The sequence below is a fragment of the Hemitrygon akajei genome, chromosome 3, assembly GCF_048418815.1.
Source record: "Hemitrygon akajei chromosome 3, sHemAka1.3, whole genome shotgun sequence".
NCBI lineage: Eukaryota > Metazoa > Chordata > Chondrichthyes > Myliobatiformes > Dasyatidae > Hemitrygon > Hemitrygon akajei.
The window spans coordinates 120,471,292-120,605,263 of NC_133126.1; the positions used below are offsets into that span (position 1 = coordinate 120,471,292).

A 133,972-nucleotide genomic window follows, 5' to 3' on the forward strand; every position below is an offset into this window, starting at 1 on the left:
GAGAATAGAACTCTCCACCTACAATTATGATATCCTGTACCGGCCTGGCAGACTCAATGAACCCTCTGATGCCCTATCCCGGGGAACGTGTGCTAGCGCACAGCTCGACCAGCTGTATGCCCTTCATGCCCATCTTTGCCATCCGGGGGTCACCCGATTTTACCATTTCATTAAAGCCCGGAACCAGCCGTACTCCCTGGAGGACATCAGGGCGATGACCGGGGACTGCCAGATCTGCGCTGAGTGCAAACCGCACTTCTACCGTCCTGACACTGCACAGCTTGTCAAGGCCACCCGCCCTTTTGAGTGACTGAGTGTTGACTTTAAGGGCCCCCTTCCCTCCACCGACCGCAATGTCTATTTTCTCAGTATTATTGACGAGTACTCGCGATTCCCCTTTGCCATTCCCTGCCCCGACACCACTACCACGTCGGTCATAAAAGCCCTGCGCCAGCTCTTCACTCTGTTCGGATATCCCTGCTATGTCCACAGTGATAGAGGGTCCTCCTTTATGAGTGACGAGTTGCGCCGGTTCCTGCTAGCTAGGGGCATTGCTACTAGTCGAACCACGAGTTATAATCCCCGGGGGAATGGCCAGGTGGAGAGGGAGAATGCCACAGTGTGGAAGGCCACACTTTTAGCCCTTAAGTCAAAAGGGTTGCCAGTCTCCCGATGGCAGGAGGTCCTCCCTGAGGCACTCCACTCTATCCGCTTCCTGTTGTGTACGTCCACTAATGCCACCCCTCACGAACGCTTATTCTCTTTTCCCAGGAAGTCTGTCACCGGGACCACCCTACCTGTTTGGCTGACGTCCCTGGGGCCAGTGCTGCTACGTAAACATGCGAGGAGTAATAAGTACTCCCCGCTGGTCGAGAGAGTTCACCTCCTGCATGCTAATCCCCAGTATGCCTACGTGGTCTTGCTTGATGGGCGGGAGGACACGGTCTCTGTCCGCGACCTGGCGCCCGCCGGAGCAGCAGACCACTACCCCGTACACTCCACGGTAACTATGAACCCTGTACCCGAGGTGACACCGCACACACCGTGCCACACCCAGACTCCTCACGATGCTCATGTACTGGGTATCTCGTACGCGTCTATTCCGGGGGCCTCGCACATACGCGAGGGATCCTTGACGCCTCCAGTTCGGACAGAACCAACCCACTCTCCGCCTCTGGTGCAAACACCACCTCCGGCACCTGTGCCATCACCACCTCCGGCACCTGTGCAATTGCAGCCGGAGCTACGTAGATCGCAGCGGACGATTCGACCACCTGATAGACTTAACCTGTAAATATACTTGGGGACTCTTTTAAAACAAAGGGGGGGGGTGAAAGTTATTGATGGTGCATCAATTTTATTGACTGGAAGAATAAACAACACTACATCCTGGGGAAAGAGCGAGAGCAGCAGCCCACAGTCGCCTTTATACAGGGGTCTGTGGGAGGAGCCAACAGGAGCAGTCAGCAGGGTCTGTCAGCCTAACAGTATACTATAGTGTACAGAGCGGGTGGAGATAATGCAAACACCAATGTGCTGAGTCGACTCCCTTTACCTGAGAAGTCTGTTACTATGTATGTGCCTCCAGAGACTGTTTTCATTGGACAGGCTGTCCGCGATACCTGTAAAGGAAACCCAGATCAAGCAATGGACAGAGAGGGACCCAGTCCTGTCTGAAGTCAAGATTTTTCTTTGAATAAGGTTGGCCCAGAGTTGTGGAAGGAGAGGAACTGAGACCTTATGCCAAACACAAGACCGAACTGAGTCTGCAGGATGGTTGCATTTTCTGGGGGGGGGGGGAGGGGAAGGTCATCGTACCTCCCTCTGGCCTTTCATAGATTGTAGAGGAACTATATACAATGCATACTGGGAGTAAAAGAGTGGAAGTAAAGACCCCGCCAACCCCAGTAGTATTAACTTATCTTTAATAATACTCACGTTACAACACTTCTCCCCTTTTAAAATCCAACATTTCCCAAATATAGAAGAACTGGGAAATAAAAACAGTGGTATCATTAGCAACAGGTTACCAATACAAAAACACCTAAAAAACATGGCAAATTCAACATTCAACCTAACAACAGAAGGAACTATCCAATCAAAGATTCAGTCTGTCAGGAGGTTTGCGAGGGTGCTGCGATCTACGCACTACTCCCGGTGACCAAGCATGCACCGCTGGTGAGGATGTTTTGGGTGGATCTAGTGTTGGGGACATGAGAGGGGTCTGTGTGTCCGCGTGAGAATGGTCTATCCTTTTCAGGGGACTCTGCCCCCTCTGCCAGTGTCTCTCCCTCTAGCAAAGTCACTGGTGGACATGCTTTCTTGGTATGCATTAAGTGGTTATTGCTCCTTAACTGTTTTGGACTACTGAGCTTCTTTGAAATCTGTGGCAGGCTATTCTCAGTATTATTGGGAGAAACGACATCTGCAGGTTTGCCACCTAGCTTGGAATGCATTGAATAAGGAACTTTGGTTTTTGAACTTTTGGCTTTTGACTGTGGCTCAGAACAGACCCAATTGCAAATTTTTCATGGAGTTCCTTGTTATCACTTGGAACTATCTGGAGTTCAACAGCAGGAAATCGCAATGCGCTTTGGAAAACCTCTTGTGCTTGAACAAAGGTCTTGTCTGTTAAATCACAGTTATTGATTTGATGATACATTCATTCCCCTGGAGCAGGTTCTCTTTTCTTTAATGGCTGTTCTCTTCAATACCACGAATACTCAGGCCAAGAAATCTTCCACTCAGTGTAGAGTTAAAAGGCACCACAAGGATTCCCAGGGGGCCACCGCTTCCAGAAAATTCTATGTTCTTTGTCAAATCACTTAGAGTGCTTTCTGAATGCTTGTCTGGTGGTCCTGGAAGCTCTGTTCTTACATCGTCTGTGGGTGCCCCGTCTGCTACTGTTACGATTGGCTTCACATGCAGGTTCCTGTTAGCTAGATCATCAGGCTGAGATGCAACTTGCTGTAACTGGGCAGGTGGTACAAGAGCTGGGTCACTCACATTGCCATCGGCGAATTCATCTGCACGCTGCACCTCATGCTCTTCCGTCATGTGTGCATATTTAAATTCATGCCAGTTGAGCCAGATTTTACGAAGCCAATCATGGCCCAGAAGATTGGGCCCACTACCCTTAGCTATCACCAACCTGGCTTCAGCCTTCTGGACCCCAGCCAAAATATCCACATATAACATTCCTAAATGAGGTATGGGCTGCTCGTACAGGTCCTGAGTTAGAGTTCAGATGGTCTGATGGGAGGCAGGTTGGATCCCCATGTCCTGTAGGTCTCTTCACTAATGACCGATGCAGTAGCCCCTGAATCAATCTCGAACTTAATGTCCTTTCCCTTGACAGTGACTGTGGTATAATAGGATTCAGGTGGTCCCTCGTCTGTTTCCAGCCCAAACATGTTGTAGGTACATGCTGCCTCTTCGTCTGCTTCCCCTAGGTGGTGTGTGGCTGCCTGAGTCTATTGAGCTTTCCCCTGCCCAGGCTTAACCTTACCCTTTATGCTCCTGCACTTCTTAACTAAATGTCCCTTCTTGCTACAAGCACGGCTGACAGCATCTTTGAATTTACAAACATTTGCATAGTGCGTTCCTCCACACTGAAAACATTCCACCCACTTTGCCTGTTTACCGGTCTCCCTTCTGACTTGGAGCACCGCCGTCCACTGCGACCCCCCCCGCCCCACCCCATATGCTTTGTGTATATCCTTGGCATTATTAACAGCCAACTCCATGCCTTGAGCAATTTCTAGGGCTGTCTTGATAGTCAACGGTGGGGTTTCCCCCAACAAGTGGCGTTGTACGGTGTCATTATTATTGCTGCATACTAATCTATCACGGAGCATGTCATCCGACAAGGCTCTGAAATCGCAATGTTCCGACAGCTGCCGAAGCTTGGCCACAAAATCGCCCGCAAGCTGACCTGGCTGTGAAACTTGAACTATCACCGAAAGCTTCGGATTGCGGTGGTTCCCCACAAGCATGACCAGTTCGTCATATGGAATTTCTCCCGGTTTCTGCGGCGTAGCCAAGTTCCATATCAGCTTGTATGTCTTTGCCCCACACACACTCAGGAGAATAGAGCGCTTCTTAACCTCCTCAGTGATTCCATTAGCACAGAAAAAGTGGCCCAACCTTTCCTCGTACTCCAGCCACTCCTCGATTTGCTTGTCGAACATACCGACCGTTCCTAACGCAGCCATCCGAACACGAGGCTCCTTGCCCGCTCACAGCTCTTGACTGAAAACGGGGCCGACCCATCCACAAAACCAGTTTACCTCGTCACCAAAAATATGTGGTAATTTCTACTTTACAAAAAGACCACTCGACAGCTTGATGGCCAAAAGAGCATCTTTATCTGGGACGGCAAATGATATTTACAATACGGAGGCTTCCAGGTACCTCGTGCAGCATGGGTCGACAACAATGCATACTGGGAGTAAAAGAGCGGAAGTAAAGACCCCGCCAACCCCAGTAGTTTAAACTTACTTTTAATAATACTCACATTACAACAGTAGTAAAGCTGGTTCTGTATTTTTCTAGCTTTTCCGTTTTTCTGTAACAATTGTCGTACCACTATTTTAAAGGTTATTTGTTATCACTGGAGAGTTGTTAGCATTTCACTCAGAGCAATATTTTTATAAGAAAAGACAACCACAACTTCTTTGCTTTCTCCTTTTTTTTCAGTTGTTTGCTCTTTATTGCTGTGACATTTCTCATTGCTGCTGTTACCTTGTGGCTATTGTTGTTTTGTTGCTTGTTGTGTTCTGTGTCGTTCCGCTGAGCACTGCGGGCGTGCAATGTTGGCGCTGGAACCTGTGGCGACACATGCGGGCTGCCCCCAGGTGTGTTGGCTCTTAATGCAAGCAATGAACTCCACTGTTCACTTCGACGTACGTGTGATAAATAAATCTGAATCGGAATTATTCTTGACTTCTGAATCTCTAGATTGCAAAAAAACAGCAGGACACTACCTTTGCCACTCACCCCCCTCCATACTTTCCTACAATCATTTAAAATTATGCCCTCTTGTACTAGTCATTCGGTGGAATCATAATTGTAATCCTCCAAGAGTACCACAACTTTATCACAGGGTTTCAAGTCTCAATTACCCAGAGATCTATGTTGGCTGGAGTCAGGGCCTTGTGCTTTGGCTCTTGGTAATGTCACCTATGCCAAATAGGTCAAAGGGTAGAGGCCAGACTTAAGAGTGGTCCACCAGTCCTTCAGGTTTGTGGGTTCAGCTCAGGACTAACAACAAAAATTGTTACCGAAACAGCCAATGACAAATCCTTCTGTATCTGTGTGCGATGATATGGACTGAGATGGAGGACCATCATCGCTGCCCTAAATGCCATCAGCGTAACAGGCCATTGATATAATTGTAATTGCATGACCTTTTTTCCAAGTCTTCTGTGCATTTGATTCCTGGTCTTGCGTGTAATGGTCCAACACTATTCCTGCATGGTTCTTCTCCTAGTATTCTCTCCATAGACTTGACCTAGGTATGGTGCAGCCATCTATCTAGAAGCAAGGCTGGGCAGTTCTGAAAGGCAATGGAAAAGGACCCCTCAACTCCCATCAAAATATCTTTCTTTCTATGTCCTTTTATTCTAGAAGATTCGTGAGGGTAAAGGGGGAAGAGATTCGTTCAGTCTACCCCTTCTATAGCCCACATACGTTTACATACTTCAATCATGTCCTTCCTTAACCTCCTCCACACCAGAGAAAACAGACACAGCCACTCCAGTGTCTCCTTATGACTGAAAGGGTCAATCCCTAACAACGTCCTGGTGAATCTCCTCTGCACACTTTCTACAGTGACCACATCCAACAATATTTTGTATTCTCTTGTGTGGTGGCATGGTAGCGAAACGGTTAGCACAATACTTTACAGTGCTCAGGGTTCAATCTGCCACTCCCTGTAAGTAGTATGTACATTCTCCACATGACAGTGTGGGTTTTCTCTAAGTGCTCTGCCTTCCTCTCACATTTTTAGTTGTTTGTTTTTTTTCTCACTCTCTGCCCATCACTCTGCCTGTACTTCATCTCCCTCTGGTGCTCCCCCCCACTTTCTTTCTCCCGAGGCCTCCAATCCCATGATCCTTTCCCTTCTCCAGCTCTGTATCACTTTTGCCAATCACCTTTCTAGCTCTTAGCTTCATTCCCCCCCCCGCCCCCCCCCCCCGGTCTTCTCCTACCATTTCGCATTTCCCCCTCCCCCCACTACTTTTAAATTTTTTATTATCTTTCCTTTCAGTTAGTCGTGACAAAGGCTCTCGGCCCGAAATGTCGACAGTGCTTCTCCTTACAGATGCTGCCTGGCCTGCTGTGTTCCAGCAGCATTTTGTGTGTGTTGTTTGAATTTCCAGCATCTGCAGATTTCCTCGTGTTTGCTCATTGGGTATACTTAAGGCAGAGATTGATAAGTTATTGATTAATCGGGGCACAAAGGAATATGGGGGAAGGCAGGAGGTTGGAGCTGAGAGGGAAATAGGTCAGGCATGATGAAATGGTGGAGCAGACTCAATGGGCCAAATGGCCTACTTCTGCTCCTATATCTTATGGTCTTATGGTTTCATATGTATGGTGTTTGATGATCTGTGAGGACCTGGTGGGCCAAAGGTTCTGATTCTGTGCTGTATGGCTCCATGACTGCAAATCTCTCCTCCACCTTCCCTGATCCAAGGAGATAGATCACAATTACTCTCTTCTTTCCGTCAGAAGTAGAGAAAATGCAGGATCATCGGGACTATCGTGTTGAGATTTGAGAGGCAACAGACAGCAGCAGGAATTGAACCCGGGTCACTGGAGCTGTAATGGTGTTACACTAATCACCACACTACTGTGCTGCCCCACAGTTGGACATGCTGCGACTTCTTGCTCTAGAAAATGGAGGAATGTAAGATCATTAGGAGAGTGATAACAGTCCTTTCCCCAGGGTAGGGGAGCCTAAAATTGGCAGGTGAGAGGGGGAAGATTTAAAAGAGACCTGAAGGATAACCACCTTCAGAGAGAGCAGGGGTTCCCAACCTTTTAAATGCCATGGATCAACACCATGAAGCAAGGGGTCCATGGACCCCAGGTTGGGAACCCTGACATAAAGAATTGTAGGTATATGGAATGAGCTGCCAGCTTAGGATTTTATTTAGATATTTAAACAGTAACATGGATAGTAAAGGCTTTGAGGGCTATGGACCAATGCAGACAATTGGGACTTGCTCAGGTAGACAACTTGGTCAGCAAGCACGAGCCGAGCGGAAGGGGCTGTTTCCGTGCTGTATAATCCTTTGAGTGACTGACTCTGCCCCTGTTTTCTTACGTATGTTTCCTGTACCTAACGACTTTCATGAATAATGCTAATTTCTCAGCACGGGCATGGTTTTGAAAGAAGTAGAACTTTTGAAAGAAGTGGCGTCGTTAGGCACCTAATGGGAGGAGCCAACCATGAATCTTACTATCACCCAATGAGATCACAGATAAGAAGAGATATATTATACTTCATGAAATATTCATGGAATAGGTTTTCAATAAATCTCAGTATTGATTAAATCCATTAAAGCAGCTGGATAAAAATCATGAAGAATTAAGAATACGTATAGCTATGAAGGAGGTGGCACTTTGAGAAATATTCGGTCTCGTTTATTACCAAGCAGGGACCTTCTCCGAGTGCACCGACTCATGACAGTAGGTGATGCACAATGATGTGGCATTACTATGATGGGATGAATGGCCTCTTTTTCACGCCATGGACTTGAACTTCGAGATTTTTTGATTTTCTTGGACAACTGCGCTCTCGGCAGGAACACACGGCGCAGGCGCGCCCGGCCCGGCAGGAACACACGGCGCAGGCGAGCCCGGCCCGGCAGGAACACACGGCGCAGGCGCGCCCGGCCCGGCAGGAACACACGGCGCAGGCGCGCCCGGCCCGGCAGGAACACGGCGCAGGCGCGCCCGGCCCGGCAGGAACACACGGCGCAGGCGAGCCCGGCCCGGCAGGAACACACGGCGCAGGCGAGCCCGGCCCGGCAGGAACACACGGCGCAGGCGCGCCCGGCCCGGCAGGAACACACGGCGCAGGCGCGCCCGGCCCGGCAGGAACACACGGCGCAAGCGCGCCCGGCCCGGCAGGAACACACGGCGCAGGCGCGCCCGGCGGAAACATGAGCGCAAGCTCTCGCGGCAGAAGCACTTTTTCCAGTAACCTTAAATTTAAGCTATGAAGCTCCCGAATAACACATAAAAATACAGAGCCTATATAAAGTTGATATAATATATGTACAGCGTAGTTAACTTACTGAAAATCGGTAAGACAGCGAGCACACTGATGATGGTGTGCTAGGCTGAGTCGTCGGAGGTTGGGGTGGTGGGACACTGGGGTGTCATCTCATCGTCGTCTGTTTCCATCAGGGCAGGCAGGTCACCTTCTTCTATGTCGAAGGTCGAGCTTCGTCGTCTGATGTGGCTCATCTGGAAGGCTTGTAAAACGACAGTATGCTTGACTGCTCAGCCTCGCACATTTTTGTCATTCAATTCTTTGTAAGCAATCAAACCATCCTGCAAACCTGCCCTGAACCTACATACCCTTTCAAAATTAAAGTCAAACTTTTCTGCAATCTTTGCAGCGTTGTCAATCACAGCGAAAATCTCACGCAATTGCTTCCCGTTCAGTTCCTGGACGTCTTCACTTTCGCTACTGCGTTCGGCTTCAATTGTTATCCTTTCCTCTTCATCAGCTCTTCATCCATCAGCTCTTGGTCTCGGGATGCCAAAACCTCTTCAACATCATCTTCGTCAATTTCCACAAACCCTTAGCCAAACTCTCTATATATTTACTTCGTTCACCACGATCGAAACGCTTTATTATCTCTAGTTTTACGCTGTGTAACACCCTTATGCGCTCTTTTAGGCTTTTCCGATACCTTAGAACTCATCTTGCTAATGGATGTACAAAATAAAACGACATGAAGCACAGATGCTCACAGGCACGTGTTTAAGCAATGGCGGCTAGAATCCGGTTCCGGGGGAGGAGCTAGTCTGCACGGCGCGTGCGCTGCCCTTTATCCGCGCGCTGCTCTTACCCGCGCGCTGCCCTTTATCCGCGCGCTGCCCTTTTCCGCGCGCTGCCCTTTACCCGCGCGCTGCCCTTTATCCGCGCGCTGCCCTTACCCGCGCGCTGCCCTTACCCGCGCGCTGCCCTTACCCGTGCGCTGCCCTTATCCGCGCGCTGCCGTTACCCGCGCGCTGCCCTTTATCCGCGCGCTGCCGTTACCCGCGCGCTGCCCTTTATCCGCGCGCTGCCGTTACCCGCGCGCTGCCCTTTATCCGCGCGCTGCCCTTACCCGCGCGCTGCCCTTACCCGTGCGCTGCCCTTTACCCGCGCGCTGCCGTTACCCGTGCGCTGCCCTTATCCGTGCGCTGCCCTTATCCGCGCGCTGCCGTTACCCGCGCGCTGCCCTTTATCCGCGCGCTGCCGTTACCCGCGCGCTGCCCTTTATCCGCGCGCTGCCGTTACCCGCGCGCTGCCCTTTATCCGCGCGCTGCCCTTACCCGTGCGCTGCCCTTTATCCGCGCGCTGCCCTTACCCGTGCGCTGCCCTTATCCGCGCGCTGCCGTTACCCGCGCGCTGCCCTTTACCCGCGCGCTGCCGTTTTCCGTAACGGTGAAAACACTTTCTGTTACCTAAAACAGGTAACTAATGTAGGTCTCTCGTAACAGCGAGTTGACGTAAAGCGAACGTTAGAAAAATGGGGGACTCCTGTACTGTAGCTTTCTATGTCCATCTGTTCATTTTGTCTTGTATCCTCACTTCATCTCCTTGCTGCAGTTCAGGTAATAGACGAGAACATCTGTCAAAGTATGTTTTCTGCTTTGCTTTGTGTTCATCTTTCCATCTTTTCACTTGTTCACCTCTCTCTGTTCGCAGGAGGCTCTCACCTATTGGCAGATTGGATCTCAAACGGTGTGGCATCAAGAGCTGAGCAGGTGAAATCCACATTCAAGTGTAGTACTACGGTAGGCTAACAAAGCTTTATTAAAATCACTTCCACTATCTTTTACTTTGTGCATTAGTTTCTTGATAATTCCTATCGACTTCTCAACTAATCCATTGGATTGAGGGAAAAATGCACTAGATGTTGTATGAACAAAGCCCCATTCATGAGCAAAATATCTCATACATTCACCATTGAATTGTAGACCACTGTCTGTGAAAACTTCATCAGGTATACTATGTCTATGTCTACTATATACTATGTCTGGAAAAAACTGTTTTCTTGCATGTAATTATGTTCTCTGCTGTTGTTCTGCTCAAAACCACACACTTCAGGATACAATGAGTAGTAATCTGTTATTAATAGATAATCTTTGTTGTCATTTACAAAAAGATCAACGTCTACCTTCTGATAAGTTCTCTGAGGACTAGGATGTGGAAGCAGTGGCTCCTTCAGGTGGCTAGGTTGGTATTTAAAGCATATTCAACAAGAAGACACCAATTCTGCAATTTCTTGATTCATCCTGGGTCAAAACATCACTTCCCGCACCCTTCTCTTACACGTTTCAATACCTAGGTGGCCTTCATGAATTTTCCCAAGCATTTCTTTTCGGATACTTTTAGGTATCACAATTCTACTACCTTTGTACAATATCCCATGCACAAAAGACAGTTCTGATCTATGGTTCCAATAATCTTGTACTACTGAGGTACAGTCATGCCTATTATCTGGCCATCCATCCATCACCACTTGTATTACCTGACTGAGAATTATGTCCTTCTCTGTCTCAAGGCACAGCAGTTCCAACTTTCCGGGAGCAACAGGTACAGTCTCTATGATCACATCAACAAATGCCTGAACATCATCAGCGTCCCTGTGACTGTATTTTGTTGTTGGATCCACAGCGCTGGAAAGTGTGTCAGCCGTGTACATGAATTTTCCAGGTGTGTATGACACATTCAATGTGTATCTTTGCAATTTGTTCATCGTTCGCTGAATTTGCAAAGGACAGTCACTTAAAGGTTTGTTAAACAATGCAATCAGAGGCTTATGCTCAGTTTCAACATCAATAGATTGCCCTGACACAAACTGATGAAATCTCTCACAAGCAAACATAATGCTGAGCAATTCTGTTTCAATTTGGGCATACCTTGTTTCTGGATTGGATAATGCACGAGATGTATATGCCACTGGTAGCCATTCCTGATCATGTTTCTGGAGTAATACTGCCCCTAAGCCTGCTTGAGATGCATCACATGAGATTTTGATGGGTCTGTCAGCATCATAGAATTTCAACACAGGTTCTTTGGCAAGCACTTTCTTGAGATTTTGCCATGCCTTTTGTTCATGATTCCAGCTCCATTTGTTTTTCTTTTCTGTTAGCTGCCTAGGTGGAGCATTCTATTCCAAAAGAATTTTCCCATGTAGTAGACCATTCCCATAAACCTTTGAACATCCTTTTTATATTGTGGTCTTGGCATGTCCTCGATACTAGAAACCTTCAGTGGATCAGGACGCACACCCTCTTTGCTGATGATATCACCCACAAAGGTAAGTTAAGTCACTCCTAGCTGAGATTTGTCTTTATTCAACTTGAGGCTTGCCTTGCGTGTTGCCCCTAAGACTTGTCTTGAGTCTGGTGTCATGCTCTTCTTTAGATAATCTCCAAACAATAACATCATCCATGGAAGTATCCACACCCTCAATGTGCTCATAGAGCATGTGAATGGTTTTATGGTACACTTCAGGAGCTGATGCTGTTCCAAATGGAAGCCTAAGAAAACGGTATCCAGAAAAAGGAGTGTTAAAGGTACACAACTTTGAACTCGGTGTATCTAGTTTTCTTTTCTTTTTCAATCTTTTTATTAATATCATCATGATAAGATTAATACATAGTTATTGGGATTACAAAATTAAAATGAACATGAAAGGATACACAAGCAATAAGTACAATATAGTTAAGTTCCCAAATCATGAATGATACAACTATCATATAAACAAAACAACAAAAAAAACTAGGTATATCATGTTGAGAAAAAAAAGAAAAGAGAAAAAGAGAAAAAAAATATTGCCCTAAGAAAAACTAATCTAACAAAACTAACCACTAACTAATAAAGAGAAAAAAAGGATAAAAGGGAAGGAAAAAAATGGGCTGTTTATAATATCTATAAAAAGACAAAGAATTATCAGTGTCCCCCAACCCTGATCCTCTCAACAAACATATAATCAAAACCGGAAAAACAAATAGGATTGGAACAGGGTCGAATTACATCATGTGAAAATATTGAATAAATGGCCTCCAAGTCTTTTCAAATTCAATAGAAGGGTCATATATGACACTTCTAATTTTTTCCAAATTTAGACATAACATAGTTTGAGAAAACCAATGAAATATGGTAGGGGGATTAATTTCTTTCCAATTCAGCAAAATAGATCTTCTAGCCATTAATATAAGGAATGCAATCATCCGACAAGCCGAAGAAGATAAATGAATTGACTCTATCATTGGTAAACCAAAGATTACAGTAATAGGATGAGGTTGTAAGTCAATGTTCAATACCGTGGAAATAATATCGAAAATGTCTTTCCAATATTTTTTCAAAAGTGGACATGACCAAAACATATGTGTTAAAGAAGCTATCTCAGAATGACATCTGTCACATATAGGATTTATATGGGAATAAAAATGAGCCAATTTATCCTTGGACATATGAGCCCTGTGCACTACTTTAAACTGTATCAATGAATGTTTTGCACATATAGAGGCTAAATTAACTAATTGAAGAATTTTATCCCAATTCTCAATAGGGATAGTAAGGTTAAGTTCTCTTTTCCAATCATTTTTGATCTTATAAAAGGCCTCTGAATGTATTTTCATAATTATATTGTAAACATTTGATATTACACCTTTCTGAAAAGGATTTAGTTGTAACAATTTCTCCAAAATACCCGAAGAAACAAGATTTGGATAGGTAGGAAGTCCAGTGTTTAAAAAATTCCTAATCTGTAAATATCTAAAAAAATGAGATCTAGGCAAATTATATTTATTAGATAATTGTTCAAAAGACATAAAAAAATTATCCAAAAATAAATCAGAAAATCATAGTATACCTTCAGTCTTCCAAGCTGAATAAGCTTGGTCCATAATAGAGGGATGAAAAAAGAAATTGGATACAATAGGAATTGCTAAAACAAACTGATTCAACCCAAAAAGTTTCCGAAGTTGAAACCATATACGTAAAGTGTACTTAACTATCGGATTGTCAATTCGTTTATGCAATTTAGAAAGAGCAAAGGGAAGAGAAGTCCCTAAAATAGAACCCAAAGAAAATCCTTGTACAGATTTAGTTTCCAGATTTACCCAATGAGGGCTAGGAGATAAATCCAAATCCCATAACCAACAATTCAAATATTGAATATTAATTGCCCAATAATAAAATCTAAAATTAGGCAATGCCAATCCACCTTCCTTCTTTGACTTCTGTAAATATCTTTTACCTAATCTAGGATTTTTATTCTGCCATATATATGAGGAAGTTTTTGAATCAACATTGTCAAAAAAGGATTTTGGAATAAAAATTGGTACCGCTTGAAATATATATAAGAACTTGGGTAAAATAATCATCTTAATAGCATTAATCTGACCTATCAGAGATAAAGACAATGGTGACCATTTAGTAAACAAACATTTAATCTGATCAATTAAGGGTAAAAAATTAACCTTGAATAACTCCTTATGATTTTTTGTAATTTTAATCCCTAGGTATATAAAAAAGTCATTAACTAATTTAAAAGGTAAATTTTTGTAAATTGGAACCTGTCTCTTTAAGGGGAACAATTCACTCTTATTAAGATTCAATTTATACTCGGAAAAATGACTAAACTGAGCCAATAATGATATAACTGCAGGAATGGATTTCTCAGGATCAGAAATGTATAATAACAGATCATCTGCATATAATGATAACTTATGTATATCTATCCCTCGAGTAATGCCAAAAATGTTAGGTGATTCTCTAATAGCAATTGCCAAAGGTTCCAGAGCAATATCAAATAATAATGGACTAAGAGGACAGCCTTGCCTGGTACCCCGAAATAAACGACAAAAGGGAGGTCTTTGATTATTAGTAAAAACCGAGGCTACTGGAGTATGATATATCAATTTAATCCAGGATATAAATGTCGGACTAAAATTAAACTTCTCAAGCACAGTAAATAAATATGGCCATTCAACTCTATCAAATGCTTTCTCCGAATCTAATGAAATGACACATTCTGAGGTACTGCGTGAAGGATTATAAACAATATTCAATAATCTCCTAATATTGAAAAAAGAATAACAATTTTTAATAAAACCAGTTTGATCCTCCGAGATAATTTGAGGTAATACCTTCTCCAGCCTGGTTGCCAATAACTTGGAAAACATCTTGGAATCTACATTCAATAGAAATATTGGCCTATAGGATGCACAGTCAGTAGGGTCTTTATCTTTTTTCAATATTAAAGAAATGGAAGCTCTATAAAAAGATTGTGGTAGTTTACCTAATCTAATTGCTTCTTCAAAAACCCTGCATAACCAAGGAGAAAGAGTAGAGGAAAAAAACTTTAAAAATTCCACTGTATACCCATCTGGACCTGGTGATTTCCCGGAATTCATAGAGGAAATAGCACCTTTAATTTCTTTTCTTTTTTTATTATTAGTTATTTATTAAATTTTAGAAATTACAAAGAATAAATGTGATGATAAAATAGTAAGAAAAATAATATTAACCCTCCCCCCTCCCCTTAACCCTCCCCCCCCCTTAACCCTTATCTAAAGAAAGAAAGAAAGGAAAGAAGAGAAAGATTGCCTGGATATCGGAGGATCCCCACATGCTCCATGGAGTTCAAAATAATTTTGATATTTATTTTTACTTTCCCCCATTACTTTATAATTTTATCTTCAAAGGACCTATGTATTTAATCCTATCTTTTGTAAGTATGGGAACCAAATTTTCAAAAATATATCATATTCATTTCTTAGATTGTACATAATTTTTTCAAGTGGAATACAACTATGTATTTCATTATTCCAACGATCCATAGTTAAATATAAATCAGATTTCCAAGTAACTGCGATAACTTTTTTGGCTACTGCCAATGCAATTTTTATAAATTTTTTCTGATACTTATTCAATTTAAGCTTCGGTATTGTCCCTTCAATGTCTCCTAATAAAAATAATAGTGGACTATGTGGGAGTTGTACTCCAGTAATTTGTTCCAATAAAAGTCTTAAATTTATCCAAAATGGTTGAATTTTAAAACAAGACCAAGTAGAATGTAAAAAAGTACCAATTTCTTGATTACATCGAAAACATTGGTCAGACATATTTGAATTTAATCTATTTATTTTCTGTGGTGTTATACATAAAAATGAAATATATTTCCTAGATTGCAATATTTATTTCAAACTTTACCAATGCAATTACCTCAGAAGTTTTTTCAAGAACTGAATAAATATGTAGGGAAATTTCTTTGGAAAGGAAAGATGTCAAGAATATCATTGGAAAAATTGACATGTAAATTTGATTTAGGAGGGTTACAACTTCCAAATTTTAAGAATTGTTATAAAGCAAATCAACTTAGATTTATTGCGTCTTTTTTTGATGAAGAAAAACCGGCATGGATTAGAATAGAATTAGATAAGATAGGAGAAAACATACCGGAAGATTTTATATATAAATGGGAATCCAAATGGATACGGGAAAAAAAAGAGTCTCCTATATTAAGACACTTGATTGATTTATGGAATAAGGTAAATATGGACGATGAGATAAAGAAATCTTTATTAGCAAAAAGAACTTTAATTCAAAATAGGCTTATTCCTTTTACAATGGATAATAAATTTTTACAAAATTGGTTCCAAAAGGGGATTAAATATATAGGTGATAGTTTTGAAGGAGGTATATTGATGTCATTTGATCAATTAAAAAATAAATATATCAAATAACACTCTTTTCTGTTATTTTCAATTAAAAGCTTACTTACGAGAAAAGCTGGGTCAAACAATGTTGATACCAAAACCTAGTGAAATAGAAATATTAATTCAGAAAGGAAAAATAAAAAAAAATTACATCTTGTATGTATAATTTGATTCAAAAACAGACAATTAAATCAGGAATTCATAAATCAAGACAAAAATGGGAATCTGATTTGAATGTTAAAATTGATGGAAGAAACTGGTCAAGATTATGTTCTGATAGTATGAGAAATACAATAAATGTTTGACTTAGATTAATACAATATAATTTTTTACATCAATTACACCTTTGATTTCTGCATCCATAATAGGAGTTTCTAATATTAAAAGTTCTTCAGATGATAATTTTGGAAAATTCAATTTCCCTAAAAAATCATGCATGGTATTATGATCATGAGGAAATTCAGAATGATACAGGGAGGTATAAAAATCTTGAAAAGATTTATTTATCTCATCATGATTAACTGTCAGTTCACCATTCTGTTGGCGAATCTTAATAATTTGACGTTTAACCAAAGCATTCTTCAATTGGTTAGCTAACAGTTTACCCGATTTATCACTATGTATATAAAAATCACTTCTGGTTTTCATTAATTGATTTTCAATCGAAGATGTAAGTAATAAACTGTGTTCCATTTGAAGCTCAACCCTTTGTTTGTGAAGCTCCTTACTAGGAGCAATCAAATATTTCTTGTCAATTTCTTTAATCTTATCAACCAATAAAAGAGTTTTCTTCTTAATACGTTTTCTCAAACCAACAGAATAGGAGATAATCTGTCCACGTATATATGCTCTAAAAGTGTCCCAAAGTGTTCCGCAGGAGATTTCATCTGTGGAATTAGTTGAAAAGATCAATCTGTTCCTTTATAAATTTAATGAAATCCGGATCTTGTAGTAAGGTAGAATCAAATCGCCATTGCTTAGTACTGGGAGCTGTGTCCATTAATTTAACAGAATGTTTCATTGGAGCATGATGAGAGATGGCTAGAACGTCATAATTTCAACCAATTACAGATGGAATAAAACGAGAGTCAATGAAAAGTAGTCAATTCTCGAGTAAGAATGCTAGACATGTGAGAAAAATGAAAACTATTTGTCCTTAGGATGTAGAAATCTCCAAATATCGAAAATTCCAGTATCAGTCAAAAAAGAATTGATATAAGTGGCCGACTTATTTGGTAAAGTCTGAATGGATATAGAACTATCCAGCAAAGGATTTAAACAACAATTGAAGTCGCCACCCATTATTAACATATATTCATTTAGATCAGGTAGAGAAGTAAATAAAGACTTAAAGAAATCAGGATAATCCACGTTTGGAGCCTAAACATTAACCATAGCAAACTTCTTATTGAAAAGTAACCTAGTAATTAACAAAAATCTACCATTCCGATCCAAAATATTATCGTGTTGAACAAATGTAATAGAGGAGTCAATAAAAATTGAAACTCCTTTTACTTTGGCATTCAAATTCGAATGGTACTGTTGACTCCTCCAAAAGCTTAAAAAAAGTTGATTGTCCTCTTTCTTCACATGAGTTTCTTGTCCAAAAATAATACGCGCTTTCAGTCTTTGGAATACTTTAAAAATCTTTTTCTGTTTAATTGGATGGTTTAAGCCATTAGTATTCCAAGAGACAAAATTAATGGTCTGAGCCATATTTCTAAAATCAACCCTTTGGTATATAAAGAGTTAACCAAAGTATGAACTCATGCACCCGGAAGAGGAACAAAAATAAGTGGAGGAACTGGAAATGACGACACATCGGACATTTTAGTAGTTTGAAATCAGCCCAAATGAAAAAACTAGAAAAACTAATAAAAGGACCAATAGAATTAGAAAGAGATCCCCCACCCACCACCCACAAAAAAGAGACTCTCCTGAGCCTAAAGGAGGCAAGGAAAAAAAAGCGTGACACTAAATCTACCCCCATGTCTCCAGAAGGCGACTCCAAATATATAAAGCAGAGAAAAAAATCCTCCCAAAATCCTAAAAATTAATTAACACTATGCTAAAACAGACTTCTTAATATAATTGCTAGTAAAAAGAAAACAAAAAGAATATGAACACTGGTAACTTATAAATCGGGTTAAAACCCAAACAAATAAAAGTGAGGATGTGATAAGAAAGGCATTATAGGAAGAAGAAGACAAAAAAAATGGCAAAATCAAAAAGAAAGCAAGAAGTATTTTAAAAAAGAAACCGCCATCTTAGTTACACAAAAAAATGAAAAAAAGATATATATCAAAACGTTTAAAAAAATTCACCTTCAGAGAATTAATATAATAATGACCAAAAAATGAAATACAATGGTTAAAGTAAATAAATTTTAAAAATTAGTATGTCGATAAAGAAAAGCTTTAATAGGAATATAAAATGTAGAGTAAACCTACACCAATAACCAGAAACAAAATCTGGCTTTGGAAACAAAGTTTATCTTGTAACGATCAAAACCATACATTTATTAGAGACGAGAAACTGAAGCAGTAGGATAATTCTCATCCAGAAAGCTTCGAGCATCAGATGTGGAGAGAAAAACATGTCATGGTGCATTCGAAGGCGAGATTCTAAGTTTCGCAGGGTATAAAAGCGCTGGTTTTAGGTTTTTCTCATAACATTTAGACATCAAAGGTTTAAAAGCGAGCCGCGCCTTCATCACTTCTAGGCTAAAATCCTCCGCAAGCTGGAATTGGAATTCTCGCAATTTAACCATCCCTAAACGACGAGCCAAACGAATAAGGTGCTCTTTAACATGCACATAGTGAAATCGAACAATTACAACAGGTGGTTTAGATGAAGAACTTGGTGATCGGCACATAATTCTATGGGCACGATCAAGTAATGGAGGACTACCTGGGAAAACAGAAGGGAACGCATCCTTTAAAAGTTGAGCGAAATACTTTGAGGGGTCTCCTTGTTTGATACCTTCCGGGAGACCAAGTATGCGTAAGTTCTGTCTTCTAGATCCATTTTCAAAATCGACACTCTTGGCTTTAAGTATATCCAACTTTTTAATCGCCAAAGATAATTTCTGCTCCAGATTCTCGATTTTCAAGTCTCGCTTCCGAGTGTCCTCTTGCAGAGTTGCGATTAAAGTTTGATGCTGTTTAACTTCATGACCAATCTTATCCAGAGAATCCTGGAAAGCCTTTAAATCTTCTTTGAAAGTTTGGCATTGTTCTTCAAATTTTTCATTTAAGAGCTCCAAAAACGTATCATAAGTCAATTCAGTACATTTAGGATCAATCTTTTTTTTTCTTTCCATTGCCATTAGAATCTTCCCCAGGGTCTCGCCCTTTAGATCTTAAAGCCATTTCTGTACTCATTTCTTCAAAATTCACAGTACACTCTTAAAGATAAGTCCAAGAAGGTAACAAGAATCTTCTGGTGTAGGTAAAAATAAGTTAAATAGGGGTGATCATAGGTTAAAAAAGTAAAGGTTATGGAGCGAATCTAAAATAGTGCTCACTCCATGAGCGTTTCCTGGTGACCTGGTTTATCTAGTTTAAGTTGCCAGAATCTAGAGGATGCATCTAATTTACTAAAGTCTCCTGGAAATCCCACATCTTACACCCAGAACAGAACACTGGCTCTGTAAACATACTGCCTATTCTCTCTGAAGTTAATACAGAATAAGAAATAAGGAACTAACTTACCTACTTACCTTGCCTCTGCCTGTTCTCGCCAAAGCCTTGTTGAGCGAGGCCTTACAACTCTGCCTCAGTCGACTCCGATGACCGCACACACGATGACCGCTCTGCTAGGTGGTACCTCTCTTTTATAGAGATGCCCCATGTGTCTTATTTGTTATACTGTACTGTCTAATGAAGCCATGAAACTGTCAAGATGGCAGGAACACTTTCGTAAAAGGCACCCTGATAAAGCTGCTTGTGGTATTACCCAGTTCCAGATGGTGAAAGAAGCATTTGAAAAGTGTTGATGCCAAGAAAGCTAAAAATGATCTTGTTCTTAATGGTGTCATTGTTTCTTATAACATTACAAAAATGTTTGCAGAGTGTGGAAAATCTCACACAATCAGTGAAAGATTAATAATGCCTGCTGTATCAGAAGTGCTCATCACTGTTTGCAAAATGGATACCAGTATTTTAAAATCAAATCCTTTGAGTAGTAACTCTGCAGCTTATCCTGTTGAGGAAATGAGTGAAGACATTGAGTATCAACTATGCACAGAGCTACAAAACACAGAATTTGGGATCCATCTGGATTAGTCAACTGTGCAAGATAACAAGGTGTTGCTGATAGCATATGTACAGTTTGTCAAAAGTGGATTCTTTCCTCCAATCACCATAAAATTATGCCCTCTTGTACTAGCCATTTGCTCTCAGGAAATAAGTCAGGGCAGGTGTAGCACTTGTTCCGCTTAACAGGATAAGTGCCAGGAGGGAGATCGGTGGGAAGGGATGGGGGGGGGGCGCGAGTGGACAATGGAGTCACGTAGGGAGTGATCCCTATGGAAAGCAGAAAGGGGGAGGAGGGAAAGATGTGCCTGGTAGTGGAATCCCGTTGGAGGTGACGGAAGTTACAGAGAATTATACACTGGACCTGGAGGATGGTGGAGTTGTAGGTGAGGACAAGGGGAACCCTATCCCGAGTGGGGTGGCGGGTGGATGGGGTGAGGGCAGATGTGCAGGAAATGGGAGAGATGTGTTTGAGAGCAGAGTTGATGGTGGAAGAAGGGAAGCCCCTTTGTTTAAAAAAGGAAGACATCTCCTTCGTCCTGGAATGAAAAGCCTCATCGTGAGAGCAGATGCGGCAGAGACGGAGGAATTGTGAGAAGGGGATAGCATTTTTGCAAGAGACAGGGTGGGAAGAGGAATAGTCCAGGTAGCTGTGAGAATCTTGTAGGCTTATAGTAGGTATCAGTAGATAAGCCGTCTCCAGAGATGGAGACAGAAAGATCAAGAAAGGGGAGGGAGGTGTCGGAAATGGACCAGGTAAATTTGAGGGCAGGGTGAAAGTTGGAGGCAAAGTTAATGAAGTCAACGAGCTCAGCATGCATGCAGGAGGCAGCGGCAATGCAGTTGTCGATGTAGTGAAGGAAAAGAGGGGGACGGATACCCATATAGACTTGGAACATGGACTGTTCCACAAAGCCAACAAAAAGGCGAGCATAACTGGGACGCATGCGGTGCCCATGGCTACACCCTTGGTTTGGAGGAAGTGGGAGGAGCCAAAGGAGAAATTATTGAGAGTAGGAACTAATTCCACTAGTCGGAGGAGAGTGGTGGTAGAGGGGAATTGGTTAGGTCTGGAATCCAAAAAGAAGTGAAGAGCTTTGAGACCGTCCCGGTGGGGGACGGAGGTATATAGGGACTGGACGTCCAAGGTGAAAATAAGGCGGTGGAGACCAGGGATTTAAAATCATTGAAAAAATTCAAAATGTGAGAAGTGTCACGAATATAGGTGGGAAGAGGTTGAACAAGGGGGGATAAGACAGTGTCAAGGTATGCAGAAATGAGTTTGGTGGGGCAGGAGCAAGCTGAGACAATAGGTCTACCTGGACAGGCAGATTTGTGGATCACGGGTAGGAGGTAGAAACGGGAAGTGCGGGGTGTGGGAACTATGAGGTTGGTGGCAGTGGATGAGAGATCCCCAGAGCTGATAAGGTTGGTGATGGTATAAGAGACAGTGGCCTGGTGCTCCTTAGTGGGGTCATGATCAAGGGGTAAATAAGAGGAAGTATCAGAGAGTTGTTGCTGTGCCTCGGCCAGGTAGAGATCAGTACACCAGACAACAACAACTCACCCTTTATCAGCAGGTTTTATAGTGAGGTTGGGATTGGTGCAGAGAGAGCAGAGTGTTCGGAAGGAGTTAGGTTGGAATTGGAACAGGGTGTGGTGAAGTCGAGACGGTTGATGTCCCGTCGGCAATTAGCAATAAAGACCTAGGAGAAGCAGATGAAGAGGCAGCGTCTGCCTACAACATGTTTGGGCTGGAAACAGATGAGGGACCACCTGAACCCTATTATGCCACAGTCACTGTCAAGGGAAAGGACATTAAGTGCGAGATTGATTCAGGGGCTACTGCATCGGTCATTAGTGAAGAGACCTACAGGACATGGGGATCCAACCTGCCTCCCATCAGACCATCTGAACTCTAACTCAGGACCTGTACGGGCAGCCCATACCTCATTTAGGAATGTTATATGTGGATATTTCGGCTGGGGGCCAGAAAGCTGAAGCCAGGCTGGTGATAGCTAAGGGCAGTGGGCCCAGTCTTCTGGGCCGCAATTGGCTTCGTAAAATCTGGCTCAACTGGCATGAATTTAAATATGCACACATGACAGAAGAGCATGAGGTGCAGCGTGAAGATGAAGTCGCCGATGACAATGTGAGTGACCCAGCTCTTGTACCACCTGCCCAGTTACAGCAAGTTGCATCTCAGCCTGATGATCTCGCTAACAGGAACCTGCATGTGAAGGCAATCATAACAGTAGCAGACGGGGCACCCGCAGACGATGTAAGAACAGAGCCTCCAGGACCACCAGACAAGCATTCAGAAAGCACTCTAAGTGATTTGACAAAGAAAGAAGAATTTTCTGGAGGCAGTGGCCCCCTGGGAATCCATGTGGTGCCTTTTAACTCTACGCTGAGTGGAAGATTCCTTGGTCTGAGTATTTGTGGTATTGAAGAGAACAGCTGTTCAAGAAAAAAGAACCTGCTGCAGGTGATTGAATGTATCATCAAAATCAATGACTGTGATTTAACAGAAAAGACCTTTGTTCAAGCACAAGAGGTTTTCCGAAATGCATTGCGATTTCCTGCTGTTGAACTCCAGATAGTTCCAAGTTATAACAAGGAACACCATGAAAAATTTGCAATTGGGTCTATTCTGAGCCACAGTCAAAAACCAAAAGTTCAAAAAACAAAGTTCCTTATTCAGTGCGTTCCAAGCTAGGTGGCAAACCTGCAGATGCCGTTTCTCCCAATAATACTGAGAATAGCTTGCCACCGATTTCAAAGAAGCTCAGTAGTCCAAAACAGTTAAGGAGCAATGACCACTTAATGCATACCAGGAAAGCATGTCCACCAGTGACTTTGCTAGAGGGAGAGACACTGGCAGAGGGGGCAGAGTCCCCTGAAGAGGATAGACCATTCTCACGCGGACACACAGGCCCCTCTCATGTCCCCAACACTAGATCCACCCAAAACATCCTCACCAGCGGTGCATGCTTGGTCACTGGGAGTAGTGTGTAGATCACAACACCCTCGCAAACCTCCTGACAGACTGAATCTTTGATTGGATAGTTCCTTCTGTTGTTAGATTGAATGTTGAATTTGCCATGTTTTTTAAGTGTTTTTCTATTGGTAACCTGTTGCTAATGATACCACTGTTTTTATTTCCCAGTTCTTCTATATTTGGGAAATGTTGGATTTTAAAGGGGGAGAAGTGTTGTAATGTGAGTATTACTAAAAGTAAGTTAATACTACTGGGGTTGGCGAGGTCTTTACTTCCACTCTTTTACTCCCAGAATGCATTGTATATAGTTCCTCCACAATCTATGAACGGCCAGACGGAGGTACAATGACCTTCCCCTCCGCCCCCCCCCCCAGAAAATACAACCATCCTGCAGACTCAGTTCGGTCTTGTGTTTGGCATAAGGTCTCAGTTCCTCTCCTTCCACAACTCTGGGCCAACCTTATCAAAGAAAAATCTTGACTTCAGACAGGACTGGGTCCCTCTCTGTCCATTGCTTGATCTGGGTTGCCTTTACAGGTGTCGCGGACAGCCTCTCCAATGAAAAAACAGTCTCATATGTAGTAACAGGTGTCTCAGGTAAAGGGAGTCGACTCAGCGCATTAGCGTTTGCATTATCTCCACCCGCTCTGTACACAATAGTATACTGTTAGGCTGAAAATGTGAGAGCCCAACTCTGTATCCTGGCTGAGGCTAGCGGTGGGATGCATCTGGTCTCCCTAAAAAGGCTCATCAGTGGTTTATGGTCCGTATAAATTGTGAATGCACATTCATAGAGGTACTGATGAAAACGGTTGACCGCAAAAACAATGGCCAGACCTTCTTTGTCTAGCTGTGAATATCCCTTCTCAGCACCCGTCAGGGTACGTGAATCAAAAGCAATAGGCTTCTCTGAACGGTCCTCCAGTACGTGTGAGAGAACTGCCTCGACTCCATAGGGTGAAGCGTCACATGAAAGGGTGATCTCCTTGTCTGGGTCATAGTGGCGTGCAGCTTCACTGAGTGCAGCAATGCTTTCACTTTCTTGAAAGTTTCCTCCTGCTCTTCACCCCACCGCCACTTAGTGTCATTGTGAAGCAGCTTATACAATGGGGCCAAAACCTTTGAGAGGTCCGGAAGAAACTTGCCATAATAATTCACCATGCCCAAAATTGATCCGAGTTCAGTGACACTCTTGGGGCTTGGGGGCTCCTTAATACCTCTCACTTTTTCCTCCGCTAGGCAAAGCCCCTCAGCTGTAATCTTGTGTCCCAGGTAGGTCACACTCGGAGCCAGGAAGACACATTTTCTGTGTTTCGACTGCACTCCTGCATCTCGGAGTCTCTTCATCACCTGTCTTAAGTTAGCCAGATGCTCCCCCTCCGTGGCTTCCGTAATCAAAATATCATCAAGATACACTGCTACATGAGGAATCCCATGCAGCAAAGAGTCCATTGTCAACTGCATTTACTTGACAATTCATTGAAGAATTACACAAAAATAGAGGACTATATAAAATACATAAAGCATAGAAAGTTAAACTACAAAAAAAACTGAGAGAAGTAATAATTCTGCAGAGAGTCTGGAATGTGCTGCCAGGGTAGATACATTAGCGGCATTCAAAAGACTCTTACATAGGCACATTGATGAAAAGAAAAATAGTGACTTTTGTGGGAGGGAAGGGTTAGATTGCTCTTAGAGAAGGTTAAAAGGTTGGCACAACATCGTGGATTGAAGGGCCTCTACTGTTCCAGGCTTCACGTCTGCAAGCTCCACGACACTTTGCTCCATTGTGTGGTGATCTGAGACTGAGGGGTGGGTCTGCTCTGGCTGCTCTGTGCTTCGTGCCTGTGGACTCACTTTTGTTCCAGATGCTGTTGCTTGCATTTATTGTTTTCACGTTCTGTGCTTTTCTTTGATTTGTTGGTCTTTTTAAATGGATTATTTCAGGTTTCATATTTTTGGCTGCCTGAAAAGAGACAAATTTCAAGGTTGTATAATTTGTACATACTTTGATAATAAATGTACTTCGAACTTTTTATACATTTTTTTAAATATATTGTAGTGATGTGCTATACACAGCGCTGAAACAATGACACGCAGTCGGTAAGTCGTTTCCAGACTAGTTTATTCAAACTTCGCGGCGCTGGCATTTAATCCCTAGCGCCCGCCCTCTCCAGGCGGAAATGACATCAGAGGTGCATTACCAAAGTCTCTCCCCACGCGCTGGCTATTTGTGAGGCTGTTCGCCTGCGCAGAAAGTGGGTCGCCCCATGACCACCCCTCCCTCCCCAGAACTGGCGATACACCCCCCAATGTCCACAGTCTGGATCAGCCTCTGTTTGGGAGGTCTTCCTCTGCGCCGCGGTGCCTGAACCTCGACCGGCTGCGCCAAGTCCACATGGGCTGGTTTGAGTCGGTCCACTGTGAAAACCTCCACTTTCCCCCCAATGTCCAGAATGTACGTGGACCCGTTGTAGTTAATCACCTTGAACGGCCCCTCGTATGGCCACTGTAGCGGTGCCCGGTGTCCGTACCTTCGTACAAACACAAATACAGTTCTGCAGGTCTTTGGTACATGGGTCAGGGTCCATCCGTGCTGTGAAGTCGGTACGGGGGCTAGGTTGCTGAGCCTTTCGTGTAGCCTGTCCAGGACTGCTGCGGGTTTTCCTCTTGCCCCCTTGGGGCTGGTATGAACTCTCCTGGGACAGCCAGGAGTGCGCCGTACACCAACTCGGCTGACGAGGCGTGCAGATCCTCTTTGGGTGCTGTGCGAATTCCAAGCAGGACCCAGGGAAGCTCCTCCACCCAGTTAAGTCCTCTCAGGCGGGCCATGAAATCCGACTTCAAGTGACGGTGGAAGCGTTCCACTAGTCCGTTCGATTGTGGGTGGTAGGCAGTAGTGTGGTGTAGCTGCATTCCCAACAGGCTGGCCACAGCCGACCACAGGCTGGAGGCGAACTGGGCGCCTCTGTCGGAGGTAATGTGGGCCAGTACCCCGAAGCGTTATACCCAGGCTGCAATCAGTGCTTGGGTGCAGGAATCGGCAGATGTGTCGGTGAGCGGGACCGCCTCTGGCCACCTCGTGAACCGGTCTACCATAGTTAGGAGATACCACGCTCCTCGGGACACTGGTAGGGGGCCCACGGTATCCACATGAATGTGGTCGAACCTCCGGTGGGTGGATTCGAACTGCCATGATGGGACTTTAGTGTGCCACTGCACCTTGGCTGTTTGGCACTGCGCACACGTTCTGGCCCATTCACTGACCTGCTTGCGAAGTCCATGACATGCAAACTGCTGGAGACCATCCAGACGGTTGTCCTGATAGATGGGTGTGCCAAACTGTGTATGGAGTCAAAAACTCGCCGCCTCCAGGCCGCTGGGATGATGGGGCGAGGTTGGCCGGTAGCCACGTCGCACGGGAGGGTCCTCTCACCTGGGCCTACGAGAAAGTCTTGCAGCTGCAAACCCAAGACAGCGGTCCTGTAGCTGGGCATCTCGTTGTCTGCTTGCTGCGCCTCCGCCAGTGCTGCATAGTCCACCCCCAGGGACAGAGCCTGGACAGCTGGTCTGGAGAGTGTGTCCGCCACGACATTGTCCTTTCCCGAGACATGCTGGATGTCCGCCGTGTACTCGGAGATGTAGGATAGATATCGCTGCTGGCACACCGACCAGGGATCGGACACCTTCGTGAACGCGAAGGTCAGTGGTTTGTGGTCCATGAATGCCTTCTAAGAAGTACCTGCAATGCTGGATTGCCAGATACAGTGCCAACAGCTCCCGGTCGAAAGCACTGTACTTGAGTTCGGGTGGTCGTAGGTGCTTGCTGAAGAACACCAGGGGTTGCCAGCGCCCCTCGATGAACTGCTCCAGCACCCCACCGACTGCTGTGTCGGATGCATCCACCGTGAGTGTGGTCAGAACGTCCGTTCTGGGGTGCACCAGCATCGCGGCATCTGCCAAGGCTTCCTTGGCTTTAATGAAAGCGGCCGTGGCCTCCTCCTCCCAAGTAATGTCCTTGCCTTTACCCGACATTAGGGTATACAAAGGGCGCATGATACGGGCTGCTGAGGGGAGGAAACAGCGGTAGAAGTTCACCATACAAATGAACTCCTGCAGGCCTTTGACCATGTTGGGCCGAGCAAAGTGGCGGATGGCGTCTACCTTGGCAGGCAGAGGTGTTGCCCCGTCTTTGGTAATCCTGCGGCCCAGGAAGTCGATGGTATCGAGACCGAACTGACATTTGGCCGGGTTGATCGTGAGGCCGAAGACATAGTGCATAAGGCACTGGATGCACTTAATGGAATCTTGGTGTTGCTCCTTCATCCAGTTCAATTCTGGCCTTCATGGCTTTGATTTTACCAATCCCTTCTCAAACACCTTCTCATTAGCATTAAGCAGCTATGACAGTCTCTGGTTAGTGCTCCCAGGAGGGCTGCAGTTGCCTGTGATGCTACACTAAGAGCTTTGATTGCGTGCCAGTCTATTTGGATTTTTCCCAACCATTCATGTCCAAAACGTGCTGCCCTCCACCTTTCAACCTTTGACTGGTTCCTATTGTGAAATCTAAATCTCTAAGCTATTACCAGCAGTTTAGGGCTCAAATGATTTTGTAAAATTGCAACAATTTCTTGAATGTCTTGCTTGCTGGCTTTTCATGTGTTACTAAGTTCAGATTCAGATTCAGATTCAGTTTATTGTCATTTAGAAACCACAAATGCAATGCAGTTAAAAAATGAGACAACGTTCCCCCAGAATGATATCACAAAAGCATATGACAAAACAGACTACACCAGAAAATCCACGTAACATTTGGCAATCCCCAATCCAGAGTCTGGAGAGGCTGCTGCGTATTAATATCGCGCTACCGTCTAGCACGTTCCCCGGAAAGGAGCTCCAAATCTACCAGACAAAAACAAGACCAAAAACTAAAGCTACAAGACCTGCACAAAACCACATAATTACAAAATATAGTTACAACAGTGCAAACAATAGCATAATTGATAAAAAAAAGACTATGAGCACAGTAGAAATAGTCCAAGATGTTAAAGGACTGTAAGTTCAAAAGAAATCACCACAGTTTCCACAAGTCCCCAGGGTCCCGACAGACTCGCCATCCCACGCTGGTGGAAGAAGGAAGTACCCCCACTATGGATTTCCAAGGCGTCGCCCAACTCAGCCTCACAGACGCAGCACACACCGAAAGCGACCTGAGTCCGTTGAAAGCACTCCGAGTCCGTCGAACCTCCGAGCCGATGACCATCCCCTCCGGCACAGCTTCTCCGAGCACCATCCTCTGCCGAGCGTATTAAGACAGCCCTGCCAATGGCCATCGGCAATGTGACCCCGAGGACTGGGGGCTGTTCTTCCCAGCAGAGTCCCGGACCTCACAGCAGCAGCAGCATCGAAGAAGGTCTTCCTGGAATTTTCCGATGTTTCTCCGTGCTTCCACGTCCGTTTTCAATCAATTATGATTGCGCACGGCACCCTACTTCACAAACAGCAGATAATCAGTTCCAGAGTGGCCGCTGCAAGCTGCGTTGCGCCGCCATCTTGGAGCAAGACAGCGAACAGTGCAAGACATGCGCGCAATCCAACAGGTCAATGTGCATGGGTACGTTATCCGTCAATAAGAGGTGCCAAGGGGAGTCATTGTGATAAACAAAATGCATCCATACATTATACTAATTATTCTAATACACAGTCAATATTTATGTTTTAACTGGTTACAGGTATTATTTTATGTTAAATATGTTACAAGTGTATATGAAAAATAAAACTATTTTAAAGCTCTGAATAGGATTCTTTATTTACAATATATAAATATTCTTTTACAATATTCTTCCAACGAGCTGCAAAAACTTGACTAAAACAACATTCAACTCAATAAGAGGTGGGAAATCCAATTATAAACAACATTGCTTTCGTCCAGAGCTGTGGAAAGCTATTTTAAATATCACTAGTTATTCTGAAACATTGTTTGCTGTGTCAGAATTTTGCTTGAGCTGTTGTATTGCTCTGCAGCTCAATAAGACATTCTTGCAATTTGGAGTCAACGTTGTTCACATTCAGTCCAAATGCATCCATCACCCACTTGGAAAATGCATTTCCAGCAGGTCTTGGAACCAAAATTCCATATCAGTGTGCAGTTGTTCAAGTGATCAATGTACATAATCGGATCACTGGTGAGGCCTCACCTTGAGTAATGTAAACAAATTTGGGCCCCTCGTCTTAGAAAAGATGTGCTGGCATTGGAGACGGTTCAGAGGAAGTTCACGAGGATGATTCCAGGAATGAAAGGGTTATCATACGAGGACAACATGCTGGAAGAACTAAGCAGGTCGGGCAGCATCCGTGGAAATGAGCAGTCAATGTTTCAGGCCGAGACCCTTCGTCAGGACTGAGAAAGGAGGGAGCAGGAGCCCTATAAAGGAAGGTGGGAGGAGGGTGGGAAGGAGAAGGCTGGTAGGTGCCAGGTGAAAAACCAATCAGAGGAAAGATCAAGGGGTGGGGGAGAGGAAGCAGGAATCGTGAGAGAGGTGATAGGCAGCTGGAAGAGGAGGCAGAGTGAAAGTGGGATAGGGGAAGGGAGAGGGAGGAAATTACCGGAAGTTGGAGAATTCGATGTTCATACCAAGGGGCTGGAGACTACCCAGACAGAATATGAGGTGTTACTCCTCCAACCTGAGTTTGGCCTCATCTTGGCAATACAGGAGGCCATGTATAGACATACCCGTATGGGAATGTGAAGCAGAATAGAAGTGGGTGGCAGCCGGGAGATCCTGTCTGATGTTGCGGACGGAGCGGAGGTGATCGACGAAGCGGTCCCCCAATCTATGTCGGGTCTCGCCGAATGTAGGGGAGGCAGCACAAGGAGCACCGGATGAAATAGATGACCCCCAACAGACTCACAAGCGAAATGTTGCCTCACCTGGAAGGACTGTTTGGGGCCCTGAATGGTGGTAATAGAGAAGGTGTAGGGACAGGTGTAGCATTTACACTTGCAGGGATAAGTACCTGGTGGGAGATCTGTGTAGAGGGACATGTGGACCAGGGAGTCGCGGAGGGAACGATCCCTGGGAAAAGCGGAGAGGGGTAGAGAGGGAAAGATGTGCTTAGCGGTGGGGTCCTATTGAAGGTGGCAGAAGTTGTGGAGGATAATATGCTGGATCTGGAGGCTGGTGGGGTGGTAGGTGAGGACAAGGGGAACATGGTCCCTGTTGTGGTGACAGGAGGATGAGGTGAGGGCTGAAGTGCGGAAAATGGAGGAGATGCGGGTGAGGGCATCACTGATGACGGCAGAAGAGAAACCATGATTTTTAAAGAAAGAGGACATTTGAGATGTCCTGGAATGGAAAGCCTCATCCTGGGAGCAGATGCGGCAGAGACGGAGGAACTGGGAATAATTGTCTAAGGGTAGATAAGTCTCCTGGACCAGATGGAGTGCACCCTTGTGTTCTGAAGTAACTAGCAATGGAGACTGAGGAGGAATTAGCAATGATCTTTCAAAAGGCGATAGATTCTGGCCTGGTTCCGGAGGACTGGAAGATCGCAAATATCACTCCGCTATTTAAGAAGGGGGCAAGGAAGCAAAAGGGAAATTATAGACCTGTTAGCTTGACATCAGTGGTTGGAAAAATGTTGGAGTCGATCGTCAAGGATGAGGTTACGGAGTACCTAGAGGCATATGACAAGATAGGCAGAACTCAGCATGGTTTCCTGAAATGAAAATCCTGCCTGACAAACCTAGTGCAATTTTTTGAGGATATTACAAGTAGGCTAGACAAGGTAGATGCAGTGGATGTTGTGTATTTGGATTTTCAGAATGCCTTTGACAAGGTGCCGCACATGAGGTTGCTAAACAAGATAAGAGCCCATGGAGTTACAGGAAAGTTACATACGTGGATAGAGCGTTGGTTGATTGGCAGGAAACAGAGAGTGGGAATAAAGGGATCCCATTCTGGTTGGCTGCCAGTTACCAGTGGTGTTCCGCAGGGGTCCGTGTTGGGGCTGATTCTTTTTACGTTGTATATCAACGATTTGGATTATGGAATGGATGGCTTTGTGGCTAAGTTTGCTGATGATACAAAGATAGGTGGAGGGGCCGGTAGTGCTGAGGAAACAGAGAGTCTGCAGAGAGACTTGGATAGATTGGGGGAATGGGCAAAGAAGTGGCAAATAAATTACAATGTCGGAAAGTGTACGGTCATGCACTTTGGTAGAAGAAGTAAATGGGCAGACTATTACTTAAATGATGAGAAAATTCAAAGTTCTGAGATGCAATGGGACTTGGGAGTTCTCGTGCAGGATACCCTTAAGGTTAACCTCCAGGCTGAGTCAGTGGTGAAGAAGGTGAATGCAATGTTGGCATTCATTTCTAGAGGAATAGAGTATAGGTGCAGTGATGTGATGTTGAGGCTCTATAAGGCACTGGTAAGACCTCACTTAGAATACTGTGTGCAGTTTTGGGCTCCATATTTAAGAAAGGATGTGCTGATGTTGGAGAGGGTTCTGAGAAGATTCACTAGAATGATTCCGGGAATGAGTGGGTTAACATATGAGGAACATTTGACCACTCTTGGATTGCACTCCTTGGAGTTTAGAAGAATGAGGGGGGACCTCATAGAAACATTTCGAATGTTGAAAGACATGGACAGAGTGGATGTGGCAAAGTTGTTTCCCATGGTGGAGGAGTCTATTATGAGAGGATGTGACTTGAGGATTGCAAGGCGCCCATTCAGAACAGAGATGCGAAAACATTTTTTTATCCAGAGGTTGGTGAATCTGGAATTTGTTGCCACGGGCGGCAGTGGAGGCCGGGTCATTGGGTGTATTTAAGGCAGAGGTTGATAGTTATCTGAGTACTCAAGGCATCAAAGGTTATGGTGAGAAGGTGGGGGAATGGGACTAAAGGGGTGATTGGATCAGCTCATGATGAAATGGCAGAGCAGACTCGATGGGCCGGATGGCCGACTTCTGCTCCTTTGTCTTATGGAATAGGGAATAGCATTTTTATATTTGGCAGGGTCGGAAGAGGTATAGCCGAGGGTGTTCTGAGAGTCAGTGGTTTACCAGCCTTCTCCTTCTCACCCTCCCCCCACCTTTATAGGGCCCCTGCCCCCTCCTTCTTCAGTCCTGATGAAGGGTCTCGGACTGAAATATTGATCGTTTCCATGGATGCTGCCCGACCTGCTGAGTTCCTCCAGGGTGTTGTCCGTGTTGATTTGATTACAGCATCTACAGTGTACTTTGTGCTTACTTATCATACGAGGAATGTTTGATTGCTCAGGGTCTGTACACACTGGAATTCAGAAGGATGAGAGGGTATCTCATTGCCACCTTTCAAATATTGAAAGGCCTAGACAGAGTAGATGTGGAAAGGATGTGTCCCATGGTGGGAGAGTCTCGGACACGAGGGCACAACCTCAGGATAGAGGGACGCCTTTTCAAAACGGATGCTGAGAAATTTCTTTAGCCAAAGGGTGGTGAATTTATGGAATTTGTTGCCACGTACAGCTGTGGAGACCAGGTGATTGGGTATGTTTAAGGTGGAGATTGATCGGTTCTTGATTGGATATGGCATCAAAGACTACTGGGAGTAGGCCGGGATCTGCGGTTGAGGGGGAGATAAAGAAAAGGGTCAGCCATGGTTGAATGGCGGAGCAGACTCAATGGGCCAGATGGCCTATTTCTACTCCTATGTCTAATGGTCTATAGATCATCATCTTGTAATTGCATTATAAAAGTGGCCAGGGAAGGAAAGGGCATAAACTTGTGAAATCCAATATTACTGCTGAGACATTTGAGTTTTCCATGGAAAACAGTAAGAGCCTCCTTGCAGGTTTTTCCCCATAACTGCCTTGTTTAATAAATTCAGTTTTTCAACTATATCTGACAGGTAAAATATGTCAGACTTAGCAGTGACAATTTGTTCTCCTAGAAATACTACAATACTGTCCCAAATGTAGGGCTGTCAGTACCATTAACTGTGGTGTTAACTATTCAGGCTAACAGAATGGCTTCTCTGTAATGTTACTTAATGCTGTAATGTGTTTTTGTGTCTGGAATGTTTGGGTTATGACTGCAGGTAAGGAGGGAACTAACCAATGGAGAATTGTTATGCTATCTTGTATGCGTAAGCTGAGCAGGTATTCGTGATCTTATTCAGGGAGATGAGCGAGGAGGACGGACGTGTGAGGAGCAGACAGCGGTTCCAGGGCGGCGGATACTGGAAGTCAGCAGCTTGGACGGTGGCTAAAGGCTTGGAAGGTCGTTGTGGATGGAACTGGAGGCGTGAGCTCCAATGTATTAAAATATTAGGTGCACAAACTGATAAACTTACTGATTTGGCGCCTTTAGGTTATCTGTTTCTACTAACCCATCACTAACTTTATAGTTAAAATTGTAATTATTTACTCGCCTTTGGTGTATTGTTTGATTTTTGTGTTGTGAGCGTGTACTGGGGGGGGGGGCATTACACCGTATTTACACCGAAGTATTGCACTGCTGGCAGGGCGACGGCGGTTCACCCTAGATGAACGGGGTTAAATTGGGGGCACAGATGCCACACAAATTTCAACAAACCAACAAAGACAATTACCTTTTGATAACCATCGTACCTCAATGTGCATTAGTAGCCATTCAATATCTTGTTCACTTTCCTCACAAAGTTGTTGAAAAAGACGATATGAAGTGTGTTGAATGTGATGAAGTTGACAGCCATTATCACACAGCAAGGCTGTCTTATAAACATTCTCCGAATATTTTCACAAGATGGATGACACAAAGTATGTCAGGCAGAGCATTTTTCAATATCAGTTGCAAAGGCCATTATGTATGACATCTGTCTGATTGGGCAGTCTGGACCGAAAGAAGCTGCAAAAGGTTGCAAATCTAGTCATCTTCATCTTGGGTACTAGCCTACAAACTACCCAGGAGATCTTTAGGGAGCGGTGTCTCAAAAAGGCAGCGTCCATTATTAAGGACCTCCAGCACCCAGGGCATGCCCTTTTCTCACTGTTACCTTCAGGGAGGAAGTACAGAAGCCTGAAGGCACACACTCAGTGATTCATGAACAGCTTATTCCCCTCCACCAACCGATTCCAAAATGAACTTTGAATCTTTGGACACTACCTCACTTTTCTTTTAGTATATAGTGTTTCTGTTTTTGCACATTTTAAAAAATCTGTTCAATATATATAATTGATTTACTTGTTTATTTATTATTTTGTTTATTTTATTTATTACTATTTTATTTTTATCTAGATTATGGATTGCATTGAACTGCTGCTGCTGAGTTAACAAATTTCACGTCACATGCCGGAGATGATAAACCTGATTCTGATTCTGATGGACTCATTGGGTGGAAGAGCCCATCATCATGCTGTATCTCTAAATCAACACAAACAATTGTAAAACCTGTGGAAGATGTTGGGAAAACCACATTTGGAGTACTGTATACAGTTCTGGTCATCCTGCAATGGGAAGGAAGTCATTAAATTCAAGTTACAAGGAAGTTACTGTGACCAGAACAGGAGGATTAGAGTTATAAGGAATGACTGGATAGGATCGGATATATTTTTTTGCTTGGAGCACAGAAGGTCGAGGGGTTGACAGGATAACATCATGAGGTCAGCTGTTCACACAGAGGGGAAGGTGATTACATGGACTGAGCTGCCAGAGGAAGTGGTAGAGGTGGGGACCACCACATTTAAAAGTCATTTGGATGGGAACTCGGATAGGAAATGTTCAGAGGGACATCCCCCAAATGTAGGCAAATGGGACCAGCTTAGACGGCATCGACCAATTGCATAACAACCTGCATCTTCCTGTAGTCACGTGTTTGATCATCATGAGGTAGATTGTGAAGTGGTTATGGAGCAGTACCTGACCACAAGAAACTGCAGGTTGAGTGCAGTACACGAGGAGAGGATACTTTCCTTGATGTGCTGAGATGCTTTTACAACATTTTCTCGGAATAACTCACAAAGTTAACAGAGTTTCATAAACTATATAGGCTGGTGGTCTTTGGTGGTATTGCCACCGTCTTCAGCTGGTGGGCTGCCTGAGGTTTGGCAAGAAGCGCCCCCAAGCTGTGACAGCCAAGCCCACAGTCGGCATAGCGCAGACACTAGATTCCAGCACTGAGGAAGTGGAGCCGGGGGGCAGTGCTGCTCACTCTGGACTACCAGTCAATAAAATTTACACTGTGGATCTGAAGCCACAAGGTTAGAAGCCAGAGTATGGAGGAGGGGTATATTCAGTCAGAGGATGGAGGAAATGAGCAGGGGATGTCGTCACTGCTCAGGGACTGGCAGATTGAAGTCCTGAACTTACCCAAACAAAGGCGACTGAATCAGTGGACGAACATGAGAAACGAGAGGAGGAGAGGGAGGAAAATGACAAACGAACCATCAGAGATCAGGAGGGAAAAAACAATGAAGGGAGACTGGGGGGTGTGTGGGGTGACTCCACCAATGTCCAAGTGGGCAGGAGAAGGGGAATAAAATTGAACAAGAGAAAGAGATCCCTGGTGAAGAAGATAGTTGGAGAGGGGAAGAAAATGAGGAGGTGGAAGACAAAACTTCAAAGGGAACAGGTCTTTCTAGGTCAGAGAAGTAGAAGGGGACAATGGAGAACTCGCAGAAGAGTTCTCAGGTTTAGTGAACCTGTGCCTGAGGCTCGGTCAATGAAAGGAAAATGGAAAGAGCAATCCTTTGGCCCTAGCAGGAACACAGAAGACTGTGAAGAGAATGAAGGTAAAACTATTAGTTTAAATAGATCTGTCTGTGTGTACGTGTAAGAGTTTGAGAATAAATGTATAGGCACAATTGCTGTATCAAGTTTTTAATGTAAAGGGGTCTGTGTTCCAAAGACTTTGGGGCTCTAGAATATCTAAGTTGTAGAAGGCTACTGATCAAATGCTGATAACTGGGGCTAGTATGGATGACATCATTGAAATGATGGGTCCAAGGGTCTGATTCTGTGCAGATCTCTCGATGACATGTCATGACATCACAGAACCTTTGTTTACCTGTAGTCTCCCACCCACCTTCATTATCTAACTGCCCCTTGCCTCTGGTACGGGGCAGTGGAGAAGCAATTAGTGCAACACTCCACAGTGCCAGCGATCACCAATCAGGATACAGTTCCACTGCTCTCTGTGAGGAGTTTGTACATTCTCCCCAAGACACCATGGATTTCCTCCAAGTTCAATCGGAAGCTTCCAATTTCCCCCCTTCCTGGTATCGGCTGTGCAGAGGAGATTCACTAGGATGCTACCTGGACTAGTTTAACCCATCCTCATGTAGTCTTATGAGGAGAGGATGAGCACGTGAGGGCTTTTCCCTTTGGAGTGAAGGAGGGTGAGAGGAGACTTGAGAGAGGTGTACAAGTTCGTAACAAACATAGATCGAGTGGATAGCCAGAGATAGTTTCCCAGGGTGGGAATGGCTAATACCAGGGAGTGTACACAGAGAGTGGTGTGTGTATGGAACCACCTCAGGGGTGGTGGTAGAGGCAGATACATTGGGGACATTTAAGAAATACCTGTACAGAGCACATGAATGATAGAAAAAGGGAGTGCTCTATCTGGGGAAAGGGTTATATTGATCTTAGAACAGGTTAGAAATTTGGCACAATACTGTTGTCCATCAGGAGTCACTCCTGTTGAAGGGTTTCGGCCCGAAACGTCATCACTACCTCCTCCCATAGATGCTGTCTGGCCTGCTGAGTTCTGCCAGCATTTTGTGTTTTTATTTATTTCCAGCATCTGCAGATTCACTGGTGTTGCCTAAACTGTACACAGTACTGCAAATGCAGTCTCTCCCACTGCAACAGAATGCCCCAACTTCAACGCTCAGTGTGCTTTCTCTGACGACAAAGAAAGAATATTAGCTTAAGCAGTTTCTTCTGTGTCATCAAGCATCCACAGCTCATTAAGTGGTGCAAGAAGCACCCATGGGTGGGGTGGAAGGGTGGCAATGTGCATGCGCTAATATCCGTGAGCCTGGGGGTTGTGCAACCTGCCTGGTGGACTGGAACATCCGGGGGAGAAAGTGAGAGCAAGGGTGCCCTTCCAGGCTGTAGGCTCACACAGGTGCTTGTAGAACCGATTCCTGCCTCGTGTCCGAGGGTCAGAGTTACTCCAGCCCCAGGTTCTTGTCAGGGTGCACTCGGGCCCAGTTAAAACTGGCTAAGGCAGCAACAGTGTTATTCACCACACCACAGTGAGGAACACACTGACCCAATCTCCACCGATCCTGATGAAGGGTCTCGACCCGAAACGTCAAACATCAACTGTTCATTTCCCTCCATAGAAGCCACCAGCTTCTGTGTTCTGTGTTCCTCTAGCATTGTGTGTGTGTGTGTGTGTGCGTACTGCTCAGGATAACAACTCTCCCAATTCCTTCAGCATTCCACAGGCAGAAGAACTTTTAGACGATATGACCCACATGTTGCAATATTCTCCTCCAAAGCTCCTTTGTCACACACACACACACACACACACACACACACACACACACACACACACACACACACACACACACACACACACACACACACACACACACACCCCCCCCCCCCCCCCCCCCCGTCTGCAGCATTCATCCTAATGGAGGATGTTGGCCTGAAGTGTTGACTCCTTACTCCTCTCCATAGATACTGCCTGACCTGCAGAGTTCCTCCGGCATCTTAGGGCACCACAATAGCAGAGGGGTTTGTGCAATGCTGTTGCTGCTCGGTCAGGGATGGGGGGGCAGGGAGAGGGCAGGTAATAATTCAGAGTTCAATACCAGTGCTGTGTGTAAGGAGTGTGTATATTCTCCCTGTGACCATGTGGGTTTCCTCCTGTAGTTCAAAAAAGGCTGATTGGTGATTGGAAATTTTCCTGCGGTTAGGCTGGTGTTAAATAGGTGGGGTGTTGGGCAATGTAGCTTTTTGGGGCAGAAGGGCCAGTTCTACAGAGTATCTCTAAATAGATAGAGTACTGTGAATAAATAACTTTGTGTGTGTGTTACTCTGAATTTCCAGCTTCTGCAGAATCTCTTGTGCTTATGAATGTGTCTGAATCTCTTGTTCTGATCTCTGCTGCTGTTTTGCTCCCTCCCTTGCAGTCTGCATTAACGATATCAAGGAGCTGAAAGCTGGTCATCAGATGAAGGGAATGCAGCGGAATGCCACAGACATACCAACTGACCAATGCTTCAGCATTGTATTTAAAGGCAGCCGAAAGAACTTAGATCTGGTGGCCACCAACGCCGACGAGGCCAGGCATTGGATCCGTGGCATTTCAAAATTAATGGAGAGAAACAACCTCATGAAGAGCAGACAATGGCTGCTGAAGCATTTATCCAGCAGTGTGCCACAGCACAGAGCCAGGGAGAGAGCGACAGGCAGAGCATCAAGTCCACCCCTACCCCATGTAGGAGGTCAAAGGCACCTCTCCATCTTACAATACTTTTCTGTTTACTTACCTATGTGACCTTTAGTTCCCTCAGGCCCTCAGCCTCCACAGATTCCATTAGTTACTAATTTATTTTCAGTATTATTTTAATATATAGTCAATCTTTAGGTTTTAACATGTTATAGGTATTATAGGCTAAACTTAATTTTATAGGTGTTTATGAAATATAAAACTGCTTTAAAGCTCTGAATGAGATACTTTATTGATATAATATTCTTCCAATCATCAACAAAAATACACAATATTTTGTTTTTATAACCAATGCTGATGGTGGATGAAACCCTGTTTGCAAAATACAACAAGCACTGCATTTTAAATGAGTAATGAATCCTCTATGTCATCCTACCATCAAAGAAGGATGCTTCCTTACACAAGCTATGATATTTTCCAGCAGAATTTTGTTTTTCAAAAATAGTTTCACCTTTTGTATCTGTCTTTAACTGTCAGGAAAAAAGCATTTCCTCACTGGTGTAATCTCACGTGAAAAAGTATCAATATTAAATATACATGTAAAAATAAAACTAGCTTTTTAGGCAGGTTCTTAGACAGTGTCATAGAATCTGAGCAAAGCACAGCACAGAAACAGGCCCTTCAGCCCATCTAGTCCATGCCTAACTAAGCTACCTTCTCCTATCGATCAGAGAAGATTCACAAGAATGATTCCAGGAATGAAAGGGTTGCCATATGAGGGACGTCTGGCTGCTCTTGGACTGTATTCCCTGGAGTACAGGAGAATGAGGAGGGATCTCACTGAAACATTCCAAATGTTAAAAGGCCTGAACAGATTAGATGTGGCAGTTATTTCCCATGGTAGGGGAGTCTAGCAAAAGAGGACCTGACTTCAGGATTGAAGGATCAGGGATGTGGAGAAATTACTTTAGTCAGAGGGTGGTATGTCTGTGGAATTTCTTGCCATGAGTGGCTCTGGAAGCCAAGTCATTGGATGCATTTAAGGCAGAGACAGATAGGTTCTTAATTAGCCAGGGCATCACAGGTTATGGGGAGAAGGCAGGGGAGTGGGGATGCCTGAGAGATTTGGATCATCCTGGTAGCTCATTCACAATCTCACAATCCTAGACCCTAGGTTTAATCCTATAAACCTCAGGCGCTGTCCTTGTGGAGTTTCTGCATTCTCACTGTGACCATATAGACTTCCTCTGAGTATTCCAGCTCCTATTGGCTAAACTAGGTCAAATTCTGCCAATATCAAAGACAGTTTTTCCTGACCCTCCTATGGAATTCAGCTTTTCAGTGCCTCTTTGGACCAAGGGTGTGATGAACACAAGAACATTAGAACTAAGAGCACAAGTAGACCACCTGGCCTTTTGAACCTGCTCTGCCATTCAATAAGATCATGGCTGGTCTGGCCATGAACTCAGTTCCACTTACCACCCTTTTCCCCACAGCCCCTGCTATGCAAAACTCTGTCTATCTAAGTCTTATGTAACTGGGTGACCGTCGAATCTTATTCATTATCGTTAAAAGCGTACTTAGGCATCCATCTGCATGCTTATTGTGAAAACTTTAAAGACTTGAGCTTTTACTATGTTACGCTCAGAGGACACACCAGTTGAATTTGATTTAAATGAGCAAATTAGGGAATTGCGTAGTAGGTTTGATGAAGCCATGGCAACCATAGATACATTAAGCAAAAGGTCCTATGTATATGGCCCAAGGGAAAAGACACATCGTTCCATTGATGGGGGTTGTTGAGAAAGCTGGGAGGCCTGTTGATGACTTTATTGAAGAAGTACAATGTGCACTTCATAGCAGAAATTAGTCTGACCAGGATCAGTATGACTTTGTCATGTCCCTGCTCAGGGGTGCAGCCTTAGAGGAAGCACGTATGCGCAGTGATGCTGAGGAAGACCGGCTGATGACTTGTTCACCTATCTCAGGGAAGCTTTTAGAGACAAGCGTAGTGCACCCCAGCTGTGGTCATAGCTTCTACAGTTGCAACCAACGTGAGGGTAAAGATGGAAGAGAGTTTTCACATGCCCTAGCCCAAGCTCTTAACTTGATACTGAAGTACTCCCCTGATGCCGTGACCAATAAGAGGGTGGTACAAAGAGATCAATTTATAGAGGGGATCAGGGATTCTTCCCTCATAAGAGAGCTCCACAGATTTGTGCAGAACCACCCTGTGTCCTCAATGATAGAAGTGCGAGAGGAGGCTCGTCTGTGGCCCTAGGAAATACAAAGTCTGGAAAGTCAGAGTGTAGCAGTAGCCAGGCACAGTGCTCGATTCTTAAAGCTCAGGAATCTGAATCTGTCACACAAGATGACGTCCTTAAAGTAGTCGCAGAGCAGGGCAAAGCCCTTTGTGAATTGACTCAAGCAGTGAAAGATCTCACTGTACAGAGGGATTTTAAATGCACTACTAACAGCAGACATAATTTACACACTAGGTTCACAGAAAATGGGCAACCAATATGTTTCAAGTGTCAGGTGGGAGGGCATTTGGCCAAGAATTGCCCATGGAAGAGGGGTGCAAGGGAAGTGGAGTCTGCATCCTCCCGCCCTCAAGAGTTTGGGAGTCAGGCAATTCGGCGGAACCTCATAGGTACAGAGGATGTGCCACTATCCCGTGACCAGTTGCTGCAATGCGCCATAGGAACATGTCCAGCTGTTAAACTTGAAATAACAGGTATCGCTCTCCATTGTCTGTCGAACACAGGTAGTCAAGAAAGCACCCTGACCGAGAGCAGTTCTTTTGAGAACACTTGAATGGAGAGGACTGCTGTCCTGGCTGTTGTCCACTGCTGGCTGGCTTAGTTTAACAGCTGCAAATGGTCTTGATATTCCCTGCCTTGGGTATCTAGACCTAGAGGTTCAAGCAGTGGGCATGAAGATACCAAATTGTAGCTTTCTATAAGTCGGGGATCCTGTTGGCACCGAACCACCTATCCTGTCTATTGTAGACATGAACATTATCAGCCAGTGTAGGCAACTTGTCTTTGCAGAGTTTGACACAACCCTAGAAGGGAAGCTGGATTCTGATTGCAGAGATGTTTTCCAGAAAGTGCAGATGCACACTACTGAAAAGAAAGCAGTAGTCTGAGTATTGGGAAAAGATACTGAGCACATACCTGCTGGAACTGTAGTCACCATTGCAGCTAGCAAGGCCACTGGCGATGCTGGCAGTGACCATAAAATGTTACTTGAGCCACTTAACAGCCCTTTACCTGGAGGTATTGTAGTCATTCCTGCGCTCATTGAGTCTGCTAATCACATAGTGCCAGTACAGATTTTAAACCTCTCTCGAGAGGATGTATGGCGCACACCTAGGACCTAGCTGGGTATCCTGTCAAAGGTGGAGTGCATAGATAGTGATCAACAATGTGCAGAAAGGTTTCAGCGGATCTCAGCTGGCATTGATCACGTGACTGTGGGTTTAAAGGAGCAGTGTAGTAATCACAAGTTGAAGTCAATTCTAGACAAGCTCGACATTGGGAGTAGTGAAGGACAACAAGCTCAGCTAAGAGCTTTACTGGTTAAGTACCTGGATATCTTTGCAGTTGAAGAGGAAGACCTTGGGTACACTGACAAAGTCAAGCATGAAATTCAGTTAATTGATGACAAGCCTGTTTGACAGCCACACTGTCGTGTTCTGCCGAATCAGTACAATGAAGTGAAAGAGCACATTGCAAAGTTGTTGAAGAAGGATGTGATTCAGGAGAGCAATAGTGCGTATGCCTCATCTGTGGTGTTGGTCCGGAAGGCTGATGGGAGTATAAGACTGTGTAGATTATCGGAGACTGAATCTAAGACCAGAAAGGACGCGTTCCCGCTCCCACGTATTAATGAGAGTTCTGATGCCCTGCGGGGTGTGCAAATTTTCTCGACAATAGACCTCGCAAGTGGTTACCACCAAGTGGTAGTAGAGGAGCATGATAGGCATAAGACTCCTTTTTTGACCCTGTTTGGTCTATATGAATATCTTCAAATGCTGTTTGGGGTCTGCAATGGATCGGCGACTTTTCAAAGGCTCATGCAGGCAACCATGAATGACTTAGTCTTCCAAATCATGCTTGTGTACCTAGATGATATTCTGGTGTATTCACAGACTTTCCAGGAACACTTGGAGAGACTCAACACTGTGCTTAAGTGCCTCAAGGAGAATGATCTGAAGGTAACATTGGAGAAGTGTCATCTTCTGCAGTCAGAGGTCAAGTTCTTAGGACACCATATATCAGCCAAGGGGATAGGCACAGATCCTGAGAAGGTCTTAGCTGTTCAGCAGTGGCCAGTACCAACTACAGTTAAGGACTTAAGATCATTTCTGGGCTTTTGCAGTTATTATCAATGGATTCAGGGATTCTCAAAGATTTCAGTCCACTGCATGATGTAGTGAATTTGTGTACTAATGTAGGGAGTCCAAGTAAAACAAACCGGCTGTTACAACAGTCTTGGACAGAAGACTGTCAAACTGCCTTTGACTTGATCAAAGAGAAACTGACCAGCTCCCCCATCCTTGGCTTTGCTGATTTCTCCCAGCCCTTTATTGTGGAGACCGATGCCAGCAATCATGGGCTAGGAGCTGTGTTATACCAACAGTAGGGAGTGGCAAAGTGGGTTATTGCATATGCAAGCCGGCGATTAAGGAATGCCGAAAAGAATGATAGAAATTATAGCAGCATGAAATTGGAGCTGCTTGCACTTAAGTGGACTGAAGTAGAGAAGTTTCATGGATACTTGTGGGGTTCGAAATTCACTGTAATCACTGACAATAACCCCTTATCGCACCTGAAAACTGCCAAATTGGGAGCAGTGGAGCAGAGATGGATCTCACAGCTGTCAGTGTTTGACTTTGATGTCCAGTATCGTCCGGGTCAGAGCCAAACCGTGGCTGATGCACTCTCGAGGCAGCCATTTGCAGGGGAGCCTGAGCCTGTCTCAGAGGATGCGGAGTTTGATGGGTCTGTGGTAATCTGTAGTTTGATCAATCGTGGCACTGCTCTTGACCTGGCACTGGTTACTGCTGGTCTCAAAAGCTGTAGGGTTAAGCAAATTCGAACCTGGGAAGTGGTACAAGTGATGTAAGTGGTCCAATGCAAGGGAACACTCCAACCCTCCCAGGTTTATTCTAATAGGGACTTGCATACTTTTCAGCAGCAAGACCCTGTGTTAAGTGTCCTAAGAGAGTTATGGGATCAGAAAAGAAAGCTGAGTTGCCAGGAGTGTAAAACTCTGCCTAAACCTGTTTCATCTCTGTTAAAGCACTGGGACAGTATCAGGGAGCATAAATGGTTGCTGTATGGGTAGTTGAGGATGAAAAGCTTGGGGAGTGTTACCAGCTTCTGGTACCTATCAGTTTGAGGAGCAAAGTATTAGAATATGTACATGACATCAAAGCATAGAACTTTGTTGTTGAGAAGCTGATGCTTTTGGGTGGGCATACACGAGGATGTGGCACGGTGGATCAAAAATTGTCCACGTTGTGTGCTAACTAAGATGCCGCAGCCTAGGATCCGTCCCCCATGAAGTCGTTTCTGGCTTCTAGGCCACTTGAAGTTGAGGCTGTAGATTTCACTGTGTTGGAGCTGGTGACTGACGGGCGTGAGAATGTCTTAGTGGTCACGGACGTTTTCACTGAATTCACCCAAGCGTTTCCGACTCGGGATCAAAAGGCAGATACCACAGCAACAGTGCCCTTGAAGGAATGGTTCATGAAGTACAGTGTTCCTGAGGGATTGCATTGTGACCAGGGCCATAACTTCGAAAGTGAGGTCATAGCTGAGCTCTGCAAACTGTACGGGGTAAAGAAAAGCCGTTCCACACCTCATCATCCTATTGGCAACGCGTAGTGCGAGCGTTTCAACTGGACCATGCATGATTTGTTGCATACGTTGTGTTACGTAACCTCGTAACCAGGTAACTTACCAGCAAAGATAGCGGGATCAGCTGAGTCGGATGCTACTATTTTCAAACGTTTTATTCAAAAAGGGGCACAAACGTATGGTTAATACAAAACATTCAGATCATATACATCATCAGAACTCAATCTAAAACACCGGTGTAATAATAATCAATCAGAAATAAGCTCTATAGTTGTCTAGGGGGTAATACTGAGTCCAATTGAAATATAACGAGTCACTCAGAAGTCTGCAGGCTTTTCCCTTTTGGGAACCGCTGGGGTTTCACGTTGGGGAAAGAGAGATGGATGAGAAAGGATAAACACTTGCCCGTTGTCTTTACAGAGCAAATCCTTGGAATCAGGGGAGCAGGCTTCCCCGTTGTTATTTAAAAGCGGTCTTCCGTTGGTTCTAGCCACAGATTCAAAATTTGGAATCTAACGCACGTGGCTTCCTTCAAAATGGCTTCCCGCTCCCATGGGAATCGGTATTGTGCTTCCTTGGTGTCTCCTTGGTGCATCTGAGGGTTGTCCCCCCCTCAGACCCTCCTTTATACTTCTTCACGGGATCGCAGGTGTCAATCAGTTTGCAGGTGATGCGATCTCTCTCTCAACCAGCCCACTTTGCCCGAGGGCTTTTCACGTGGTCTCCATGAGACAATAGTCAATGTCGCCTTTATTCTGCTTCTCGGGAGAACGTGGTCTTCCGCACGTCTCCCTCTCTCTCTCCCATTTCCTGTGTCTATTCAGCACGTCTCTCCCCCTCTTGGGTCAGTTGACCCTCCCTTGACTAGGGCTCTTGCGATTCTCACAAAGGAGGGGGCCGAGGTCATAACAGTTGTCTCCAGGAAAGCAGCGCAGGTGGCCAGAACATCTACCCAAGTTGGAGAATGCATATAATACGACCCCTCATGCCACCGCCGGGTATTCACCTTACTATCTGTTGTTTGTGGTGGATCCCAACTTGCCCGTGGATGCTCTGCTGGGACAAGAATAGACTGTGGACTGGAAACATGACTAACTAGCTGTACACCACAGCAACTGAGGGATGCACATGCCAGGGCAAAAGAATACTCCGAACAGAAGCCGGCAGAACACATTGTCTGGCAGGAGAACAAAGTTTCCTGTCTCAAAGTTGATGTGAATGCGCTTGTTTACCTGGGGAACAGACCATTAGGCTGTAATAGGATCCAGGATGCTTGGAACTCAACCGTCTACAGGATGGCAGAGGTACTAGGCAACACATACACTGTGGAAACTTGGGAGGGTGGGCCTAGCAAGAGGGTGAACAGGGTAGACATCATGCCCTGTGAGAACCATCCCCATTCCACTGAATGTGAAGAAAACAAAAGAGATGGTTGTTGGCTTCAGGAGAGCACAGAGCGACCACTCTCCACTGAACATTGACGGTTCCTCCATTGAGATCGTTAAGAGCACCAAGTTTCTTGGTGTTCACCTGGTGGAGAATCTCACCTGGTCCCTCAACACCACCTCCATAGCCAAGAAAGACCAGAAGCGTCTCTACTTTCTGTGAAGGCTGAGAAAAGTCAATCTCACACCCCCCCCCCCTCACCCGCTCCCATCCTCACCACCTTCTACAGAGGATGTATTGAGAGCATCCTGAGCAACTGCATCACTGCCTGGTTCGGGAATTGCACCGTCTCGGATCGTAAGACCCTGCAGCAGATAATGAGGTCAGCTGAGAAGATCATCGTGGTCTCTCCCCGCTATTACAGACATTTACACCACACGCTGCGCCCACAAAGCTAACAGCTTTGTGAAGGACCCCATGTACACCTCACACAAACTCTTCTCCCTCCTACCATCTGGCAAAAGGCATCGAAGCATTTGGGCTCTCACAACTAAACTATGTAAAAGTTTCTTCCCCCAAGCCATCAAACTCCTCAATATTCAGAGTCTAGACTGACATCTACATCATACATCATTTTACATAGTCTAGTGTAGTCTTGTGCTGTCTCACATAGTCTGGTGTAGTTTTGTGTTGTTTCATGTAGCATCAGGGTCCTGGAGGCACGTTGTTTTTACTGTGTACTATACCAGCAGTTTATGGTCGAAATGACAATAAACTTGACTTAACTTGATGACCTTGATGCACCATCAATAACTCACTCTGAGACGTAAAGGCGAGATATCGGCTTTTATTGACTGGAAGAAGGAACAAGCAGTGATTGACCACCATACTACATCCTGGAGTCAGAGAGGCCGGGCTCAGACCTCCACCACCTTTATACAGGGGTCTGTGGGAGGAGCCACAGGAGCAGTCAGAAGGGGGCGTGTCCAGACAGGTATATGTAGTTCACCACAACTGCACAGCCAAACACCTGAGTAATCACATTGTCAAGTTCGCCGATGACACAGTGCTGGGGCTCATCACCGACAACGATGAGGTGGCCTACAGGGAGGAGGTGGAAGAGCTTGAGGTCTGGTGCTGGGCAAATAACCTCTTCCTCAATGTCAACAAGACAAAGGAGATGGTTATCAAATTCTGGAGAACTTGCACCACTAACACCCCGCCTTACATCGGCGACAGAGCAGTGGAAACTGCAAGTGGTTTCAAACTCCCGGGAGTGCACATCACACACAATCTCTCATGGTCCTGAACACATCTTACGCAGTCAGAAAAGCCTACCAGCGCCTCTTTCTGAGAAAACTGAAGAGAGCTGTACTGTGCACATCACGTCCTTCCACAGAAACGCAGTACAGAGCATCCTAAAATGGTCATCACTGCATGGTACGGAAATTGCACTGTGGCAGACAGGGAGACACTACAACGGGTTGTTAAAACTGCCCACCCACCATCGAGGAGATAATTACAGAAGATAGATGGCCGATGACAGGGTGTGGGGACAGACAGCAGAGGGTGAACTGATGGAGGGGAGTGTTAAGAGGGAGAGATAAACATTAATGCTCTGCCTCTGTCCGTTTAGAAAAGACCAATCACAGAGCAACGATAGTAGTGTTGGAGTGACTGAGTGATGTTAATAACTGATACCACACTAACTTGTCACGTTACTTCTCAGACCCAAACAATGCTGACTCAGCGGGCACTATCAACTTCCTCCACTGCGAAGCCACTCTGAAAACAAAATCTAAGACCAAGTTCTTCATTGAGTTCCACTCCAGCTGCTTAGAAGGTAAGAGCACTCCCAATGACAGATTTTTACCCAAACCCCATGTTGTTTTGCTCCAAAATCTCTTCAGTTATCACTTTCAGAACTATGGGGTGTAGTCCATCTGGTCCAAATGACTTATCTACCTTCAGACCTTACAGCTTCCCTGCTCTTTAGTAATAGCAACTGCACTCACTTCTGCTCTCTGACACTCTCAAATTTCTGGCATACAGCTAGTATCTACCACAGTGAAGATTGACACGTAATACTTTTTAAGTTCATTTGCCATTTCTTTGTCTCCAGTTACTACCTTTCCAGTGTTGTTTTCCTGCAGTTTGATATCCAATCTCACCTTTCTTTTCCTCTTTATATATCTAAAACAACTTTATGTATCTCTTTTATATCATAGGCTCTATTATATTTTAAATTTGCACTAATTTTTGCAATATTATGTTTCCTTTATGTTGTTTTTTGATTTCCCTTGTCAGCCACGGTTGCATCACCCTCTCTTTAGGATACTTCTTTGGGATGTGTCTATCTTGCACTTTCTGATTTGCTTCCAGAAATCCAACCATTTTTGTCCTGCCATCATCCCTGTCAGTGTCCCCTTCCAATCAACTTTGGCCAGCTCCTCTCTCATGCCTCTGTAATTTCCTTTCCTCTACTGAGATACTGATACATAGGACTTCATCTTCTCCCTCTCAAACTGCCTGACGAATTCTGTCTTAATATGATCACTGCTTTCTAAGGGTTCCTTACCTTAAGCTCCCTAATCAAGTCTGGTTCATTACACAACACCCAATGCAGAATTGCGTTTTCCCTAGTGGGCTCAACTACAAGCTGCTCTAAAAAGGCATTCCACAAATTATTCTCTGTTGGGATCCAGCACCAACCTGATTTTCCCAAACTACCTGTATATTGAAATTTCCCATGACTATCATAACATTGTCCTTTTTACATGCCTTTTCTATATCCTGCTGTAATTTATATCCCACATCTTGGCTGTCGTTCAGAGACCTGTATATAACTCCCATCAGGGTCTTTTTACCCTGGTAGTTCCTTTACTCTACCCACAAGGATTCATCATCTTCGGATCCTATGTCACCTCTTTCTAAGGATTTGATTTCATTTTTTTTTTTACCAACAGAGTCACCCCCCACTTCCCGCCTACCTGCCTGTCCTTTTGATACAAAATGCATCCTTGGATGTTAAATTCCCAATCATGACTTTCTTTCAGCCATGGCTCAGTGATGCCCGCAAGTTCATACCTGTGAAACTCTAACTGCTAACTTATTCCATATACTGCATGCATTCAGATAAGACACCTTCAGTCCTGTATTCATCACCCTTTTCGATTTTACCCTCACGTTACACTTTAGCTCATAGATTCATAGAAAAGTACAGCACAGCAATAGGCCCTTTGGCCCATCTAGTCTGTGTCAAACCATTTAAACAATGTACTCCCATCGACCTGTCCCTCTGACTATAATTTTGCCCTGTCATCTGCCTTTCTCACAGTCTCACTACACACTGCATCTACTTGTAATACAACTGCCCCATCCTCAGTCCTATCACTTCAGTTCCCATCCCCCTGCCAAATTAGTTTAAACCCACCCCAACTGCTCTTGCAAACCTGCCCTCAAGGGTATTAGTGCCCCTTGAGTTCAGGTGAAATGGGTCCTTTTTGTACAGGCCAAACCTTCCCCAGAAGAGGTCCCAGTGATCCAGAAATCTCAACACCACCGCCCCCCCCCCCCCCCACTGCACCAATTCCTCAGCCACTCATTCATCTACCAGATCATCCTATTCTTATCCTCACTGGCACGTGACACAGGCAGCAATCCAGAGATTACTACCCTTGAGGCCCTGCTTTTCAACTTTCTACCTAACTCCCCATATTCTCTCTTCAGGACCTCATCCCTTTTCCTTCCTATGTGGTTCCGATATATACTGCGATTTCTGGGGAACTCTCCCCCCTTTAGAAAGCCGTTGACTTGATCTAAGAAGTCCCTGCCCTTGGTACTTGAGAGGCAACCTACCATCCAGTTGTCCCTTTCACGTCCACAGAATCTGCTGTCTGCTCCTCTAACTGGGCAATCCTCTATTACTACTGCAGTCCTCTTCCCCCTCCCCCTTCCTTTCAGAGCCTCAGGTAAGATTCAGTTCCAGGACTCTGGTTGATGAACCTCCCCCCTGGTAGATCACCCAGAAGTATCCAAAGCAGTGTATTTAGTTGTGAGGGGAACAAAAGAGAGAGAGTGGATGAAGATGGATGGACACACAAATGCCGTGCTTTGTACCGGTTGAGTGATGGCTGGGTAATGCACCATCAATAACACTCTGAGACGTGAGGTGAGATATCGGCTTTTATTGACTGGAAGAAAGAACAAGCAGCAATTGACCACCATGCTACATCCTGGAGACTGAGGGCAGGGCTCAGGCCTCAATCGCCTTTATACCGGGGTCTGTGGGAGGAGCCACAGGAGCAGACAACAGGGGGGGGGGGGTGTCCAGACAGGTATATGTGTGCATCCAAAGATCCAATATTTAAATGAAAAGAGAAGGGAAACCTCCTCCTCACAACAACTTGGAACAAAGAGTGGAGCAGGGAGATGGAAAAGGAGGTTTCAGAGAGGAATTGGGTAAATGCATCTTAGAAGTGCAGGGGGAGGAGCAAGGGAGTGAAATGAATATTAGATCATTTGCAAGGTGGACTGGGTGGCCTCCTTGTTGATTATCAATACAAATAGCAATCATTGATATGATTTGTGCAAATTGCTCAGGTCTTGTATAACTGTACAGCATAGAACGAGGCCATTTGATCTATCACATATTCTTGCTCCTTTGAAAGAGCCACTCCCTTGCGATCTCCCCAAAGTGAATCTTCCATCCCACTCTGCTGCATTTAACCCTGGGGATTTGCCCTGTGTTTTGTTACCCAGGTGAGGGATGCATTGCTCTGCAAGCCGGCTCCAATGAGATAACGTTCAAGGTCCCGTTGGAACACCGTGGAGAGGAGACAGGGAAGTTCAGCGGCTCCTATAAACTGATCATGTCAGAGGGGAAACAGCGAGAGAAGACTTACGGTAATTTTCAGTGGTTGATATATTGGGACAGGGAGGGTGGTCTAACTCCAAGTGGAGAGCTGGGTCTGCCCAAGGGACCATCGATGGACAGGGTTTGGAACTCCTTACCAACACACCCAAAGTGCTGAGGGGACTCAGTATGTCAGGCAGCGCCTGTAGAGGGGAATAAAATGTCAATCTTTTGGGCTGAGATCTTTTAGCCAGTCTTGGGCTCCTCCCCCTTATCGCTTTTTCCATTCCCCATTCTGGCTTCCCTCTTACCCTTCTCTTCTCCTCACCTGCCCATCACTTGCCTCTGATACCCCTCCTCCTTCCTTTTCTCCTGGTCCACTTTCCTCTCTTTTCAGATTCCTCCTTCAGCCTTTACTTTTTCTGGTTATCACTCCTAGCTTCTCACTTTGTTCCCCCGTCTCCAATCACCTGATTTCACATCAGCTTGTACTCCTTTCCCCTCCCCTACTTTTTCATTCTAGCTTCCTCTCCCTTCCTTCCCAGTCCTGATGCAGGATCCTGGACCAAAACGTCGTCGGTTTATTTCCCTCCACAGATGCTGCCTGATTTTGTTGAGTTCCTCAAGCATTTTGTGTGTATTGCTCAAGATTTCCAGCATCTGCAGAACCTCCTGAGTTTATTACGAGGGGCGATAAAGGCACTGGAGAAGGTGTAAATGATATTTACCAGAACTTCAAGAGTATAATAATTACAGCCTTTTTCTGTAAATCTAAAGAGGAATGATGTTACCCAATACAGCCTGTTAAAAGTAGAAAAAGATAGAGGTAACAAAATTACTGCATGTGGGAGAGTTTAAAACTCGAGACCATTAAGCTGATAGCTCTAAGTAAATGGTAATAATCTAGTAAATAATTCAGGAGAAACAACCCGGAGGCTGGTGGAGTAGAGTTTGCTATCAAAAGGAGCCACAGTGCTGAGTGGTATGGATTATGGATGTGGAAATAATATCAACTCAGAGAAGAATAGAGGTGAAGTTAAACAAAATTCAACACAATCTGTAGTGTGGACTCCTTGTACTGATTGTCTTATTTCTCAATTATAGACATAAAATATTCTGTTATATCATGTAACATTACAACCACCGATCTTCAAACACAAGCAGGTACTTTGTATGGTAGGAAGGCATTCTTTCTTTATCGGTGTACTCCATGCATATAATAGAAGGTGCTGGGCTGGGATTGGCACAGGCCTGGAGTACTGATGCTGATTCTAAAGGAGGAGTTGAGGCCTGCTTTGATGCTGAGGTACATCCGAGGGTGTATGCTGGGACACAAGAGGGATGTGACCCGGGGTCATCAGGTGTTTCGGATGCTTCGATGTCAGACACTCTCACCCAGGCCACCCAGCCAGGGTTGATCAGGCTCTGGCTTGTGTCCCAGCTGCGTTGGTCCACGGGTCACACCTCTTGATCGTTAGTCATCTGGAGGCTCGCTCAGCAGCCCCTGTGATGGTCCTAATGGCTGCCCCCATAATGCTAAGGAGAGAGTAGGTTATTCAATAATCAGGTTAGGCCCAACCGCTGGGTTTGATCCTCTTTTGGACAATATCCAGACTACATTATTTATTAGGACAATGATTAGGAGCAGAGGTCCTCTCTGAATCCAAGGGCTGCAGATATGTTGTGGACGTAAAGTATGATAATGGCAACGTAACGTGAAAAATCCCTATTTTTTGAATAGGAAAATGGTGGTAAATCCAATGTAATGTAGGAAAATTTGAGATCAGCAACTTTGGACCTAAAGGGGATAGAATTGAGAACTTTTTGTATGATGATAAAATAGAAAGAGTGAAGACTTCTGGTAAGATGGCGATTGTTTAGTCGCTTCAAACTTTTGCTCCGTTATATTTCCTATCTTTGCACTATGTGTCTCCCTTTTTAAACCTTAGTTTGTTATTTTATTAGTTTTCTTTTATCTGCCTGCGAATACACCTATCTCATAATGGCTACAAAAGGTACTAAAATCAAGAAAAAAGAAACTTCCACGGCTCTGTCGGCTGAGATTCTCGCTATTTTGGAACAACATCGACAAGATACTTTAACGGACATCAAGACTGAATTGAGAACTTCTATCAATCAGCTGGAATCAAAATTGGATCAGATTAATGCCAGAGTGGATGACCATGCTGAACATTTATCTCGCATATTCCTAACCTCTGAAGATTTAGAACACCGTGTTCAACATCTCGAAACTTTCTGCTCCAACCTAGCGGAGGAGAACAGTAAACTTACTTCCAAAATGGTGGATCTCGAAAATCGGAGCAGACGCTGCAATCTGCGAATTCTCGGTTTGCCGGAGGCCACCGAAAAGGGCTCTTCCGTTGAATTTTTCTCTTCTTTTCTCTGTGAGATTTTCGGGAAAGAATTTCTTCCGACTCCACCTGAGCTAGAAAGGGCTCACAGGATTTATGTTCCTCGCGCAATTTTGGGTTCCCATCCACAGCCAATTATTTAATGCTTTCATCGATACCAGGTGAAAAACCGTTTGATTATGGAGGCACGCCGCAGAGGTACTTTTGCTTTTCAAAACACGAATATTCGTTTTGTGGAAGATTACGCCCCCCAGGTTCTGAAGATGCGTGCTGAGTTTAAAGGTGTAATAAAAGTGCTTTTTGATCGTGGATTCAGACCTTCTCTCCGTAATCCAGCCGATCTTCGAAATACGCTTACTACTGGAGAAAATAAGTGGTTTAAATCAGTGAAGGAGGCTGAGTTGTTTTTTGGAAATCTTCCAGCCATCTTGACTTCTTCGGAACCGGTCTGACTTTCTAAAATGGCTGATAAGTACTTTTCGAAGTAAAGTTCTTTTTTCCGAACTCAGACTCTAATTGAATAATTCAGACATTAACTATTGAGATTCTAAGGGCTCTAGTTAATCTCTCCCTGGACTTGGTGCGTTTTTCCTAAATAGATGATTTAAATTTAATGTTTCCCTGTGGACTTTTAGATTTTACCTGTGTAATTTATTTTGCTTCTGTATAATGTTATCTATAGAGAACTACAATTGATCTTAATTTGTTTTGGAGGCTTGGAGTTTTTTATTGAAGGCCTCCCTGTTGGTTGATTTATAGTATAAGATTTGCTTTTTTTTTGTAAACGGCTGATAAGTACTCTCTTTAAATTTATAATTTCCCCCTTCCCCCCCTTTTTATTTTTTTTTCTTTCAATTTTTCATAGTTTCTCGCGGGTAGGTTAGTTTTTTTTCTGATTTTTTTTAATATTAAGTTTTATACCTTTTCTGATGAAGTTGTTCCTATTTGTAATTTTGCTCTCTAGTGCATAAATTAGCTATTATTTGCTATATTATGTATACGGAACCTTTGTCAACGATACGGAACTGGAAGTCATTTTTGGGTTAATATTTTTCGTAGAGCTAGCTGCTTTTTTGGGTAGCCATCTAGTTTTGGGTTGTGAGGGTGGGGTGGATTCTCCAGTTCCAACACTACTCACTGTTTTTTTTGTTTTTCCCTTGTTATTCAGGACATGTCTGTGTCCTGATTCTACTGATTTATGTTTACATTTTTGCTCCCAGACTGTTATTGTACTGTTTGATTTTTTATATGCCTACTACCTTCTATGCACCAGCAATTGATAATGGTTAATACACTTAAATTTGTGAGCTGGAATGTGAAGGGATTGAATCATCCTGTTAAAAGAAGGAAGGTCTTCTCTCATATTAAACAACTCAAAGCTGACATTGCTTTCCTTCAGGAAACTCATATTCGTAGTTTTGATAATTCTCGGCTTTTGTCAAAGTGGGTGGGTCAACATTTTCATTCATCCTTTGCCGCCAAAGCTAGGGGGGGGGGTTCTATCCTTATTAATTCAAATATTCCTTTTGAACTCCATAATAAGATATCTGATACAAATGGCCATTTTATTATTGTTTCTGGTAAATTATATAATACTGAAGTTGTACTAGCAAACCTGTATGCTCCCAATTTTGATGATATTAATTTTTTTGAATGTTTTTTCTCCTCACTACCAGATTTAAATTCATATTCTCTTATACTGGTTGACGACTTTAATTGTTGGTTAGATCCTAATTTGGATCAATCGTCCTCTGTTACTAGATCACCGACTAAGTCTGCTTTAGCCATTCACTCTTTTCTTTCTAATTATGGTATCTCAGATATATGGCATTTTCTTCATCCTACTGAGAGAGCTTATTCTTTTTTTTCACATGTTCACCATACCTTTACTAGAATTGACTATTTTTTACTTGATAATCAACTTATTTCATTTGTCTATTCTTGTGATTATCAGAGTATACTGATTTCTGACCATGCCCCAATTACTTTGTCTTTAAACTTTCCTGGTCTCCCTCAGAGGAATAAACACTGGCGTTTTAATTCGACTTTATTATCGGATGATAACTTTCTAAAATTTATTAAGGATCGGATAACTTTTAATTTTAACACTAATACATCATCTGAAATGTCATCCCAGAATGTCTGGGATGCCATGAAAGCATATTTGAGGGGTCAAATAATCTCTTATACAGCAAATCTTAATAGAAAGTCCCGTATAGATCGATTAGACCTAATTAATCAGATTAAAGAATTAGATCAATTGTATGCTCAAACTAATAATCCTGAATTATACAAGAAGCGTGTAGAACTTCAAACTAAATTTGATCTTCTGTCTACTCAACCTGTTGAACACCAACTTCTTGAAAGTAAGAGTCGCTTTTATATTCATGGTGACAAATCTGGTAAATTTCTGGTTAATCAGCTGAGGCGTTCTAAAGCTAAACAACATATTACAAAGATCCAGAAGGAGAATGGGGATTTTACATCGGATCACTTAGAAATCAATGACGTATTTAAAAATTTTTACTCTTGGCTTTATTCCTCTGAATCTCTGAATGAGAATATTTCTGTTGATCTTTTCTTAAATAATCTGAATATTCCTTCACTTTCATCTGATTTTAAAGAAAAACTGAATGAGCCTATATCATCAGAAGAAATATCTTTTGCAATTTCTGCATTGTCTTCAGGAAAATCTCCTGGACCTGATGGGTTCCCCGTAGAGTTTTATAAATCGTTCTCTTCACTCCTTTCTCCTCAGTTACTCTCAGTACTATCTGACTCGTTTAATTATGGTAAATTGCCACCCTCTTTTAATGAGGCATCTGTTATTCTTTTATTAAAAAAGGGTAAAGACCCAACAGAGTGCTTCTCGTAAAGGCCGATTTCTTTGCTTAATGTTGATGTTAAAATCTTGGCCAAAGTTTTGGCTCATAGATTAGAAATTGTTATCCCTCTATTATTTCTGATGATCAAACTGGTTTTATTAAAAACCGTCTTCCTTTTTTTAACATTCGGCGTTTATTTAATATTTTATATTCACCTTCAACTGGGATTCCTGAATGCGTTATTTCTCTTGATGCGGAGAAAGCATTTGATCGTATAGAGTGGAACTACCTCTTTGCAGTTTTAGAAAAATTTGACTTTGGTCAAAGTTTTATCTCTTGGATCAAATTGCTGTATCTGTGTCCTACCGCCTCTGTTTTGACTAATTTTCAGCTATTTAACCTCAAACGTGGCACCTGTCAAGGATGCCCTTTACGTCCCTTTCTCTTTGATTTGGCTATAGAACCTCTGGCGATAACATTCCGAAGCTGTCCTGAACTGACCGGGATCTGGAGGGGGGTTTTGAGCATAATGGTTCTCTTTATGCTGATGATCTATTACTTTTTCTTTCAAATCTGTCCACATCCTTACCTCCAATGTTTTCACTTCTTGATCAATTTAGCCAGTTTTCTGGCTATAAACTTAATTTACATAAGAGTGAACTTTTCCCGATTAATAAAGAAGCACAAGTATTAGCATTTCGTGACCTCCCCTTTAAAGTAGTTCATAATCAATTTACTTACCTTGGGATTACAGTTACAAGGAAGTTTAAAGATCTTTTTTGTGAAAATTTTGCTAATCTTTTATATACTACAAAACAGAGTCTGTCACAATGGTCACCTCTATCTATGTCCTTGGTAGGTCGTATTCATGTTGTTAAAATGTATGTTCTCCCTAAATTTTTATATTTATTTCAATCTATCCCAATTTTTATTCCTAAAACTTTTTTGATTCCTTAGACTCTATTATTTTGTCATATCTGTGGAAGAATAAGCATTCTAGAATTAATAAAGTTTATCTTCAAAAATCTAAAAAAGAGGGTGGCATGGCCTTACCTAACTTTCATTTATATTACTGGGCAGCTAACATACGTTGCACTACCTTTTGGTCTTTTTTTCATAGCCAACCCGAGAGCCCTAATTGGGTGGCAATGGAGTTGAATTCCACTAAAGATTTATCTATTTCTGCACTTCTTAGCTCTGCACTCCCTAGTAGTTTGTCTAGACTAATTGTTAATCCTCTTGTCAGACACACTTTGCGAATATGGGCCCAGTTTAGGAAATTTTATGGTTTTTATGGTTTTTCCCTTTCTAGTCCTATCTTACATAATCATCTTTTTTTACCTACTATGTATGACTCAACATTCTATGATTGGTATAGGAAGGGCAGTAGACATTTTGAAGATCTTTTTATCGATAATCGCTTCGCATCCTTTCAACAGCTCTCTGCTAAGTTCAATCTGCCTAATGCCCATTTTTTTAGATATCTCCAAATTAGACACTTTATCAATCCTTTAATTCCTAACTTCCCTGAAATGCCCGAGAAAAATGTTATGGATTTCTTTCTTTCTATTAATCCACTGGGTAAAGGTTTAATATCATTTATTTGTGATAAATCAGCATTCTTACGGCGTGCCCCTGTGGATAAAATTAGAATGGCTTGGGAGCATGATTTAAATATCTCTTTATCTGATGAGATTTGGGACTTGATTCTCAAATCGGTTAATTCAACCTCTCTTTGTGCTCGCCATTTCCTTTTACAGTTTAAGATTGTTCATAGAGCCCGTATGTCCAAATCTAAATTATCTCGATTTTACCCTAATATTAGTCCTCTTTGTGATAAATGCAAAAGGGGCGAGGCTTCTCTTATTCATATGTACTGGTCCTGTCCTAGTTTAGAGTAATTTTGGAAAGATGTTTTTATAACTTTATCCTGTATTCTGAATCACCACTTAGAACCTAACCCTTTAATTGCTCTGTTTGGTTTTTTGGGTGAGACAGATATACGTTTGAGTTCGACTAAGTGTCGAATATTATCTTTTGCTTCTCTCCTGGCTAGACATCTAATCCTCCTTAGATGGAGAGATGTTGCCCCGCCCACGCATGCTCAATGGCTTAATGATATTATGTCCTGTTTAGACCTTGAAAAAATTCATTATTCAATTCTTAATTTGGATATAAAGTTTCATAAGGTCTGGGGACCTTTTATTGAGTACTTTCATAACTTTCCTCTTAATTAAGGTTTTTTTTTCAGTCCCTTACTTTCAGCTCTTCTTTTTTTTTTGGTAGTAGGCATTATTATCTTCTGTTTTCAGTGTATTTACAGTTTTGGGGGTTTGAATGTCCTGATTTATATCCTCTATATTTTGTTGTGGTTGGTCTGGAGTTTTTTTTTTGTTGTGGGGCTTGGGGAGGATACTAACTTTACATGACTTCAATTTGGGTGCTTTCTCAATTATCTTTTTTGTATTATATTATTATTGTATGTTTATTTTGCACTGTATTAATTTTTTATTTTGGTTTGGGTCTTTTTTATTTGTAGTGTTGTAGAAAATGCATTAAAAATCAATTAAAAAATAGAAAGAGTGGTAACATAAAGAGATGGTCCTGTAAAATGTCATGGATATACATGTTAAAACATATTACATACTCCAGGACTTTTACAAAGGGGGCCATCATTAATTTAAATCTAAACAAACTCCTAATTAGTCTTGGGGTTCGGAGAGAATTTCTGGGCTTTGGAAGGAGTGCAGCGTGAACGTTGCAGAATGATACATGGATTCCACTTGCAGGGTGAGATTAACTGTCACTTTTGAGGATGACAGTAAAAGTTTTCAAAGTGTTGGGCTAAATCAAGCAGGCCTTCTCCCTGGACTCACTGCCATGGTCTCTACCAGGACAGCCATCTTCTAGAAATGGTGGCCACTTCAAGCTGATCCTCTACAACAGGGGTCCATGAAATGGATGGGGTCTGAGCAGCAAGCCAGGCTCAATCATTGGATCCTAGATCTTTACCTCTTCATCCACACTACTAATTGCCATTGTCAAAGGATTTTTAACTCTGTATAATGGTGAAACATTTAAAAGCTATTCAGGTGGATTTCAATAATTACAAAATAAATATTTAAAATGTAGAAGTAAATCAAGAAACGCATCAAAATATGACATCGTAAATGTAAAGTGAGTTTTTAAGCGTCACGTGCACTGATCTTTTGAACCACCAGTGATCTCATGCAGGTGATCACCATCCACACACCAGTCCTCCAGGGTATAAGGCTGAAGGACCAAATGGAAATTGTTCCCTCACCCTGGCTGTAGTAAGCCAGTGTTGTGTCACTGTGCTCGATGGTAATCAATGAACATTCAGGTGCACCAGTGTCTGACCTCAAGCATGCCTTTTAACTGTGCATGTTTCAAGGTGTGCTAACCTACAGAGGACAAAACCAGTGACTCCTTTGGTGCTGCTGGCAATATGAGTGGAGTTGATGGGATAAATGGAAACAATAAACTTCCATTGGTTGGAGAGTCTAGGTCCAGGTGATATTAGCTGAAAGAGAGAGCTAATTATTTCAGAAGTGGTCTACACTTCAACATTAACTAGCTGGTTTAACACAATCATTCCACAGATCTAGTCAAAAACCTGGGCCTGACTGGAAGACCCCAGTCTATGCGGATTGGTACTAATATCTCTACCTTGCTGATAATCAACACAGATGACCCGTCAAGGAAGAGTGCTTAGCCCACTGCTCTGCTGTCTTTACACTTGTAACTGTGTGGCTAGGCACAGCTCAAGTGCCATTTTCTGATGACACTGCTATTGCTGACGGCATCTCAAATGATGAGAAGGCATACAGGAGTGAGGTAGATCAGCTGGTTGAGTGGTGTCGCAGCAACGACCTTTCACTCAGCATCAGTCCCACCAAAGAATTGATTGTGGACTCAGGAAAGGGTAAGCCGAGAGAACACATGGTCTTCATCAAGACATTAGAGGTGGAAAGAGTGAACACTTTCAAGTTCCTGGGTGACAACATCTCTGAGGATCTATCCTGGGCCCAACGTATAGATGCAGTTACAAAGAAGGCACAACAGTAACTATATTTCATTAGGAGCTTGAGGAGTGTCACCAAAGACACTCACAAATATCTCATTGCTACCTTCAGGGAGGAGGTACAGGAGCCTGAAGAGGCACACTCAATGATTCAGGAACAGCTTCTTCCCCTCTGCCATCAGGTTTTCGAATGGATATTGAACCCAAGAACACTACCTCACTATATATATCTTTTTTCTCTTTTATTTGTATGTATATACATTTGTATGTTGGCCAGTTGATCTGAGCACCCCGAGGCTGCATTTGGTTGCTCATGTTACATTGTTATTGTACTTGAGATCCACAACAAAAGGTGCAGGTTCCAGCATTAGTCCCATCGAAATGTTGTGAGAGCACAGGGATTCCAGGAAACTCCCCTACACCAACCTGTGTGGTACAGATATTCAAAGTATAGGGTTTAAGAGGACAAAGGAGCTGGTGCACAGAGCTTTATGATCCATAGCGAGAACTCAATATTTTCAGAGCAATATATAGATTGTATTACATCCTGACTGAATAGGTGCCCCACATTGAATGTGTTCCATGGCTCATTACTACATAGGCAATCCCTTTATATGCCAAGTCATCAGTATGCACGATAGGTGTGATTGTAATGGATAATATTACATTGAGAATATCATGTTCTAAATTGTGCATGGGATTTTCTAAACAGTTGTAACGTTAACCTTGTTTTTATATTTCTTTCACTCAGTTGGCATTTCATTTAATTTGCTTCTTAATTGCAGATTTTATACAGTTGGAAAAAGATGATATGATTTCAGTTAAACAAAACAAAACAAATACTTATGCAGAACCTCAAAAAACCGGAGACAGGTTCGCAAGGTAAGTTCCGTTTAGTTAATATAAGATTACATTTGTTTTAGATTTGAGTCGATGCTGGGATGGCTACATGGTGGATTTGAGATATAAGATGGATTTTAGGAGACTTGAGGGGTCGAATGGCCTAATTCTGCTCCTATATTTTATGGGAACCCTAAGATTCAAGCAATGGCTGCTATGGCATTCGGAGTTAGCTGGTCCTCTTTGTGCCTTGTGGCACATCAGGCGGCAACCATTGCCGCTACCTTAGCATTTTGTGTGTTTTCCACAAAGCCGAGTTGCAAGCTCGACACTCAACCCAGTACAGATGGAAAGTGTGCAGGAGCCGGCGAGATTCGAACCCAGGACCACTCACCTCGAAGTCCGGTGCTGATGCCACTACACCACCACGCCAACCATTTGGAGTTTGGACACTTAGAAATACATTTGGGACTGGAATTCGGGTGTTAGGGTGGATTTAAGGTTTAGGCTGCGATAGTGATTGAAGTAAACTTGGCATTAAGGTTGGGATAGCAATCAAATTGTTTCGATGGATTTGTTTCGAATTGGCATTGAGGCTAAAGATGTGTTTGGTAATGAAATTTGCACTTGGGAATAGAAGTGTGAATGGAATTTGTATTTTTGTTTCAATGGTACATCACAGTATTCCACTAGCTGTTATAACAGATCAGGCCACTGCCCACATCAGCAGTTTTTACAACTTCTCTTGTTCAGTAGCTCAGGAAGGCAGAGCAAAAATAACAAGATGGCTGGTGCATTATCCTATGGTTAGCTAGTTGTACTGAATTTTCCCCACTTTAAACTGGGCGATTGATTTATAAGGGGTCTGCATGGAGGGAGCACACTGATAAATTCATGCCAGCTCTTTAAGGTCAACCCAGTATGTCCCAGCGTTCAGTGTTGAAACGTAAGATCTTGTTAAATCATTGTGTTGCAGTTGACCTATTGGTGAGATTTCCAGGATTCCATTTGAGAAAACCATAAAAGACACTTTCAGTTTCTGGGTGAGAACTGATCTGCCCACAACACTTACTTCATTCAATGCCCAGATTATTGTAGTAACACCTAGCACCTTGAAGAGTTGATCTTTTCAACGATAAATATGGGATGCCTGACGTTTCACCTTGTATGATCATTATCTCTGAGAAATACCCACCACAGGATGTCATGATGGTAAAAGAAAAATAGAAAATAACAGCAGAGAAGGGTCAACAATAACGATTCCCGCTGTTGCCTGTAAGCCGTTTGTACATTCTCACTGTGACCGTATGGGTTTCCTTCGATGGTACGAAGACATACTCGTCAATTGGTGAAATTGGTCACATGGGTGTAGTTAGGCCGGAAGACCCTGTTACTATGCTGTATGTCTAAATAATAAAAGCTAAATAATAAAAAAAATTCTGTCAAATCCAAAACTCCCTCTCCACCTCCCACTCAGGCACTTCAGTGATTTTGAACCTCATTCTGATTAATCCCCCCCTCTCTCCCCTGTCCTCTCTGTCCCCCGTCCCTATAGCCCTTCCCCCCTGGACCCTCGGACCTCCACTGTCCCCCTCTCCACCCCCCCCCAACCTCCTCGTCCAAACCTCCCTCCACCTCCCCTCTCTCCACCCCTCTCTACATCCCTCCACTCCCCCCACCGCTGGTCCATAGACTGCCTTGCCTTGGCAGCACCATGAAAGCCTCTTGTGTCACCAGAATCTGCCATTTTCTACATTTCCAGGGCTTGCTTACTCCGCCAAGAAGTTTTTAGCTCCTTCGCCCGGTGCTGGACATTTGGCTTGGCCCTGGAGTAAAGTCTTCTTTTGGCTCTGCTGCCAATGTCATTCTGCCAAGGCAGAAAAGGCTTTCTGTTTCTTGGAGATAAATTGTTCTATCTCCCTGTCATTATCATCAAACCATTCCTGATGTTTCCTGGACTTGTACCATAAGGATGTTTTTGCAGGTATGAAAGGTGGTGGACTTAAGCAGACCCCAATGCTCTTCGATATCTTCCAGATAATCCTGTTGGAGGTTTTCCCCAAATGAGGCCTGAAGGTGCTTTTGGGTGGCAGTGTCAACCAGGCTCTTGAGTTTTAGTCTTGGCCTGGTCTCTTCTTATGAACATTTCTCTTTTTCATGAGTCTGATGGACACGATTCAAAGTTCAAAAAGTTCAAAGTAGATTTGTCATCAAAGCACGTGTGGGCAGAGACGTGGCAGATGGAGTTTAACACAGAGAAATGTGATGTGTTGCACTTTGGGAGGTCAAATATAAAAGGACAGTACAAAGTTCAAAGTACATATATTATCGAAGTATATAAACATTATACAACCTTCAGATTCACCGCTTTACAGGCAGCCACAGAACAAAGAAACTCAAAAAAACCAATTTTTGGAAAAAAGATTATTAAGCACCCAATGCACAGGGGGAAAAAATAAATCTTGTAAACAATAAAAGCAAGCAAATAGCATTCAGAACTGAAGTCCACAAATAGAGTCCGTGCACAGACCCTTAGTTCAGTGCAGAGCCGAGTAAACATCATGGAGCAGCAAGCTGAACCTCGGCCCCTGACACCCTGACCTTTTCAATCCAGCCCAGTGCCTAAATCATCATCCAAACATAGGGTTCAGTCGCTTTGATACGCAATGGGGACTGGACCCCGCTGCCTGGATTCAACCTGCACCCAGTCTTCCTGATCCGGCCCGGCGCTTGTTGGAGCGGATCAGTCAATGATCTGTCCAGCTGTCTTCGGGGCCATTCCTGGCCTTTGTGATATTCACATCGTGCCGATCCCTAACTCGGACAATGACACAGTCAATGAGATGCCACTGCCCAGATCGGGGCTGCTGCCACAATGCCTTGAATTTGTTTTTCTGATGCAAAAGAGTTTTGGTGATCAGATCGTGCTCAGCACATGTGGAGAGAAGCAGTACTCCAATTAAGTTGAAGTTGCCAATTCCTTCCTTTCCTACGCTACTCTTCCAAAGCATGAAGTCCCAACCCCTAAAAGAATTACCTCATCCTTGGGGATGTTTGACACTGTCGCATCTAGGCAAGCATAGAAGGCCTCTTTTTCATACTCGTGCAAGTCCAGAGTTGGTGCATAAGCACTGATGATGGTTGCTATCTGGTTGTTGGCAAGTGCCAAATGGATCATCGTGAGACATTCACTGATTCCCCACGAGAAGTTCAGAGAGTTGACTGATGAGCTGGCAAACCCAATGCCATGGATGCTGGGCTTGATAGCTGTCTTCTTTCTTAACCGTAACAACACTGCTGAACCAAAGGTTACTAATCAAGTCCTCCAGAGACCTGTGAGAGGAAAGATGGGGGAAGCTCCTGGTATGAAAGAGGCTTGTGATGTCATCAGGAGTGTGAAGAGCAACAATGCCATTGGACCTGATGGGATCCTTAAGGAAGGTGGGCCAGCTGACCTGCACCACACACATGTCTTTCTCCTGAAGGTCTGGGAAAAGGAACTCAGAGCTCAGAGATGCTCTAATAATGAGCACATTCAAGAAGGGAGACAAGGCAGATTGCAACAATTACAGAGGCGTCTCCCTCATATCAGCAACAGACAAAGTGCTTGCACATATGCTCGTATCCTTGTTAATTGACTCCATCCGCTATCTGAAGTACTCCCTGAATCACAATGTGGTTTCCACCCACCAAAAGGTAGTAGGCCTCCGTTAGTCTCGATAGACCATGGATTTGCACCTTGGAGAGTTTCCAGGGCGCAGGCCTGGGCGGGCAAAGTTTTTTTTAATGGAAGACCGGCAGTTGCCCAAGCTGCAAGTCTCCCCTCTCCACGCCACCGATGTTGTCCAAGGTAAGGGCATTAGGACCCATACAGCTTGGCACCGGTGTCGTCGCAGAGCAATGTGTGGATAAGTGCCTTGCTCAAGGACACACATGCAGCCTCAGCCAAGGCTCGAACTAGCAACCTTCAGATCACTAGATGAATGCCTTAACCACTTGGCCATGTGCAAACCAAAAGGTACAATAGACATGATATTCCCAGCACACCAATTACAGGAAAATTGCCGTGAATAAAGGCAACCTTTGTACTTGGCTTTCATAGATTTGATACAGTAATCTGTCAAGCTCTCTGGCATATACTGTCAAATCTTGGCTATCCTGACAAGTACTTACAAATACTGAGACTGCTGTGTGATGACATGTCAGCCACAGTACTCAGTAATACTGGCGCTGAATTGGAACCATTCACCGGCAACTCAGGAGTCAAATTGGGTGCATCATAGAAAGAAAACCTACAGCACAATACAGGCCCTTCGACCCACAAAGCTGTGCCAAACATGTCCTTACCTTAGAAACTATCTAAGGTTACCCATAGCCCTCTTTTCCTAAGCTCCATGTACCTATCCAGGAGTCTCTTAAAAGACCCTATCGGATCCACCTCCGCCGCCGTTGCCAGCAGCCCATTCCATGCACTCACCACTCTCTGTGTAAATAAAACTTACCCTGACATCTCCTCTGTACCTACTTCCAAGCACCTTAAAACTGTGCCCTCTCGTGCTAGCCATTCTATCCCTGGGAAAAAGCCTCTGACTATCCACACGATCAATGCCTCTCATCATCTTATACACCTCTATCAGGTCACCTCTCATCCTCCGTCGTTTGAAGGAGAAAAGGCTGAGTTCACTCAACCTATTCTCATAAGGCATGCTCTCCAATTCAGGCAACATCCTTGTAAATCTCCTCTGCACCCTTTCTATAGTTTCCACATCCTTCCTGTAGTGAGGAGAACAGAACTGAGCACAGTAATCCAAGTGGGGTCTGACCAGGGTCCAATACAGCTGCAATATTACCTCTCGGCTCCTAAACTCAATCCCACAATTAATGAAGGCCAATGCACCGTATGCCTTCTTAACCACTGAGTCAACCTACATAGCTGCTTTGAGTGTCCTTTGGACTCGGACCCCACGATCCCTCTGATCCTCCACACTGCCAAGAGTCTTACCATTAATACTATATTCTAACATCATATTTGACCTACCAAAATGAACCACCTCACTCTTATCTGGGTTGAACTCCATCTGCCACTTCTCAACCCATTTTTGCATCCTATCAATGTCCCTCTGTAACCCCTGACAGCCCTCCACACTATCCACAACACCCCCAACCTTTGTGTCATCAGCAAATTTACTAACCCATCCCTTCACTTCTTCATCCAGGTCATTTATAAAAATCACGAAGAGTAGGGGTCCCAGAACAGATCCCTGAGGCACACCACTGGTCACTGATCTCCATGCAGAATATGACCCATTTACAACCAATTGTTGCCTTCTGCAGGCAAGCCAGTTCTGGATCTACAATGCAATATCCCCTTGGGTCCCATGCCTCCTTACTTTCTCATTGCACCCACCCTATTTGCCATTTTTATTGCTGTCATCTTTCACCTCATTGGCCAAGGCCTGACTTAGGGAATCCCAATCGTGCACAGAACGGAAAACACTGTCAACCAGTTCCAGGCCAAGAACAAGGTCAGCACAACCACTATCAAGGAGCATCATTATGCAGATGACGATGCCATCACAGCACATTCTGAAAGAGAACTCCAGTGTATCCCCAATACCTTTGCAAGACATATTGTGCCCTGGGTCTTGGTTTAAATATTAAAAAGACACAATCCCTTTCTCAGCCACCACCAAGCCAGTCATTTATCCTTGAAAATATAGTTCACTTTCCCTGCCTTGGTTGCATTCTCTCCTCAAAAGCAGACGTCGACTCAGAGATCAACCACCGCCTGAGCAATGTTAGTGCAGCCCATGTAATATTAAGGAAAAGAGTCTTTGAAGACTGTGACATACAGGCCCAAACAAAACTTTTAGTCTGCAGAGCAGTAGTCCTTCCTACATTCAGATCTTCCTAGATCTGAGTATGGACCACCTACAGTGGCCACCTGAAAACCCTGGAACAATCCTACCAAAGAACCTTATGAAAGGTTTCGAGGATCAGCTGGAAGGACAGACGTACTAACGCTGGTGTACTGGAGGAGGCCACAGGAACAGCATCTCCTTCACAATAAAACAACACCAACTCCGATAGATAAGTCATGACATTTGGATGCCAAACTCACATCTCCTCAAACAGGTACTTGACTCCCAGTTGAAGGAAGGTCAGTGAGCCCCCGGTGGGCAAAGAAATTGCTTCAAAAATAGCATAAAAATCAGCATGAACAAATTCAACATGACATCTAAAAAGTGGGAAGACATTGCACTCAATAGATGCACCTGGAGGAAATCTGTTCAAGAGGGAGCAGTGCTACATGAGACTCACCTCTGCTGGGCTGCAGAGAACAAGGGGCAGCTGAGAAAGGAAAGAATGAACAACGAAAAGACCCAATCATCAGCCACTGCCACCACTTACTCGTGTCTGCAGATTGGCCTTTTCAACCACCTGAGGACCCACTAGGAACCACTACAATGGTACTACAAAAATGTTGGAAGTGGGGTCTCACAAAACAATATATGCCTATTAGTTAAAGACAGACAACTGCATTTTATACTGTGTAAGTCATTATATTTGCGATTTCCCAAAGCACTTCATCAGCTATGTGATCTCTTATAGGAAATGCCTGCGCAGAGCCAGCTCCCGCAAGCAAAAATGTGAGGATAACCAGGGATTTGTTTGGTTATGTTGTTTTATGGATGGATTTGGCACTAATAAGGAATAAGTTCTATTTCTAAGAGATTGTCATGGTTCCATAATTTTGTTTGGTATTTGGTGATTGGTTTATTTTTGTCACACCGACTGAGATGCAGCTCAATTTGTATGCCTTCCCGGCAGATCATTCCTTACACGGATACACCGAGGTGGTATAAAAGGGGCCAAAAACAAACCATGCAGAATGCAGAGTTGTTGTTGCAGAGAAAGTGTCGTGCAGGTAGACAAATACAGTGCCGGGGTTGTAACCATGAGTTATCCCTGTTATACAAGAGGTCCGTTTAAAAGGTTAGTGTTAATTGTACAAAATTAATAGAAGGAAGCAACAGACACAAAGTTCTGGAGGATCTCAGCAGGCCAGGGAGCATCTATGTAGGGAAATGAAGAGTAAATGTATCAGGCCGAGACTCTTCATCAGGGGAAGCTGGTTTTGTGATGTCTGCGTTACAAAGCTGTGATGCACCTGATAGGATGCTCTCTATGTGCCTGTAGGGCTGTGTCTAGGAGATGGCACCTCCAGCATCCTATCAAAATTGTCAGCCTAGATTTATACACTCAATGCTTTGGAATGAGAATTGAACCCAGAGACTTCTAGTTCATCTGTTTTTTATTGTCTAATCCATTCAGTCACTCCCAATCCAACACTGTGCTCCAGTTTGCTGTTATCTGCACTGCCTATCTGCGAATGAAATTGGTGAGGAAGTCTTGTCACACAACTGTTAGTTCCAGTTCAGGCAGTGTATAAAATGTGCTGAATATTCTGATCGGAACGTTCTCAACAAAGATACTGGGCACAGTTGATGTTGAGTTGGTGTGAACGGGAAATAATATTTTCTTGGAAATGACGTGTCCTTTCACCATTGCATTAGGTTAGCAACAAGATCGTCCTCCAATGTGGTAGCAGAAAAAGCAGCTGCCAAGGCTCGAGACCGAGTGCCGTTACCGTGCCTACCAGACAGCACCGCCAAGGATGATGCCAAGCCCTCAAGGTACTATAACTGAGAACCCAAAAAGAGGAAAGGCGTTAGTTCATGTGGGCCTCTCCCTGTGAACTCTGGATTAGGATCAAATTCAAAGGATGAAAAACTCAGCACTTGTGATGACTTCATACCTGTCTAGGGCCTTGTTAAAAGCATAATCTGAGCTCCGTTAGCCCAGTCCTTGCCAAGCATGAGTGCATAGAACAATACAGTGCATTCACTGCATAGTCTGACTCTGTTATAGGCAAGCAAGCCTACAAAGTGAGTCAGCACTGGTTGGTGTTGAACAAAATCAACTCAAACGTGAGACCATCCTCATTGTAGACCCAGAGTGTGCAAGGGCAATGGTTCCATTTTCTGGAACTGTACTGGATTTGTGACACAAGTCAATGTTACAATGCAGAGTTCCGCCTAGGTTTTGCCTAAACAATTTGGAATTGCAACTGCTTTTGATCAACTATAAGGTCTTCTGTGGCAGTATAGGGGTGGCTTAATATATGAGAATAGTGTGATGAGAAGCCTCGGGGTAGACAGTTAATAAGCTGTATCAGCAAGTTACAAAACGGTTATAGCACGGGAATTCAGTCTGTCCACCGTGCCTGTACCAGTACTATGCAAGATTAATGCAGATGCTACACATCCTTTTGCTCCTCCCTTAGCAGAACAAATCCTTTCAGGTTACTCAGGGAGCTGCATCTTTGCTTCGCTCATCCTTCGCTCTCTCAGGAACAGGGCCACACTGCAGCTGGAGCATCCCTGTTTTAAAGGCCACCCATTATTCAATGATAACTTCACTTGTCAGCTTTTCATTCTGATGTTTCCCAGGCTAGATCTGTTTTCTCCCTGGCCCTGCTTTGCAAGGGGATATTCCTTCGATCCGCTGTGTCTCTGTGCTGAGCCCTTTTGTGTTCTGTTACTGGACACTTCGATGATGCAATGCAACTCTTGAGTAGCTGTGCTAAATGTGGACGTGTCCCAGCCCCAGGTCGTATTTGCCTGCCATCAGACTCACAGGCACCAGATAGTGCGAGGGAACATAACTAGCATTTAGTGACAGAAAGTAATTCATTTCTGTCCTTTTTAACAATTATTTTATTCTGTTTACTTAATGTGAAAGTATAGTTTTATTTATTTATTGGGATACAGTGCGGCACAGGCCTTTCCAGCTCATCGAGACATGCCTCCCAGCAAACCCCCAATTTAACCCCAGCCTAATCACGGGACAATTTATAATGACCAATTGACCTAGCATGTCTTTGGACTGTGGGAGGAAACTGGAGCACCCGAGGGAAACCCACAAAGTCATGGGCAGAATGTACAAACTCCCTACAGGCAGTGGCGGGAATTGAACCTGGGTCACTGGTACTGGATCAGCATCTCAGGCAACTAATTCCAACCTAATAAATTGACCGCAGTAACCGGAATATTACTCGTGCTTTGAAAAGGTTCAAAAAGAACTTGTATTGCCTTTAATAAATTAAGCTTATATAAGTTTATTAATGATAGAGTTATATTCCTGCAGATTAATGTTTTCCTATATATTTGTATCTCTGTCCCAGTGTAGACCCACCTTCAAACTCTTGATTTTCTCAGATATTGTTGTATTTAGTGGCACATTCGTATTAATTAGTTTCCTGTCATCTACAGTATGTATCTCTGAATGTTTGTTTCAGTTTTGAATGTGTACTCATCACCCTTCATCTTCTATTTACAAATATTTATATTTAATTTTTATCCTCTATGTGCACTGCTTTCAGATCATATTCATGGCTTAGAGATTTATTTGCCATTACTGTTGTATTTACAGTGGATTCCTGTTAATCGTGACACACCGGGACCAGTACATTTTGTCCTAATTAAGAGGCGACCTCATTAGCTGAAATTTCTTGGAAATAGCTAAAAACATATAAGAAAGAACAACCTACCACTTAACTAATAAATTATGCATTTAAGAGAAGTACAGAATGAATTAGAAAGTAACAGTGCTACTACAGTACTATAAAACTGTATTTCCCAATGGTTATGTATGGATAACCTTCTAGTTATAGTTATTGGAATAGTTACTCAGTGTATGCTGCCATATTCTTTTGATTGACTTGTAAATGAACAAAATCAATGCAGATTCAGAGTACGTATAATGGACAGCCTTCATACAATCTTTTTGATGATTGCATCCTTCAAATCTTCATTTTCATTGTAACATTCAAAATGATTGTCAATACCTTCAAATTCTTTCTGGTCCCAAGCTTGTTGAAGTAATGCAATTGTTTCATTTTCACCCCCGGTCGTCTCTGGCATCTTCAATTCTGAATGCTTGAAACCGCAGTGAGCAAACCAGTTTTGAGTTGTCTTACTGCTTGTATCTTGCCAACATTCACTGCTTTTTGAACACACACTCAACTGAAGCTATTTAAAAACTGTTTGCCCTAGTCTCCTGTCCCAATTAAGCATCATAATTTCCCAAATAAACAAAGGGAATCCCAGCTATTTTTTTCAATTGTTTTTTGTTCTTTAAGAGTTGTCCAAATAAGCGGCTGCCCCAATTAACCGATGACTCAATTAATCGGAATCCACTGTTTTCAGAGTATTTGGTGGAGGCAAGGTTTCTACCTGAGGAGACCAAACCAAGGGCAATGAATATTAGGGAGTGAATATTTAATCCAGCAGGAAATTCAGTAGAATCCTCTTCATCCTGAGAACGTGGAACTCGCTACAGCATTGAGGAAAATACCATTGATGCATTTCACAGGAACCTGGAGAAACTCGTGAAAGAGAAACTAACAGTGTTGTTAGTGTAGAGTGAGTGGAGGCTTCAGGGAATCATAAGCACCTGCGTGGAGCAGTTGTTTCCATTCCGTGTCATCTATGTAATTCACTGTATACATCTACAAAAAACAGCAAATGCCAAAAATACTTAGCAGGTCAGACAGCACCTGTGGAGAGGGAAACTGGGTTAACCCCTCAGATTCGTGGCCCTCTATCAGTTCTGATGAGTGCGGCTGAGCTGAAAGATTAACTCCATTTCTGTCACCATCTGGCCTGTGGAGTACTTCCATTATTTCAAATCTCCAGCATATACGTTTTTTTGTTTTTTCAATGATATATTGCTGTGTATGTGATGTTTTTGTATTTGTATCTTGGGCTCTTCACTCTGCATTCCTTTAATTGTATTTCATTCCTGTTTGTAAATACTTGTTTGCCTTTTCCGTCCCCGTGTACCCTAATATTATATGCGCTGTACTTCTATAATACTTATGTCTTGGAAGCTTTATTACTGTATGTTCTGTTTATGTATGCTGTGCTAAACTAATGTATTTTTCTGCATCACTGTCAAAGTAACACTGGGACTGAGAATGGTTTATAACATTCATTCTTACAAATGGATATGTTTGACATGTTCAGTGCCCACAGAGCCGCTTCAGTCAGAGGCAAAGTAGAGGCACTGGAAGGCCAACCAAGAGCACACAGAAGGTGTTAATCACACCAGGAAACCTGAAGCATAAAGAAGAGCAACAGCAGTGGTCAGGAGGTCTCAATGAAACAGGAAGGACTTGAGGACCATGTCGGTAATAGAGATGTGTGTAGGGACGAGAGGGCAGTGCAAACGGTGATGGAACAGGAGCTGGCAGGAAATGGAGGAGAAGCTGGGAAAAGTCAGTTTGCTTCATGTGTTGTACTGGCAGAAATACTTCTAATATAGAACAAATGAATAAAAATAAAATGGGTCGGTGTGACGGTGAATCTGATGCCCAGAAGCTGATCAAAGGCGAGTCATGTACAACTTGAAGGTAATCTGGAAAATGAAGCTTGAAAACAATGTTAAGATTCAGCAAATATACCTTAAGAGTTTTTTCCATTGATGAAAAATACTCATTTAAGATATAATAAAGTATAAGCATGAAGAAATTAATTTGCATTGCAAATCAAACAGAATCGATGCACATTTTACTGGGACAGCATCTCAGGCATCTAGGTTCAAGTTAACAAATTGGCCACAGTCATATCTGAACATTATTCATGCTTTGACAGGTTCAGAAAAGGAACTTGGATTGCCTTTCATTTCTTTACACTTTTACAAAAACACTTACAGGGGCTCTGAAGCAATTCTGCAGACTACTCCGCTAATGGTGGATAAAGCGTCACAAGGTGTTGATGATTTCTGCAGAATAATAGCCATGCCATCAGAAAAAGGGTTCCCAGCCGCCTTACGCCATGGATCGGTGCCACTAAGGAAGGGGTCTGTGCTGCCCCGGGTTGGAAACCCCTGCTTTAGAAGAATACCCAGTGCTGCTTCTCATGATGCAGGGAGAACCTATTATTGGACCCTGTACAAACAGTGAAGTTCTCATTTATTATGTCCCAGTCAAAAATAGCACTTCAAACTGCGGTATACCCTCAGTACTGGATTAAAGTGTCAGCCTGGGTTGTGAGCAAAAATAACCCACCTCATTCTGAGAAGAGTGACACTTGAGAAGAGATTAGGAGAGGGCAAACCTGGGAATAATTATCATTGAGTTTTTTTCCTCTGCAACAAACCATGAAATAAGGTAAGAAAGTACCTCTAGTTCGGAGCATTTAGAACCCAAGGAGTTTTTACAAAGAACCACACTTGTATGGAATGTGGGAAGAATCCAGAGCAACCACAGGAAATTCCCCAGAATCACCGAGAGGTCATGCATACTCCTCACACGTGTGTTAGCTAAGTCTCTGCCCTTCAGTTACAAGTAAATTGGAGCGCAAGGGTCTAATAATAAAAAGGAGAAAGTCTGCAGAGGCTGGACGTCCAAAGCAACACACACAAAACGCTGGAAGAACTCAGCAGGCCAGGAAGCATCCATGGAAATGAATAAACAGCCAACATTTCAGACGGAGCCCCTTCTTCAGGACTGGAAATAAAAGGGGAAGGTGCCAGAATAAAAAGGTGGTGGAGGGGGGTTTGTGAAGGAGGACAGCTAAAGGTGCTAGGTGAAGCTAGGTGGGTAGGAATGATAAAGGGATGGAGAGGAAGGAACCTGATAAGAGGGGTGAAGGAGGAGGGGAGGTGACAGGCAGGTGAGAAGAAGTAAGAGGTCAGTGTGGGGAAAAGAAGAGAAGTCAAGGAGGTGGGAAAAATATTTTTACTGGAAGGAGAAATTGATACTCATGCTAATAGATTGGAGGCTGCTCAGATGGAATATAAGGTGTTGCCCTTCCACCCTGTGGGTGGCCTCATCTCGGCACAAGAGGAGGTCATAGAAATGGGAAATAGAAATGTTTGGCCACCAGCAAGTTCCACTTCTAAGTGCTCAACAAAGTAGAAGACTAACTGACTTTTGATGAGACCATACTTGGAATAAATTATTGATCTTATACCTAAGCGTGGATATTACTTGACCCCAAAGTTAGTGGAGCTATGTTGACTGGGATGAGGGCTTTGTCTTTTGAAGAGAGACAAGATGCATGAAGCTTCTTCCCCTAGTGAGGTGACCCCATTGAAATGTATGCTGTATTTCTGGTATATCGTTTGACCAAGCCACTTGAGATAATGCTTTACCAGTGAGGAGATCCTGAATCTATTGGTCAGAACATTAGAATAATGGATCACTCACTAGGGCCAAAATAAAGAAAAGCTGTAAAGGTTGTGAATGTTTGGGATCATCTACCATGGAAAGTTATACATGTTCATACATGGCACACATTCACATCACAAATCAACATAACCTTGATAGCAAGTAATCAAGGTATCTGAGGGAAGTTTGGATTTTAGATCAACTATAATCTCATTAAATGGTGAAAATGTAAAACCTGGAGGGCAGATCCTGGTCTTGTTGTAATGGTGGGACTCGTGATGAATATTAGACAAATGAGTGGGAATGAATTCCAGTGACAAGAACTGATGTGAAAAATGGCTGAGGTACCAACAAATGAGTTAAGAGTCCATTCAGACGTGGAGTTTTAGTTATTCCAGGAATACCAAGAGAATACTGAAATTGTTCAGAGATCATCCTCTGAAAACCAGGATTTCTGCTCCAAGCCCCAGCTGTGTGGATTTTGGCCCTAAAAGAAGAAAGAACGTATAGATAGGTAGAGTCTTCTGTATCTGTCAAAGATCTTTACCATCAATTAACAGCAATGGATCAAATTATTGACGTAATGCTTCAGCCAAATTTACACACAATTAAGGCCTACAAATTAAGAGCACATTGATATGTGGCAAGTGTTGACTTAATGAATTTATAACTTAAAGACATCAGTGCAAATAATCCTATCTACTTGTCCATTAATAGCCTGCCAGTATGTCTATTGATAATCCTCCTGTTTCCAGTTATAATCCTTATAATCTTATAATCCTTTAATAAAACAAACTTGCCAATTAATATTGTTCCTGACGGCCTAATAATAACTTTCTCAGTAGCCTATTAAAGCCATCTTAAGCAATTAATAACAATAATAAAATGTTAAAACTTCCCTGGTCCTTTAGAAACCCTCACCCCAAACCCACTAATAACTCACTAAAATGTTGATTGGTGCCACCTATTGTTACACCCATTACCTTTCCTTCATGCCCATTATTAACTTGTGGTGAACTACGTATACCTGTCTAGACTGCTCCTGTGGCTCCTCCCACAGACCCCTGTATAAAGGCGACTGAGCCCTGTTGCCCTGCCTCATTCCCCAGGATGTAGTGTTGTTCATTCTTCCAGTCAATAAAAGCCGATACCTCGCTTCCTACGTCTCGGCGTGAGTTATTGATGCATTGGTGCATCAATTTTATTGACTGGAAGTTAAAGCATGGAAACCGTTTTACGCCCGGAATGTTTGGATTTGGACCCCCAGGACCCTGAAGCAGCTCTTGCCTTTGAACTCTGGCTTGCATGCTTCCAATCATACTTGGAGGAGGTTCGTGCAACTGATCCCGCTGTTAGGCACAGACTTCTCCTCTCGAGAGTCGCCCCAAAAGTTTATTCATTCATCAGGGACCTCTCGACCTACGAAGGGGTGCTTGACGCCCTCAAAAGACAGTACCTGCGGCCGGTGAACGCCGTCTACGCCAGACATCGCTTGGCCACCCGCAAACGGCGGCCTACGGAGTCGACCGCTGAATTTCTCCGAGCTCTACAGACACTCGTGCGGACTTGTGACTGCAAAACACTCACAGCGGAACAGCATGCGGAACTCTTGGTCCGAGACGCCTTTGTGACCGGAATCAGGTCAGTGTATGTGCGCCAGCGGCTGCTGGAAAAAGCTGATCTGACCTTACTCTCAGCGATCGAGACGGCTGATATGCTGGAGGCTGCTCTGCTCTACGCCGATGCGGTCCAGCCGCGCGATTCCCCGCCAGGTCCGTGGACATCTCCGGCCCTGCCGCTACCGGTTCCCGTGAGCGAATTCGCCAGCACCGCTGCCAGTCGCAGTATCCCGAACTCCCCGACCTCGTCAGGCAGTAAACTTTGTTACTTTTGTGGGCTCCGGAAACATTCTAGAAACAGTTGTCCAGCTCGCGAAGCGACCTGCTCCAGCTGCGGGAAAAAGGGCCATTTCGCCAAGGTCTGTAAGTCTAAACCGCCCGCGGGGTCGAGCAGCGCTGCGTCTGAGACCTTGGGGCCGCCATCTTGCATGCCCGGATGTGAACAACCATCTTTGCCGGCGTCACCATGCCCCGCCCCCGACTCGCCGGAGATTACCGGGCACCAAGACGGCATTTTAACTCTGGCCACCGTAACCCTCAATCAAAGCGCTCCGCATCAGCTCGCAAGGTCAATGATGGACATCCTGGTGGAGGGACACAGGACTAGCTGCCTGTTTGACACAGGCAGCACTGAGAGTTTTATTGACCTGGCCACAGTGCAATGCTGTGGACTCGTGACACGGCCGGTAAGTCAGAGGATCACCTTGGCTTCTGGGTCGCATTCCAGAGACATGCAGATGGGTTGTGTAGCGACATTGGTGGTGCAGGGCACAGAATATCGGAACTTTGCGCTCCTGGTCATGCCTCGACTGTGCGCACCTGTGCTATTGGGCCTGGACTTCCAGAGCCATCTCAAAAGTGTGACTATGGCATATGACGGGCCCCTCCCACCACTCACTGTCAGGAATCCTCAGTTTGGTGGGACTTCGCCATATACTCCGTTACCACACGCACATACACACCGAACCGCACATCCCGCCCAGCACCATGCCGATAGCTGTGCTACTGGCACTACTTGCAGCCTCTCCACCCTCAAGATCCCTCCCCCTTCTCTGTTCACCAACCTAACCCCCGACTGTAAACCGGTGGCGACTAAAAGCAGGAGGTACAGCGCAGGGGACAGGGCCTTCATTCAGTCAGAGGTGCAGCGGCTGCTCGGGGAGGGGATCATTGAGCCAAGCACAAGCCCTTGGCGGTCCCAGGTGGTTGTTGTTCGGACTGGGCAGAAAAATAGGATGGTTGTGGACTATAGACAGACCATCAATAGGTTCACGCAGCTTGACGCGTACCCCCTACCCCGCATCGCGGATATGGTCAACCAGATAGCTCAGTACAAGGTGTACTTGACGATAGATCTGAAATCCGCTTATCACCAGCTCCCCATCCGCCCAGAGGACCGCCCCTACACTGCCTTCGAGGCGGGTGGCAGGCTCTATCACTTCCTGCGCGTCCCATTTGGTGTCACAAATGGTGTCTCAGTCTTCCAGAGGGAGATGGACCGGATGGTGGACCGGTACAAACTGAAGGCCACATTTCCCTATCTAGATAACATCACCATCTGTGGTCGCGACTGGTCGGATCACGACGCCAACCTACAACGATTTTTCCAAGTGGCCGAAGCTTTGAACCTTACTTATAACAGGGACAAGTGTGTGTTCAGAACCACCCGACTCGCTATCCTTGGGTATGTCGTGGAGAACGGGGTCATTGGCCCTGATCCCGACCGTATGCGCCCCCTGTTAGAACTTCCCCTTCCCACCACTCTCAAGGCCCTCAGATGGTGACTGGGCTTCTTTTCCTATTACGCCCAATGGGTCCCCCATTACGCAGACAAGGCCCGCCCCCTGGTCAAGTCTACCACTTTTCCCCTCTCTGCCAAGGCCTGCGCGGCCTTCAGCTGCATTAAAGGGGACATTGCCAAAGCAACGATGCATGCGGTGGATGAGAACATTCCCTTCCAAGTAGAGAGTGACGCCTCTGACTTCGCGCTGGCTGCTACCCTCAATCAGGAGTGCAGACCAGTGGCATTTTTTTCTTGTACCCTTCAAGGCTCTGAACTTCGGCACTCCGTGGTGGAGAAAGAAGCCCAGGCCATAGTGGAAGCTATTAGGCACTGGAGGCACTATCTCGCTGGCAAAAGGTTCACCTTGCTGACCGACCAGCACTCGGTTGCGTTCATGTTCAGCAACCAACAGCAGGGCAAAATCAAAAATGATAAATTTTTGCGGTGGAGAATAGAACTCTCCACCTACAATTATGATATCCTGTACCGGCCTGGCAGACTCAATGAGCCCTCTGATGCCCTATCCCGGGGAACGTGTGCTAGCGCACAGCTCGACCAGCTGTATGCCCTTCATGCACATCTTTGCCATCCGGAGGTCACCCGATTTTACCATTTCGTTAAAGCCCGGAACCTGCCGCACTCCCTGGAGGACATCAGGACGATGACCAGGGACTGCCAGATCTGCGCTGAGTGCAAACCGCACTTCTACCGTCCTGACACTGCGCAGCTTGTCAAGGCCACCTGCCCTTTTGAGCGACTGAGTGTTGACTTTAAGGGCCCCCTTCCCTCCACTGACCGCAATGTCTATTTTCTCAGTATTATTGACGAGTACTCGCGATTCCCCTTTGCCATTCCCTGCCCCGACACTACTACCACATCCGTCATAAAAGCCCTGCGCCAACTCTTCACTCTGTTCGGATATCCCTGCTATATCCACAGTGATAGAGGGTCCTCCTTTATGAGTGACGAGTTGCGCTGGTTCCTGCTAGCTAGGGGCATTGCTACTAGTCGAACCACGAGTTATAATCCTCGGGGGAATGGACAGGTGGAGAGGGAGAACGCCACAGTGTGGAAGGCCACACTTTTAGCCCTTAAGTCAAAAGGGTTGCCGGTCTCCCGATGGCAGGAGGTCCTCCCTGAGGCACTCCACTCTATCCGCTCCCTGTTGTGTACGTCCACTAATGCCACCCCTCACGAACGCCTATTCTCTTTTCCCAGGAAGTCTGTCACTGGGACCACCCTACCAGTTTGGCTGACGTCCCCGGGACCAGTGCTGCTACGTAAACATGTGAGGAGTAATAATTACTCCCCGCTGGTCGAGAGGGTTCACCTCCTGCATGCTAACCCCCAGTATGCCTACGTGGTCTTGCCTGATGGGCGGGAGGACACGGTCTCTGTCCGCGACCTGGCGCCCGCCGGAGCAGCAGACCACTACCCCGTACACTCCACGGTAACTATGAACCCTGTACCCGAGGTGACACCGCACACACCGTGCCACACCCAGACTGCTCACGACGCTCATGTACCGGGCATCTCATACGCGTCTATTCCGGGGGCCTCGCACACACGTGAGGGATCCCTGACACCTCCAGTTGGGCCAGAACCAGCCCAATCTCCGTCTCCGGTGCAATCACCACCTCCGGCACCTGTGCAATTGCAGCCGGAGCTATGTAGATCGCAGCGAAAGATTCGACCACCTGATAGACTTAACCTGTAAATATACTTGGGGACTCTTTTAAAACAAAGGGGGGGGGGTGAATGTGGTGAACTACGTATACCTGTCTGGACTGCTCCTGTGGCTCCTCCCACAGACCCCTGCTGACTGCTCCTGTGGCTCCTCCCACAGACCCCTGCTGACTGCTCCTGTGGCTCCTCCCACAGACCCCTGCTGACTGCTCCTGTGGCTCCTCCCACAGACCCCTGCTGACTGCTCCTGTGGCTCCTCCCACAGACCCCTGTATAAAGGCGACTGAGCCCTGTTGCCCTGCCTCATATTCCAGTCAATAAAAGCCGATACCTCGCTTCCTACGTCTCGGCGTGAGTTATTGATGGTGCATCATAACTCTTCATGAAACACATTAACATCTGTCTGTATAATTCTTCATGGCGCTCAATACACCCAGAAATGGCTGTGCAGTCCTTTAATAACTCCATTGTAATCTATTTATATGTTGTACTGCACTTTTGTAACAACTCTCTCATAGTCCATTAATAATTTTTGTTAATAGCTTTACTAATAATGCATCAATAAATCTCTCTATTAGCTCTCATTGTCCATCAACAGCTCCTCCATATCCTGTTTATATCACTCCTTATGATCCATCAGTAACTCTACTGGTAGGTCATTAATAACTATTTATTTATAACATTCTCTGTACTTCAGGTATTCTCCAAATAGTCCACTAAATGCTTTCCAAATCCTTCAATAACTGCATTCCCTTATTAAATTTCCTTACAATTCATTAATGACTCTGTACAACTGTGATTCACTAATAACTCTCCACATAGTTCATAACTAACTCTTCTGCCAATTAATAACTCCCAATGTACCCAATAAATAACTCACTGTAGCTCATTGATAACACTCCACAGAATCTATTAAGAGCTCTCCATGTGATTCACAGATAACCCTCTCTATAGACCGTTACTAACATTCTATGTGGTCTACTAATTGTCTCTACAGTCCGTTAATAATACAGTACTTCATGTGTTAAAGTAATAACACTCCATTCTCCATTAATAATCCATCATGTAATTCACCCGTTAATAACTCTTTGTGTAATCTGTTAGTAACCCTTTCTGCCGTCAATTATAAGCTCTCCATGCAGTCATAAATGGTACTTCTGAAGAAGCATTAATAACTCCAAATGTAAGTTGTTAAGAACATTTCCTGCAACCCATCAACAAATCTCTGTATTTCCATTACTAACTGCCCATGTAGTCTGTTCCGACATTTATAGTCTTCTCCGTAGGTGAATAATATCTAATCATAAGACTGTAAGACATAGGAGCAGAATTAGGTCATTGGGCCAATGAGTCTGCTCTGCCATTTAATTATGGCTGATCCTTTCTTCCCCTCCTCAACCCCAGTTCCCGGCCTTCTCCCTGTAACCTTTGATGCCATGTCCAATCAAGAACCTATCAATCTCTGCCTTAAATGTATCCAACAACTTGGCCTCCACGGCTATCAATGATAACAAATTCCACAAATTCAGCACCCTCTGGCTAAAGAAATTTCTCTGCATCTCAGTTTTGAAAGGTGCTCCCCTCTGTTCTGAGACTGTGTCCTTTTGTCCTAGACTCTTCCACCATGGGAAACATCCTTTCCACATCTACTCTGTCTAGACCTTTCAACACTAGAAAGGTTTCAATGAGATCCCCTCTCATCCTTCTGAATTCCAGCGAGTACAGACCCCGAGCCATCAAACATTAGAAACATAGAAAACCTACAGCACAATACAGGCCCTTCGGTCCACAAAGCTGTGCGGAACATGTCTCTACCTTAGAACTACTTAGGCTTACCCATAGACCTCTATTTTTCTGAGCTCCATGTACCTATCCAGCAGTCTCTTAAAAGACCCTATCGTTTCCACCTCCACTGGCAGCCCATTCCATGCACACACCACTCTGAGTAAAAAACTTACCCCTGACATCTCCTCTATACCTATATCCAAGAACCTTAAAACTATGCCCTCTCGTGCTAGCCATTTCAGCCAAAGTGAATACTGAAGCTAAGTATTCATTAAGTACCTCTGCTATCTCTTCTGGTTCCATACACACTTTTCCACTGTCACACTTGATTGGTCCTATTCTCTCACATCTTATCCTCTTGTTCTTCACATACTTGTAGAATGCCTTGGGGTTTTTCTTAATCCTGTCTGCCAAGGCCTACTCGTGCCCCCTTCTTGCTCTCCTAATTTCATTCTTAAACTCCTTCCTGCTAGCCTTATAATCTTGTAGATCTCTATCATTACCTAGTTTTTTTAACCTTGCGTAAGCTCTTCTTTTCTTCTTGAATAGATTTATAACAGCCTTTGTACACCACAGTTCCTGTAGCCTACCATCCTTTCCTTGTCTCATTGGAATGTACCTACGCAGCACCCCTTGCAAATATACCCTGAACATTTGCCACATTTCTTCTGAACGTTTCCCTGAGAACATCTGTTTCCAATTTATGCTTCCAAGTTCCTGCCTGATAGCCTCATATTTCCCCTTACTACAATTAAATGTTTCCCTAACTTGTCTGTTTTGAGCATTTCTTTGTTTTTGGAATACATCTGTCGTACACCTTCCTCATTTTTCCCAGAACCTCATGCCATTGCTGCTCTGCTGTCATCCCGGCCAGCAGCTCCCTCCAATTTTCTCTGACCAACTCCTCTCTCATATCACTGTAATTTCCTTTACTCCACTGAAATACTGCCATGTCTGACTTTACTTTCTCCCTATCAAATTTCAAGTTGAACTCAATCACATTGTGATCTCTGGCTCGTAAGGACTCATTTACCTTAAGCTCCTTAATCACCTCCGGTTCTTTACATAACACCCATGTAATCCATTAATTACACTCTAAGTGATCTATTACATTCCCTCCCCGCATTCTATCTATTTCTATGGGTCTTCCATTAATAAATCTTGCTGCAACCTAAACATAACTCCCTGTATACTCAGTTAACATTTTCAGACTCTCTGCTGCCCATTAGTGTTTCCCAGTAGCCCAATAATAACTTAATATACATTCCACTCCTTCTGTCAATTAATACCTCATTAAGACAATAATAATCTTTGCATAACTAATTACTAACTTCCCATGTTGTTCATTTATAAGTGTACCTGTACTATATTGATTGCTCCAGTCTCTTAATAACCCAAAATGTAATTTATAAATCAACTCTCCTTTGATCATGAATAATTTTCCTTATTGATGATTAAGGACTGTCCATCTATTCCATTAATAACTTTAAATATAGCATTTTAATAATTCTTCTTATATTCCATTTATAGCCAATTAGTGACTCCCCAAATATACCATTAATAACTACCCATGCAATCCATTAATAATCCCCTATAGATAAGTAGTAACTTTATAGATACCCCATTAATCATCTCCCAATTATGAATTAATACCCCCCCAACCATTGGTCCATTAATAACATAATCCATAGCCTGTATTTCACTAATAACTCTCCTTTCAGTCTATAATACCTATCCCTATATCCCTACTAAGTATTATTAGTGTCTCTTAATATTTAACCCTATCATCATTTAATAGTTCTCTGTGTCATTTTGTAATAATTATCCCTGTAGTTAAATAACATATTCCAATGCTATTTGTGAATAACATTCCCTTCTCTCCATTAATAACACCTCATGTGTCCAGGAATGTTCAGCTCTTTGTCCAGAACTATCTAGACACTCACTTTTATGGACTTTCTCAAAATCATATTCTTAAGTTCCTACTGTCATTTGATAGTTCTCTGCTCAACCGCTCAATAAATCTCTATGTAGTCCTTTAATAGCTCTCTATTGTGGACGACCAGTAATTTCCCTGTGGTTCATCAATAATCCCATATAGTGGATTATATGCTCTGTTTTAGCCTATTAACTACTCCCCATTTGATCATTCTTAATTATAACAGTGATGAAAAAACAACCTACCATATGAAATACCAGTGTGCCACAAGAAGTCATAAAAGGTTCATATGCCAAGGTTGTAAAGGATTGCATAAAGATTCCTATTCCTCCCTATAATCTATGAGTAACCTTCTAAAAGACCTATCGTTAACTCTTGTAGTCAGCCATTAGCCAGGAAATAACGGTATCTATAATTCATTCAGATCCTCTCTCTGACTATTTAATGATACTCTGTATCCGAGTGCTGCCTCCTCTGCTGTCAAGATGAAGCCACACTCAGGCTGGAGGAACAACACCTTATATTCTGTCTGGGTAGCCTGCAACCTGATGGCATGAACATTGACTTCTCTAACTTCTGTTAATGCCCCTCCTTCCCTTCTTACCCCATCCCTGACATATTTAGTTCCCCCCCTTCTTTCTCTCTCTCTGCCCATCACTCTTTGCCTGTTCTCCATCTCCCTCTGGTGTTCCCCCCCTTTCTTTCTCCTGAGGCCTCCCATCCCATGATACTTTCCTTCCTCCAGCTCTGTATCCCTTTTGTCAATCACCTTTCCAGCTCTTAACTTCACCTCCAGTTTTCTCCTATCATTTCACATTTCCCCCTCCCCCTCCTATTTTCAAATCTCTTACTATCTTTCCTTTCAGTTAGTCCTAACAAAAGGTCTCAGCCCGAAACGTCGACAGTGCTTCTTCCTATAGATGCTGCATGGCCTGCTGTGTTCCACCAGCATTTTGTGTGTGTTGCTTGAATTTGCAGCATCTGCAGATTTCCTCGTGTTTGATAATTTTTCATGTTGTATATGATACTCTGCATCTGAGTGATAATTTTTCATGTAGTATATGAAAAATGGACTTTGAGTAAGTAATTGGTAAAGATTTCTTCATGATTCATTATGACTGTTCCTAAAATCCATTGATAAATCTCGTTTGTCGATTAATGACTCCCCATGCAATTCTGCAATCCACATAGTCTATTTATTACAATCTCCTTTTCAATTGATTAGTTACTCCTTCTAATTCCTCTCTCCATTGTGCATTAATAACACTCAAAGTATCCCATTCATAACTTATTCCTGTAGCCCATTCATAGTTCTTTATGTAGTTCATGAATTACCCTCCCAATAATTAAACAATTAATTTATAAATAATCTTTCCTGTAGTTTTTTAATAACTCCTTGTGTAGTCTGTCAGTAACTCTCCCTGCTATCCATGTGACTATAACATTCACCCTCTTGTCCATTAATAACAGTCCATGAATTTAATTAATAAATGGTCACGTAGTTGATTAAGAACCCTCTCCTCTAGGCTACTTATAGGTCTGCCTTTAGTTGAGCAATGACTCACCTAATCATCTGTTCATGTCCCTCCCTATTGTCCAAAAAAAACTTGTCATGTGGTCAATTAATAACACTTTCTATAGTCTATTAATAAATATCACTGCACACCATTAATATCACAACATATAGTCCATGAGATCCATTTACAACTTCCCCTTTAGTTACTAATAACCAACCCAGTAATTCATTAATAATTCTCATTTTAGTTCATTGTTATTAATGCTCTGGTCAATTAATAACTCTTCATGTATTCCATTATGAACTCTCTTTAATATCTTACAATGTACCCCACTAACAGGTTATCATGTAATTCACGAATAGCCATTTAATTGGCACTTAATAACTCAGTATAGTTCAATGAACTCTTTGGTTTATTAATAACTCCTTGTAGCCCATTAATATATTTCCCGATAGCCCGATAATACTTTTGACAATGCTATTAACAATTCTGTCTATCACACATTAACAACTATATAGTCAATCAATAACCCTCTTTATAAACAATAATAATCCAATTTATAATACATTCATTGTTCTCCATTTAGCCAGTAACTACTATCCTTGCAGTTCATTTGCAATTTTGCCTGTAGACGATTAATTACTGTGGTGCCTAATAATGCATTTATAGCCAATTAATAAACCTCCCTTTAGATCAGTACTAACTCTTTCTATAGCCCCTTAATAATTTCATATATTATAAAAAGAACTTTTCTTTTAGTCTAAAACTAATTTTCTCTGTAACCCATACCTTTCCTATCATCCAATATCTCTCCCTGAAATCTATCATTAACTTTCCATGTAATGCATTAATAATTATTCACTTATTCCTTTAGTAGCTCTTATAGTTCATTAATAACCAAGCCTATGGACTATAATTAACTCCTCACATCATCTATTATTGGCTGATTAGATATTTGTACTACAGAGCTGGTGTACAGGTATACTTAATAAAGTGGCCTCGGAGTATATAAATACACAAGCTTTATATTAATATCTGATAACTCACAAGTGAAGTTATCACTGACAATTGAATCTACATACATAGTAGCCTGGTCATTCATGGTAGCACACATTTATAAACAGTGCAGTTTTATAATTAGTGCCCTCTTCTAATTGCTGGCAGGAGATGCATAAAACAGAATTCTGTACCAATGAATATATCTCATTCTTTTTTTTTAATAAACTTTTTTATTGAGTTTTCAAATAATTACAGAATTAAAAGAAAATATATGAACAAAAAATGTATATACCCTTCCCCCCTCCCCTTAACCCCTCCCCCCTAACACCCCTATAGAAAAAAGAAAGAAAGAAAAAAAAAGAAAGAGTGCCTGGATATCGGAAGATCCCCACATGCTCCATGGAGTTTGTAATAACTTTACTATATATATTTCTTTCCCCAAATAACCAATTATTTCATCTTCGGAGCACCTATATATTTAATCCTGTCTTTTGTAAATAAGGGTGCCAAATTTTCAAAAATGTTTCATATTTATCAGGAAGATATAAAATAAAGCAATTACATCCATGTTCAGGGGAAAAATTAAACCCAGTTCAGGACTTCACCTGACCTGATCTGTATAACAATGCAAAGGATCCCCATATATGGCAACTCTCTACGCTGAAAAATTGGGTAGACTGTCATTCAGAGGCCTTTGCACACTCGTAATGGATTCAGTCTGCCGAAGTCAGACTCCACAGCTGGACTGAAAGCCTGTATATATTCAAATAAGCATTAGTGTAGAATCTAATCCACATTAGTGTACTTGTGAACGCAGCATTGTGCAGATTCTATCCCACATTAGTGTACTTGTGAACACAGAGTTGTGCAGATTCTATCCCACATTAGTGTACTTGTGAACACAGAGTTGTGCAGATTCTATCCCACATTAGTGTACTTGTGAACACAGTGTTGTGCAGATTCTATCCCACATTAGTGTACCTGTGAACGCAGCATTGTGCAGATTCTATCCCTCATTAGTGTACTTGTGAACACAGCGTTGTGCAGATTCTATCCCACATTAGTGTACTTGTGAACACAGCGTTGTGTAGATTCTGTCCCTCATTAGTGTACTTGTGAATAGAGCACTGTGCAGATTCTGTCCCACATGAGTGTACTTGTGAACACAGTGTTGTGCAGATTCTATCCCACATGAGTGTACTTGTGAACACAGAGTTGTGCAGATTCTATCCCACATGAGTGTACTTGTGAATGCAGCATTGTGCAGATTCTATCCCACATTAGTGTACTTGTGAACACAGCGTTGTGCAGATTCTATCCCACATTAGTGTACTTGTGAACACAGAGTTGTGCAGATTCTATCCCACATTAGTGTACTTGTGAACACAGTGTTGTGCAGATTCTATCCCACATTAGTGTACCTGTGAACGCAGCATTGTGCAGATTCTATCCCACATGAGTGTACTTGTGAACACAGCGTTGTGCAGATTCTATCCCACATTAGTGTACTTGTGAACACAGTGTTGTGCAGATTCTATCCCACATTAGTGTACCTGTGAACGCAGCATTGTGCAGATTCTATCCCACATGAGTGTACTTGTGAACACAGCGTTGTGCAGATTCTATCCCACATTAGTGTACTTGTGAACACAGCGTTGTGTAGATTCTGTCCCTCATTAGTGTACTTGTGAATAGAGCACTGTGCAGATTCTGTCCCACATGAGTGTACTTGTGAACACAGTGTTGTGCAGATTCTATCCCACATGAGTGTACTTGTGAACACAGCACTGTGCAGATTCTGTCCCACATGAGTGTACTTGTGAACACAGCGTTGTGCAGATTCTATCCCACATTAGTGTACTTGTGAACTCAGCATTGTACAGATTCTATTCCACATTAGTGTACTTGTGAACACAGCATTGTGCAGATTCTATCCCACATGAGTGTACTTGTGAACACAGCGTTGTACAGATTCTATCCCACATTAGTATACTTGTGCAGCTGTGCATCTTGAATTGCCTAGCCGTGCTCATCTCGCATTTCTTCTTACACTTGATTGTATTCATTGAGTGGATCAGAAGGAAAAATAAAGACAGACAAAAGAGCCAAAAGCAATATCTGTATAAAAGACCATCACAAAGTGGCTGAATTGCTAAGCCCAGAATCCGAAATTCCATCATAATCATTTATTCAGACTGTAAATTCTAAACTTTAAGTTCCTGGTTGTTTTTGTGTGAATGTCTATGTTAACCTCGTGCAGTTTTAACCACATGAACCTAGCAAGCAGGCTCACGCTAGTCCTGTAAGAGCACAAGTACTCTGCAAGAGACACAAGAAATATCTGATGTCGGCAATCGGGAGCAACATACAAAATGCTGGAGGAACTGAGTGGGTCAGGCAGCATCCATGGAGGGAAATGGACTGCTGGCTTTTCAGCTCAAGGCCTTTCATTGGGACTGAAAAGAAAGGTAGCCAGTGTTAAAATCTGGATGAAGGGGCTGGGTGAGAGGAGGATGATATGAAGGTGAGGGAGACTCTTAAGGGTGTAGAAGATGGGTGTAAGTAACGAAGGGCCAGAGAAGTGGATCATAGAAGGGGGCAAGGAGGGGAACTGGTGGGAGGTGTCTCTGGGTAATGGACAGATGGTGTGAGTCAGGGAGAAGAAAAATATAGGGTAATAGGAACTAGTGGGATAATGGAAAAATAGAAGGGACAAGAAGAATGGTTATTAGAAATTAGGGAAATGATGTTCATGGCCCTCATCACCCTATCTGTTTCCCCTCCCTTCACCCCCACCTGCCCATCATCAAGACACCCCTACTACCAGTTCCTTCTCTCATCTTCTTCCCTTTATTACATGGTTCCCTGTCCTAGCAGATTCCATTTTCTTCAGCCCTTGGTCATTTCCACCTATCATTTCCCAGCTTCTTGCATCATTCCCACTCACCACCCCCTCCTCACCTTTTTATATTGACTCTCTTCCTCTCTCTTTCCAGTCCTGATGAAGGATCTCAGCCAAAACGTAGATTGTTCCCCTGAAACGTAGATTGGCCCACTGACTTCCTCCAGCATGTCTGAGTGGTGCTCACATTCTTTGAATGGAAATGTTAAATCCTAGCAAAGTCACTTCTTTTATCTGTCCACACTTCTGTGAAAACTCGTTGGATGTTTTCCTTTGTTAAAGGTGGTGTGCAGAACATGATGAGGTTTCGAGAGACTGTAGTTTCAGGGTTAGTCAGGATACCGTGTGTCCAGGGGGATGAAGGTTCCGAACTTCATTGACGCAAGGTGTGCCTCTGGCAGATTGGAGTGTTGGCTTATACCAGAGTGGTAATGGGAAGTAGAGTTGAAATGGGTGGCCACCTGGAGATCCCTTTTCTTTCTGGCGGATGGGGCATAGGTGCTTGGCGAAGCGGTCTCCCAATCTACATCGGGTCTCACTGATAGACAGGTCACACTAGGAACACTGGATACAGCAGATGATCCCAACAGACCCACAGCCTCACCTAGAAGGACAGTTTGGGGCCCCAAATGGTAGTGAGGGGGGTGGTGTAGGGGCAGCTGTAGCACTTGTTCCGCTTGCAAGGATAAGTGCCAGGAGGGAGATCATTGAAGAGGGACGAATGGAGAAGGGAGTCGCATAGGGAGTGATACCGGTGGAAAGCGAAAAGTGGGAGGAGGGGAAAGATGTGCTTGGACCTCCCACAGTGGGATCATATCGGTCAATTGTGGGGCAGTGTGGCTTGAAGAGCTGGGAAAACCTACTCCATGCTTTATCTCAATAAATAACTGTGCAAGTGTTTAGATAATGTCTGTGCACAATGTGCTATATAGCTCTGTATTATTCCAAACCTCTGTGTACCTTGTAATGCTCTCCTGTATGTGTTATTTTGTGCTTGTTTATATTTTTGTACAGTAATTCTTTTCTTTTTTCTTTTTACAATATTTTTATTCAGAAGAAAAAAAACAAGATTTACAGAGTGCAACACATTGATACATCTCAACATAACTTGTGTACCTTCATATATTGTAATAAAATTGATCAAAATGCTATAGCATAACACTTAAAGGAATAGCACTCTGTAATCAAAAATTTAAAGATAAGTCATACATCATAAAAGACATTTTTAATATAAAAAAAGTCAACCCCCTACCAACTACCAAAGAAAAAAGCTGAAGGATGACAATGGATAATTAGAAAAAAAAGACATATTCACTTAAGAAGGGAAGATAAAAATATACATAAAAGTCTATGCACTGTTAAACTTTATAAATTGGAAAAGTAATTTAGGAAAGGTCCCCAAATATCATAAAAAGATTGTTTCGAATTTAAGACTGAGCAGCGGATCTTTTCTAAATTTAAATAAGACATAATATCACGTAGCCATTGAAGATGTGTAGGAGGGGTAGACTCCTTCCATTTGAGCAAGATTGCTCTTCTTGCTAAAAGAGAGGTAAAAACTAAAACCTGTAGGTTAGGAGTATTTAAAGTTATCTCTTCATTTGCAATAATACCAAACAAGGCAGTAAGGGGATTTGGGTCAAATTGGACCCTAAAAAGTTGTGAGAAGGTATGAAATACTTCCCGCCAAAACTTTTCAATTGTAGGGCAAAATCAAAACATATGAATTAAAGAGGCATCAGCAGAGTTGCATTTATTACAAAGTGAAGAAACATTCGGGTCAAAACTGGAGAGCTTCTGTTTAGAAATGTAAGCTCTATGAACCACTTTAAATTGTAGAAGAGAATGACGAGCACAGAAAGATGATTTATTAACCTGTTTAAGAATTTTATTCCATCTATCATCAGAAATCTGACAATTTAGGTCATCCTCCCAAGCTTTTTTTATTTTATCTAAAAAGTCTTGTCTAGAATCAATCAACAAGTTATAGATACTGGTAATAGAACCATTAACAAAAGGTTTTAAATTTAAAAGATCGTCCAGTAAATTTTTATCAGGACCTATAGGAAAAGTAGCTAATTGGAAACGTAGAAAATCTCTAATTTGAAGGTATCTGTAAAAATGTGTTTTTGGGAATGCAAATTTATTTGACAATTGGTCAAATGAAGCAAGAGATCCTGAGATAAGCAGGTCCCAAAAACACTTAATACCTAGTTCATCCCAATCTTTAAAGACTTTATCAGTCATGGAAGGGATAAAAAAAAATTAAGGAGAATGGGAGATGATAATGAAAAATTTGTTAAACCAAAACATTTTCTAAATTGAGACCAGGTCCTTAAAGTTTGCTTAACAATTATGTTATCTGTTGTTTTATTTACTGAAAAAGAAGAATATGATCCAAGAAGAGAGACAATAGAGGAATTTTTTACAGAATTAACTTCTAAGGAGGCCCATGATGGGCAATCTTTACGATAAAAATAATAGGACCAGAAAGTAATATTCCTTATATTTGCAGCCCAATAGTAAAACCTAAAATTGGGTAGGGCTAGTCCACCCATCTCTTTATTTCTTTGTAAGTAAACTTTACTTAAACGAGCTTGTTTATTATTCCAAATATAAGAGGTTAAAATTGAATCTAAAGAATCAAAGTACGCCTTAGGAATAAAAATAGGTAAGGCCCGAAAAAGATATAAAAATTTAGGAAGAATCTTCATTTTAATCGAATTAATTCGGCCAATTAGGGATAAAGAAAGAAGGGACCATTTAGAAAGCGTCTTTTTCACATAATTCAATAAGGGGTTTAAGTTTTCTTTAAATAAATTCTTGAAGTTTTTAGTAATTGTTACACCTAGATATGTAAATTGACTTGTAACAACTTTGAACGGAAATTTGGCATTTGATGACATTAGGTCATTTAAAGGAAATAGCTCACTTTTATGTATGTTCAGTTTATATCCTGAAAAAGAACTAAACTGGGAGATTAAAGAAAGAAGCAAAGGTAAAGAAGTTTCAGTGTTAGAGATAAAAAGTAAAATATCATCAGCGTATAATGAAATTTTATGAAACATACCTTCCCTTAGTATACCAGAAATGTCCTTAGATTCTCGAAGTGCTTTTGCTAAGGGTTCTATAGCTAAAGCAAAAAATAAAGAACTAAGAGGACAACCTTGTCTAGTTCCCCGCTGTAATTTAAAGGGCTTAGAAATTTGGGAGTTAGTAATAACCTGAGCAGTAGGAGACAAGTAGATTAATTTAACCCAAAGAATAAAATTAGGCCCAAAATTAAACTTTTCTAAGGTCTTAAAAAGATAATTCCACTCACTCCGGTCAAAGGCTTTTTCTGCATCTAAGGATAATATACACTCTGATTTTTTTTGGATGGTGAATATATCACATTCGATAACCGACATATATTAAAATGTGAGTAACGATTTTTAATAAATCCTGTTTGGTCATGTGATATAATAAATGATAGAATATTTTCAAGTCTTCGAGCTAAGATTTTGGATAAAATTTTTGCATCAACATTTAATAAAGAAATCGGTCTGTATGAAGAACATACAGCTGGATTTTTATTTTTTTTTAAGAATAAGAGAAATAAAAGCTTCATAAAAAGATTGAGGGAGTTTACCTGATATAAAGGACTCTGATAAAACAGAGGATAAATAAGGTGTAAGTAACGTAGTGAAAGTTTTATAAAACTCCCCAGGAAAGCCATCAGGTCCTGGGGTCTTACCAGAATGTAAAGCATGTATAGCCTCAGCCACAACTTCATTGGAAATAGGCTGATCTAACTGTGTTAGACTATCAGCAGACAATGTAGGAATGTTGATATTACTGAAAAAAGCATTCATATAGGTATCATCTGAAGAAGAGTCAGACTGATACAACTTAAGGTAAAAGTCTTTAAATACATTGTTAATTTCAGAATGGTCGGATGTCTTAGTTCCATTATCTTTAAACATTTCTGTGATTTGACGATTAACTGTAAAAGATTTTAAGCGATTGGCTAATAAACTACCAGTTCTATCCCCGTGAATGTAAAATTGAGTTTTATCTCTCAACAGCTGTCGTTCAATTGGGTAAGTCAGCAGAAGATTATACTTGGATTGGATTTCAATACGCTTATTATATATGCTTGGATCTGGAGATAGGACATACTTTCGATCAAGATCTTTTATTATCGCCGCTAGGTCAGACCTTCCTTTGTCAGCTTTTTTCTTTATATAGGTAGAGTAAGAGATAATTTCTCCACGAATATATGCTTTAAAAGTATCCCAGACTATATTACCAGCAGTATCTCATTTAAAATTTTCTTTAAAGAAAAAGGTAATATGGTTTTCCAAAAACTTTAGAAAATTTTTATCAGATAACAATGATAAGTTAAAACGTCAACTTCTATTTGGTACAGAGTAAACAGGTAGTCTTAAAGCCAGAAGCACAGGTGCATGATCAGACAAAGCAATCTCATAATCACAGGATCATACCGGTGGAAGCAAGTTTCTATCTATAAAAAAAAATCAATCCGAGAGTACATATGATGAACCTGAGAGAAATACGGATATTCCTTTTCTTTGGGGTGTAAAAAACGCCACACATCAAGAATACCACATTGAGATAAAAAAGATTTAAAAAGTAGGACTGATTTATTAGTGACAGGGGTTTTACTTGAAGAGTGGTCTAATATAGGGTCAAGCCAAAAATTAAAATCTCCACCCATCACTAAGGAATACCGATTCAAATCAGGCAGAAAAGAGAAAAGACATTCAAAGAACAAGGAGTCATCTGTATTTGGAGCATATACATTTGCAAATACAATTAGTTTATTCTCAAGACTACCCGAAACAATAACAAAGTGCCCATTTGTATCAGAAATTACATTATGTTGAATAAAGGATACATTCTGATCAAACAGGAGAGAGACGCCTCTCGATCTAGATTGAGAGGGTGAATGAAAATGTATACCCTTCCATCCTTGAAAAAGCGTGAAATATAATCGTTACGAATTAAGTTTTCCTGGAGAAAGATTATACCAGTTTTAAGTTTCCTGATATAAGAGAAAATCTTATTTCATTTAACAGGGTTATTTAGACCTTTCACATTAAAATTGAGTATATTAATAAAAGAATCCATCAAGTATCCTTTAGTAATGTATAAAAGGTAATGACAGACATGTAGTTAGTGGATAAATAAAACAGTAAAAACATCCAATCAGCTTTCTGGAAGAACCCATTTCCCCCCTCCCTCCCCCCAAGAGAGAAATCAGACAAGAGAGGCTGAAGACTAATTCTAACGTTCCCAACCCAAAACTCCAGTGGCTCCAGAAAATATATATGTATAGCTGTGCTTAATAAACGATTGTAAATATTTATATATACATAAACAAAATATCAAAGTAAATAAGTTTGCTAATTAAGAAAAAAAACACTATGGGAAAATATACGTATTAGTCTCGGTAAAAAAGGAAAGACAGATAAGGAAAATCAATAAGTAAGACAACATATACTCGCGGGTGCAAAAAAAAGGAGTAAAGAAACAAATAGAAGATAATTAAAAAGGGAAGCTGTTTAGATAGATTCCTACATGACTAATTTAAGGCATTCAAGGGAGAGAAAAAAAAGGATAACATGGCAAAATAATGGGAAAAAAATCAAAAACCAGCAATAAGAAATATAGAATATTGTATACTATTGAAAAACAGTAAAAGACCAAAAGGTATATAAATAATCAAAAGATAGGAAAAATCTGAGTGAATTTAAGGTAAAACAAAACACCCTATAGTTTCATTCCCCAGTAATTACTACATGTACACCCTACATAATTACTTTCAGTCAAATTACTAAAAGGAAGGTAAAAATCAACATAGAGAATATAACGTATTGTTTAAAAAGAGCTGCGAAAAAGTAACATCAGAGGACCCATATAAAGGCAGAAAACAGCAAAAGACTTCATAAAATCAAAAAACCTTGTTATCAACTGTTATGAACCCCATAACTGGGTCACTTACCAGCAAAGATAGAGAGGTCCGCTGAAGTCTGATGGTACCATTTTTAAACGTTTTTATTTATAAAGGGGCACAAAAGTAAGGTTAATACAAACATTCAGATAATATATGTCATCAATACTCAATCTAAAGCACGGGTATAGTAATAATCAACAATTCGAAGTAGCTCTATCGTTTGTCTAGGGGTAAAACCATTGTCCAATGGAAATATAAAAAGTCTCGCCAGTTCATGAAGGCTTTTAGCCATTTGAGGGACCGCTGGGTGTTCACGGGTTGGAGAGAGAAAATAAACTTGCCAGCCTGTTGGACTCAAATCGTGGAATCGGGAACGTGAGTTCCCCGTTGTCAGTTCGGAATCCTTTTCGGGGTTATCAGCCACTCGATTCCCTAGCTAGGGGAACCAAATCACACGTGACTCCTGAACAGCTTCCCATCCTTACGGGAGCGATGAGCGATGGTGTCTCCGTCTGGTGCGTCGCTGGAGTACCGCCTCCTGCAGTCTCCGTTTTATCATGGCTGGCAGATTTGTAAATGTCAATCAAGGTAGGGTGATACAATCCCCACCCCACATTGCCCGAGGGTGTCCATGTCCCTGATAGCTGGCACGTACTATAGAGTTGCAATTCACACAGGTGCCTCTAAGAACAATGGTCAAATCCGTTGCATTGTCTCTCATTTCCTGGGTCCAAGACCCAAATTAATAGCGATCTTGCGATTCTCCGGAAGGAGGGGGCTGGTCCCGCACCCTTCGGCCCCTCAGAGCTGTGGTACATTTATAACACCCCCTTTCTTCAAAGCGTTTTCACCAGCGGTGAAACGAAGTGGTACAGAGTCTTACAGGATTTTAGAATCTAACACAATACACAAGCTTTCCATGTCACTACAGAGCTATACAGTTATACATTTAATTCAGCATCTAAACAGGTAACGAGTACAGTGGCACTTCCTTTAATATTTTTTTGTTTCTCTTGTACCTGACTAAAGGCTGGTAGCATCAGATTTCAACTTAACAGGCAGGTTCCAAGGGGGTTGTCTTTGTTATTCACATGCTTTGTCAAAATCCCGTACAGCCAGTTTTCCTATTTAAAATGGCGCCCCCATTAACCATCACCTTTTTTTCGGTGAGTTTCTATGGGAGGAACTCGAGTAGTTTGGCAGGGTAAACTCCCGTCTGCATTATTCATAGGAGTTCTCGTATCAACACCGGATCCCAGACCTAATTCATTCCTACCCAATTCTTTAGTTTTAAGCAAGTTGCTATTTTTCTCTTCAGGACCCGTCATGTTATTAGTTTCCAATTTAAGATCTGCAAGCGATCCTGCTTTTTCCAGACAGCCTGTCAAGTGCTGCCTGTTCACTCCACATCCTTGAATAACAATAGCGTGTGGGGCCCTGGCAGCTCTCGACTTACTCTGTAAGCGAGCTGCCGGGTTTTAAATTTTTTCATTCGATTTGGGAACTACAAACTTTCCGTTCCCTTCAATAATAATGTTTATCCCCACATGGTCGAGTTCCACTTTAAGGTTCACCACCCCTTCGTGTACAAACACCTGGGTACCCTCCCTTCCACCAATTACCAGGGTTAACCCTGTCTTCACTGAACCCAGTCCATCTGACCCACAGGGACTGCATTCCTTTTCAACTGAATCAAATACCTCAGACTTTTTCTGAGCTCCATTACTCGGTTCAGTACCACGTGCATCCACATCTTGGACACACTCAAACGGGACATCTGCCTCTTCCTGGCTTTCAATACCCGTACCCTTTTCAAATTCTAAATTCCCCTGATCCTCCCAGTTCCTCTCTGGGCAACTCCCTTCCGGAGTAAACTCAACCCCGTGGGCTGAAACAACCTCATCTGCCAACCCAGCAGACCTCTCCAAGGTAGTGGCATCCTTTTCATCTAGGACTGCCTTCATCTCATTATCGGGAACACCTTGATAACTCTCAACTTCTTCAAACAGGGCTGCCACCCCCGACAGATCATCCATGTCCAACTCTGGACCTTTTAACAGCTTTTTCCGTTTCTCATCTTTATTTCCTATCTCTAGGACCTTTCTCTTCACTAAGGGCCGATCTATCTCCTCTCCCTTACCCTCTTTCACGTTACTATTCCTCGTTTTACCACCCTCTAAACCCTCGTGGCACAGGGTCGGTAAAGACGTCTCGGCCAAATCAAAACTGGCCAATTTTAAACTGCTCCCGTTCTCAGCTGCCGATCTCGACAGGCTGCGAGTGACCGCGCATGCGGTATAGCTCGGGGACGCTAGGGGCGGGGTCTCAACACGCACCGGTCGGCGGGTCATAGTCATGGTTGACCAAATCCTACCCCCGGCTAAATCGTTCCCAAGGAGGACGTCCACGTCAGTTCTCGGGAATTCTGATGGCACCCCTATTTCAACTGATCCATACACCAGCTCACAATCCAAAATGACCCTATGTAAGGACACCATTTCTGTCCATTTTCCTATTCCTCTCAGGGCTACCTCACCCGTCTGAGGTCCGAATTGTAATACGTTACGGCTAATTAATGATAGCTCCGCCCCCGTGTCTCTCCAAATCCATACGGGAATTGGTGGGTCCCCCTCCCTCACAGACACGGTTCCGTGTGACAGATAAATCTCAGACCCCTCGCGTTCTCTGCTTACCCGGGACCCTCTTGCTGATTTTCTGATTACCACTGCACACCCGATAGGGACCGCTGCTTTCCCTTTTTCTGGCTCCTTCCTCGGAGCAAAGCACCTAGATGCAATATGTCCTCCCTTCTCACAATTAAAACAGGTCAAGCCCGGAAATCTCAGGCCGCCTGGCCTTTCCCCCTCAACCTTACCACTAGCTCCCGGCGGGACCTCTGCCTCAGCCGGCGGACTTTCTTGGTCGTTCCCATGGTCTCTCGGGGTACTTTTATTCGAGGGAAACTTTGTCTTGTGGGTTAGGGCATATTCATCTGCGAACCTAGCAATTTCCGAGATGGACTTATTCGGCTTCTCATTCAAGTACATCCGGATCTCCTCCGGAACACACCCTTTTAATTCCTCAATCAAAAATAACTCCCTGATACGCCCATAATCCCCGTCCACCTGTTCCGCGGTGCACCAATGGTTCAAGAGCACACCCTTTTCATGGGCTAGCTCGGTATACGTTTGATTCCACCCTTTTCGTAAATTTCTGAACCTTTGTCGATAAGCTTCAGGTATTAGCTCGTAACTCCGGAGAATGGCCTCCTTTACTTTGGCATAATTCTCCGCTTCCCCCTCCCCGACGGACAATGCCGCATATGCTCGTTGTGCCTTCCCTTTTAACTCACTTTGTAACAACGCCACCCACTGCTCTTTGGGCCACTTCTGATTTACTGCCACCTTTTCAAAAAGCAAGAAATAACTATCAACATACGACTCTTCGAATGGAGGTACTACCCTCAACTCCCGACTAACATTAAACCTCTCCTCTCCATCTAACCCTGGATCTCTTCGCTCTTTCCTTAACTTCTCCATCTCTAAGTCATGTTCCCTCTGTTTCTCTTTCTCCTCATACTCTCTTTGCTTTTCAGCTCGGTCCTGCTCTCTCTCGGCCCGTCCCTTCTCGTTCTCGGCTGCTTCTAGCTCTTTTAGCTGAATTTCATGCTGTCTTTGCCCCTCAGCTTGGTCCTGCTCTTTTTTCACCTCTAACCCCTTTAGTTGGAGCTCCTGGTCCCGTTTCACCTCTAACTCCTTTAGGTGGAACGCCTGCTCCCTTTGTTTGTCAGCCCTTTCTTTCTCTTTCTCAGCCCTTTCTTTCTCTTTCTCAGCCCTTTCTTTCTCTCTCTAAGCCCGTTCTTTCTCTCTCTCAGCCCGTTCTTTCTCTTTCTCGGCTGCTTCCAGCTGCTTTATTTTAAATTCATGTTCCAACCTTAATTTCTCCAACTCTAACTGATCCGTCCCACTTGCTAGTACCTTTTCAGGGATATTTTCCAACTCCTCAGCTGCAAACACCTTCTTCCCAATGTAATACTGAGTTATGACCCTTCGCACTTCCCGCATTTTCATTGATGACCTCACCTCTGTGAGGCTTAACCCCTTCGCCAGATTTACCAAGTCTAATTTTGTAGCCGCCTCTAGCGCCCCCAGAGTCGGGTCTTTCATAAATTCATCCACGTCCATCTTTGCTGGTTTCCCGTCTGGCTACCCGCGTACCAGATACAAATTTTTTGACTTACAAACCCAATTCACTGACCTCCCAATTTGGTATCAAATCTCGAGACGAGGCCCCACGTTGTTATGAAACCCATAACTGGGTCACTTACCAGCAAAGATAGAGAGGTCCGCTGAAGTCTGATGGTACCATTTTTAAACATTTTTATTTATAAAGGGGCACAAAAGTAAGGTTAATACAAACATTCAGATAATATACGTCATCAATACTCAATCTAAAGCACGGGTATAGTAATAATCAACAATTCGAAGTAGCTCTATCGTTTGTCTAGGGGTAAAACCATTGTCCGATGGAAATATAAAAAGTCTCGCCAGTTCATGAAGGCTTTTAGCCATTTGAGGGACCGCTGGGTGTTCACGGGTTGGAGAGAGAAAATAAACCTGCCAGCCTGTTGGACTCAAATCGTGGAATCGGCAACGTGAGTTCCCCGTTGTCAGTTCGGAATCCTTTTCGGGGTTATCAGCCACTCGATTCCCTAGCTAGGGGAACCAAACCACACGTGGCTCCCGAACAGCTTCCCGTCCTTACGGGAGCGATGAGCGATGGTGTCTCCGTCTGGTGCGTCGCTGGAGTACCGCCTCCTGCAGTCTCCGTTTTATCATGGCTGGCAGATTTGAAAATGTCAATCAAGGTAGGGTGATACAATCCCCACCCCACATTGCCCGAGGGTGTCCATGTCCCTGATAGCTGGCACGTACTATAGAGTTGCAATTCACACAGGTGCCTCTAAGAACAATGGTCAAATCCGTTGCATTGTCTCTCATTTCCTGGGTCCAAGACCCGAATTAATAGCGATCTTGCGATTCTCCGGAAGGAGGGGGCTGGTCCCGCACCCTTCGGCCCCTCAGAGCTGTGGTACATTCATAACACAACAAAGCGCCAATTACTTGATTGAACACCTGAAATTAAAACATTTAACATAAAACAACTCAAGGTTGAATTTAAGCATGGAGACTTTGTAGCTTCTTCAGGCTTCGTAAACCAAGAAACCTTATTATCTGAAGTAGTAACCTTGAGTTTACATGGATCTTTGAGAGAAAGGCGACAGCCAAGCTTAAAAAGATCAGACATGACCTCTTTAAAAGCCTGTCTAGCTCTTGGAACTTCCGGTGGATAATCTTGAACGATCCGAAACTGTTGATCACAAAATTGTAATATACGTTTCTTCCTTGATTCACGAAGGATCTGTTCTTTAATCTGATAGTCATAAAAGCGAATGATAACAGAGCGATGTTTGGCAAGATCCCAATTAGGCAGGGTAACTCGGTGAACGCCCTCAAGTTTTGGTAGTTCCGATAATATATCAGGGAATAAATCTTTCAGCATTTGAGCACAAAAATCGATAGGTTCATTACCCTGCAGTTTTTCAGGAAGTCCAAGAATTCTGATATTGCACCTTCGGTTCCTGGTCTCCAAATCTGTAAGTTTCTTCAGTAACGCGTTGTATTTTTTAAGTTGTTCCTTAGAAATTTTCTTGAAACCTTCGATATCCTTCTGCAACACCGGCAGAGATTCTTCGTGTAGCTTAATACGAACTTTGTGGTCATTCACAGTCTGCTGTATACTTCCAAGTTTCCGATTAAGCGTTTTCAGTTCAGATTTAACCAGGTCGAAGGAATTCTGTAACAAGTCAAACTTGGATTCCAAGTCATCCAGTTTATCCAATTTTTCGAGTTTCTCTGACATTTGTTGAAACATTTCAGTCAAAGTCTCTAAATTAGTCTCTTTTTTTTAGTGTTTTCTACTCATGGTGCTCTCACCGAGATAGGTTTAAACAGCAAAGTAAGCAAATAATTTCGGAGCACATAGCTACCGCAACCTACTCCATTACACCCACCGGAAGTCTCCCGTACAGTAATTGATAATAACATGAGCAAACACGAGGAAATCTGCAGATGCTGGAAATTCAAATAATACACACAAAATGCTGGTGGAACACAGCAGGCCAGGGAGCATCTATAAGGAAAAGCACTGTCGACGTTTCGGGCCGAGACCCTTTGTCGGGACAGTGCTTCTCCTTATAGATGCTGCCTGGCCTGCTGTGTTCCACCAGCATTTTGTGTGTGTTGATTGATGATAATATTATATCTTTGCAGTGTACTGCTGCCACAAAACAACACATTTCATGTCATCCAAGGCGGTGATAATAAATCTGGTTTTGATTGATTGTGTACACAAAACTTTATAATATAATTTTATATATTACAGTATATGTGTGTGTGTGTGTGTATATAATATATAGACACACTGCACAAAAACTGCAAAGTGTGCCGACTGTGACGTATCTCTTTGGGAGTTGCAGTCCAGATCTTGAATCACTATCCTGTACGGGTGCACATGCAGCATTTTGTGTGTATTGACTCATTCTTTGATTCATGTTGTAATGTCACCTTCTGTGCTTCTTAACCAAACAGCAGCGTGCCTGAAAATTCCTGGAAAATAAACTCACCGAAAGCCCAAAGGAGGCCACCAACCCCATCGTGTGAGCAGAGGTCAATGGAGGTGATTAGTAATCCCTTGTATGAAACATTTGAACAGAGGCCGAACGCGGGCTTAAGGAGCGAGCCAGGAACAGCCTGGCCCCCAAGGAAAGAGGCCCCAGCAGCTGCGGATAAGATCTCTGCCAATAAATTGACCAAGTCAAATTGGCAGGTGCTTCACCAGACAGCAGTGGTGCGGAATCACTCCTACACCGTATCAGAGATGAAGAGCTCGGCCCAGGAGAATCCGCAGACCAAACAAGCTCCTGCCCCAGCTAACTTTTCCAAGCCAGGTGCCAACCTGCCAAGCACGTGGGCCCCCTTGCCCAACAGACCCCCACTGCCGGTCAAGAGTCAGAAGGTGCTGGAGCAACAGCACGCACTGAAAGACTACAGGAATAGCACAGAGATCATGGGTCAAGCCAAGCAACGCGGCAGCCAAAGTGTAGGACAACAGGCCAGTGTCTCGGTGAGTAAGATATGTTTGCTATAAATATAGGCACTTGCAGACAACCTTCATATGGAATTCGAAAGATGCATTAATTTTAATCAGGAACTAGATTAGGAGGGGCACAAGGTAGGAGACGGACTCTCTAGCTGGGCTAAGTGGCCTGTTTCAATGCCAGAAATTCTATCCAACATTCCCTTGGCCAAGTTTCTATCCCAGGTCCGTAAGAAAAGCACTGACAGCGTGAAGAACAATCCGATCTACTGATTCCGTCGGCAGAGCCTTCCGCCCACCAGCACCAACATGACCCAGGGCTGATTTCAGCTCCATCCTCACAGGTTGGGATGTGGGTTTATTCAGGCAAACTCTGGCCTAGAGATGTCACCGCGTGATGCAAAACCTGCACTCAACGCAACGCCAAATGTAACTGCAAATCGGGAACTCCCTGTGGGTTGCCAGAAACCAGTCTCCTGCCCAGGCACAACCACACCCCCAGTCACCTGATAACTATTTTCTTATCCCAACACCAATCTGCCTGTACCTGCAAACTTTCCTGTGGAACGGCTAAGTCAGCTGTTTTGTCTTTGGGTCGGATTGGGAGGTGGTGGGGGAAACGGGTGTTTGGCTTCCATAGGCAAGTTGCATCTGGGGGTATTGCACTAGTCTGTATGGTGTTCGGTGGTCGCAAGTCAGAAGGTGGTCAAAAACAAAGAATGACCATTAAATGCCCAACATATTCCAAAGCCATCAATATTTTTAACAAAGACGTCATCCTTGTGTGGAATTCATGTGTCTAAGCACTGTGCGAAGTTTAAAATAATTTTGATATAAGGGGAATTTTGGGAGCTAGAGGTTGGAGAGCTGCTGAGAGGGGGAGGAAGACCCCAACGGTAATGTAATCATCACAACTAATTGTTAATGAAAATCAAAAGTCTACCTGTTGGTGGACTTGTGAAATAAAACTAGAAAATGCTGGGAAGACTCAGCAGGTCATCTGCAAAATGAGAAACAGACTTAGCTTTTTCAGCTGAAGTCTCTTCTAATTGAACTGAGAAAGAGAGAAAACAAGCAAATTCTTTGTTTCCCTGTTCTGACGAAGGGTCTTCAATAATATTGGCCTGGATTGCAAACCTGCTCACAAATCTCTCTTTCTCTCTCTCTTTGCAGTGATCAAGACCACGCCTGTGATCCTTGTCATGAACTTTGTGAAAAGTAAAGCGTTTCCTTTTTTCCTGTTTGCTTTTACTCCCTTGACAGATGTAAGCTGTGGTCCTTTGGTTGGCAGAATTCTTTCAATAAGCTAAGTACCAGAGAGAGAGGGGGAGAGAAAGAGAGAGAGAGAGAGAGAGAGAGAGAGAGAGAGAGGGAGAGGGGGGAGAGAGAGAGGGGGGGGAGAGGGAGAGAGAGAGAGAGAGAGAGAGAGAGAGGGGGGGGGAGAGAGAGAGAGAGAGAGAGAGAGAGAGAGAGAGAGACATGATTGAATTCAGTACTGATGCCAAGGAACTGGAAGTGAGGATGCTCAGGCAGCCTAAAGAAGTTTCAGTGTTACAGGAGTTTTGAGAACCACCTACTTGTCACCCCACCCTCAACATGCACCTATTTCGTTGGTGACAGAGATTCAGTCTTTGGATTCATCCTCACACCTTTCAACCGGATCCAACCCAGGTGCACTGCAGCTTCATCACTCGGCCTATTCTGCTGAAAAGCCTGGTTATGGGAGCCACATGATCGCACTATAATCAGCATCTTTCAGCTCAGGCAACAACACTATTAACATGGATCACGGCACCAGAGTATTCCGCCAGTTTGGAAAGCATTAAAGGGAAGAGAAAGAACTGACTTTACTACGGCACTTTCCACAAACTTGGAACATCTAGAAGTGCAGTCGCTATTAAAATGCGGGAGATACAGCACGCAACCTGTGCCTCACAGACAGCAGTTCTATGTCGAGGGTGCTGATAGGTGAATAGATATCACGCAGCACATTGTAAATAACTTCATTTCTCTTCAGCTTTGAACCAGGAGCTTTTCCGTTGTTACTGGACGGGCATGCAGAACTTCAGTTCAACATCTCTTTGGCTGTGACTGACAGATCAATGCTCCCCCAGTACTGCACAGCAGCACCCAACCTAACATTCTGCTGAAGTGATTTGAAAGGAGGCTTGACCCTCGGGCCAGCTGCGTCGGAGATAGGAACACTACCCACTGTGCTGTGGCAAGAAGACACTCCTTGGTTGGGACACAGGGGCGTGGCTCATGTGAGAAAGATTGTGATTTGATTGTGTGGGGACGAGAAAGGACTGGGGGAGCAGTTAGAATTATGTGTCAGAAACCATACAATGACACTTGTATGCCTTCAGGTTTTGTCCTCAGTTTGCAAATCACCCTGGAAGTTCTTCCCTGCAGGTTTGGAGATAGTGCAATCTGCCCCTGTGTGAAACGCCACATGAGATGTGTTAACCCTGCTGTCCATTCTGTGACATCAGGGAGGTGACAGTGGCTTATGCCCTAAGAGGAACAGTTGATAATGCCTCTTCTCTACCCCTCATACCCTCGTTTCACACTTGTAGGTGTCCCCAACTCTGCTGCCATTGCTGTAGGAACAACTGCATATGAGAAGAAACTGTTTTAATTCTGCTGCTCCTTTCACCTGTCTGGGACATGACTGAGGCCCTCAACACACTGCCAAGTGTCGCTCCCTGTGTAATCTCATGCTTTAAGGGATGTACCAGTGGGAGCCAGTATCAGGCTCTTAGATGCCTTTCAACTCTTTCATCTTTCCCATACAACAATGTTTTTCAAAATTTTGACATTTCTGTGGAATTTAACACTTGGCCTCCATTTGTTACTGAATGTACAATGACAACCCCATGAAAGAGAATATGGATGAAATAAAATGCTGTCAAATCAACCATACAATTTTGTCCTTGACCCCGTTTGATGCTACTGGCTCATGTGATCCAGCCTAACGTTTTCCAGCATAACAATACATCCTGGTGGTTTGGTGGCATTTTGTCTCAACTTTGCACATCCCCACTGTTGTGGATAGTGTGGAGGGCTGTCAGAGGTTACAGCGGGACATTGATAGGATGCAAAACTAGGCTGAGAAGTGGCAGATGGAGTTCAACCCTGATAAGTGTGAGGAGGTTAATTTTGGTAGGTCAAATATGATGGCAGAATATAGCATTAATGGTAAGACTCTTGGCAGTGTGGAGGATCAGAGGGATCTTGGGGTCCGAGTCCAAAGGACACTCAAAGCTGCTGAGCAGGTTGACTGTGTGGTTAAGAAAGCATACAGTACATTGCCTGTCATCAATCGTGGGATTGAGTTTAGAAGCAGAGAAGTAATGTTGCAGCTATATAGGACCCTGGTCAGACCCCACTTGGAGTACTGTGCTCAGTTCTGGTCACTTCACTATAGGAAGGATGTGGAAACTACAGAAAGGGTGCAGAGGAGATTTACAACGATGTTGCCTGGATTGGGGAGCATGCCTTATGGAACAGGTTGAGTGAACTTGGCCTTTTTTCCTTGGAGCGATGGAGGATGAGAGGTGACTGATAGAGGTGTATAAGATGATGAGAGGCATTGATTGGATGGATGGTCAGAGGCTTTCTCCCAGGGCTGAAATGGCTAACACGAGAGGACACAGTTTTAAGGTACTCAGAAATAGGTACAGAAGAGATATCAGGGTAAGTTTTTTTATGCAGAGAGTGGTGAGTGTGTGGAATGGGCTAACAGCAGCGATGGTGGAGGTGGATACAATAGGGTCTTTTAAGAGACTCCTAGACAGGTACATGGAGCTCAGAAAAATAGAGGGCTATGGGTAGCACTAGGTAATTTCTCAGGTAAGGACATGTTCGGCACAGCTTTGTGGGCTGAAGGGCCTGTATTGTGCTATAGGTTTTCTATGCTTCTATGATATAAATTAAAGGTAAGGAGTAAGAGATTTAGAGGCGATCAGATGGGGACCTTTGGCACCCAGAGAGAAGTGAGACACTGTCTGAGAGAGGGATGGAAGCTGAATCACTGATAACATTGCCAAAATGTCAGGACAAGCCCAGGCATAGAAGGCTATAGGCCAAGTTCAAGAGGAGGAGTTTAATATGGATGGGTACTCACTAGTCAGCGTGGAATTGGTGGCCAGATTGTCCTCTTTCTGTGCTGTATGACTCAATAACTCTAATAAACTAACGATTAATGAGACTGGGCAGCTGATTGTGCGAGCTCTGTGAGGCCTATTTCTGCTTTGTATCTCTACATGACTATATTGAAGAGTGTGAATACAGATCATGTCTACCACCGCATGCTCAATTCTCTGAGTTTCAGCACACTATTACAAACCCTGCGCCTCAGTTTCCTGAGGCATTGTTCTGCTGCCATTAGCAAGGGTTAACTCCTGTTATCACTCAGTGCTCTCCATCTCAGCGTTCACCGTCTCCACATGCACCATCCCACAGATCACACACACAAGGTCGGTGCTCTCTAGCGGACTCTCTGGTGAACTGGAAGTCACAGGGTGAATCGACACAAAGTGCACAAACAGAAACGAGCTGACAATTTAGAATTCAGCAGCAAATTCCCATTGAAAAAGGTGTGCATGTTTCTGGGACATTGTGAACAACTGTTTTCAACCCAATTCTGAATGTTATTTGGAGATGGTGCTCTAGTTTGCAGTCCCCAGAACTGTGGCTGGAGTTGTCCGAGACCCTACCTCCCGACTCAGCCACGGTATTGCTCTGACCCGGACGATACTGGACATCGAAGTCAAACACTGACAGCTGTGAGATCCATCCCTGCTCCACTGCTCCCAATTTGGCAGTTTTCAGGTGGGATAAGGGGGGTTATTGTCAGTGATTACAGTGGATTTGGAGCCCAACAAGTACCCACAAAATTTCTCTACTACAGCCCACTTAAGTGCAAGCAGCTCCAACTTCATGCTGCTATAATTCCTATCATTCTTTTCAGCATTCCTTAATCGCCGGCTTGCATATGCAATAACCCTCTTTGCCTCTCCCTGCTGTTGGTATAACACAGCCCCTAGCCCATGATTGCTGGCATCGGTCTCCACTGTAAAGGGCTGGGAGAAATCGGCAAAGCCAAGGATGGGGGAGCTGGTCAGTTTCTCTTTGAGCAAGTCAAAGGCAGTTTGACTTTCATCCAAGACTGTTGTAACAGCCGGTTTGTTTTCCTTGGACTCCCTACATTAGTAAACAAATTCACTACATCATGCAGTGGACTGAAATCTTTGAGAATCCCTGAATGAATCATCGATAATAACTGCAAAAGCCAAGAAATGATCTTAAGTCCTTAACTGTAGATGGTACTGGCCACTGCTGAACAGCTAAGACCTTCTCAGGATCTGTGCCTATCCCCTTGGCTGATATCTGGTGTCCTAAGAACTTGACCTCTGACTGCAGAAAATGACACTTCTCCAATTTTACCTTCAGATCATTCTCCTTGAGGCACTTAAGCACAGTGTTGAGCCTCTCCAAGTGTTCCTGGAAAGTCTGTTGTTACAAATGTGGAGCAACTCTGAGGGGCCGAAGGGTACAAAGTCGCCCCCTCCTTTTTGAGAATCGCAAGATCGCTATTATTTCGGGTCTGAGACCCAGGAAATGAGAGAGATACACAGCATGTCAGTAATGAGGGAGACACAGGATAACAGCAAAGGCAGTTGTTATAGACAACACAGAATACACAAGGTTTGGAATGTCTCCTGACATAAGCGGAACGGAACCACTGATAACGGCTATCGTCTCTTGGAGAAGGAATTGTGTATTGAGTACTGTACTATTCATTGAATCCCCTAAGGGGACAACCAGAGTGGTCTGGTTGAGGGATTGCATCATCCCAACCTTATTGACATCTGAGACCCCGTGAGTGAGGATAAAAGACGGGTCTGGGGAACACCCCTTAGATGCACCAGGAGAAACGCTAGAGATCCAGGGACAGCGTTTTATAGCAAAAGCTGGTGAGAGCTCATATGCGTCCTCCCTTGCCTGGGTGGCGGGCTCATCACGGAAGAACGGTTTAGCTAAAGGAGAGGTTACACTTGAACGGCCACAACAACGAGACACCGACGGATCGAAATCATAAAGGAAGGTTGGCAAAACACTTAGCGGTAACTGTTCCCATTCTCCTATCTCTCTCTCTCCACAACAATTGCAACACAGCGACAAACAAACGACGGCAGCCTGTGTGAACTGCAGCGAACTTTATATTTCCATCGGACAATTCATTATCCCCTAGACAACGATAGAGCTTATTTCTTATTATTATTATACCCGCACATTTAGGTTTAGTATTGACGACGTATATTATCTGTATATTTGCATTGATATTATTTTTGTGTATTTTTACTAATAAAATTGTGTATTTTTACTAATAAAATTGTGTATTTTTACTGTTAAAAATAGTATCACCAGACTCCAATGGACATCTCTATCTTTGCTGGTAAGTAACCCAGTTATGGGGTTCGTAACACTGTGAATACACCAAATATCATCCAGGTACAGAAGCATGATTTGGAAGACTAAGTCATTCATGGTTGCCTGCATGAGCCTTTGAAAAGTCGCCGGTTCATTGCAGACCCCAATCAGCATTTGAAGATATTCATATAGACCAAACAGGGTCAAAAAAGCAGTCTTATGCCTATCACGCTCCTCTACTACCACTTGGTGGTAACCACTTGCGAGGTCTATTGTCGAGAAAATTTGCGCACCCCGCAGGACATCAGAACTCTCATCAATACGCGGGAGCAGGAACGTGTCCTTTCTGGTCTGAGATTCAGTCTCCAATAATCTACACACAGTCTTATACTACCATCAGCCTTCCGGACCAACACCACAGATGAGGCATATGCACTATTGCTCTCCTGAATCACATCCTTCTTCAACAACTTTGCGATGTGCTGTTTCACTTCATTGTACTGATTCGGCGGAACACGACGGTATGGCTGTCAAACAGGCTTGTCATCAATTAACTGAATTTCATGCTTGACTTTGTCAGTGTACCCAAGGTCTTCCTCTTCAACTGCAAAGATATCCAGGTACTTAACCAGTAAAGCTCTTAGCTGAGCTTGTTGTCCTTCACTACCCCCAATGTCGAGCTTGTCTAGAATTGACTTCAACTTGTGATTACTACACTGCTCCTTTAAACCCAGTCACGTGATCAATGCCAGCTGAGATCCACTGAAACCTTAATGCACATTGTTGATCACTATCTATGCACTCCACCTTTGACAGGATACCCAGCTAGGTCCTAGGTGTGCGTCATACATCCTCTCGAGAGAGGTTTAAAATCTGTACTGGCACTATATGATTAACAGACTCAATGAGCGCAGGAATGACTACAATACCTCCAGGTAAAGGGCTGTTAAGTGGCTCAAGTAACATTTTATGGTCACTGCCAGCATCGCCAGTGGCCTTGCTAGCTGCAATGGTTACTACAGATCCAGCAGGTATGTGCTCAGTATCTTTTCCCAATACTCGGACTACTGCTTTCTTTTCAGTAGTGTGCATCTGCACTTTCTGGAAAACATCTCTGCAATCAGAATCCAGCTTCCCTTCTAGGGTTGTGTCAAACTCTGCGTAGACAAGTTGCCTACACTGGCTGATAATGTTCATGTCCACAATAGATAGGATAGGTGGTTCGGTGCCAACGGGATCCCTGACTACTAGAAAGCTACAATTTGGTATCTTCATGCCCACTGCTTGAACCTCTAGGTCTAGATACCCAAGGCAGGGACTATCAAGACCGTTTGCAGCTGTTAAACTAAGCCAGCCAGCAGTGGACAACAGCCAGGACAGCAGTCCTCTCCATTCAAGTGTTCTCAAAAGAACTGCTCTCGGTCAGGGTGCTTTCTTGACTACCTGTGTTCGACAGACAACGGACAGCCATACCTGCTATTTCAAGCTCAGCAACTGGACATGTTCCTATGATGCGTTGTAGCAACTGGTCACGGGATAGCGGTTCATTCTCCGTATCTGTGAGGTTCCATCGATTTGCCCGACTCCCAACCTCTTGAGAGCGGGAGGATGCAGGCTCCACTTCCCTTGCACCCCTCTTCCATGGGCAATTCTTGGCCAAATGCCCTCCCACCTGACTCTTGAAACATATTGGTTGCCCATTTTCTGTGAACCTAGGCTGTAAATTTTGTCTGCTGCTAGTAGCGCACGTAAGCTCCCTCTGTACAGTGAGATCTTTCACTGCTCGAGTCAATTCACAAAGGGCTTTGCCCTGCTCTGCGACTACTTTAAGGACGTCATCTTGTGTGACAGACTCAGATTCCCGAGCTTTAAGAATCAATCACTGTGCCTGGCTACTGCTACACTCTAACTTTCCAGACTTTGTATTTCCCAGGGCCACAGACGAGCCTCCTCTCGCACTTCTATCATCGAGGACTCAGGGTGGTTCTGCACAAATCCGTGGAGCTCTCTTATGAGGGAAGAATCCCTGATCCCCTCTATAAATTGATCTCTTAGTACCACCCTCTTATTGGTCACGGCATCAGGGGAGTGCTTCAGTATCAAGTTAGAGCTTGGGCTAGGGCATGTGAAAACTCTCTTACATCTTCAACCTTGATGCACCATCAATAACTCTCGGAGACAGGAGGCAAACGATAGGCTTTTATTAGCTGCAAACGTGACAACATCTTGGAGACTGAGGGAGGAGCAGTGCCTCCAATCGCCTTTATACAGGGGTGTGTGGGAGAAGCCATAGGAGCAGTCGGCAGAAGGGCGTGTCCAGACAGGTATACACATAGTTTACCACATTCACCCCCCCTTTGTTTTAAAAGAGAGTCCCCACGGGGCGATGTTTCTCACAAGTATATTTACAGGTTAAGTCTATCAGGTGGTCGAGTCTGTCGCTGCGATCTACGTAGCACCGGTGACGGTGGTTGTGCTGGCTCCGGCCTGACTTGAGGTGCCAGCCCGTTGGGCGTCAGTAATCCCTCATGCGTGTGCCCGGCGCCCGGTATGGGAGTGTCGTGAGGAGACTGCGTAGGGCTTGGTGTGCGCATGGGCCTCGGCTGAGAGGGGTGTGGGTGGGGTCTCGTGGGTATATATAAATACATCAGTGGGTACAGGGTTTATAGTCACCGTGGAGTGTTCGGGGTAGGGGTCTGGTGCTCCTGCGGGTGCCAGGTCACGGACGAGCTGCGCGCTGGCACACACTCCCCGTTATAGGGCATCAGGGGGCTCATTGAGTCTTCCAGGCCGGTACAAGATGTCATAGTTGTAGGTGGAGAGTTCTATTATCCACCTCAAAATTTTATCATTTTTGATTTTGCCCCGCTGTTGGTTGCTGAACATGAACGCAACTGAGCGCTGGTCGGTCAGCAAGGTGAAACTTCTGCCGGCGAGATAGTGCCTCCAGTGCCTAATAGCTTCCACTACGGCCTGGGCTTCTTTCTCCACCGCGGAGTGCTGAATTTCAGGGCCTTGAAGGGTACGAGAGATGAGGACCCGCCCGATGGAAGCAACGGGCAGGAAGGGGCAGAAAACCCTCCGGGCAGCGGCAGTCTGACCTGATCCACCCGATGGAGGCAACGGGTAGGAAGGGGCAGAAAACCCGCCGGGCAGTGGCAGTCTGGCCGGACGCACCCGAAGGAGGCAACGGGTAGGAAGGGGCAGAAAACCGGACGGGCAGCGGCAGTCCAGCCGGACGCGCCCGATGGAGGCAACAGGTAGGAAAGGGCAGAACCCCAGCCGGGCAGCGGCAGTCCGGCCGGACGCGCCCGAAGGAGGCAACGGGTAGGAAGGGGCAGAACCCCAGCCGGGCAGTGGCAATCCAGCCGGATCCGCCCGACGGAGTGAACGGGCAGGAAGGGGCAGAAAACCGGCCGGGCAGCGGCAGTGCGGCCGGATCCGCCCGTCGGAGGCAACGGGTAGGAAGGGGCAGAACCCCAGCCGGGCAGCGGCAGTCTGACCGGAGCCGCCCAACGGAGGCAACGGGTAGGAAGGGGCAGAAAACCCTCCGGGCAGCGGCAGTCCGGCCGGACGCGCCCGACGGATGCAACGAGAAGGAAGGGGCAGAAAACCCAGCCAGGCAGCGGCAGTCTGACCGGACGCGCCCGATGGAGGCAACGGGTAGGAAGGGGCAGAATCCCAGCCGGGCAGCGGCAGTCTGACCGGAACCGCCCGACGGAGGCAACGGGTAGGAAGGGGCAGAAAACCCGCCGGGCAGAGGCCAGTCCGGCCGGACCCGCCCGACAGAGGCAACAGGTAGGAAGGGGCAGAAAACCCACCGGGCAGCGGCAGTCTAGCCGGACCCGCCCGACAGAGGCAACGGGAAGGAAGGGGCAGAAAACCGGCCGGGCAGCGGCAGTCTGACCGGAGCCGCCCAACGGAGGCAACGGGTAGGAAGGGGCAGAAAACCCTCCGGGCAGCGGCAGTCCGGCCGGACGCGCCCGACGGAGTCAACGGGTAGGAAGGGGCAGAACCCCAGCCGGGCAGTGGCAATCCAGCCGGATCCGCCCGACGGAGTGAACGGGCAGGAAGGGGCAGAAAACCGGCCGGGCAGCGGCAGTGCGGCCGGATCCGCCCGTCGGAGGCAACGGGTAGGAAGGGGCAGAACCCCAGCCGGGCAGCGGCAGTCTGACCGGAGCCGCCCAACGGAGGCAACGGGTAGGAAGGGGCAGAAAACCCTCCGGGCAGCGGCAGTCCGGCCGGACGCGCCCGACGGATGCAACGAGAAGGAAGGGGCAGAAAACCCAGCCAGGCAGCGGCAGTCTGACCGGACGCGCCCGATGGAGGCAACGGGTAGGAAGGGGCAGAATCCCAGCCGGGCAGCGGCAGTCTGACCGGAGCCGCCCGACGGAGGCAACGGGTAGGAAGGGGCAGAAAACCCGCCGGGCAGAGGCCAGTCCGGCCGGACCCGCCCGACAGAGGCAACAGGTAGGAAGGGGCAGAAAACCCACCGGGCAGCGGCAGTCCAGCCGGACCCGCCCGACAGAGGCAACAGGTAGGAAGGGGCAGAAAACCCACCGGGCAGCGGCAGTCCAGCCGGATCCGCCCGACGGAGGCAACAGGTAGGAAGGGGCAGAAAACACGCCGGGCAGCGGCAGTCCGGCCGGATCCGCCCGACGGAGGCAACAGGTAGGAAGGGGCAGAAAACACACCGGGCAGCGGCAGTCTGACCTGATCCACCCGATGGAGGCAACGGGTAGGAAGGGGCAGAAAACCGGACGGGCAGCGGCAGTCCAGCCGGACGCGCCCGATGGAGGCAACAGGTAGGAAAGGGCAGAACCCCAGCCGGGCAGCGGCAGTCCGGCCGGACGCGCCTGAAGGAGGCAACGGGTAGGAAGGGGCAGAACCCCAGCCGGGCAGCGGCAGTCCAGCCGGATCCGCCCGACGGAGTGAACAGGCAGGAAGGGGTAGAAAACCGGCCGGGCAGCGGCAGTGCGGCCGGATCCGCCCCACGGAGGCAACGGGTAGGAAGGGGCAGAACCCCAGCCGGGCAGCGGCAGTCCAGCCGGATCCGCCCGACGGAGGCAACGGGAAGGAAGGGGCAGAAAACCGGCCGGGCAGCGGCAGTCTGACCGGAGCCGCCCAACGGAGGCAACGGGTAGGAAGGGGCAGAAAACCCTCCGGGCAGCGGCAGTCCGGCCGGACGCGCCCGACGGAGTCAACGGGTAGGAAGGGGCAGAAAACCCAGCCGGGCAGCGGCAGTCTGACCGGACGCGCCCGACGGAGGCAACGGGTAGGAAGGGGCAGAATCCCAGCCGGGCAGCGGCAGTCAGACCGGAGCCGCCCGACGGAGGCAACGGGTAGGAAGGGGCAGAAAACCCGCCGGGCAGAGGCCAGTCCGGCCGGATCCGCCCGACGGAGGCAACAGGTAGGAAGGGGCAGAAAACACGCCGGGCAGCGGCAGTTCGGACGGATCCGCACGACGGAGGCAACAGGTAGGAAGGGGCAGAAAACACACCGGGCAGCGGCAGTCCGGCCGGATCCGCCCGACGGAGGCAACGGGAAGGAAGGGGCAGAAAACACGCCGGGCAGCGGCAGTCCGGCCGGATCCGCCCGACGGAGGCAACGGGAAGGAAGGGGCAGAACCCTAGCTGGGCAGTGGCAGTCTGACTGGAGCCGCCCGACGGAGGCAAAGGGTAGAAAAGGGCAGAAAACACGCCGGGAGGCAGTCCGGCCGGACCCGCCCGACGGAGGCAACGGGTAGGAAGGGGCAGAACCCCACCGGGCAGCGGCAGTCCGGCCGGATGCACCCGACGGAGGCAACGGGCAGGAAGGGGCAGAAAACCCGACGGGCAGCGGCAGTCCGGCCGGACGCACCCGACGGAGGCAACGGGCAGGAAGGGGCAGAAAACCCTCCGGGCAGCGGCAGTCCGGCCGGATGCACCCGAAGGAGGCAATGGGCAGGAAGAGGCAGAAAACCCTCCGGGCAGCGGCAGTTCGGCCGGACCCGCCCGACGGACGGAACGGGCAGGAAGGGACAGAAAACCCACCTGGCAGCGGCAGTCCGGCCGGACCCGCCCGACGGACGGAACGGGCAGGAAGAGACAGAAAACCCACCTGGCAGCGGCAGTCCGGCCGGACCCGCCCGACGGAGGCAACGGGCAGGAAGGGGCAGAAAACCCACCTGGCAGCGGCAGTCCGGCCGGATCCGCCCGTCGGAGGCAACGGGTAGGAAGGGGCAGAACCCCAGCCGGGCAGCGGCAGTCTGACCGGAGCCGCCCAACGGAGGCAACGGGTAGGAAGGGGCAGAAAACCCTCCGGGCAGCGGCAGTCCGGCCGGACGCGCCCGACGGATGCAACGAGAAGGAAGGGGCAGAAAACCCAGCCAGGCAGCGGCAGTCTGACCGGACGCGCCCGATGGAGGCAACGGGTAGGAAGGGGCAGAATCCCAGCCGGGCAGCGGCAGTCTGACCGGAGCCGCCCGACGGAGGCAACGGGTAGGAAGGGGCAGAAAACCCGCCGGGCAGAGGCCAGTCCGGCCGGACCCGCCCGACAGAGGCAACAGGTAGGAAGGGGCAGAAAACCCACCGGGCAGCGGCAGTCTGACCTGATCCACCCGATGGAGGCAACGGGTAGGAAGGGGCAGAAAACCGGACGGGCAGCGGCAGTCCAGCCGGACGCGCCCGATGGAGGCAACAGGTAGGAAAGGGCAGAACCCCAGCCGGGCAGCGGCAGTCCGGCCGGACGCGCCTGAAGGAGGCAACGGGTAGGAAGGGGCAGAACCCCAGCCGGGCAGCGGCAGTCCAGCCGGATCCGACCGACGGAGTGAACAGGCAGGAAGGGGTAGAAAACCGGCCGGGCAGCGGCAGTGCGGCCGGATCCGCCCCACGGAGGCAACGGGTAGGAAGGGGCAGAACCCCAGCCGGGCAGCGGCAGTCCAGCCGGATCCGCCCGACGGAGGCAACGGGAAGGAAGGGGCAGAAAACCGGCCGGGCAGCGGCAGTCTGACCGGAGCCGCCCAACGGAGGCAACGGGTAGGAAGGGGCAGAAAACCCTCCGGGCAGCGGCAGTCCGGCCGGACGCGCCCGACGGAGTCAACGGGTAGGAAGGGGCAGAAAACCCAGCCGGGCAGCGGCAGTCTGACCGGACGCGCCCGACGGAGGCAACGGGTAGGAAGGGGCAGAATCCCAGCCGGGCAGCGGCAGTCAGACCGGAGCCGCCCGACGGAGGCAACGGGTAGGAAGGGGCAGAAAACCCGCCGGGCAGAGGCCAGTCCGGCCGGATCCGCCCGACGGAGGCAACAGGTAGGAAGGGGCAGAAAACACGCCGGGCAGCGGCAGTCCGGACGGATCCGCACGACGGAGGCAACAGGTAGGAAGGGGCAGAAAACACACCGGGCAGCGGCAGTCCGGCCGGATCCGCCCGACGGAGGCAACGGGAAGGAAGGGGCAGAAAACACGCCGGGCAGCGGCAGTCCGGCCGGACGCGCCCGACGGAGTCAACGGGTAGGAAGGGGCAGAACCCCAGCCGGGCAGCGGCAATCCAGCCGGATCCGCCCGACAGAGGCAACAGGTAGGAAGGGGCAGAAAACCCACCGGGCAGTGGCAGTCCAGCCGGACCCGCCCGACAGAGGCAACAGGTAGGAAGGGGCAGAAAACCCACCGGGCAGCGGCAGTCCAGCCGGATCCGCCCGACGGAGGCAACAGGTAGGAAGGGGCAGAAAACACGCCGGGCAGCGGCAGTCCGGCCGGATCCGCCCGACAGAGGCAACAGGTAGGAAGGGGCAGAAAACACACCGGGCAGCGGCAGTCTGACCTGATCCACCCGATGGAGGCAACGGGTAGGAAGGGGCAGAAAACCGGACGGGCAGCGGCAGTCCAGCCGGACGCGCCCGATGGAGGCAACAGGTAGGAAAGGGCAGAACCCCAGCCGGGCAGCGGCAGTCCGGCCGGACGCGCCTGAAGGAGGCAACGGGTAGGAAGGGGCAGAACCCCAGCCGGGCAGCGGCAGTCCAGCCGGATCCGCCCGACGGAGTGAACAGGCAGGAAGGGGTAGAAAACCGGCCGGGCAGCGGCAGTGCGGCCGGATCCGCCCAACGGAGGCAACGGGTAGGAAGGGGCAGAACCCCAGCCGGGCAGCGGCAGTCCAGCCGGATCCGCCCGACGGAGGCAACGGGAAGGAAGGGGCAGAAAACCGGCCGGGCAGCGGCAGTCTGACCGGAGCCGCCCAACGGAGGCAACGGGTAGGAAGGGGCAGAAAACCCTCCGGGCAGCGGCAGTCCGGCCGGACGCGCCCGACGGAGTCAACGGGTAGGAAGGGGCAGAAAACCCAGCCGGGCAGCGGCAGTCTGACCGGACGCGCCCGACGGAGGCAACGGGTAGGAAGGGGCAGAATCCCAGCCGGGCAGCGGCAGTCAGACCGGAGCCGCCCGACGGAGGCAACGGGTAGGAAGGGGCAGAAAACCCGCCGGGCAGAGGCCAGTCCGGCCGGATCCGCCCGACGGAGGCAACAGGTAGGAAGGGGCAGAAAACACGCCGGGCAGCGGCAGTCCGGACGGATCCGCACGACGGAGGCAACAGGTAGGAAGGGGCAGAAAACACACCGGGCAGCGGCAGTCCGGCCGGATCCGCCCGACGGAGGCAACGGGAAGGAAGGGGCAGAAAACACGCCGGGCAGCGGCAGTCCGGCCGGATCCGCCCGACGGAGGCAACGGGAAGGAAGGGGCAGAAAACACGCCGAGCAGCGGCAGTCCGGCCGGATCCGCCCGATGGAGGCAACGGGTAGGAAGGGGCAGAAAACACGCCGGGCAGTGGCAGTCCGGCCGGACCCGCCCGACGGAGGCAACGGGTAGGAAGGGGCAGAACCCTAGCTGGGCAGTGGCAGTCTGACTGGAGCCGCCCGACGGAGGCAAAGGGTAGAAAAGGGCAGAAAACACGCCGGGAGGCAGTCCGGCCGGACCCGCCCGACGGAGGCAACGGGTAGGAAGGGGCAGAACCCCACCGGGCAGCGGCAGTCCGGCCGGACGCACCCGACGGAGGCAACGGGCAGGAAGGGGCAGAAAACCCTCCGGGCAGCGGCAGTCCGGCCGGATGCACCCGAAGGAGGCAATGGGCAGGAAGGGGCAGAAAACCCTCCGGGCAGCGGCAGTTCGGCCGGACCCGCCCGACGGACGGAACGGGCAGGAAGGGACAGAAAACCCACCTGGCAGCGGCAGTCCGGCCGGACCCGCCCGACGGACGGAACGGGCAGGAAGGGACAGAAAACCCACCTGGCAGCGGCAGTCCGGCCGGACCCGCCCGACGGAGGCAACGGGCAGGAAGGGGCAGAAAACCCACCTGGCAGCGGCAGTCCGGCCGGATCCGCCCGTCGGAAGCAACGGGTAGGAAGGGGCAGAACCCCAGCCGGGCAGCGGCAGTCTGACCGGAGCCGCCCAACGGAGGCAACGGGTAGGAAGGGGCAGAAAACCCTCCGGGCAGCGGCAGTCCGGCCGGACGCGCCCGACGGATGCAACGAGAAGGAAGGGGCAGAAAACCCAGCCAGGCAGCGGCAGTCTGACCGGACGCGCCCGATGGAGGCAACGGGTAGGAAGGGGCAGAATCCCAGCCGGGCAGCGGCAGTCTGACCGGAGCCGCCCAACGGAGGCAACGGGTAGGAAGGGGCAGAAAACCCTCCGGGCAGCGGCAGTCCGGCCGGACGCGCCCGACGGAGTCAACGGGTAGGAAGGGGCAGAACCCCAGCCGGGCAGTGGCAATCCAGCCGGATCCGCCCGACGGAGTGAACGGGCAGGAAGGGGCAGAAAACCGGCCGGGCAGCGGCAGTGCGGCCGGATCCGCCCGTCGGAGGCAACGGGTAGGAAGGGGCAGAACCCCAGCCGGGCAGCGGCAGTCTGACCGGAGCCGCCCAACGGAGGCAACGGGTAGGAAGGGGCAGAAAACCCTCCGGGCAGCGGCAGTCCGGCCGGACGCGCCCGACGGATGCAACGAGAAGGAAGGGGCAGAAAACCCAGCCAGGCAGCGGCAGTCTGACCGGACGCGCCCGATGGAGGCAACGGGTAGGAAGGGGCAGAATCCCAGCCGGGCAGCGGCAGTCTGACCGGAGCCGCCCGACGGAGGCAACGGGTAGGAAGGGGCAGAAAACCCGCCGGGCAGAGGCCAGTCCGGCCGGACCCGCCCGACAGAGGCAACAGGTAGGAAGGGGCAGAAAACCCACCGGGCAGCGGCAGTCTGACCTGATCCACCCGATGGAGGCAACGGGTAGGAAGGGGCAGAAAACCGGACGGGCAGCGGCAGTCCAGCCGGACGCGCCCGATGGAGGCAACAGGTAGGAAAGGGCAGAACCCCAGCCGGGGCAGCGGCAGTCCGGCCGGACGCGCCTGAAGGAGGCAACGGGTAGGAAGGGGCAGAACCCCAGCCGGGCAGCGGCAGTCCAGCCGGATCCGACCGACGGAGTGAACAGGCAGGAAGGGGTAGAAAACCGGCCGGGCAGCGGCAGTGCGGCCGGATCCGCCCCACGGAGGCAACGGGTAGGAAGGGGCAGAACCCCAGCCGGGCAGCGGCAGTCCAGCCGGATCCGCCCGACGGAGGCAACGGGAAGGAAGGGGCAGAAAACCGGCCGGGCAGCGGCAGTCTGACCGGAGCCGCCCAACGGAGGCAACGGGTAGGAAGGGGCAGAAAACCCTCCGGGCAGCGGCAGTCCGGCCGGACGCGCCCGACGGAGTCAACGGGTAGGAAGGGGCAGAAAACCCAGCCGGGCAGCGGCAGTCTGACCGGACGCGCCCGACGGAGGCAACGGGTAGGAAGGGGCAGAATCCCAGCCGGGCAGCGGCAGTCAGACCGGAGCCGCCCGACGGAGGCAACGGGTAGGAAGGGGCAGAACCCCAGCCGGGCAGCGGCAGTCCAGCCGGATCCGCCCGACGGAGGCAACGGGAAGGAAGGGGCAGAAAACCGGCCGGGCAGCGGCAGTCTGACCGGAGCCGCCCAACGGAGGCAACGGGTAGGAAGGGGCAGAAAACCCTCCGGGCAGCGGCAGTCCGGCCGGACGCGCCCGACGGAGTCAACGGGTAGGAAGGGGCAGAAAACCCAGCCGGGCAGCGGCAGGTCTGACCGGACGCGCCCGACGGAGGCAACGGGTAGGAAGGGGCAGAATCCCAGCCGGGCAGCGGCAGTCAGACCGGAGCCGCCCGACGGAGGCAACGGGTAGGAAGGGGCAGAAAACCCGCCGGGCAGAGGCCAGTCCGGCCGGATCCGCCCGACGGAGGCAACAGGTAGGAAGGGGCAGAAAACACGCCGGGCAGCGGCAGTCCGGACGGATCCGCACGACGGAGGCAACAGGTAGGAAGGGGCAGAAAACACACCGGGCAGCGGCAGTCCGGCCGGATCCGCCCGACGGAGGCAACGGGAAGGAAGGGGCAGAAAACACGCCGGGCAGCGGCAGTCCGGCCGGACGCGCCCGACGGAGTCAACGGGTAGGAAGGGGCAGAACCCCAGCCGGGCAGCGGCAATCCAGCCGGATCCGCCCGACAGAGGCAACAGGTAGGAAGGGGCAGAAAACCCACCGGGCAGTGGCAGTCCAGCCGGACCCGCCCGACAGAGGCAACAGGTAGGAAGGGGCAGAAAACCCACCGGGCAGCGGCAGTCCAGCCGGATCCGCCCGACGGAGGCAACAGGTAGGAAGGGGCAGAAAACACGCCGGGCAGCGGCAGTCCGGCCGGATCCGCCCGACAGAGGCAACAGGTAGGAAGGGGCAGAAAACACACCGGGCAGCGGCAGTCTGACCTGATCCACCCGATGGAGGCAACGGGTAGGAAGGGGCAGAAAACCGGACGGGCAGCGGCAGTCCAGCCGGACGCGCCCGATGGAGGCAACAGGTAGGAAAGGGCAGAACCCCAGCCGGGCAGCGGCAGTCCGGCCGGACGCGCCTGAAGGAGGCAACGGGTAGGAAGGGGCAGAACCCCAGCCGGGCAGCGGCAGTCCAGCCGGATCCGCCCGACGGAGTGAACAGGCAGGAAGGGGTAGAAAACCGGCCGGGCAGCGGCAGTGCGGCCGGATCCGCCCAACGGAGGCAACGGGTAGGAAGGGGCAGAACCCCAGCCGGGCAGCGGCAGTCCAGCCGGATCCGCCCGACGGAGGCAACGGGAAGGAAGGGGCAGAAAACCGGCCGGGCAGCGGCAGTCTGACCGGAGCCGCCCAACGGAGGCAACGGGTAGGAAGGGGCAGAAAACCCTCCGGGCAGCGGCAGTCCGGCCGGACGCGCCCGACGGAGTCAACGGGTAGGAAGGGGCAGAAAACCCAGCCGGGCAGCGGCAGTCTGACCGGACGCGCCCGACGGAGGCAACGGGTAGGAAGGGGCAGAATCCCAGCCGGGCAGCGGCAGTCAGACCGGAGCCGCCCGACGGAGGCAACGGGTAGGAAGGGGCAGAAAACCCGCCGGGCAGAGGCCAGTCCGGCCGGATCCGCCCGACGGAGGCAACAGGTAGGAAGGGGCAGAAAACACGCCGGGCAGCGGCAGTCCGGACGGATCCGCACGACGGAGGCAACAGGTAGGAAGGGGCAGAAAACACACCGGGCAGCGGCAGTCCGGCCGGATCCGCCCGACGGAGGCAACGGGAAGGAAGGGGCAGAAAACACGCCGGGCAGCGGCAGTCCGGCCGGATCCGCCCGACGGAGGCAACGGGAAGGAAGGGGCAGAAAACCCACCGGGCAGCGGCAGTCCAGCCGGACCCGCCCGACAGAGGCAACGGGAAGGAAGGGGCAGAAAACCGGCCGGGCAGCGGCAGTCTGACCGGAGCCGCCCAACGGAGGCAACGGGTAGGAAGGGGCAGAAAACCCTCCGGGCAGCGGCAGTCCGGCCGGACGCGCCCGACGGAGTCAACGGGTAGGAAGGGGCAGAACCCCAGCCGGGCAGTGGCAATCCAGCCGGATCCGCCCGACGGAGTGAACGGGCAGGAAGGGGCAGAAAACCGGCCGGGCAGCGGCAGTGCGGCCGGATCCGCCCGTCGGAGGCAACGGGTAGGAAGGGGCAGAACCCCAGCCGGGCAGCGGCAGTCTGACCGGAGCCGCCCAACGGAGGCAACGGGTAGGAAGGGGCAGAAAACCCTCCGGGCAGCGGCAGTCCGGCCGGACGCGCCCGACGGATGCAACGAGAAGGAAGGGGCAGAAAACCCAGCCAGGCAGCGGCAGTCTGACCGGACGCGCCCGATGGAGGCAACGGGTAGGAAGGGGCAGAATCCCAGCCGGGCAGCGGCAGTCTGACCGGAGCCGCCCGACGGAGGCAACGGGTAGGAAGGGGCAGAAAACCCGCCGGGCAGAGGCCAGTCCGGCCGGACCCGCCCGACAGAGGCAACAGGTAGGAAGGGGCAGAAAACCCACCGGGCAGCGGCAGTCTGACCTGATCCACCCGATGGAGGCAACGGGTAGGAAGGGGCAGAAAACCGGACGGGCAGCGGCAGTCCAGCCGGACGCGCCCGATGGAGGCAACAGGTAGGAAAGGGCAGAACCCCAGCCGGGCAGCGGCAGTCCGGCCGGACGCGCCTGAAGGAGGCAACGGGTAGGAAGGGGCAGAACCCCAGCCGGGCAGCGGCAGTCCAGCCGGATCCGACCGACGGAGTGAACAGGCAGGAAGGGGTAGAAAACCGGCCGGGCAGCGGCAGTGCGGCCGGATCCGCCCCACGGAGGCAACGGGTAGGAAGGGGCAGAACCCCAGCCGGGCAGCGGCAGTCCAGCCGGATCCGCCCGACGGAGGCAACGGGAAGGAAGGGGCAGAAAACCGGCCGGGCAGCGGCAGTCTGACCGGAGCCGCCCAACGGAGGCAACGGGTAGGAAGGGGCAGAAAACCCTCCGGGCAGCGGCAGTCCGGCCGGACGCGCCCGACGGAGTCAACGGGTAGGAAGGGGCAGAAAACCCAGCCGGGCAGCGGCAGTCTGACCGGACGCGCCCGACGGAGGCAACGGGTAGGAAGGGGCAGAATCCCAGCCGGGCAGCGGCAGTCAGACCGGAGCCGCCCGACGGAGGCAACGGGTAGGAAGGGGCAGAACCCCAGCCGGGCAGCGGCAGTCCAGCCGGATCCGCCCGACGGAGGCAACGGGAAGGAAGGGGCAGAAAACCGGCCGGGCAGCGGCAGTCTGACCGGAGCCGCCCAACGGAGGCAACGGGTAGGAAGGGGCAGAAAACCCTCCGGGCAGCGGCAGTCCGGCCGGACGCGCCCGACGGAGTCAACGGGTAGGAAGGGGCAGAAAACCCAGCCGGGCAGCGGCAGTCTGACCGGACGCGCCCGACGGAGGCAACGGGTAGGAAGGGGCAGAATCCCAGCCGGGCAGCGGCAGTCAGACCGGAGCCGCCCGACGGAGGCAACGGGTAGGAAGGGGCAGAAAACCCGCCGGGCAGAGGCCAGTCCGGCCGGATCCGCCCGACGGAGGCAACAGGTAGGAAGGGGCAGAAAACCCACCGGGCAGCGGCAGTCCAGCCGGATCCGCCCGACGGAGGCAACAGGTAGGAAGGGGCAGAAAACACGCCGGGCAGCGGCAGTCCGGCCGGATCCGCCCGACAGAGGCAACAGGTAGGAAGGGGCAGAAAACACACCGGGCAGCGGCAGTCTGACCTGATCCACCCGATGGAGGCAACGGGTAGGAAGGGGCAGAAAACCGGACGGGCAGCGGCAGTCCAGCCGGACGCGCCCGATGGAGGCAACAGGTAGGAAAGGGCAGAACCCCAGCCGGGCAGCGGCAGTCCGGCCGGACGCGCCTGAAGGAGGCAACGGGTAGGAAGGGGCAGAACCCCAGCCGGGCAGCGGCAGTCCAGCCGGATCCGCCCGACGGAGTGAACAGGCAGGAAGGGGTAGAAAACCGGCCGGGCAGCGGCAGTGCGGCCGGATCCGCCCAACGGAGGCAACGGGTAGGAAGGGGCAGAACCCCAGCCGGGCAGCGGCAGTCCAGCCGGATCCGCCCGACGGAGGCAACGGGAAGGAAGGGGCAGAAAACCGGCCGGGCAGCGGCAGTCTGACCGGAGCCGCCCAACGGAGGCAACGGGTAGGAAGGGGCAGAAAACCCTCCGGGCAGCGGCAGTCCGGCCGGACGCGCCCGACGGAGTCAACGGGTAGGAAGGGGCAGAAAACCCAGCCGGGCAGCGGCAGTCTGACCGGACGCGCCCGACGGAGGCAACGGGTAGGAAGGGGCAGAATCCCAGCCGGGCAGCGGCAGTCAGACCGGAGCCGCCCGACGGAGGCAACGGGTAGGAAGGGGCAGAAAACCCGCCGGGCAGAGGCCAGTCCGGCCGGATCCGCCCGACGGAGGCAACAGGTAGGAAGGGGCAGAAAACACGCCGGGCAGCGGCAGTCCGGACGGATCCGCACGACGGAGGCAACAGGTAGGAAGGGGCAGAAAACACACCGGGCAGCGGCAGTCCGGCCGGATCCGCCCGACGGAGGCAACGGGAAGGAAGGGGCAGAAAACACGCCGGGCAGCGGCAGTCCGGCCGGATCCGCCCGACGGAGGCAACGGGAAGGAAGGGGCAGAAAACACGCCGAGCAGCGGCAGTCCGGCCGGATCCGCCCGATGGAGGCAACGGGTAGGAAGGGGCAGAAAACACGCCGGGCAGTGGCAGTCCGGCCGGACCCGCCCGACGGAGGCAACGGGTAGGAAGGGGCAGAACCCTAGCTGGGCAGTGGCAGTCTGACTGGAGCCGCCCGACGGAGGCAAAGGGTAGAAAAGGGCAGAAAACACGCCGGGAGGCAGTCCGGCCGGACCCGCCCGACGGAGGCAACGGGTAGGAAGGGGCAGAACCCCACCGGGCAGCGGCAGTCCGGCCGGACGCACCCGACGGAGGCAACGGGCAGGAAGGGGCAGAAAACCCTCCGGGCAGCGGCAGTCCGGCCGGATGCACCCGAAGGAGGCAATGGGCAGGAAGGGGCAGAAAACCCTCCGGGCAGCGGCAGTTCGGCCGGACCCGCCCGACGGACGGAACGGGCAGGAAGGGACAGAAAACCCACCTGGCAGCGGCAGTCCGGCCGGACCCGCCCGACGGACGGAACGGGCAGGAAGGGACAGAAAACCCACCTGGCAGCGGCAGTCCGGCCGGACCCGCCCGACGGAGGCAACGGGCAGGAAGGGGCAGAAAACCCACCTGGCAGCGGCAGTCCGGCCGGATCCGCCCGTCGGAAGCAACGGGTAGGAAGGGGCAGAACCCCAGCCGGGCAGCGGCAGTCTGACCGGAGCCGCCCAACGGAGGCAACGGGTAGGAAGGGGCAGAAAACCCTCCGGGCAGCGGCAGTCCGGCCGGACGCGCCCGACGGATGCAACGAGAAGGAAGGGGCAGAAAACCCAGCCAGGCAGCGGCAGTCTGACCGGACGCGCCCGATGGAGGCAACGGGTAGGAAGGGGCAGAATCCCAGCCGGGCAGCGGCAGTCTGACCGGAGCCGCCCGACGGAGGCAACGGGTAGGAAGGGGCAGAAAACCCGCCGGGCAGAGGCCAGTCCGGCCGGACCCGCCCGACAGAGGCAACAGGTAGGAAGGGGCAGAAAACCCACCGGGCAGCGGCAGTCCAGCCGGACCCGCCCGACAGAGGCAACGGGAAGGAAGGGGCAGAAAACCGGCCGGGCAGCGGCAGTCTGACCGGAGCCGCCCAACGGAGGCAACGGGTAGGAAGGGGCAGAAAACCCTCCGGGCAGCGGCAGTCCGGCCGGACGCGCCCGACGGAGTCAACGGGTAGGAAGGGGCAGAACCCCAGCCGGGCAGTGGCAATCCAGCCGGATCCGCCCGACGGAGTGAACGGGCAGGAAGGGGCAGAAAACCGGCCGGGCAGCGGCAGTGCGGCCGGATCCGCCCGTCGGAGGCAACGGGTAGGAAGGGGCAGAACCCCAGCCGGGCAGCGGCAGTCTGACCGGAGCCGCCCAACGGAGGCAACGGGTAGGAAGGGGCAGAAAACCCTCCGGGCAGCGGCAGTCCGGCCGGACGCGCCCGACGGATGCAACGAGAAGGAAGGGGCAGAAAACCCAGCCAGGCAGCGGCAGTCTGACCGGACGCGCCCGATGGAGGCAACGGGTAGGAAGGGGCAGAATCCCAGCCGGGCAGCGGCAGTCTGACCGGAGCCGCCCGACGGAGGCAACGGGTAGGAAGGGGCAGAAAACCCGCCGGGCAGAGGCCAGTCCGGCCGGACCCGCCCGACAGAGGCAACAGGTAGGAAGGGGCAGAAAACCCACCGGGCAGCGGCAGTCCAGCCGGACCCGCCCGACAGAGGCAACAGGTAGGAAGGGGCAGAAAACCCACCGGGCAGCGGCAGTCCAGCCGGATCCGCCCGACGGAGGCAACAGGTAGGAAGGGGCAGAAAACACGCCGGGCAGCGGCAGTCCGGCCGGATCCGCCCGACGGAGGCAACAGGTAGGAAGGGGCAGAAAACACACCGGGCAGCGGCAGTCTGACCTGATCCACCCGATGGAGGCAACGGGTAGGAAGGGGCAGAAAACCGGACGGGCAGCGGCAGTCCAGCCGGACGCGCCCGATGGAGGCAACAGGTAGGAAAGGGCAGAACCCCAGCCGGGCAGCGGCAGTCCGGCCGGACGCGACTGAAGGAGGCAACGGGTAGGAAGGGGCAGAACCCCAGCCGGGCAGCGGCAGTCCAGCCGGATCCGCCCGACGGAGTGAACAGGCAGGAAGGGGTAGAAAACCGGCCGGGCAGCGGCAGTGCGGCCGGATCCGCCCGACGGAGTCATCGGGTAGGAAGGGGCAGAAAACCCAGCCGGGCAGCGGCAGTCTGACCGGACGCGCCCGACGGAGGCAACGGGTAGGAAGGGGCAGAATCCCAGCCGGGCAGCGGCAGTCAGACCGGAGCCGCCCGACGGAGGCAACGGGTAGGAAGGGGCAGAAAACCCGCCGGGCAGAGGCCAGTCCGGCCGGATCCGCCCGACGGAGGCAACAGGTAGGAAGGGGCAGAAAACACGCCGGGCAGCGGCAGTCCGGACGGATCCGCACGACGGAGGCAACAGGTAGGAAGGGGCAGAAAACACACCGGGCAGCGGCAGTCCGGCCGGATCCGCCCGACGGAGGCAACGGGAAGGAAGGGGCAGAAAACACGCCGGGCAGCGGCAGTCCGGCCGGATCCGCCCGACGGAGGCAACGGGAAGGAAGGGGCAGAAAACACGCCGAGCAGCGGCAGTCCAGCCGGATCCGCCCGATGGAGGCAACGGGTAGGAAGGGGCAGAAAACACGCCGGGCAGTGGCAGTCCGGCCGGACCCGCCCGACGGAGGCAACGGGTAGGAAGGGGCAGAACCCTAGCTGGGCAGTGGCAGTCTGACTGGAGCCGCCCGACGGAGGCAAAGGGTAGAAAAGGGCAGAAAACACGCCGGGAGGCAGTCCGGCCGGACCCGCCCGACGGAGGCAACGGGTAGGAAGGGGCAGAACCCCACCGGGCAGCGGCAGTCCGGCCGGATGCACCCGACGGAGGCAACGGGCAGGAAGGGGCAGAAAACCCGACGGGCAGCGGCAGTCCGGCCGGACGCACCCGACGGAGGCAACGGGCAGGAAGGGGCAGAAAACCCTCCGGGCAGCGGCAGTCCGGCCGGATGCACCCGAAGGAGGCAATGGGCAGGAAGGGGCAGAAAACCCTCCGGGCAGCGGCAGTTCGGCCGGACCCGCCCGACGGACGGAACGGGCAGGAAGGGACAGAAAACCCACCTGGCAGCGGCAGTCCTGCCGGACCCGCCCGACGGACGGAACGGGCAGGAAGGGACAGAAAACACACCTGGCAGCGGCAGTCCGGCCGGACCCGCCCGACGGAGGCAACGGGCAGGAAGGGGCAGAAAACTCGCCAGGAAGCGGCAGTCCGGCCGGACGCGCCCGACGGAGGCAATGGGAAGGAAGGGGCAGAACCCCCGCTGGGCAGCGGCAGACTGGCCGGATCCGCACAACGGAGGCAATGGGTAGGAAGAGGCAAAACCGCCGCCGGGCAGCGGCAGTCTCGCCGGATCCGCCCGACAGAGGCAACATCCCACAGTTCCGGGGCAGGCAGGCAAGCAGATCCCACAGTTCGAGGCAGGCAGGCAGATCCCACAGGTCAGGGCCGTCAGGCAGTCAAATCCGACAGTTTGGGGCAGGCAGGCAGGCAGATCCAACAGTTCGGGGCCGTGAGGCAGTCAAATCCGACCGTTCGGGGCAGGCAGGCAGGCAATTCCCACAGTTCGGAGCAGGCAGGCAGGCAATTCCCACAGTTCGGGGCAGGCAGGCAGGCAGATCCCACAGTTCGGGGCAGGCAGGCAGATCCCACAGTTCGGGGCAGCAGGCAGGAAGTTCCCACAGTTCGGGGCAGGCAGGCAGATCCCACAATTCGGGTCAGGCAGGCAGGCAGATCCCACAGTTCGGATCAGGCATGCAGGCAGATCCCACAGTTCGGGGCAGGCAGGCAGGCAGATCCCACAGTTCGGGGCAGACAGGCAGATTCCACAGTTCGGGGCAGGCAGGCAGATCCCACAGTTCGGGGCAGGCAGGCAGATCCCACAGTTAGGGGCAGACAGGCAGATTCCACAGTTCGGGGCAGACAGGCAGATCCCACAGTTCGGGTCAGGCAGGCAGATCCCACAGTTCGGGTCAGGCAGGCAGATCCCACAGTTCGGGTCAGGCAGGCAGATCCCACAGTTCGGGGCAGGACGGCAGATCCCACAGTTCGGTTCAGACAGGCAGATCCCACAGTTCGGGTCAGACAGGCAGATCCCACAGTTCGGTCAGACAGGCAGATCCCACAGTTCGGGGCAGGCAGGCAGATCCCACAGTTCGGGGCAGGCAGGCAGATCCCACAGTTCGGGTCAGACAGGCAGATCCCACAGTTCGGGGCAGGCAGGCAGATCCCACAGTTCGGGTCAGGCAGGCAGATCCCACAGTTTGGGGCAGGCAGGCAGAAGCCACAGTTCGGGGCAGGCAGGCAGATCCCACAGTTCGGGGCAGGCAGGCAGAAGCCACAGTTCGGGTCAGGCAGGCAGATCCCACAGTTCGGGTCAGGCAGGCAGATCCCACAGTTCAAGGCAGGCAGGCAGAAGCCACAGTTCGGGTCAGGCAGGCAGGCAGATCCCACAGTTCGGGTCAGGCAGGCAGGCAGATCCCACAGTTCGGGGCAGGCAGGCAGATCCCACAGTTCGGGGCAGGCAGGCAGATCCCACAGTTCAAGGCAGGCAGGCAGAAGCCACAGTTCGGGTCAGGCAGACAGGCAGATCCCACAGTTCGGGGCAGGCAGGCAGGCAGATCCCACAGTTCGGGGCAGGCAGGCAGGCAGATCCCACAGTTCGGGGCATGCAGGCAAATCCCACAGTTCGGGTCAGGCAGGCAAATCCCACAGTTCGGGTCAGGCAGGCAGATCCCACAGTTCAAGGCAGGCAGGCAGAAGCCACAGTTCGGGTCAGGCAGACAGGCAGATCCCACAGTTCGGGGCAGGCAGGCAGGCAGATCCCACAGTTCGGGGCATGCAGGCAAATCCCACAGTTCGGGTCAGGCAGGCAAATCCCACAGTTCGGGTCAGGCAGGCAAATCCCACAGTTCGGGTCAGGCAGGCAGATCCCACAGTTCGGGGCAGGCAGGCAGATCCCACAGTTCGGGGCAGGCAGGCAGATCCCACAGTTCGAGGCAGGCAGGCAGGCAGATCCCACAGTTCGGGGCAGGCAGGCAGATCCCACATTTCGGGCAGGCAGGCAGGCAGATCCCACATTTCGGGCAGGCAGGCAGGTCCAACAGTTCGGGGCAGGCAGGCAGATCCCACAGTTCGTGGCAGACAGGCAGATCCCACAGTTCGGGGCAGGCAGGCAGATCCGACAGTTCGGGTCAGGCAGGCAGGCAGATCCCAAAGTTCGGGTCAGGCAGGCAGATCCCACAGTTCGGGTCAGGCAGGCAGATCCCACAGTTCAAGGCAGGCAGGCAGATCCCACAGTTCGGGGCAGGCAGGCAGATCCCACAGTTTGGGTCAGGCAGCCAGATCCCACAGTTCGGGTCAGGCAGGCAGATCCCACAGTTCAGGGCAGGCAGGCAGATCCCACAGTTCGGGTCAGGACGGCAGATCCAACAGTTCGGGTCAGACAGGCAGATCCCACAGTTCGGGTCAGGCAGGCAGATCCCACAGTTCGGGTCAGGCAGGCAGATCCCACAGTTCGGGGCAGGCAGGCAGATCCCACAGTTCGGGGCAGACAGGCAGATCCCACAGTTCGGGGCAGGCAGGCAGATCCGACAGTTCGAGGCAGGCAGGCAGATCCCACAGTTCGAGGCAGGCAGGCAGATCCGACAGTTCGGGGCAGGCAGGCAGATCCGACAGTTCGGGGCAGGCAGGCAGATCCGACAGTTCGGGGCAGGCAGTCAGGCAGATCCCACAGTTCGGGTCAGGCAGGCAGATCCCACAGTTCGGGTCAGGCAGGCAGATCCCACAGTTCGGGTCAGGCAGGAGGATCCCACAGTTCGGGTCAGGCAGGCAGATCCCACAGTTCGGGGCAGGCAGGCAGGCAGATCCCACAGTTCGGGGCAGACAGGCAGGCAGATCCCACAGTTCGGGGCAGGCAGGCAGATCCCACAGTTCGGGGCAGGCAGGCAGATCCCACAGTTCGGGGCAGGTAGGCAGATCCCACAGTTCGGGGCAGGCAGGCAGATCCCACAGTTCGGGGCATGCAGGCAGATCCCACGGTTCGGGGCAGGACGGCAGATCCCACGGTTCGGGGCAGGACGGCAGATCCCACAGTTCAAGGCAGGCAGGCAGAAGCCACAGTTCGGGGCAGGCAGGTAGGCAGATCCCACAGTTCGGGGCTGGCAGGCAGGCAGATCCCACAGTTCGGGGCAGGCAGGCAGATCCCACAGTTCGGGGCAGGCAGGCAAATCCCACAGTTCGGGTCAGGCAGGCAGATCCCACAGTTCGGTCAGGCAGGCAGATCCCACAGTTCGGGTGAGGCAGGCAGATCCCACAGTTCGGGGCAGGCAGGCAGATCCCACAGTTCGGGGCAGGCAGGCAGATCCCACAGTTCGGTCAGGCAGGCAGATCCCACAGTTCGCGGCAGGCAGGCAAATCCCACAGATCGGAGCAGGCTGGGAGGCAGGCAGATCCCACAGATCGGAGCAGGCAGGGAGGCAGGCAGATCCCACAGATCGGAGCAGGCAGGGAGGCAGGCAGATCCCACAGTTCGGAGCAGGCAGGGAGGCAGGCAAATTCCACAGATCGGAGCAGGCAAGGAGATCCCACAGATCGGAGCAGGCTGGGAGGCAGGCAGATCCCACAGATCAGAGCAGGCAGGGAGGCAGGCAGATCCCACAGTTCGGGGCAGGCAGGCAGGCAGATCCCAAAGATCGGAGCAGGCAGGGAGGCAGGCAGATCCCACAGATTGGGGCAGGCAGGGAGGCAGGCAGATCCCACAGTTCGGAGCAGGCAGGCAGATCCAACAGTTTGGGGCAGGCAAGGAGATCCCACAGATCGGAGCAGGCAGGCAGATCCCACATTTCGGGGCAGGCAGGCAGGCGCTTCCCACAGTTCCGGGGCAGGCAGGCAGGCGCTTCCCACAGATCGGAGCAGGCTGGGAGGCAAGGAGATCCCACAGATCGGAGCAGGCTGGGAGGCAGGCAGATCCCACAGATCGGAGCAGGCAAGGAGATCCCACAGATCGGAGCAGGCTGGGAGGCAGGCAGATCCCACAGATCGGAGTAGGCAGGGAGGCAGGCAGATCCCACAGATCGGAGCAGGCAGGGAGGCAGGCAGATCCCACAGATCGGAGCAGGCAGGCAGATCCCACAGATCGTAGCAGGCAGGGAGGCAGGCAGATCCCACAGATCGGAGCAGGCAGGGAGGCAGGCAGATCCCACAGATCGGAGCAGGCAGGCAGATCCCACAGATCGTAGCAGGCAGGGAGGCAGGCAGATCCCACAGATCGGAGCAGGCAGGGAGGCAGGCAGATCCCACAGATCGGAGCAGGCAGGGAGGCAGGCAGATCCCACAGATCGGAGCAGGCAGGCAGAGCCCACAGTTCGCGGCAGGCAGGCAGGCAGATCCCACAGTTAGGGGCCGGCAGGCAGAGCCCACAGTTCGCGTCAGGCAGGCAGGCAGATCCCACAGTTCGGGGCAGGCAGGCTGATCCAACAGTTTGGGGCAGGCAGTCAGGCAGATCCCACAGTTCGGGTCAGGCAAGGAGATCCCACAGATCGGAGCAGGCTGGGAGGCAGGCAGATCCCACAGATCGGAGTAGGCAGGGAGGCAGGCAGATCCCACAGATCGGAGCAGGCAGGGAGGCAGGCAGATCCCACAGATCGGAGCAGGCAGGGAGGCAGGCAGATCCCACAGATCGGAGCAGGCAGGCAGATCCCACAGATCGGAGCAGGCTGGGAGGCAGGCAGATCCCACAGATCGGAGTAGGCAGGGAGGCAGGCAGATCCCACAGATCGGAGTAGGCAGGGAGGCAGGCAGATCCCACTGATCGGAGCAGGCAGGGAGGCAGGCAGATCCCACAGATCGGAGCAGGCAGGCAGATCCCTCAGATCGGAGCAGGCAGGGAGGCAGGCAGATCCCACAGATCGGAGCAGGCAGGGAGGCAGGCAGATCCCAAAGATCGGAGCAGGCAGGGAGGCAGATCCCAAAGATCGGAGCAGGCAGGGAGGCAGGCAGATCCCACAGATCGGAGCAGGCAGGGAGGCAGGCAGATCCCACAGATCGGAGCAGGCAGGGAGGCAGGCAGATCCCACAGATCGGAGCAGGCAGGGAGGCAGGCAGATCCCACAGATCGGAGCAGGCTGGGAGGCAGGCAGATCCCTCAGATCGGAGCAGGCAGGGAGGCAGGCAGATCCCACAGATCGGAGCAGGCAGGGAGGCAGGCAGTTCCCACAGTTCGGGGCAGGCAGGCAGATCCCACAGATCGGAGCAGGCAAATTCCACAGATCGGAGCAGGCAAGGAGATCCCACAGATCGGAGCAGGCAGGGAGGCAGGCAGATCCCACAGATCGGAGCAGGCAGGGAGGCAGGCAGATCCCAAAGATCGGAGCAGGCAGGGAGGCAGGCAGATCCCACAGATCGGAGCAGGCAGGGAGGCAGGCAAATTCCACAGATCGGAGCAGGCAAGAAGATCCCACAGATCGGAGCAGGCAGGGAGGCAGGCAGATCCCAAAGATCGGAGCAGGCAGGGAGGCAGATCCCAAAGATCGGAGCAGGCAGGGAGGCAGGCAGATCCCAAAGATCGGAGCAGGCAGGGAGGCAGGCAGATCCCACAGATCGGAGCAGGCAGGCAAATCCCACAGATCGGAGCAGGCAGGGAGGCAGGCAGATCCCAAAGATCGGAGCAGGCAGGGAGGCAGGCAGATCCCACAGATCGGAGCAGGCAGGCAAATCCCACAGATCGGAGCAGGCTGGGAGGCAGGCAGATCCCACAGATCGGAGCAGGCAGGGAGGCAGGCAGATCCCACAGATCGGAGCAGGCAGGCAAATCCCACAGATCGGAGCAGGCAGGGAGGCAGGCAGATCCCACAGATCGGAGCAGGCAGGGAGGCAGGCAGATCCCACACATCGGAGCAGGCAGGCAGGCAGGCAGATCCCACAGTTCGGGGCAGGCAGGCAGGCAGATCCCACAGTTCGGGGCAGGCAGGCAGACAGATCCCACAGTTCGGGGTAGGCAGGCAGACAGATCTGGGTTAAAAACTTTAATAACTAATTGAATCTGTGGATGCTGAGGGCCTGAGGGAACTAAAGGTGATGTAGGGGAAGCAAACAGAGAAGTATTGTAAGATGGAGAGGTGCCTTTGACCTCCTACATGGGTTCGGGGTGGACTTGATGCTCTGCCTGGTGCTCTCTCCCTGGCTCTGTGCTGTGGCACACTGCTGGATAAATGCTTCAGCAGCCATTGTCTCCTCTTCATGAGGTTGTTTCTCTCCATTAATTTTGAAATGCCTCGGATCCATTGCCTGGCCTCGTTGGCGTTGGTGGCCACCAGATCTAAGTTCTTCTTGCTGCCTTTAAATACAATGCTGAAGCATTGGTCGGTTGGTATGTCTGTGGCATTCCGCTGCATTCCCTGCGTCTGATGACCTGCTTTCAGCTCCTTGATATCATTAATTGAGACTGCAAGGGAGGGAGCAAAACAGCAGCAGAGATCAGAACAAGAGATTCAGACACATTCATAAGCACAAGAGATTCTGCAGAAGCTGGAAATTCAGAGTAACACACACAAAGTTATTTATTCACAGTACTCTATCTATTTAGAGATACTCTGTAGAACTGGCCCTTCTGCCCCAGAAAGCTACATTGCCCAACAGCCCACCTATTTAACACCAGCCTAACCGCAGGAAAATTTCCAATCACCAATCAGCCTTTTTTGAACTACAGGAGGAAACCCACATGGTCACAGGGAGAATATACAAACTCCTTACACACAGCACTGGTATTGAACTCTGAATTATTACCTGCTCTCTCCCTGCCCCCCCATCCCTGACCGAGCAGCAACAGCATCGCACAAACCCCTCTGCTATTGTGGTGCCCTAAGATGCCGGAGGAACTCTGCAGGTCAGGCAGTATCTATGGAGAGGAGTAAAGAGTCAACACTTCAGGCCAACATCCTCCATCAGGATGAATGCTGCAGACAGGTGTGTGTGTGCGTGTGTGCGTGTGTGCGTGCGTGCGTGCGTGCGTGTAAACAGTTGTGGATGCTGCCTGGCCTGCTGAGTTCATTCTGCATTTTGTGTGTGTTGTTCTAGCATCTGCAGAATCTCTTGTGCAAAGGCATCATTTTGTTGCTCAGCTGCAGAAATTAGGGCTGTGTGGTGTGGGGCTTCAGGTTTCCCTAGCTCCTGCCTGATGGATATGCCTCATGTCATGTTTGTGGGAAACCTGGATGAACAGAGAAATGGAAATGGACCAAGAGCTGAGAGACAAAGGAGCTTTGCAGGAGAATATTGCAACATGTGGGTCATATCGTCTGAAAGTTCCTCTGCCTGTGGAATGCTGAAGGAATTGGAGAGTTCTTATCCTGAGCAGTACGCACGCAGGCACACACACACGCGCGCGCGCGCGAATCGGTTCTACGAGCACCTGTGTGAGTCTACAGCCTGGAAGGGCACCCTTGCTCTCACTTTCTCCCCCGGCTGGCTCAGTCCACAAGGCAGGTTGCACAACCCCCAGGCTCACGGATATTAGCGCACGCACATTGCCACCCTTCCACCCCACCCATGGGTGCTTCTGGCACCACTTAATGAGCTGTG

General features: G+C 47.6%; 1 protein-coding gene and 1 long non-coding RNA gene across 2 annotated transcripts; one reads left to right on the forward strand and one right to left on the reverse strand.

Moving 5' to 3' along the window:
• Window positions 1-50,576: 50,576 nt before the first annotated feature.
• On the forward strand, window positions 50,577-102,645 carry LOC140724568 (phosphatidylinositol 3,4,5-trisphosphate 5-phosphatase 1-like). The gene is made up of 5 exons (XM_073039001.1): window positions 50,577-50,760; window positions 60,738-60,834; window positions 68,370-68,489; window positions 100,869-101,403; window positions 102,640-102,645. The coding sequence occupies exons 1-5, from the start codon at window positions 50,727-50,729 to the stop codon at window positions 102,643-102,645; spliced, it is 792 nt and encodes a 263-aa protein (XP_072895102.1). The 5' UTR covers window positions 50,577-50,726.
• On the reverse strand, window positions 51,340-53,515 carry LOC140725345 (uncharacterized). Its single transcript, XR_012098326.1, has 2 exons — window positions 53,003-53,515; window positions 51,340-52,246 (listed from the first exon to the last, which is right to left on the reverse strand). It is a non-coding gene; the product is annotated as an uncharacterized lncRNA (long non-coding RNA).
• Window positions 102,646-133,972: the final 31,327 nt, after the last annotated feature.

What these genes read in the sequence shown, in the direction of transcription:
- LOC140724568 (XM_073039001.1), top strand. Translation starts at nt 50,727, where the DNA reads ATGTCAGAGGGGAAACAGCGAGAGAAGACTTACG. An exon ending in ACAGCGAGAGAAGACTTACG is followed by an intron (nt 50,761 to 60,737) that starts GTAATTTTCAGT and finishes TCTTAATTGCAG; the next exon opens with ATTTTATACAGTTGGAAAAA. An exon ending in GATGATGCCAAGCCCTCAAG is followed by an intron (nt 68,490 to 100,868) that starts GTACTATAACTG and finishes TTAACCAAACAG; the next exon opens with CAGCGTGCCTGAAAATTCCT.